The 135,361-nt window shown below is 39.3% G+C and overlaps 18 protein-coding genes and 2 long non-coding RNA genes across 47 annotated transcripts in view; 11 read left to right on the top strand and 9 right to left on the bottom strand.

The window, feature by feature from the left end:
• LOC122868541 (hemoglobin subunit beta-2) overlaps window positions 1–1,238 on the bottom strand; it is a 1,285-nt gene extending 47 nt beyond the window's left edge. The window contains exons 1-4 of the mRNA XM_044180590.1: window positions 1,107–1,238; window positions 652–886; window positions 289–511; window positions 1–175 (exon numbers count right to left, since the gene is read on the bottom strand). The exon at window positions 1–175 is cut by the window's left edge and continues 47 nt beyond it. Of these exons, the coding sequence (XP_044036525.1) occupies window positions 47–175; window positions 289–511; window positions 652–743 (444 nt within the window). The 5' untranslated portion in view covers window positions 744–886; window positions 1,107–1,238 and the 3' untranslated portion in view covers window positions 1–46. The remainder of the gene's footprint in view (window positions 176–288; window positions 512–651; window positions 887–1,106) is intronic.
• The window catches only part of LOC122868543 (hemoglobin subunit beta-2), a 20,079-nt gene extending 4,223 nt beyond the window's left edge, over window positions 1–15,856 (bottom strand). The window contains exons 1-3 of one of the 2 annotated variants that reach the window (XM_044180593.1): window positions 15,697–15,856; window positions 15,360–15,582; window positions 15,100–15,246 (exon numbers count right to left, since the gene is read on the bottom strand). In XM_044180593.1, the coding sequence (XP_044036528.1) occupies window positions 15,118–15,246; window positions 15,360–15,582; window positions 15,697–15,788 (444 nt within the window). In that variant the 5' untranslated portion in view covers window positions 15,789–15,856 and the 3' untranslated portion in view covers window positions 15,100–15,117. Of the gene's footprint in view, window positions 1–15,029; window positions 15,247–15,359; window positions 15,583–15,696 lie in introns of those variants that run through there. The other variant, XM_044180592.1, reaches the window with a different exon arrangement.
• Window positions 134–2,782, top strand: LOC122868550. Its single transcript, XR_006376143.1, has 3 exons — window positions 134–217; window positions 1,328–1,370; window positions 1,485–2,782. It is a non-coding gene; the product is annotated as an uncharacterized LOC122868550 (long non-coding RNA).
• LOC122868548 (hemoglobin subunit alpha-B-like) lies at window positions 2,597–3,630 on the bottom strand. The gene is made up of 3 exons (XM_044180599.1): window positions 3,470–3,630; window positions 3,142–3,349; window positions 2,597–2,827 (listed from the first exon to the last, which is right to left on the bottom strand). Exons 1-3 carry the CDS (start codon window positions 3,562–3,564, stop codon window positions 2,699–2,701), a joined length of 432 nt encoding a protein of 143 aa, XP_044036534.1. The 5' UTR covers window positions 3,565–3,630; the 3' UTR covers window positions 2,597–2,698.
• On the top strand, window positions 4,363–5,189 carry LOC122868539 (hemoglobin subunit beta-A). Its single transcript, XM_044180588.1, has 3 exons — window positions 4,363–4,527; window positions 4,624–4,846; window positions 4,948–5,189. Exons 1-3 carry the CDS (start codon window positions 4,436–4,438, stop codon window positions 5,077–5,079), a joined length of 447 nt encoding a protein of 148 aa, XP_044036523.1. The 5' UTR covers window positions 4,363–4,435; the 3' UTR covers window positions 5,080–5,189.
• LOC122868544 (hemoglobin subunit beta-1-like) lies at window positions 6,270–7,995 on the top strand. Its single transcript, XM_044180595.1, has 3 exons — window positions 6,270–7,009; window positions 7,494–7,716; window positions 7,825–7,995. Exons 1-3 carry the CDS (start codon window positions 6,918–6,920, stop codon window positions 7,951–7,953), a joined length of 444 nt encoding a protein of 147 aa, XP_044036530.1. The 5' UTR covers window positions 6,270–6,917; the 3' UTR covers window positions 7,954–7,995.
• LOC122868549 (hemoglobin embryonic subunit alpha) lies at window positions 12,737–13,657 on the top strand. Its single transcript, XM_044180600.1, has 3 exons — window positions 12,737–12,897; window positions 12,989–13,196; window positions 13,433–13,657. Exons 1-3 carry the CDS (start codon window positions 12,803–12,805, stop codon window positions 13,559–13,561), a joined length of 432 nt encoding a protein of 143 aa, XP_044036535.1. The 5' UTR covers window positions 12,737–12,802; the 3' UTR covers window positions 13,562–13,657.
• A 2,064-nt stretch (window positions 15,857–17,920) lies between the features above and the next one.
• On the bottom strand, window positions 17,921–18,891 carry LOC122868547 (hemoglobin subunit alpha-A). Its single transcript, XM_044180598.1, has 3 exons — window positions 18,731–18,891; window positions 18,408–18,615; window positions 17,921–18,163 (listed from the first exon to the last, which is right to left on the bottom strand). Exons 1-3 carry the CDS (start codon window positions 18,823–18,825, stop codon window positions 18,035–18,037), a joined length of 432 nt encoding a protein of 143 aa, XP_044036533.1. The 5' UTR covers window positions 18,826–18,891; the 3' UTR covers window positions 17,921–18,034.
• A 1,085-nt stretch (window positions 18,892–19,976) lies between these two features.
• Window positions 19,977–20,915, top strand: LOC122868540 (hemoglobin subunit beta-A-like). Its single transcript, XM_044180589.1, has 3 exons — window positions 19,977–20,140; window positions 20,325–20,547; window positions 20,661–20,915. Exons 1-3 carry the CDS (start codon window positions 20,049–20,051, stop codon window positions 20,787–20,789), a joined length of 444 nt encoding a protein of 147 aa, XP_044036524.1. The 5' UTR covers window positions 19,977–20,048; the 3' UTR covers window positions 20,790–20,915.
• A 4,534-nt stretch (window positions 20,916–25,449) lies between these two features.
• On the top strand, window positions 25,450–38,885 carry nprl3 (NPR3-like, GATOR1 complex subunit). 4 transcript variants are annotated; one of them, XM_044180582.1, is made up of 14 exons: window positions 25,450–26,300; window positions 26,746–26,815; window positions 30,057–30,095; window positions 30,848–30,980; window positions 31,914–31,988; window positions 33,362–33,515; window positions 33,607–33,688; window positions 33,811–33,948; window positions 35,079–35,235; window positions 35,811–35,917; window positions 36,242–36,371; window positions 37,070–37,259; window positions 37,361–37,553; window positions 38,490–38,885. In XM_044180582.1, exons 1-14 carry the CDS (start codon window positions 26,105–26,107, stop codon window positions 38,653–38,655), a joined length of 1,830 nt encoding a protein of 609 aa, XP_044036517.1. In that variant the 5' UTR covers window positions 25,450–26,104; the 3' UTR covers window positions 38,656–38,885. The 4 variants fall into 4 exon arrangements, with proteins under 4 accessions (XP_044036517.1, XP_044036518.1, XP_044036519.1 ...); XM_044180583.1 differs by lacking the exon at window positions 30,057–30,095; XM_044180584.1 differs by lacking the exons at window positions 25,450–26,300; window positions 26,746–26,815; window positions 30,057–30,095; window positions 30,848–30,980; window positions 31,914–31,988 and adding an exon at window positions 32,053–32,570.
• A 247-nt stretch (window positions 38,886–39,132) lies between these two features.
• Window positions 39,133–41,175, bottom strand: mpg (N-methylpurine DNA glycosylase). Its single transcript, XM_044180587.1, has 3 exons — window positions 40,737–41,175; window positions 40,252–40,456; window positions 39,133–40,031 (listed from the first exon to the last, which is right to left on the bottom strand). Exons 1-3 carry the CDS (start codon window positions 40,992–40,994, stop codon window positions 39,580–39,582), a joined length of 915 nt encoding a protein of 304 aa, XP_044036522.1. The 5' UTR covers window positions 40,995–41,175; the 3' UTR covers window positions 39,133–39,579.
• A 9,352-nt stretch (window positions 41,176–50,527) lies between these two features.
• On the top strand, window positions 50,528–79,583 carry rhbdf1a (rhomboid 5 homolog 1a (Drosophila)). 4 transcript variants are annotated; one of them, XM_044180571.1, is made up of 19 exons: window positions 50,528–50,915; window positions 67,568–67,712; window positions 67,805–67,944; window positions 68,559–68,663; window positions 70,133–70,346; window positions 70,718–70,924; window positions 71,184–71,306; window positions 71,460–71,623; window positions 72,290–72,541; window positions 72,666–72,777; window positions 72,899–72,973; window positions 73,795–73,956; window positions 74,067–74,167; window positions 74,253–74,316; window positions 74,753–74,847; window positions 74,954–75,029; window positions 77,130–77,230; window positions 78,231–78,384; window positions 78,556–79,583. In XM_044180571.1, exons 2-19 carry the CDS (start codon window positions 67,596–67,598, stop codon window positions 78,973–78,975), a joined length of 2,682 nt encoding a protein of 893 aa, XP_044036506.1. In that variant the 5' UTR covers window positions 50,528–50,915; window positions 67,568–67,595; the 3' UTR covers window positions 78,976–79,583. The 4 variants fall into 4 exon arrangements, with proteins under 4 accessions (XP_044036506.1, XP_044036505.1, XP_044036508.1 ...); XM_044180570.1 differs by having other exon boundaries at window positions 50,529–50,915; window positions 68,556–68,663; XM_044180573.1 differs by lacking the exon at window positions 68,559–68,663 and having other exon boundaries at window positions 50,530–50,915.
• A 40-nt stretch (window positions 79,584–79,623) lies between these two features.
• On the bottom strand, window positions 79,624–84,756 carry aanat2 (arylalkylamine N-acetyltransferase 2). 6 transcript variants are annotated; one of them, XM_044180580.1, is made up of 4 exons: window positions 84,742–84,756; window positions 81,193–81,363; window positions 80,622–80,776; window positions 79,624–80,474 (listed from the first exon to the last, which is right to left on the bottom strand). In XM_044180580.1, the coding sequence occupies exons 2-4, from the start codon at window positions 81,356–81,358 to the stop codon at window positions 80,169–80,171; spliced, it is 627 nt and encodes a 208-aa protein (XP_044036515.1). In that variant the 5' UTR covers window positions 81,359–81,363; window positions 84,742–84,756; the 3' UTR covers window positions 79,624–80,168. The 6 variants fall into 6 exon arrangements, with proteins under 6 accessions (XP_044036515.1, XP_044036511.1, XP_044036513.1 ...); XM_044180576.1 differs by lacking the exon at window positions 84,742–84,756 and adding an exon at window positions 84,575–84,707; XM_044180578.1 differs by lacking the exon at window positions 84,742–84,756 and adding an exon at window positions 84,375–84,512.
• LOC122868536 lies at window positions 81,195–84,037 on the top strand. Its single transcript, XR_006376142.1, has 3 exons — window positions 81,195–81,333; window positions 81,423–81,468; window positions 82,544–84,037. It is a non-coding gene; the product is annotated as an uncharacterized LOC122868536 (long non-coding RNA).
• A 1,408-nt stretch (window positions 84,757–86,164) lies between the features above and the next one.
• mgrn1b (mahogunin, ring finger 1b) lies at window positions 86,165–95,521 on the bottom strand. Of its 4 annotated transcripts, none has more exons than XM_044180553.1 (17): window positions 95,366–95,521; window positions 95,060–95,245; window positions 94,096–94,214; window positions 93,823–93,911; window positions 93,577–93,723; window positions 92,847–92,964; window positions 92,591–92,657; window positions 92,321–92,364; window positions 92,186–92,233; window positions 91,478–91,546; window positions 91,216–91,375; window positions 90,973–91,082; window positions 89,997–90,211; window positions 89,128–89,239; window positions 88,994–89,039; window positions 88,798–88,911; window positions 86,165–88,039 (listed from the first exon to the last, which is right to left on the bottom strand). In XM_044180553.1, exons 2-17 carry the CDS (start codon window positions 95,145–95,147, stop codon window positions 87,927–87,929), a joined length of 1,659 nt encoding a protein of 552 aa, XP_044036488.1. In that variant the 5' UTR covers window positions 95,148–95,245; window positions 95,366–95,521; the 3' UTR covers window positions 86,165–87,926. The 4 variants fall into 4 exon arrangements, with proteins under 4 accessions (XP_044036488.1, XP_044036489.1, XP_044036487.1 ...); XM_044180554.1 differs by having other exon boundaries at window positions 95,408–95,491; XM_044180555.1 differs by adding an exon at window positions 88,294–88,339 and having other exon boundaries at window positions 87,898–88,039; window positions 95,060–95,401.
• A 1,640-nt stretch (window positions 95,522–97,161) lies between these two features.
• cdip1 (cell death-inducing p53 target 1) lies at window positions 97,162–105,115 on the top strand. Of its 6 annotated transcripts, none has more exons than XM_044180560.1 (7): window positions 97,196–97,319; window positions 98,269–98,321; window positions 99,283–99,430; window positions 101,014–101,151; window positions 101,374–101,472; window positions 101,648–101,924; window positions 103,291–105,115. In XM_044180560.1, the coding sequence occupies exons 3-7, from the start codon at window positions 99,355–99,357 to the stop codon at window positions 103,400–103,402; spliced, it is 702 nt and encodes a 233-aa protein (XP_044036495.1). In that variant the 5' UTR covers window positions 97,196–97,319; window positions 98,269–98,321; window positions 99,283–99,354; the 3' UTR covers window positions 103,403–105,115. The 6 variants fall into 6 exon arrangements, with proteins under 6 accessions (XP_044036494.1, XP_044036498.1, XP_044036495.1 ...); XM_044180561.1 differs by lacking the exon at window positions 97,196–97,319 and adding an exon at window positions 97,370–97,615; XM_044180559.1 differs by lacking the exon at window positions 98,269–98,321 and having other exon boundaries at window positions 97,162–97,319.
• On the bottom strand, window positions 105,113–106,940 carry polr3k (polymerase (RNA) III (DNA directed) polypeptide K). The gene is made up of 3 exons (XM_044180569.1): window positions 106,678–106,940; window positions 106,422–106,509; window positions 105,113–105,498 (listed from the first exon to the last, which is right to left on the bottom strand). The coding sequence occupies exons 1-3, from the start codon at window positions 106,786–106,788 to the stop codon at window positions 105,371–105,373; spliced, it is 327 nt and encodes a 108-aa protein (XP_044036504.1). The 5' UTR covers window positions 106,789–106,940; the 3' UTR covers window positions 105,113–105,370.
• Window positions 106,941–107,078: 138 nt separating this feature from the next.
• On the top strand, window positions 107,079–109,732 carry snrnp25 (small nuclear ribonucleoprotein 25). 2 transcript variants are annotated; one of them, XM_044180568.1, is made up of 6 exons: window positions 107,079–107,460; window positions 108,651–108,741; window positions 108,961–109,066; window positions 109,166–109,240; window positions 109,340–109,413; window positions 109,449–109,732. In XM_044180568.1, the coding sequence occupies exons 1-5, from the start codon at window positions 107,263–107,265 to the stop codon at window positions 109,395–109,397; spliced, it is 528 nt and encodes a 175-aa protein (XP_044036503.1). In that variant the 5' UTR covers window positions 107,079–107,262; the 3' UTR covers window positions 109,398–109,413; window positions 109,449–109,732. The 2 variants fall into 2 exon arrangements, with proteins under 2 accessions (XP_044036503.1, XP_044036501.1); XM_044180566.1 differs by having other exon boundaries at window positions 109,340–109,732.
• Window positions 109,733–109,801: 69 nt separating this feature from the next.
• On the top strand, window positions 109,802–112,988 carry LOC122868531. The gene is made up of 6 exons (XM_044180565.1): window positions 109,802–109,925; window positions 111,085–111,234; window positions 111,399–111,530; window positions 111,611–111,703; window positions 112,154–112,301; window positions 112,415–112,988. The coding sequence occupies exons 2-6, from the start codon at window positions 111,093–111,095 to the stop codon at window positions 112,521–112,523; spliced, it is 624 nt and encodes a 207-aa protein (XP_044036500.1). The 5' UTR covers window positions 109,802–109,925; window positions 111,085–111,092; the 3' UTR covers window positions 112,524–112,988.
• Window positions 112,989–116,144: 3,156 nt separating this feature from the next.
• Window positions 116,145–131,714, bottom strand: mrtfbb (myocardin related transcription factor Bb). Of its 7 annotated transcripts, none has more exons than XM_044180542.1 (15): window positions 131,604–131,714; window positions 128,760–128,871; window positions 125,305–125,370; window positions 123,658–123,713; window positions 123,472–123,547; window positions 123,090–123,251; window positions 121,760–121,941; window positions 121,180–121,326; window positions 120,006–120,253; window positions 119,481–119,619; window positions 118,464–119,369; window positions 118,109–118,219; window positions 117,843–117,968; window positions 117,690–117,750; window positions 116,145–117,579 (listed from the first exon to the last, which is right to left on the bottom strand). In XM_044180542.1, exons 1-15 carry the CDS (start codon window positions 131,673–131,675, stop codon window positions 117,104–117,106), a joined length of 2,940 nt encoding a protein of 979 aa, XP_044036477.1. In that variant the 5' UTR covers window positions 131,676–131,714; the 3' UTR covers window positions 116,145–117,103. The 7 variants fall into 7 exon arrangements, with proteins under 7 accessions (XP_044036477.1, XP_044036476.1, XP_044036472.1 ...); XM_044180541.1 differs by having other exon boundaries at window positions 119,529–119,616; window positions 131,604–131,707; XM_044180537.1 differs by having other exon boundaries at window positions 117,843–117,965; window positions 131,604–131,706.
• Window positions 131,715–135,361: the final 3,647 nt, after the last annotated feature.

Raw genomic sequence — 135,361 nt, 5'->3', positions numbered from 1 at the left:
CTTTTAAACAAATGATCAGCATGTGATGGTCTTCTGTTGCAGATCTCTAGTGGTACTGCCTTCCCAGGGAGGACACCACCACGGCCAGGAACTTCTGAAAAGCTGCCTGGACTTCACCAGTGAACTCTTTACCCAGCTGACCAGCAACCACAATGGTCAGGCAGTCAGACAGCAGCTGCAACACAACAAGCATCAGAAAACATCAGCAACATGAAAGGTGGGGCGTTTTGGGAATAATCGTTGAATATGGATAACATTTCCAGTCTCATTTAGTTCCTGTAGCATTACCTTGAAATTATCAGGGTCCACGTGCAGTTTCTCGGAGTGCAGCACACTCAGCTCGGCATAGGTTTCCTTGATGTTGTCCATGTTCTTCACAGCCCGGTCCAAACCGTGGAGGACAACTTTTCCGTGAGCTGCAACCATCGGATTTCCAGTGATAGCAGCGGCGTTGTAGAGGTTTCCAAAGTTGCCGAAATACCTCTGAGTCCAGGGGTAGACGACCAGACACCTGCGGAAACATGTGAAAACATAAATGTTACAGGGTTAGAGTAAGAGATGAAATCTGTGTGCCGAAACAATGAACATTTGTGCATACAGTAGCCTGCATGAAAAGTAATCTTAAATATTGTTGATGCAAGGATGTCTCACCTGGAAAGAGCTGCAGGGCCCACGACCTCATAGTCTATCTTGGAGAAGATGTCCTGGATGGTGGCGCGCTCGAAGTCTGTCCATTGAACCATTTTGCCGGCTCTAGATTTTCCTGTGCGGGTCTGTAGATCCTGTGCTCACCGGCACCAGATGCAGCTTTTAAAGCAACCCTGCTCTCCTCCCAAAAGCATGCGATTAGATGGGCGGTGGGCCGGACAAGTGCTGTGTTATGGATCTGCAGTAATGATAAGGGTATCTGCAACGCTTAGATTGTTTCTGAGACAGAAACACAAACGGGTTCAGTGCTCTGTCCAGTGTCAACATACATGGCATAAATAGTGCAGTTTGAAATGGGAATGGAAATAGATACGGACATGGATATGAGACATGTAGGCTGTGTTTCAATATCAGTAATAGACACTTGTTGTTCCCCAGAAACAAGCAATATGACTTACAGTCTTAGACTGGAGCCCTCAACTTCCAACCCAACTTCATGTCAAATCACCAGCTGATGGCGCTTCAGTCAAGGATATAGGCCTACAGGATGGCTGCAAAAATTACACACATTTTTACAATGAATTCTTCTCTTACAACAGTCTCTTACTTACAACACACCCTTTTTACTGTATGAGCTCTGAGACAGCTTTGAATGACGACAAACTATTCTCATTTTCAGACTCCCCATTGTAAACTGACATCAGCTGATAGTGTTACATGATGTAAGTTGGGTTACATTTTAAAACATTGTCTGTTATCGGTGTAGAGGATCTCACATCAGTGATGTGTTCGTTCACTGATCATGTTTTACTTTCTCATGACTTTTGTCATTTTAGGCTTCTAAATTGTGTATCGGTGGACACACTGAGTCATTTATAAACCTGTCCATCAACGGTCAAAAGTGATGAGGTTTGTGGTGGGAATGGGTGCACTCTGAGATAGTCAGTCTGACGCTTACTTCACCTTCCTCGAATTGATGAATAGGTCCAATATTCTGATAGGCTTTGTAGTCATTGATTAGTCTCCCTCATTTTAGCTTATTGCTGATCAGTTTGTGTCTGGTTGTCAGGTTTCGCCGCTCCTTGGTCACCAGTGTTGCCCAGGAGACCTGGCAGTTCCTGGCCGTCTTTGTCTCTGCACTGGTAAACCCCATGCTGGAGAAGCATCGCATTTCAAGGACGTGCAACAGTAAGTAACTTCTTTTCGATCCTTTGCCGACATGCAAACATAATCTTAGGGGAATGGTGATTTCGAGGAGAACTTATTTTAGAGTGGTGTAGCCGAATAAACACTGTTTAAAATAACAACGATATAACTTTGTAACATGAGTGAACGGTAGGGTACCTGAAAGACCCATGTTCAGTTTGTGTTAATTGGTTCGTGGTCATTTGATTTGTTTGGGAATATTCACCACTAAAGCAACCTTTCAACTGAAGGAGGACTGGGGTAAGGCATTCCTGTCTTGTAGAGGGGCCCTGTGTCATAATGTACATGGTACATATTCCTAAATAAATTTGGGTTTGACTAAATTTACACACAGAGGGGCCCAATAGGGCCCCACAGATACAGCATTTCTCCACCGGGCCCCCTAGCGGGTTAATTTGGTCATGTTGGTGTGTGTGAAATCAGTAGGAGATTCAAACTATGGCGTTTTTATTTTTTTCATTAAAGGGACTACATGGCCTCCATACATGTGTGTATGATAACTCTTCATAGTATTTGTTATATTTGTTTTAAAACTAGCAATGAGGAAAGTCAAGGCTGTAGACAAGAACCTCTACAGCGTAAGCAGAATCATTTCTGTTGCCATGACTTTAAGTGGCTTTACTTTCAAATAGGACCAAGCCTCAAAGGCTGTGTGAAGCATCGCGGTTACAATTTAACAGCTATTGAAAAATAAAACAGTGTTTGTTTCAGACAAGACTAAAAAGAAATTGACACCCAGGCATTTTATGTTTGTGTTTTTATTGAACAAGCCCCTACATATCGAAAGGGTTGTTGACATTGTCGGATGACATGCCGGCAGTCGATGCTTCTGCGTTGCTGGAGTTTAGCGGTACCTCTCAGACAGAGCCCAAGCCAGGCTCTGCAGGAACTTGTCAATTGAGACGTGGACCTCTGGAGTGAAGTCTGCGGGGAAGTACATGGCCATAACCAAGATGAGGTTGTGGGCCAGGATCTGCGGTTGTGCCAGAAACATATAGATTAGTTGAAGTCAGCCATTGAAACCATCTTTTGAGATTTGGAATCTAAATTCCTCATTGGACAAGTGTTCTTTTATCAAGAAAGACCAGAAGATCTAAATATAGCCTAATTCAACACTTTTATGGGAGAATATATATTTGCCATTTGTATTTGAGGTTTACATTGCATCATCATTTGATTCAAATTTATTGGGAGGTAAAAACGCCTGTAAGCTATCAGGACGTGCGCAGGACACAATCTTAATGGATGGTTATTAACCTCAACAACCTCCTCACATTTTCTTGTTACCTTAAAGTTGGCAGGATCCACCCTGAGCTTGTAGGCATGCAGCTCACTGAGGGTGCAAAGAGCTCCGGCAAGATCATCAATGTTTTTGACGGCTTTCGCCACGCCTGTCATGATGACTGCACCGTGTTTCTTCACTTGTGGGGATTCAGGACTAAGATCCCCCCAGTGCGAAAAGTAGGTCTTGGTCTGCGGGTAGGCAACCAACATCCTAAAGAATATAAACATAAATAAAACATTAAAAAAATCTGATTGTTCTACTTCACTATACATTGACCTTAATGAGGATGTATTACAGTCATTTCACATTTATGCATGACATCGAGCTTACCTGCCCAGAGCTTCACCACCAATCTCGGCGGCCTTTCCTTCAATTTTGGCCCAGAACTTCTTCACCTGGGCCTTGTCATTCGCAGAGAGACTCATGGCTGCCTTTGAGTTTTCAGGAAGTGAGAGAAAATATGGATGAAAATTGTTGAAGTGGATTTTTCATAGCGTCTTTATATCAAACCAAACGGTACCGCGCCCATGCATCAAATCCAAACCACACCTCCGATAAAGAAACGTCTCGAAGTTTTCATTGCCAGTTTTGATAAAAGCTACCACTCCCCATTTATTACGTAATTGCCAAGTGACTGGTGGCCATTAAAATGAAATGTTGTAATTTTGTCGTGTCTTGTGGATAGGCCTGCAAAATGGTTAATGTTTGGTAAGTTTTTTAGACTTAAAACATAAACGATTTCGATTAAAAAAAGTCATAATATTTAGAGAATAAAGTGGTACTATTGTGAGAATAAAGTCGTAATTTTGAGATAAAAGTCATAACATTACGAGAATAAAGTCATAATATCTCAAGAAAAATTTGAAATTTTTGTGAAAGAGTCAAACTTTCTTTTGCTTATTTGAAAATGAGTAGACGTGCATTGTAATATATATATATTTATTTATTTGCATTACTGCATTAGTTTTACCTAGGTGTATCTAATAAACTGGCAGCTGAGTGCACACATTTGTAATTGTCTCAACGGGCTTTTTAGATGTTATCTAAAAAATCCCAAATTGATTCCAAATAACGTCACACTACCTGATGAGCACTGATATCTGCGGCGCAAATTAGTGGCATATGGACGTCATTCATCGGAGGATGCAACTTGTCCAATCAGATGCTTCCTGGGCTGAGAGGCGGAGCATTCAGTTTTGAATAAAAATTGGACTCTCAAACATTAATATTCAGAAAAAGGCTTGAGATCAGAGAACTTGTTTAACAAAAGTCGGAGGAGACTTTCATACCGTCAACATGGTCAAGTGGACAGATGCCGAGCGCAGCGCAATCACTTCCCTGTGGGGAAGTATCGATGTGGGCGAAATTGGACCCCAGGCTCTGAGCAGGTAGGCTGAACCTTGTTTTATTAGTGGGTCATTGCTGTGTTGGTCCTTTGGAAACTTTTATTCACTTTTATTACCTTATGATTCATGTCATTCCAGGCTTCTGATTGTGTATCCGTGGACTCAGAGGCACTTCTCATCATTTGGCAACATTTCCACCAACGCCGCCATCCTCGGAAACCCTAAGGTGGCCCATCACGGTAAGGTAGTGATGGGTGGGCTGGAAAATGCTGTGAAGAACATGGATGACATCAAGAATGCTTACGCCAAGCTGAGCGTGATGCACTCTGAGAAGCTCCATGTGGATCCCGATAACTTCAGGGTATGTTACCACCTCTGACGATCCCTACAGCCAAATTCATGAATGGATCTGAGCGATTAGCTCCCTTAATGCAACCCTGTCTATCTTTCCTCTCATTATAGCTTCTTGCTGAATGCATCAGTGTGTGTGTGGCCGCCAAGTTTGGTCCTTCCGTCTTCACCGCTGATGCCCAGGAGGCCTGGCAGAAGTTCCTGGCTGTGGTCGTCTCTGCCCTGGGCAAGCAGTACCACTGAGGGTCTGCACTTCCACACAGACGTGCAGCAGTCATACACAGTCCAAAATGTGTCATTCTCTGCCTTGTAGCTGCTGCAAAATCCACCAAATAAAACTAAAATTAAATGCACCTTTCTTTGTGTGATCATTTGTAAAAGTCTAAAAAATATTTTAAATTTTTCTTATCGTTAATGGCAATACAGATTTCTTTTAAAATCATTTACGTGAATTACTACAAAATAAAAACATCCTACGAATAAGTAGTTATATGATCCTAGTAATTTTGAGATAGTCAATCAAATGTATGTCACTGTGGTCACTCACCGTCTCTAATTCCTGTAATATTCCTTGTCCAGTCACTCAGTTTATTCCTCGGCATGAAAAGTGTGAAAATCCCGATCATAACAGCCCATTATAGTTAATCATATAGGGCTCCAACATTAAGCTAATATTTGATGTGAATGTATAGACATTTTGTCCATTATTGAAAACACATCAATGAAAACTCAATAAAATACACATCTGTGAGGGAACATTTGTAAAAACTTGACAATTAACTAACCTTTTATCCAGAATTTCATTTTACCCTAAAGGTGTTTCACTGTCGATTTAAAGATTTTCATGGCATCAACTCAACACTTGAACTGTCGAACTTGATTTTGTTTTGTTGATCAATCAATATCACTGGAGGAAAACATGGAGCTTTTAATCGCCCCAACCTTAAATCCCATCGATGAAAAGTAAAATGAAATAGGCCTACTGTAGGTTATATCTCTTTGTGTGAGCAGTTGGTGTTGTCTGATGTAAAGTTATTCTGTTAAAAGACTGCTTCAGAGTGTGCATCAATTCTCACAAGTTATTGTGTAAAACAGATTGGCCTTATACAAATTACTCAAAGCATAACGCAACTGCCTCCACGACTGACAAAATGATCCGCGGATAGGAACAACAGGTCTTTTCCCAATGTGTTGTGGTGATCGGCTACCTTACAGTAAAATGGATTGGTGCATTCACTAAATTGGTATTAATAGTATAATGACGGCTTTTCTGAAGGCACACAAAGTCATGCTGGTCTTAATGGGTGCGGCCATCTTAATTTCGTGATAACTGTTATGTGCTCAACGGATAAAAAATTAGGTGACGTCAAGAAATTGATAAAAAAAAAGTCGTTTCATTAGAGCCCGCTAGTAAGTTGTTGGCTGTATATGCCTATTACCATACACTTCTTGTACTTTTATGCTTCTTCTCATCAGCATATGAAGAATAGTGTCCTCTTCAGGTCGCTTAAAATTGTAGTTATGCTGCTCTGTTGTAGAAGCCTTGTCATTTTGTTGGGTTATTTCTGTGCTTTAAAAACAAATTTAGAGGCATCAGGTCATCTGAGGACAAGAACTATACGTCTATCAGGGACCGAAACTTTCGTGATATTAAGTGGACCTATAGATAATTTATTTGGGTGGAGGGAGCCTGAATGTCCAGATAATGAAAGCTTTGCATAATCTTAGCTGAGCAGCCTCTTGCAAGTAACTCTGGACAGCATGACCAGGGAAAATGGGAAAATTAATGTGTTTTTGGCAAACTCTGGGCATTGCCAATGTATTTAGCTCTTTATTCCATGACAGGTATAGACATTAGTTCTGGTGCATCAGCAGCATGGTGCTGATACGGAGAGATACGCCACTAACCATCGCCATCATCCTTTAGTGTAGTAATGAAAATCGCCCTCTCATTTCTGATTCCCTGCTGGCTTATTGTTGCGGGCCATTGAACAGAAGAGCTGGTCACTCCTCCTCAGTTTAATGTGTAGAGGCAAACGGTGATCAACACAAACCGGCTGTATATTGATTACGCTGACGTCATGGTTAAGTGGACAGACAAGGAGCGCAGCACGGTCAGTGCTGTTTGGGAAAAAGTTAACATCGACGAGATTGGACCACAAGCGTTGGCAAGGTAGGATGTAAAACCTAAGATATAGTAAAGTATAATTGTGGGTTTCTTATTGCCCGTGGGCCTAACTGATATGTAGGAAGAAGCTTTTTTATATGATGTTTAAAGTTTGACAATAAAATTGCAGGATTTATATTACTGTTCGGTTACTGTTTAAATTCAAAAGATCGTTTCATAATAAACCCCTTATTTGTAAATGGCAGACTGTCTACTTTGCAACATAACTGGTTTGGTAAATGATACTGAGAAATTCAATTTTTGAATTAAAGAGTAATGTTTGAATAAAATTTGGTGGATTTATTTCTCAGCATGTTAGTTTATTAAACTCCAGGAAAAAATATTTCTTTTGGCGATTTTTGTTCAGCGATGCCTGTTTGCTTTATCGAGTTTGCTCAGACTCACTTTTATGTGTGTGAGTGTGTGTGTGTGTGTGGGGGGGGGGAGTCTAACCCTCCATGCCAAATAATTACATCCCTCACGTTGCCAGGGTTTTGATCGTCTATCCCTGGACCGAGCGGTATTTCGGTGCTTTTGGAGATGTCTTCACTGTGACTGCTGTTTTGAATAACGCCAAAGTGGCCGCCCACGGTAAGGTGGTGCTGAAGGCGCTGGACGAAGCAGTGAAGAACATAGACAACATCAGAGGCACATACGCTGCTCTAAGCCGGATGCACTGCGAAAAACTCCACGTAGATCCCGATAACTTCAGAGTAGGCGATGAGCTACTTGTCCTCAAGCAATACTTTACATTAACGTTGAACAGCGGACCATATTCCTACACAACCTAGATTCATGGTGTCTTTTTGTTTTATCCGCAGCTGTTGGCCGACTGCATCACAATTGCCGTCGCCTGCAAACTCAGGAGCGCTTTTAACCCTCAGGCCCAAGCTACCTGGCAGAAGTTTCTCTCTGCTGTGGTCGAAGCTATGAGCAGTCAGTACTACTGAAGAGCAAATCCAGCTGGAGAAAAAATAAAACTCTTATTTAAACCCCGTGTGTTTGTCTCAGTGGCAAGCGTAATCATGCACGGTATATAATATTTCTTCAATATTTTTAAGCAGTTGAGTAATTGCTTAAAGACTCAGTTTGTAACAATGTCACTATGTGGTAAAAATACTTTGAGTCGTTCTTACAATAGGGGATTAGAGACCCCCAGAGGTCCTTAACGGAACTACAAGTTTTTTCCAGTGTGGGAAACCATTTAATGTCACTTTACATTATTCATCCATCCATCCATTTTCTACCGCTTGGTCCCGTTAGGGGTCGCGGGTGACTGGAGCCTATCCCAGTGACTTTGGGCCTTAGGCAGGGTACACCCTGGACAGTGGCCAACTCGTCGCAGGGCTACTTTACATTATTAATAAACAATATTTTCGGTAGTAAAATGTGTGTATATTTATAGAATGTATAAAGGTGTCTGGGTTTTACTCATTGCCAAATGTTTCAGTCTTCATATATGGACTTACTGAACTGAATTACACAGTATATAACAACAAATAACTTCTCAGCGGGGTTCCCTGGTCAATGCTGCACAATTATGTATCAATATGGGGGTAGTACCAATCATCATGGCATCAATCAAACACACTAACAAATAATAATAATAATAAACAATACTTCACATATGTCCATTAATTGAAGACATATTCCTAAATGACTGCAAGTGTGTGACATCATCATTTCTCACTGTTGTTGAGACGTTCATGTTTTGTAATACCATAACAGAGATGGCTATATGTCCCTAAGTCAAATATAAATACTCTATATTTCAGTAAAGTAATTATAACAATCAGCCAGTGAGATGCTTGCTAACCAGTCATCGTGTCCGTAAACCAATGAGAAACTCAGCACACTCAAGTGGTTCTCTACGTAGTAGGAGATTTACACTATTCACAAATACTTATGTAGCTATTTTAGAGCTTTTCATTAATAGTCAGTTACACTTTTTGTTTCACAGCAGGAGCTGGAAGTAAAATAATGATATAAGTCAAGGATGTGGAGCTTTTATGCCATCAATTTTCTACAAGTTCATCCCAAATCTCTAGATTGCTCTTCTGAGATAAAAAGTTGCCTGCTGACAATAGGTCGGCTACACTATTATGAGTACTATTATATGTTTGATTCTCATGTCTTTGTTTGCAATAAAGGAAAAGTGGGGACTGGTCTGTGTTTCCACTGTTGATAAATCACTGATTTATGGTGATGGTGGAGCAATGTTGTACTTTGATTTCTCTAACCAAGGCATCCATCAGAGTTAACAAACGTTTTTGCTGGGGAAGTTGACTCATTATAAACAAGTATATTTATACACTGTGAGTGCAAATGCAGTAAAAGGCAGGAAACTAAAGATGCGTTAAAAAAAGAGTTTTATTGTCTTGGAAAAATAATACATAGATCACAATTATATTTACAACTAACAGGAGGTTGAACTGCTAATAGTTTATAAGAAAAGCACAGTACCAAGGGAAACAGCTTTTACTAGAGAAGAGCAAGAGCAGGGTAAACAAAAAACACGCATGATTAAACATGTTCCTTCAACGTGTCATTGGCTAGAGCTGCCCTCTAGTGGTTAATATTAGCGCAGGCACCGACAGGGAGGGGAGGACCTCGGACAGCTCCCGGTAGCTGCTGACACCTGCAGGCTCAGGATCCAAGCTATTCCTATCACATCTTATATTATACGGTTTTTTTTCCAGCAATGTTGCGCACGTTCACAGTCATGCTGTTACCTGGGAGTTGATTTTGTATATCTGAATCATTATACTCATATAATGGAGGACCATGGCTTTGCTTGCAATATTTGAAGATGGACCATGCAATTATGGTGAGGAGAGAGACGATTGCAAGACCACTAGAGGGCGCTCCAGCTCAATTATATATGCTGAATTGTGTTTTCTATGGGGCTCAATATATAACTGTGTTGAAGGCCAGATGCATTTTACTGAATATATGAAGTATAGTCCTATTCAATGTACAGGTTATGGTATACACCTACTTAAAATTCAAATATAGGCTGTATATTTTACATTTTGCATGTGTCTTTTGTATGTGTTTATGCATTATCGATATATACATTTAACGGCACGTTAAAAACTATATAGTGTTAGCTTTTGTATCATAGCACCTGCTAATCAATTTGGCGGTTATATTAGGTCTCAACCCAGTGTTTTGAATTTTCAGTATGGTGCCAATAGCCAAATCACTGCGTTGGGGTTGGCTGGGTAACTGCCAGGAGAATTAACGTCACATAGTAGATAGTAGAGAACTCAGATTTTCTTTATGTGTTAAAAAGGCCATTATATTCATCAGAATAATATGCCTTCTGATATAAATCTCTCTCTGTTTGCCGAGATTGAATGATTGACACACAGCATCCCGCAGAGCAGCCGATCAGCGTTCACGGATTGACGTGCAAGCGATCATCCCGCACATAGCGCTTAGTGCAAAGTTAAAAGCGAGTCCAGCGGGGCGCTGACACAGATGCCGAACTTTTCTGTTTTATATCTTATATAGTTTTATTCATCGTTTGGGTGTTGTGCCCTATTGAAAGTAAGTGCATTATATGTGATCTTTGTAGGATCGCTTGTGTGTTATGGTATTCTATTTGCTTTTATAAAGTGCGTCACTATGGCTAATGATAAGAGATTATTGTCTTTAGCACGATGTTACGCTGTATATATGTTGCCTTTATTCATACTTGCTTATACTGATGTTGTGTTTGCATGTTTCGTTTGTATTTTGGTGCAGTTTACTTGTCTAAGTGCTCGTTTTCGAGAGATTCTAAGTTGTAAACAACTTAATGCGCACGTGCGCAGAACACGTCCAGACCAAGCACCGCTATATAGAGCAGATTTAGCTGTTTTATTGTTTAACTTAACGTGCATGACATACCTAATTTGTTTTCTTGCAACTATTAATCCGTTTAATTTTGTATTTTGCTAAATATACATTGTGTATTTTTGTTTAACAGTCAATGTTAATATTATGTGTAGTATTTTTACTCTGTATTTTCTGTTTTATAGGAAAAACCACACACACATACTGAAAACACCCAACTAATAAAACTTTTCAACTGTCTACTAATAACTGAGTTGTTGTGGTGACAAATAAACGGGTTACTCCCATATTTCAACCATCTTTGCCTGTCTCGTACCGGACATCCTGTGGCGGGTTTCAAACCTAACCAGCAATATACTTTAATGGGAATGTGCTACCAACAGCTAACTCATCTTTTCATATTGAGACAAACCCACTAAATACAGTTTGATTTATGTTGGCTACATTTTTCGCCATACGCTTAAAGGGTTTTTGCATGCAAGCACACATGCAAATGAATGGGATTCATGCCAAAGAGTATAAGCAGTGAGGAAATGTAATTACAATCGAAAGGCAACTGACTGAACAGTTTGAATGCTGTGTCCGAGAGGGTTTGAGTAATTTCAGTGAGCCCCATGGATGAAAGAAGAAATGCAGGCCTGTCATGAGAGGTTTTGTCGGTTAGATTTGCAAACTCGTTTTGCAAATACACCGAGAACACTGAAAAGACAACCTATCTCTTGAAAATGAACAGTTATGGTTGTTAAGCGTTAATATATGGTTGAATAGATTTTGTCTTTTACCTGGCAAAGGTGCGTTTTCCATTAGACCTCTGCAGTGACAGTAGTACAATTAAATTAAATAGACAGTGAAGTAACCACACGGAGAAATGTTAGTCTGTAGCAGCTAAGCTACTGTATACTTCCTAAAAATTATCTCGTTCCCCTCTGAGCGGATCCACCCTTTGAATGCTCCAGTTGTCCTTTAGATAAGCCCATGTGCTGGCAGCAAACTTCGCCGTGGATGACTTTAGTCTTCATGTTGGTATCAACTGATAACCAAATCCTTTAATATTAATTAATTGCAGACCCTAGATTTCAAATCAGTACGCCTGGACTGTCATATATGTTTACACCGAGTACGTTTAACTTTTCATAACACCCATTTGTTTGCCATATTTGTTCTCTACATTATAGATAAACATTACAGCATTTTGATTTGCTATTGCTATTTTAATTAGTTATTTTACTTTAAATGTGACATACCATATTTTGGTGATGTGCTGTAAACAATGAAACTAGTAAAAACTTTTATTTCGGGAAGGTAAAAAGTCTGTCATTACTGAGAATAAACAACTATAAAATTAGAGTCAATCAGAGTTTTTTGATTTATTTAATCTAACTGTAAGAACCAAAGTATTTTGGATTTGGTCCAAATTGGAAGTTATTTATAGAAGTAGGCCTATGGGTCGTGTTAACTCTCTAGATTATATGAAAAAAAACCCTCATAAAACTTATTTCCAGTTTGGCACCAATCTAAAACAGGTATTAGGTTCGCCCATATTGCTTATGGTCAATTGATATAAACATTTTAATTTATAACTATAGTCTTCCTGCCCTGACTAGTTTAAGATCGTTATTTTCAGTGACTGTCACTGGAAATTTGTGTTATTGATTTCTAAAAGTATGCACACTGAATTGAATTAACTTCTTGAGTTTCATAAGTGAAGACAATTTGAAAATTACTTATGGTTAACTTGTGGTTTCGTCGTATATTTCAAACTAGTCTTCCGAGCCATCATGAGAAGTTTTCTGTGTGTGTGTTTATCTTATGCAAGCTGTAACATATCATTTGGAACCCGTTCAAAAGTCACGCGACCTATCTTGGAGGTGGACCGGGTGTGCCCATGCCCTGTTTTATGCATAAAAACCCCCCACGGTTTGGGCTGATCGCGGCATTCAACTTCAACCAACCAAAAGGATGAGTCTCAGTGCTAAGGACAAGGGCGCAGTCAAGGCCTTCTGGGCTAAAGTGTCTGGAAAGGCGGAGGACATCGGCTCTGATGCTCTTTCCAGGTAAATATGACTGATGTAACCTGCTCCTAAAATTCTTGTTAAACTTTTTTTTAATCAATTTATTACTTATTCACTTACATTTATTACCCAGGATGCTGGTGGTGTACCCGCAGACCAAGACCTACTTCTCCCACTGGAAGGACTTGAGCCCCGGCTCTGCCCCGGTGAAGAAGCACGGACAGACTGTGATGTCTGGAGTTGCAGATGCTGTGTCCAAAATCGACGACCTGACTGCGGGTCTTCTGAACCTCAGTGAGCTGCATGCCTTCACTCTGCGAGTGGACCCTGCTAACTTCAAGGTAAATGTCGGATGAACGTCACGGATGGAACTCAGCTTTCATTTAAGGGTTTAAATTTAAACATAAAGGTCTCGTCAGCGTATAAGCTTAAACTGAGATCCAGTAGATGGACAGTGGATGTTTGGTGTTCTCTGGCCTTTAGATATCGGGTCTCGGCTCAATAGGCCTATTATGAACATCTAACGATTCTTTTAGGATTGGCGATTTGATTAAGTGTCATTATCCTCTTTTGGCAGATTCTCTCTCACAACATCCTCGTGGTCATGGCCATCATGTTCCCCAACGACTTCACCCCTGAGGTCCATGTGGCTATGGATAAGTTCCTGGCTGCACTGGCTCGTGCCTTGTCTGAGAAATACCGATAAACTGCAAACAGAAGCAGGAGCAAATGACGGACGGCAGCATGGGCCTGGATATTCTCTGTCAGTCTGAATATCAATAAAAGATCAAATGCAATGCAACTGTTTGTGTGGTGGAGTGAATTTCTATCGTGCAGGTATAGATTAAAAGGGTTTCAAGTCAGGTCGACAGCACGCATGGCATCAACTTGGTGGAATTTAAATTGGAACAACGCGATATTTCAACAATATTACTTATACATGCTGAACTTAAAATTCGAAGAGTAGAAGGTTTTTCCCTGCAACATCTAAAGAACCATTGTAGTTGTTTTATGAAGAAGAGTTAAATACCTATTTGAATTTGCAAGAATTAATACAGAATAAACTTACTCCTAAAGAATTCTCACACATAGGCTAAAACCTAAAAGAGTATATCTATTAATACTACTACTGTTACAAAAACAAATATTCTATATATAGTATAACATACTATATACTGTATGTACTATGTACTGTTCAGTGGTATTTAAATCATTTAGTCAAAGTTGCAAGTTGCAATATCACAATGTAAAAATATGACAAGTAAAATTCCTGCATTCAAAGTTTTACTTAACATTATCAGCATTATACACTCAAGTACTCATTGTGCAGTCACTTTAAATGCTATGTTATGATTTCTTATAATGATGTCTTATTATTATTGTCTGATGGATCAACATTTAACTACTGGTCTATAAGAGTGCATCATATTTTATTTGCTCATCTTATCTCAAGGTATACATATGTATGTATATGTATGTATGTGTATATATGTATATATACATCTATACATCTATATATATATATATATATATATATATATATATATATATATATATATATATATACATCTATACATCTATATATATATATATATATATATATATATATATATATATATATATATATATATATATATATATGCATATATATAATCTATGTTTTATTTACAAGGAGGTCCTTTGCTTATAAATATTTTCATTTTAGCCTCTCTTCTACCCCACTATGTTTCAGGGGGAAATGTTATAATAATGTAATAATAATACATTATAATACATCATAATACAACATTTTGAAAGTGGTCATTCTGCATAATGAGTACTTTTATATTGAAAGCGCATTATGCTGATAATACTAATGTACTTTTGTTTAAGTACTCTTTTTAATGCAGGTACATTATACAATGTGGTATTGAAACGTTTAATGCATTTAAATACTTCTTTCAGCACTGAACATACGTAAATATACATGGGTTCATCTGCAAAAACAGATATCTCCATTTATTTTCCTAAATCATGTTTTTTTGTGTGCACTCCAGATAATATCAATCAAACTGGTGTTGGTTTATTCATTTCAAAAATGGTATTTATCTGTTTTTGCAAATGCATCAACTTTACATCCTCCTGATATGACCATAACCACAGACAGGGAAAAAAAACATAGGCTACAACTTAAATATGCTCATTGTTTTATTTATTTATGCTTTTGAGACAAAGAGCTTTTAAACAAATGATCAGCATGTGATGGTCTTCTGTTGCAGCTCTCTAGTGGTACTGCCTTCCCAGGGAGGACACCACCACGGCCAGGAACTTCTGAAAAGCTGCCTGGACTTCACCAGTGAACTCTTTACCCAGCTGACCAGCAACCACAATGGTCAGGCAGTCAGACAGCAGCTGCAACACAACAAGCATCAGAAAACATCAGCAACATGAAAGGTGGGGCGTTTTGGGAATAATCGTTGAATATGGATAACATTTCCAGTCTCATTTAGTTCCTGTAGCATTACCTTGAAATTATCAGGGTCCACGTGCAGTTTCTCGGAGTGCAGCACACTCAGCTCGGCATAGGTTTCCTTGATGTTGTCCATGTTCTTCACAGCCCGGTCCAAACCGTGGAGGACAACTTTTCCGTGAGCTGCAACCATCGGATTTCCAGTGATAGCAGCGGCGTTGTAGAGGTTTCCAAAGTTGCCGAAATACCTCTGAGTCCAGGGGTAGACGACCAGACACCTGCGGAAACATGTGAAAACATGCATAACGTCTATTTTTTTTAAATGCAACAATTACTGCTTTTTGTGCATTCATGTTAAAGAGAAAATATAAAAAACAGAAAATATGTCTCACCTGGAAAGAGCTGCAGGGCCCACGACCTCATAGTCCATCTTGGAGAAGATGTCCTGGATGGTGGCGCGCTCGAAGTCTGTCCATTCGACCATTTTGCCGGCTCTAGATTTGTTGCACTAGTCCAACGTGGATCAGTACCAGATGCAACTTTTAAATGAACCGTTTCACTCCTCCCAAAAATATGCGATTGGATGGAGTAGGGCAGTGGGTAGTGGCCAAGTAGCACTACGGATTGCAAAAATGATAAGGATAGGACAAATCTGCTCTGCTTAGATTGTGTCTGAAGCTGAGGAAATAGATATTGTTCTATATTAGCTACTTGTCTGCCATGATCAGAAGTAAATGGTATGATAATAATAATAATAATAATAATAATACTTTTATTTATATAGCGCTTTTCAAAACAAATTACAAAGCACTTTACATACAATTAAAAAAGACAATAAGCAAACAGTTAATAAATATGATAAAATACAGCAAAAGATAATATAACAGTAAAATCAATAAAACAAACAGTAAACAAACAGCCTAAACAGCAAAACGCCTGAGTTTTTAATTAAAAGAAGACAATGTTATCTTTCCTGATCTCCTCCGGCAGGTCATTCCACAACTAAAACTACTAAAACAAATTACTGTTTAAGGATAGGGTCAGATTTGAAAAATGCTTGAAATGCTTAAAAAATGACTCTTTTACTCTCAATCTGGTAACTAATTTCTCCAATAAAGTCTACAGTATTCTGATTTAGCTCAAATTTAAATGAGTTAAAATCAGCTAATAATATTTGACAATACTTTCCATCAGTATAACCACTTCTCTAATGTGAGTCTAAATAAATGGTGATGTGGTTTCCTTAAACACATTCAAACCAGTGTTCACACAAGGAAGTAATAAATCCAGTAGAGGGCGCTCCTACACGTCAGGAAGCTCCGACTGCTGCATGATGAGACTTGATGCAACAATCTGCTCATGATGGGGATAATGCTGGCTGCCATACTACACTGAAACATTATCAGCCGATTAAATCATGTTCGTAAAAACACAACTGATAAATGCCCATCTTCGAGCTCACTTTAGACCATGCATTTATCAGAAAGTGTAAACTGTATCTACAGATCTACAGTTACAATACATACTAACTAAATGCATTTCTGTATTAGGCTACCTATTATAAGTAACTGCCATTGGACGTCATTATAATCATCCATAACTTCAAAAGAAATGTCATATATTTATCGCTCTATTTTGTTATAACGCCATATAGCGTCATCCCCAAATCCAACATTTTTCTCCAAATCCAACTCACTTTCGATGTTATGAAACGCAGGACCTGTGATGGATGTGCCACAGCAATGCAGCTGCACTGGAAAACATCCTGAAGCGGCACACATTCAGACATTAAAGTCGGGTATACTGTAGTGATCCACATTGGGTGTGCCGCCTCGAAGTTGACAATTGTAACAGAATGGTGGCTTATTTTACCCCCACACTGTAGATAATGGCCAGATCTGGACACAAGGTCAGATTTAAAAGAATACTAAGGCATATGGAGATGTAGGCCTCAAGACTGACAACATACAGTATATATATGTGCAGTATGTATAACAACAGAAACAGGTGTATTCATTGGGTAGACCGGGGCGAGCACCTCGGACAGCTCCCTCGCCTCTGGCCGCTTGATCAGGCCCGGTCAGCGCCGCAGTGTGCTGTCCAACCGGCACATGTATGTTTCTTTACAAACCAAACAGTTGAAAGCATTTACTTTATTTGAATTTATTTATCAATTCTTAAATATTAAATAGGCTATTACCACAACGTCATAATCAAGTAACGATTAATGAATGGCTTAAATTCTTATAGCCTCTCAACATTATTCATTAATGCCATAATATTGCACAAGCACAAGTTCTTAACGAATTCCTGCACGTTTGATGAATAAGTTTTGAGCTACTGAGTAGGGAGTGTGCATGCATGTGATTGGCTGAAGGGTGAGGAGGTGAGAATTAATGACAACAATATTAAGAAGAATTATTATCACATAAGAATTATAACTCCAATAAAACTCTGTTACCATGAAAGCAATAATAATATTATAATATTTCATAATAATTAGTTTACTTTTGATTTTTTTAAAATTATTTAAGTGTATGTATACCGAGACATGTCAAAGGTAGGTGGCATAGGGGATGATTAGAGTAAGAAGAAAATACAAAAAAGAGACTGACATCTGGACATTTCATATTTATTTGTTTTATTCACCAAGCCCTTCCATTTTAAAAGGGACATTAATGTCGACGTCATGCCGCATGTATGCAGTCGATGCTCCTGGATGACTGGAGTTTAGCGGTATTTCTCGGACAGAGCCAAAGCCACGTTCTGCAGGAACTTGTCAATGGAGACATGGATCTCTGGAGTGAAATCTCCGGGGAAGTACATGGCCAAAACCAAGATGATGTTGTGGGATAACATCTGCGGTTGTGCAAGAAACACATATAAATTCAAGTCAGCAATTAGGGGGGGAAACCACATTAGATAACCTACATCGTCATGACATAAATGCACATTTTAACTTTAATATAGAAAACACATACAGGAATGCTTGTCTAAAAAGTGTTGGCTACATTTTATATGACTTCTTGATGCTATTACCATACATTTAGTTCGGTCTACAATGTGATCACTGCTGCATCGACCGTTTGTACTCTGAGCTTACCCTGAAGTTGGCCGGGTCCACTCTGAGCTTGAAGGCATGCAGCTCGCTGAGGCTGGACAGACCACCAACAAGGTCATCAATCTTTCCGACGGCGTCTCCAATGGCTCCCATGATGACTGCACCGTGCTTCTTCACTTGAGGGGAATCAGGACTCAGATCAGCCCAGTGGGAAAAATAGGTCTTGGTCTGGGGGAATACAGTCAGCATCCTGTCAAACATGGATGAAATAAAGAAGAATTAATGACGAAAAATGAATAGCATGTAACTGTTAGACTATGACCAAAAAAAAAAAAAAAAAAAAAGAAACATAAATGAAAGCTTACCTGGCCAGAGCCTCAGCTCCAATCTCGCCTGACTTCGGGGACACTTTGTCCCAGAAAGACCTCACCACGGACTTATCTTTTCCAGTGAGACTCATGTCTGCCTTTTCTTCAGGTTTTCAGAACTGAAAGAAAATATTCTCAAATGAAGATGCTGGTTAACGGTCCTTTTTTTATATCAAACCAAATTGTACCACACCCCAGAATCAAATCCAAACCACACCTCCGGGAAAGGAATTGCCAAGTTTTGAGATAAAAGTAACCACTCCCTGTTCTCGCATTTATTTTATGAGTCGATTATTTTACATCATTTACAATATAATGGATGTGAATTCGTCTGCAGATATAAGCATATGCTGAAATATACATCCAGCAAGACAAAGGGCAATACTTTGTAATTTGAGAAGTTGCACTTAATGGACAGTGTGGACAGCCCTGCAGAATTATTTCCACAGGTTTTGATGTGCACAAAGAGATCTTGAATAGGCAAAGTTCTGGTGACTACGTGATGCAAACATCTCATTAAATAATACCTAAACTCTGAAATAACTAAATCACTATTACAAACAAATTACAAAAGAATTCTGGCAATCGGCACTTTGGTAGGTTTTCAAAGAAAAAGTAGACAACCAAATAAATAAATAATAGAACTACAAAATCAAGAAATCAGTCATGAAAATAATGGCAACGTGCAAACAGCAACTTTTTAACAAAATGGAAACAACCTGATCAATCTAAAAGGACACAACAACATCACAACAGTGCATGTGAGATTTAATTTTACATTAAATTGTTTTTCAAGATGTTTAGTTTGGCAGCCTTTTGTAGTCCTCAATATAATGAAGGCTAAAGATTAGCGAAAGACAGGACAAATTTTACAATATACATGTCTAAATGTTATTAACGGACGTACGGACATTATATAAAGATTTTGTGACCTTTAATTCTGATGCCGAGAATGACTGAACATTTAGAAACTGATGCAAAAACTTCACCATACGTCAATTCAATTGGAAAATGTAATATCAATAACTATCTATATATTTTATCGAAGTTACATTAAGTCGCATAACAATTTGTCTTGTCAATATTTTGCAATTTATTCTTATCATTTTTTTCCAGAACTGGCAAAGATCCTATCTAACTTCTACAAGGCAACGACCCAATATTTGGTTGTCTCTGGTCCAATCAGATGCTTCCAGGGCTGAGAGGTGTGGCATTGAGTAATTAATAAAAACCTCCAAAAGACAGGCATTTGCAAAAGGTTTGTGACCGGAGATTTTGTTGGAAAAAAGTTCGAGACAACCTTAACGTCGTCAACATGGTCAAGTGGACAGATGCCGAGCGCAGCGCAATCACAGCCCTGTGGGGAAAGATCGATGTGGGTGAAATTGGACCGCAGGCTCTTACCAGGTGACCTGTCTATTCTTTTAAGATAAGAATATATGAAAAAGTATTTCATATACGCTGTTTTCAGTTTTTATGCACGTTCCACACAACATTAGTGATTGTGGTTATTATTAGCCCTTTCTTTTCAAACAATTTGCATGTGTTGTAGTTTGACGTTTTTTCTTTGTCATGGATCGCATAATTCCAGGCTTCTGATTGTGTATCCGTGGACTCAGAGGCACTTCTCATCATTTGGCAACATTTCCACCAACGCCGCCATCCTCGGAAACCCTAAGGTGGCCCATCACGGTAAGGTAGTGATGGGTGGGCTGGAAAATGCTGTGAAGAACATGGATGACATCAAGAATGCTTACGCCAAGCTGAGCGTGATGCACTCTGAGAAGCTCCATGTGGATCCCGATAACTTCAGGGTATGTTACCACCTCTGACGATCCCTACAGCCAAATTCATGAATGGATCCATAGTCCACTCTACACTGATCACTGTCCTTAACGTGATCATTATACTATTCTTCTTATTTTAGCTTCTTGCTGAATGCATCAGTGTGTGTGTGGCCGCCAAGTTTGGACGTCAATTCACCCCTGATGTCCAGGAGGCCTGGCAGAAGTTCCTGGCTGTGGTCGTCTCTGCCCTGGGCAAGCAGTACCACTGAGGGTCTGGAGACGCAGTTCACATTCAAATAATCGCAGCAGTTCTACAAGTGTTTAAAAAATGTCTCATGCACTGCCTTGAAGCTGTTGTCAAATGCACCAAATAAAATTCAAATTATATAATTACATACATCGCTCAGTGTGAGATTATTTGTTAAAGTTTTTTTAATGGGCTATTATTCATTGTATCCTCCTTAGCCTTGGCTCACTACCGGTTTACACAAACGATTTACATAAAGTAAAACAAAACACAATTCACAACACACAGTTATGATGGTGAGGTCGTCTGTTGAATTACAGAGTCTATAAAACTTGTGTATTTTTTAATATAGCCTAATACTTTGTGTGAATAAGGGACTTTTGATCTCCCCTTTATATTCACACCACCATAATAAGTTCTGTCACTCTGAGACTAAAGCCATAATCTTAATGTAACAGCCCCCAAGCCCACCATAACAGTTAGGACAAGGTTAATGTTTCAAGTAGATGTATGGATAATCCAAGATTTAAATATATATATTTACAGTTATAAATAATGGGTTATCTTGAATAGACAGCCTTGGAAACTGTGATTTTACAGTCTCAGTCATACCTGCAGGTAGGCCTTGATGGATTTAAGGTGTTTCACCATTTGAGAAGACACACCTCATAAATGAGCGGGTCAGTGGTACATTAAATTATTTGCTATGACTTATCTCTGAGAGGGAAAACACTTTTGCCGGTTATTCTGGCTTCTTTAAAATGTGCAATTTGATAGGCTATAAATGGGTGCGGTCATCTGAAATTAATGATAACAGTCATGAGGATGACAAACTGTGAAACTGTTGCCAGTACTCACTGAGTGTCAGTATTAATGTTAGGTCTCTTTCACATGGGTCTCACGGGCTTTATTTGATGAACTTTGTAAAGTCTAAGCTTTGCTTTTGAGTATGTATCTTGGCATGACTAAACACTAAAACATTGCTGGATAGGCTTATACTGTAATTTAATAAATTAATTAATTGAATAGGTTTACCTATTAATGACTTTAAAGCACAAAATTGACGCAAAGAAGGTAACACAAAACAGTGCAAGTATATTTTTAATTCATTTTAATTGGTCGATTCATCACTGTGGTGTAACTGGAAGGGGGCATGCATAATACAGTTTATTATTATTATTGTTATTATTTTTTAAATAATTTTAATTCTGCAGTATTCTGGTTATAGGCCTGATAATTGTTTTCGCGGTTGTGTGGTGCATACAAGTGCACTGACTAAACACAAAAGAGTTTCAATTATTAGACTGATATTGACATTTAAAATGGTTCATTTGAATGAGTGACTCCTGGGTCCCTTGCGTTATGAAGTAATGTGGACAGTCCTGATAAGTCTGGGGTATTTTTTTCTGGAATTAGATAGCCTAATTTTTAAAAAGCATACATGACTAAATCATAATGCAACCACAAGGGTGCACAAGCCAGTGTCTTCTTGTGTCAGTCCCAAGTCTGGATAAATGCAGAGGGTTGTGTCAGGAAGGGCATCCGACGTAAAACACATGCCAAATTAAAAATGTGAATCGTGAAAATGACTTCCATACTGGATCGGTCGGGGCCCAGGTTAACAACGACTGCCACCTGTGCTGTTGACCTCCAGGGTACCGGTGGAAATTGGACTACTGTTGGTCAAAGACGAAGAAGGAAAGGAGGAAGGTGTGTTCGTAGGCAGAGAGAGAAGAGGAAAGCTAAGAATGTAGGACTGACAGTAGGGACTTTGAATGTTGGGACTATGACAGGGAAGGCTAGAGAGTTGATTGACATGATACAGAGAAGGAAGGTGGACATACTGTGTGTCCAGGAGACCAGGTGGAAAGGTAGCAAGGCTAGAAGCTTAGGAGCAGGGTTCAAGTTGTTCTACCATGGGTCAGATAGGAAGAGAAACAGAGTAGGAGTTATCCTGAAAGAGGAGTTTGTGAGGAATGTTCTAGAGATGAAAAGAGTATCAGACAGGTTGGTAAGTCTGAAGCTGGAAATTGAAGGGGTGATGTTCAATGTTGTGAGTGGTTATGCCCCACAGGTAGGATGTGAGTTAGAAGAGAAGGAGAAATTCTGGAGTGAGTTAGATGAAGTGATGCAGAGCATCCCCAGAGGTGAGAGAGTGGTGATTGGTGCAGATTTCAATGGGCATGTAGGTGAAGGGAACAGAGGTGATGAGAATGTGATGGGCAGGCTTGGTCTTCAGGACAGGAACACAGAAGGACAGATGGTGGTAGACTTTGCAAAGAGGATGGAAATGGCTGTAGTGAACACTTTCTTCCAGAAGAGGCACGAACATAGGGTGACATATAAGAGCGGAGGTAGAAGCACTCAGGTGGACTACATCTTGTGTAGACGTTGTAATCTGAAAGAGACCAGTGACTATAAAGTAGTGGTAGGGGAGAGTGTAGCCAGACAACACAGGATGGTAGTGTGTAAAATGACTCTGGCGGTGAGGAAGATGAAGAGGACAAAGGCAGAGCAGAGGACAAAGTGGTGGAAGTTGAAAAAGGAAGAATGTCGTGTAGTTTTCAGGGAGGAGCTGAGACAGACTCTGTGTGGTCAGGAAGTGCTCCCAGATGACTGGACCACTACAGCTAATGTGATCAGGGAGACAGGTAGGAGGGTACTCGGTGTGTCATCTGGAAAGAGGAAAGTGGACAAGGAGACTTGGTGGTGGAACGAGGAAGTTCAGGAAAAGGGGTTAGCTAAGAAGAAGTGGGACACTGAGAGGACTGAAGAGAGTAGACAGGAGTACAGGGAGATGCAGCGTAAGGTGAAGGTAGAGGTGGCAAAGGCCAAACAAAGAGCATATGAGGACTTGTATGCTAGGTTGGACACTAAAGAGGGAGAGGTGGATTTGTACAGGTTGGCCAGACAAAGAGATAGAGATGGGAAGGATGTGCAGCAGGTTAGGGTGATTAAAGATAAGGATGGAAATGTAATGACAGGTGCCAGGAGTGTGATGGGAAGATGGAAGGAGTACTTTGAAGACTTGATGAATGAGGAAAATGAAAGGGAACGAAGAGTAGAAGAAGTGACTGGTGTGGAGCAGGAAGTAGCAAAGATTAGCAAAAGTGAAGTGAGGAGGACATTGAAGAGGATGAAGGGTGGAAAGGCAGTTGGTCCTGATGACATACCTGTGGAGGTATGGAAGTGTCTAGGAGAGGTGGCAGTAGAGTTTCTGACTAGTTTGTTTAACAAGATCTTGGAGAGTGAGAGGATGCCCGAGGGATGGAGGAGAAGTGTACTGGTGCCAATTTTTAAGAACAAGGGAGATGTGCAGAGCTGTGGCAACTACAGAGGAATAAAGCTGATGAGCCATACAATGAAGTTGTGGGAAAGAGCAGTGGAAGCTAGGCTAAGGGCAGAGGTGAGCATTTGTGAGCAGCAATATGGTTTCATGCCTAGAAAGAGTACAACAGATGCAGTATTTGCTTTGAGGATGCTAATAGAGAAGTACAGAGAAGGTCATCGTAGACTTTCAGTCTTGTCTGTTGTTTGGTCTTCGTAGATTTCGAGAAAGTGTATGACAGGGTGCCGAGAGAGGAGCTGTGGTATTGTATGAGGAAGTCTGGAGTGGCAGAGAAGTATGTTAGAGTGGTGCAGGACATGTATGAGAGCTGTAAGACCGTGGTGAGGTGTGCTGTAGGTGTGACAGAGGAGTTTAAGGTGGAGGTGGGTCTGCATCAAGGATCAGCTCTGAGCCCCTTCTTGTTTGCTCTGGTGATGGACAGGCTGACAGATGAGGTTAGACAGGAATCTCCATGGACTATGATGTTTGCGGATGACATTGTAATTTGTAGTGAGAGCAGGGAGCAGGTGGAGGAAAATTTAGAGAGATGGAGGTCTGCTCTGGAAAACAGAGGAATGAAGCTTAGCCGCAGTAAGACAGAATACATGTGCGTCAATGAGAGGGACCCAGGTGGAACGGTGAGGTTACAGGGAGCAGAGGTGAAAAAGGTGCAGGACTTTAAGTACTTAGGGTCAACGGTTCAGAGCAATGGAGACTGTGGAAAAGAGGTGAAGAGGCGAGTGCAAGCAGGTTGGAACGGGTGGAGAAAAGTGTCAAGTGTGTTGTGTGATAAAAGAGTATCAGCAAGAATGAAAGTAAAGGTGTTCAAGACGGTGGTGAGACCAGCGATGTTGTACAGCTTACAGACAGTGGCACTGAAGAAAAGACAAGAGGCAGAGCTGGAGGTAGCAGAGCTTAAGATGTTGAGGTTCTCTTTGGGAGTGACGAAGACAGACAGGATCAGGAATGAGTACATCAGAGGGACAGCTCATGTTAGATGTTTCGGAGATAAAGTCAGAGAGGCCAGATTGAGGTGGTTTGGACATGTTCAGAGGACAGACTGTGAATATATTGGTAGAAGGATGCTGAGGTTGGAGCTGCCAGGCAGGAGGTCTAGAGGAAGACCAAAGAGGAGATTTATGGATGTAGTGAGAGAGGACATGAAGTTAATTGGTGTGAGTGAAGAGGATGCAGAGGACAGCAATAGATGGAGGCACATGATTCACTGTGGCGACCCCTGAAAGGGAACAGCCGAAAGGAAAAGAAGATACATGACTAAATCATAGCCTACCTGAAGCATGCAGCCTCAAAGCTCCCACAATCAGCCAAATGCGCCATCTTGAGGATTTTTAAATCTAAACATAAAGAGCATATTTGAATTGTAGAACTATTTCAATGCAACTACCAAATACACTGATGGTGTGGTAGAATATGTATAACAATAATAATTTGGAATTTGTTGTCAGATTTAATCATATCTTAAAATCATATTACTGCATTACTATACTATATATTTTGCTGTATTTGTATTGCCTACAGGACGATTTTTTATGTTGGTTGTATACCTTCATAATCCATCATTAAACACTAACTTACTAAGTTCATCGATAGATAGATAGATAGATAGATAGATAGATAGATAGATAGATAGATAGATAGATAGATAGATAGATAGATAGATAGATTAAATGATAACTGGCATTGAGGAAAACACAGACTATTGTTGAAGCAGGTGGACTCTTTTAGCCGTCTGTTCCACCCGAACGTTTTTCAAGGTGACACAAAACAATCGCAACAGTGCATAGATGTACTGTAGGGAGAACTTAATGGCCAGGCCTCCATGTTAAAACCAGTTAGACAGTAATTTATCCACGATCGGTGTTTGTATATGGCAGACATTAATACGAGCTTCGCCTGCAACAAGCTAACGTTGATCGTTTGGTCGTAGGTAAAGCTCGCGACAGACGTCATTGTGTCGCAGCTAACGTAAAGTTAGCTAGAATGCTAACATGATGTTCAACCCATTAGCCGGGTTACCAGATGACAGAAAATCCATGTACAGTCAGTCACAAAATAGCGTGTACAAAACTGGCGATAAAACAAGCCCTATTAGCGTCATACTGGTTAGCTCTGGCAGCCGAGGGAACAAGCTACTTTTTCGATACCCTTTCCAAAGAGTGGCTGAATGTCCGTCATCTCTTACAGGTAGGCGTAGCATTAAGTTAGCATTCACCAGAAAATTACAGTTCATCATTCAATACTAACGTAAGTTGTTCTTTATTCAGGAAACCCGTGACTTTTAAGTTCTCACTTTCACATAATTCCACATTTACATAGGCTGAACAAAGTAACAAAGACCTCCCGATATAATTCAATCCAATACAACAGCCCAACAATATATTTACCTATATAATGCTTGCAATAATCAGATTGCGGATCAGAAATAAACTGTGGCTTCATACAGTAAAAGATCATTGAGATTACATAACACCTCTCTGACAAGTGATTGACATTCACTTTGTTATTTTAACATCATGTTTGTTTTGACTTCTAATGGGGCTAAATCTTGAACCCATGTGTTGTTGATTTGTTTTTTATATAATTGGCATCAATAATCATGTGAACTAATACTATTATTTCTGTCCACAAGCAAAACAGCGAAGTCCATATGCACTGAACACAACCGGGGATGGCCTTGAAGATCAGGATGGTGATTCAAGGTATTTTTTTGGTCTTCACTTAATATTACTGGGTTTATAAATTCATTTTAGGGAAATTGACAGTAGATGGACACAGAGCCCATTCCAAGATCTGCATGTGCTACTCTCATTAGGGTTTTCCTCTCTATTGCGTTGGATCTTGTTTTATTTTTTTAAAAACCTCATTGTATTTTTCAAGAGGAGTTGAGGTGCTGGTCCTTGTTAATTTTAAAACATGTGGTTGAGCTTTATTAAACTCCACAAAATAACTTAACTTGCTGTACGGGTGGTACGTCAAAACCTAAATCTATCACCTCAACATGTGTCTAAATGTCCCTTAAAATCTGTTATAGTCCCAGCTGCAGTTTGTATATGTTCACTTATCTGAACTGGTAATAAAAACAAGTCTATATACCTCCACAGATTACTTTATTTTTTGTTAGCTCCAGTATTGAGAAAACAAGGCAGTGATTTTTTCTGCATGCTTTAAGTAAGCAAGTTCATACAATGCGTTGTTATACCACATCAGACCTTTTCTAAGCTAAACATGAACGTTGGGACAAGCGGTTGTCAATCATAGAAGATGGTAAGATTACAAACAGGAATTGGTCATAGATACAAAAATATGATGGTGACAGCAGTGCTGTATCATTTCATGGTTTTACAAAAGCTAAGAAATTAAAGAAGAGGGGATGACTTGTTCATCCACTGAGTAAAGTAAGAAAGAGGGGAACTGTTGCACATGGATGCAGCAGATATGACAAAAGTTAAGTTGAGTAATGTTCAGATTAGTCCACAATAATATAGCCACAAATAGACAGTATAAAATAAAATTAACAAGCAGTATAAGAATTTCACAGAACAATTTGCTAAAACAAAAATGGGCAAGTAAAAATTGAGATGTCCATTTTGTAGTTGAATATTGCCTGCAGTGTGTTGAACAGCAGCTGTGTGAGTTTAAGTTAAATAAAGAAATACAAATGCAGATAAAGTGGAACACAGAGTTTTTCCTCTGAGCCATTCACAATGAGTGGTTGAGCAGTCACTACTGACTGTGGCAGAAGTTGTATGAAACATGAACAGAATTTGCACACCACTTGAACTCCTCCCAGTTTGCATACTCAAAGATGTTGATGTGTGTTTCTGAAAAATACAAAAATGTCAGACCGAGAACCTTTCAGTCTTGTCTGTTGTTTTCCAACAGCATTTTCATCATGCTGCTGCTTTATGGATGGTAATGCTGGTCAGTCGTTGTTTGGTTGAAATTACTTCGGTCACAGGGCTGTACAAGAAGCAGCCACAAGTGATAATTTAAACTCTTCTCAATTTAGCTCACCTGGCATAATCAGATAAAACTGGCACAAGTTCATAGAATCTAGTTTATTTTTCTTTTGCTGAATTTTTCCCAACTGAGTCCACTTCAAACATGCTTTTATAGTATGACCTTTTAGAGAGATTATGCTGGGATATCAAACTGTTAACAGCACAAGAGAGCCTTATAAAAATTATTTTACTTTAAAATCAATTCTAGCTGACACTGGGAGCCAGAGTTATATGGCCTGTCATTTTTGTCTTGGTTAAGAACCTGGCAGCAGCATTTTGTATAATTTGAAGTCATGCAGTGACAGCATTATAAAGACCAGTATAAAGTGGTTTGCAGTAATTAAATGGCGAATTATGAACTAGAGACGGTTGACAAATTAAAGGAAAACCCAACATAAAGTGCCTTTGTAAGGTGTTGGGCCACCACGTGCTGCCTGAGCAGCCTCAATGCATCTTGGCATTGATTCAACAAGTCACTGCAACTCTACTGGAGGGATGGAACACCATTTTTCCAAAAGATATTCCCTCATTTGGTGTTTTGATGATGGTGGTGGAGAGCGCTGTCTAACACGTCAGTCCAGAATCTCCCATAGGTGTTCAATTGGGTTGAGATCTAGTGACCATAGCATATGATTCACATCATTTCACATCACATTCACATCATTTTCAAACTCATCAAACCATTCAGTGACCCCTCATGCCCTTTTGATGGGGGCATTGTCATCCTGGAAGAGAGATAATACCCATCAGGATAGAAATGTTTTATCATAGGGTAAAGGAGATCACTCAGAACAACTTTGTATTGATTTGCAGTGACCATGCCCTCTAAAGGGACAAGTGCACCCAAACCATGCCTGCAAAATGCCCCCCACAGCATAACAGAGCCACTGGATCACCTCACTGTTGGAGTCAAGCATTCAGGCCTGCACCGTTTTCTTGGTGTACGCCACACATGCATATGGTGAATGATGACTCAGACCATATCACTTTTTTTCCACATCTCTGTAGACCAGTGCCTATGGTTTTTGCACCACTGAACTCTCAAATGTGCATTCATCTTTGTAATGAGGGGTTAATGCACTGCAACCTACTACAAACTAACTGCTATAATATCCCTCTCTATGTAATTGTCGACGGACTGTTCTTGCTGATCACATCCTGCATTGACATTCTCAGTCAGCTGAGGAAGAGTTGTTCTTCTGTTTTTTCTTACATATTGCACTAATGCACGAACATCATGGTCATCAAATGCACACTATCGACCACAATTGCCGACCCTATTTACTGATGTCTTTCCCATAGATCTAAATGCAGATGTCACTTTAGTCAGTTACTATTGAACCCCTAGCCAGTTGAGCAGTCTTTGTGACTGAAGCTCCTGCCATCCGTGCCCCAACAATGAACCCTCTTTCAAAGTCACTTAGATCTTTTCCTCTTGCCATCTTGATACAAAATCACAATCAACTGGGTCTGCTCAACATTTTTATACATGCCACAGAACATGATTGGATGTTAATTGCTTAATTGTACCATGCAGTGCTCCTATGTAGAAACATCTGCATTCATTATGTTTCTCCACTCATTTAGTCAGGTTTTTCCTTCAATTTGTCACCCGTCTCCATCTTTTTGAGTAATGTTAACATTTTTAGTTTCTGACTTTTAGTTTTATGACAGTTTTAAGATGGAATTTAAGCTCACATATTATCTATATAAACTGTTCTAAGATAGACATTTTTCAACTTTAATGACATCAAGGCTTAGTCAGGGTAAACTGGTAATTTGCTGGAATCAACATGCGGACCAGCATTTTCACATCACAGTATCACATGTTTGTTCGGGTTGTTTTGATGTCCATTTTATGCATTCAGCCCAACTGTGTGTTGCATTTTCCCTTTTGTTTGCTTTTTTCTTCTTTTTTATGGCCCAATTCCCATTTCAGAGAACAATCTCCACTAACTGACGAACAGTTGGTAGCAGGGTAAGACCAAATCATTCTAAACCACCTTTCCTTCGCTTAGATCACCCCTGTCTTTTTTTATCCCCTTCTTTCCTATTTTGTGTCCTATATGGATCCCCAACCCTAATCTCAGTAAAGATCCTTGTTAATTATCAATAGCAGATCCAGTGAATCAGTGCTTTGGTTAATTTGGGATTTCAGTTTTGCTTTCCTCTGTACTGTATGCCTTTTATGAAGAAAAACAATCCAACAGTTTAAAACTGTGATTAAAGTTTTAATTCACATTGATTATATTACCTCTAGCATGTAGACTCAGCATTACAAAACAAATGCAAACTACAATAAAGCAACTACTACACATTCTTTTCAAATTGTGTTGGTGGGGTAAGTCTATAGTGTGTTTAATTTTTTTTCTGGAAGTTAACGCCTTGATTTTTATTCCTTTGATTGCAGCATGAGTTACTTAAGACAAACCAGCATGAGTCTTTCACATTCTTCATTCATACGGCGACTTCACTGTTTCTGCAAGGAGGCCTCTTCCTCTTTTCTCCTCTCCAGTAGCCACACAAGCTTTTTTATTTATACTCTCATTGTTGAATTACATTACAGGCTGCATCTGATTAATGCAACCCCTCTTATAGACAGGAATGTGAAAAAATATAAACAAACAGAGCTAATTTAAACTTTCTTACTTGTCCCAGCTGTTTCTGTGATGTACCCCCTCATCCCACCGTGCATAGTTTTCTTATTGAGACTGTTCTTCCTTTTTAAAGGTTCTCTGACATCATCCTCGCCACCATCCTGGCCACCAAATCTGATATTTGTGGAAAGAAGTTTGAATTGAAGATAGACAATGTTCGATTTGTGGGTCACCCTACTCTCCTTCAGCATCCTCCCATCATTCAGGTAAGGAACAGAATTGCTCCTACTAAAAACATGTAAAGTCATTTTTGAGTTCCAGTTAGTGTAAACAAGATAATCCTCTGGCCAGATAGCTATTTACCACTGTTAAGAAAAGAGAAACTGATTGTGAAGGCACAGTATAAGAGCACAACAAAACAAATGTGATATATTGTCTGGAGAATTACTACGTTAAAAAGTTTTAATTAGTTAAGTATGGCCATCTGTTATTATAAACTGTATTAGATACCTGTGATTGATAATATCAATTAAAAGGTGAACAGTTCCATCTTGAATTCTATTGTTAATATTGTAATAATGACGTGTCTTGCCATCTGGCTTTGATGAGGCTATAAGGCCATTTCTCTTTTCACCATGGCCCTCTAAATGTACTAAGCTTTGAACTTTGGCAGATTTTACTTCAGCAGTGCCCCCTACTGACAGTTTTTTTGTCTGATGATTCACTACTTTTGTTGCCAAGAAGAACATATTTCAGAGGGGATGGGGACAATTTAAGAGAACATGTAAAAACAATGCAATTCAATAACATAATCTATTGTAAGGTGCTTCTGTGAAAATAACAGGAACAACGTACATTATACTGTAATGCAATACAACAAAGCCTACTGTACATGACTTAAAAATTACCACAGAGCTCAATCAACACTTCTCTAATACAGTCTCAACAAAACTGAACATTTCAGGTTTGACAAAGGTTGATTTATTGCAGAGCTATTGTACTTGGTTGCATAACATTGTGCTGGTGCAGCTTTTATTGTGTTGTTGTGTTATATTTGTGAATTGAACTGCTTTTTAAATTAAGTATTGATATACTGTATATAAATCTACACGCTGTAGATTTACATTTTATAATTTTTTTTGTAAACACCTTGTTTACTTTATTCATCTTGTGAAAAAAAAAATGTTCTTTCTGTGCAGGTTTCTAAGACAGATCCTTCCCCTAAGAGAGAAATGCCTACGATGATCTTGTTTAATGTGGTGTTTGCACTAAGGGTATGAAAAGACTTCTTATACTTTAGATTTTAAATTGTAATTGTTTTGCATTTTGCTCTACCAGATGAAATAAGTTTTGTATAAATTAACTTGATATCTTTATTTTAAATGATGGCACAATAAAGTCAGATGTGGGGCAGTGGGTGGGACACATAGATTTTGTGCTCTGGTAATCTGTGTGTTCTGTGAGTGGGAGCGGTTGTGTGTGAGTGATAATATTCCTGTATACTCTATCTGTGAGAACATTGGAACTCAGAGGGAGGAGAGGCCAATTTAGTATGCTTAATCATGCAGCCCAAAAAGGCACAGCCTGTTCCTGTTCATGCTGAGTCACTGTACCCAGTAAGTCCAAGTATAGCTGAGATGGGGCGAGAAGTGCTCAGTCATGTTTTGTCAATGATATCTGCCCAGCAACTGTGGTATTTGTACCCTGGAAATTTCCATATGAATAACAGTCCCATTGGGTTATTTTAATATGGCAGTGTGTATACACCATTCACCGTGTATTTTATAATTCATTGTACAAGATTGAACCATTCAATGTTAAATTTTAATAAATTCACAGTTCAAATGTGTACACCGGTAAATTATATTATATTATTCTGCATGTTTATTTATACAGATTAGCTTTGTTTTTAATTTTTATATCTACTTTGCTTGAAAATTATGGTAACTGATCTACTTAACAATGCCAAGAGATGATGTTGGTCAATGACCTCATTTTATATATGTTGTCCACCTCATTTACATACCAGAGGAGAACAGAATATTAGAAACACCTTTCTGTATAATGCAATGCAACGCCACCTGAAATACCACAGAAACGAGGCAAAACCTTTCTAACACAGTCTCAATAAAAACTGAACTTCAAACTTTACAGTGATAGGATGTATTACAGGGTAATTGTATTGGATTGCATGACAAGTGATGATTGTACAGGTGAAGCTAATAAACTGTTAACTCTGGCAATTAGCCGTGGCTGAATATTTTAAAAACATAAGAATGTCAAGCATTCTGTATTAAAGATAAACTTTAATAAATAAATGTATCATAAGTGTAATTTGAATTATGTGTTACCTTCATATCTTTTAAAGTTTCATTCATTTTTAAGTGTGTCACATGCTAAGATCTTTACCTCACATAAAGGAGCTCTAAAGTAATTTAAATATTAAAAGCACATATATGTTTGACAGTTTAACAGTAAACAGGCTGGAAATGTTTGACATGAATGTTAACTGAGCTATAAATTAAAGCACTGATGTTGTAATTGCTGTGTAATAGGTCATCACTGGGTTGTATAAATATTACTAACATGTTTCTGTCAAAATTACACTGTTTAAAAAGTGTCTCCATCTCATCTTTGGCCTCTACAGGCGAATGCTGACCCGTCCGTCATCAGCTGCATGCACAACTTGTCACGCCGCATCGCAATAGCCCTGCAGCATGAGGAGCGGCGCTGCCAGTACCTGACCAGAGAGGCTAAACTGATGCTGGCCGTCCAAGATGAGATTACCACCATGACTGAGAGTGAGATACACATAGTGACATTACGATGATGTATTATAATTGAGATTTGAAAGTATATTTTGACAGTGTTCTCTGTTTTTTCCATTCTAAGCGGATGGAAGCCCCCAGTCCCCATTTAGACAAATTCTTCCCAAATGTAAGCTGGCCAGGGACCTGAAGGAGGCTTATGACAGGTGTGTGATTTAACATATTATACATTGTTATTTTTTGTTTGTTATTACTCTCTTTTTCTTACCATACAGAATGTACAGTATATTGTTCATACAGCTGACTCTTAAGATTTATGTTTTTGCAGCCTTTGTACAACTGGTGTGGTGCGACTACATATTAACAACTGGCTTGAGGTGAGCTTCTGTTTACCACACAAGATCCACCGGATTGGTGGCAACTATATCCCCCCAGAGGCATTAGAGCGCAGTCTTAAGGCTATAAGGTGTGTTTTTACTTTTTTTTTATACTTAAATATAACATTTTATTTGACCAGAAGAGGAACTTGTTTACAGTAAATCACACAGGGTTGAAACATTTAAACTTAGACTTCTGGCAACAAACACATGTAGGGAGTGTTATCACAAGTGTTATTACAGATAAGGCGTTTTTAATGCAATATTTAATATGCTATTCAGATATTACATATATTTGCCACATTTTAATTGACTATGTAAAAAATTATTAGTTGTTAATATAGTTTCCTTCTTTTCAGCCTGCAAATGCAACAGCACCCCTTAGAGGAGAAACTTGACCGCTGCTTATTTACCCTCATTTTTATATAGTTCATTGATACTCCACATCATTCTGAATGGAACCTTAAAGCAGCATAGTGTTCATTTTTTAACCTGACTTGGTGCAAGTCATGCAAAACTGCAAAATGAGTTCAGAATATGAGAGATAGAATATCCAAAGTTGACCTGGTTAAGGAAAAAGAACAATAAGAGGTGATAAACTCATTACCCTAACACATATACTTACATTTAGTCAGCCATCCTGCATAGACCTATACATGACTACCAAGTAGCACAGGATTGTAACAATCCTTCTCGATCTGCGTTGTTAGATGCATTGTCAGTTTGTTATGTCAAAGGAGTAATATGTCTATGACAGCTGATTAAGGGCCCTGCATTTTGTGAGCTTCAGTATTGACTCACTATTTAAAGCATCTAACAAAACCATGTAAAGTTTTCTATGGGTCATACTGCCACCTATTGTTACTTCAGCATACTTACATCAGAGTTGTGCTCAACTTCTACCTCTCCTTTTATTTCTGTCCTTTTAAGCTGAACAAAATATGCAAAGGTGAAATTAGTACAGGTGGATTTAAGCCATGAAATCATAACAACTGTGCAAAAAAATTATTTTATTTTTAATTAATCAGAGTGGTCAGTTTGTGTTCTCAGATACACATACTGTAGTTGTTCTGTGTATGGATACATGAACAGACTATTCTGTTGTACTGATTGGTACTAAAGCTGATTCCTTCTGGCTTCTATTGAGGAGGCTTCTCTTGATTTCTAAAGATGAGGTGTGACGATCAGAGGCTGTATCATATGTTGTTTGATCCTCCAGACCCTATCATGCCCTGCTGCTGCTGGAAAGTGAGAAGGCATTGCTGAGCCAGCTTCCTCTGGACTGCTCGCCTGCGATGGTGCGCCTCATCAAAACCTGCTCAGCAGTGAAAAACCTGCAGCAACTCGCACAGGATGCTGATCTGGCCTTACTTCAGGTGCAGAACAGTCACACCGCCTGCATCACCACTGTAATTTACAACACCAGATGTTATTCTCTGATCTCAAAAGACATGTATCTTTAATTCTGATATAACTGCATGCAATGATTAAGTCCATTCAGCAATCACAAATAAACACTTTGGTAATTGCATTGTATTTTGAAACCTTTTTCATTTACAATACACAAAAGGAAATGAGTGTCATCAAAGTTACACATGCAGTATGTGTATAATATAGGGGAAATCAACGAGCATGATTCCTTTAGCTGTATGTTGCACTTGAACAGAACTATTAGAAATGGAAAAAGGTGCAAAAAGTGCAACAGTGGGAGTGATATATTGTATTTCTGAAAAGCAAAAGTTGTTTACCCAGAGAGGTTACTATGTTGATGGTGTCTTACTGCCATCTAGTGGACACATGTACATTCAAAGCAAATCTGAGACTACACAAGTGAGTAGTACAATTAGTTCTCATATCTTCCTTCTACAGTTGGTTTTCAGTTGCAGAGAACTTCATTGTTTAGTCTCATTTCACATCATTTACATTATTTGCAAATAATTTTCCCTCTTAGATTTTTCAAATTGCTGCTCACTTGGTTTACTGGGGCAAAGCGATCATCATCTACCCACTGTGTGAGAACAACGTCTACATGCTGTCTCCTCATGCCAACATCTGCCTGTGAGTGTTCATGATGTGATGTAAGCCAGTTGGGTGCACTGATTACTGTAGAGCTAATGAACCATAATATTGCTGAGCACCCATACATGCCATTGTCTCATAGAAATAGGTCTCAAAAACACATTTTTGTTATTAAATTCAGATTTCCAAAGCCTGTACTAGTTAAATCACCCCAAAATGTGTTATGAAAGAACTGCCGTGGGCCATTTCCACCACTTGTCATAGCCTTTCCTTTACAACAATGTGGAAAATGCATTCAAAAAAGCTGTGTTCATGGAAAAGCTCTCTGTTGTAGAATAATGTGTGCCATCTGTCTCTGGATAGATACTCACCGTTGGCTGAGCGGTTTGCCCAGCAGTTTCCTGGTCATGATCTGCCCTCCATGTTAGCAAAGTTTTCACTGCCTGTGTCACTGGCCGAGTTCAGAAACCCCCTGGAAGCTCCTGCACAGGAGGTAGGACTATTGTACAAGTACAAATACAGAAAAATAACCTAACCCCTCCACTCTGGAACACATACCCCCCCAATGTTGGTGAAATAATGATTTATATGTATTATTTTCCACAGAAAAAACAGAAGTCACAGTTTTTTCTTCTAATAAACTGAACAAAGTGAACTTACTTGGAAACAGCTGTAATTGTGAAAAGAATGTTTCTAGTTTGAAGAAATATAACATTTTTAGACTGAAAAATAATTGACTGACATTATGAAGAAAAACAGACATTTTGGTACAAATGAAAAGCAAAAAAAGTGAAATGATGGTGTCCTGGTAAATCCCTAGTATATATAGGGCTATTACTGTAAATTTAGATGCTGTATTGTAAGAGCAGAACCATTTGGTGTTCTCTGATGACCCATCTTGTTTTGGCAGAGCTGCTTGAGCGCCGGTGATGAATTATAAATGGCAAAGGGACATCAGCTCCAGCGTCTGCAGCCTCTATTTTTCATGAGAAAAAGATCAGAGCCTTACTTTTGGCTCTATTTTGAGCTTGTATGGTACCTTGTAGTAGTGAGGACCAGCCAAAATGTATGGTACCAACGGCTGATTTAAAACGTATTTGACCTGTTTAGGGTCATGAGCGTGTTCAGCTTCACTTGTTCAATGTTCCTGTGCTCAGCTGTGATGCAGTTTACTGCTCTGCTCTTTACCAGGCCCAGCTGATCCAGATGGTGGTGTGGATGCTCCAGTGCCGCCTGCTGATCCAACTGCACACTTACGTCTGCCTGTTGGTACCGCCCAGCGAGGATGAGCCTGGGTTGAGGGATGAAGACCCTCCACTGGCGGCCCGAGTAGGAGGCCGCAGTCTCAGCACCCCTAGCGCTCTCAGCTTCGGTTCCCCAAGTATGTCGTTAGCTCAGCTCAGCTCTCTCCTTTGCCCAACTCTTAGAGGTATAACAGGGTAATAAATAATCTATGATCATCTGTCTGCTTCCTCTGTATAGCCAGCAGTGATGACATGACCCTCACCAGTCCCAGTATGGACAATTCTAGTGCAGAGTTACTCCCTGGTGGAGACTCTCCGCTCAACAAGAGGATGACAGAGACGCTGCTTGCCAGCTTGTCAGAGCACGAGAGGCAGGTTATTCTTAACATCCCTGCTGCACAAAATCCAGAGGATCTACGGATGTTTGCCAGGTAATTAAGCCTGCCTATAACAGAAGGCTAGTGCATATTCTCTGCTTTTTTGTTAGTGCATTAAATGTTTCTCAGCTCCCCATTACTCTCTGCTTTTAGACAGTCAGATTAAAGGCCCCTTAACACTGTGCGAAAGTTGATCGTGAGAGAAACGTGGTAAAATCTTCAGTCGTCAATTCAAAACAATGGTCCTAGATCGCACAAAGACACATCCACCGACGGCCAATTTGCAGCTTTGGAGACCAAAGACAGTCTGTGGCCAAATTCTGACTGTGTCAGAAATTTAGGGCCAAATTCTCCCAATGTGACGGCCACTATGATTCACGTCTACAAACCAGCCAGTCAGAATACACTGGCCGGCGCGTCATTTCGTAAGCGCCACATGCACACACAAACCAAAACGGTGGAAGCAAAATGAAAAACAAGCTTGTGGGACTCTGGCAAACAACTGTGGCCAAAGCTCTCATATGCTATTTTCTATTTACATCATCATGCTCCAATTCACCACACATTCATTACACAAGCAGCCTCAAATTGATATTGTACAGTCTGACACAGATTGCAACCAAGATTTTATTAGACCCATCTCGCACAGTGTGACTTGCTCTAAACTTACACAATTGCTGTTGTTGTACAGTATAAAGGCGCCTTAACAGATGGGATAAGATTTAGTGACTCATGATGTTATAAATCACTGTTAATGCTTTGTCTCTTAGGCAATAAGAAGATATTTGCGCATTGGTTTGGAAAATAATGTTAAGTTAATTGCATTCACAGAATATTGGGAAATTTAATTGGAAAATATTGTCTGGAGAGTAGAATCCAGCAACCAGTGTTGTGTGCTACCTACTGCACAGTAATAAAAAGTGTCATGATTTACACAGCTAATGATTCAGTGAAACCCATTTTTCTGTCTGTTATGTTGACTGCTTCCAGGCTGCTTCACTATTTCCGGGGACATCACCACCTGGAAGAGATTATGTACAATGAGAACATGAGGCGCTCACAGCTCAAGACACTGTTTGACAAGTTCCGCAGTGTCCTTGTGGTGACCAACCATGAGGATCCCATTATTTCAATCTTTCAGTCACCCACAGAGTAGTGGCACAGAGACAGTATCAGCTCTCACCAACTGAAAAATATGTCAGTTTGAGAGCAGTTAATAGCCTGCTGTGCTCACAGTTAAGTGCTATTGCTCAACAACGTTGTTTTAAATTGAACTGACACAATGATTGCATTAATGTGTGCAGATTTACAAAATGTAGAAAGTGTTTTTTCCTTTATGAGCCAATGTTTGTTTACAATATTAAATTATTTTGTACATACCAGAAATGCCTCAAGTGTTTACTCTGAATATTGGAAAGATGGGTGTTTAACTTCATCTTCCTCTGTCCCAGATGTGTTAAATCATCTGTACTGACCACAGAGGGGCACACTGAGTAATGATCATTCCAGACCTCCAGCTACCTCTCCTCAGGAATCCCAGAGGTGGGGCGAGAAAGATGACAAGAAAGGGAAGACTCTAAACATCAGACAGGCTGTTTTTGCTTTGAGGGAAGCAGAGTGTTCCAAACATCTGTGAAATCAGTATGAATGTTTATTAAAAAATACAGATGGAAGACCTAAACAAAAGACACTCATGCGTGAGTTTCAGAACAGATTTTTTTATAGGCACTGATAAATTGAGTCTTTCTCTAGCTGAAGTTCTAATCTATTACTTTCCAGTACAACTTTGCCTCGATACCATAATACACTGTGTCGAAATAAATAGCAGCTTACAAAATGGATGAGAAACATTTTGTATAATTTATGGAAATTAGAATTTAGACTTTCAACCAATCATGGAGGTTATTCTACCATCTTGACTTCCTAAGAACTATAAAACTATAAAAAAAAATGATCTAATTATTTCAAAAAGTATTAATTTCAAGAAGTAGTCTATCTCAGCAAACCAAACAAACATTTTTATACTGTCTAAAAGTCCACGAAGGGAACAGATGGCAGAGTAGTTTATGGAATATTCCTGTTAAGTCCTTTTGACATTGTGCTGTCCTGTGTCAGACTGCACATCTGAGGGACCTAAATCATTCATTACATTTGCAGACATTGACTGTCTTTCGGCCTCTTTATTCACTACGCTAACACAGGGGTGCCCACGAAGATAAAACCGCCACGGCTTCTTGGCCCATTCCCCATGGGACTCAATTCCAATGCGTGGTGCTGATACTATATCGTTGGGTTCTGCTGGATTTGTGTTGGGGTCCCTCTCCAGCCACACCTCTGGGTCTGAGGCTAAGTCTCGACGGTCAAAACAGCGGGGTATATCTAGAGCCTGGCACAGCTTCGAAGGCCCGTTGCAGAGCTCTTTGTCCTTCAGTTGTCGTGCTCCCTCTTTGCGTCTGGCTGCCCTTAGCTGCCTCATGGTGGGCTGACCCTGCAGGGGCTCAAGGGAGCGCAGCAGCAGGGCAGCACCCTCCCCTGTGAAAAACAGCACACAATATGCATCAGTCTGCAAGGCTCCAGTCTGTCTCCTTCCTTTTGCCCTGTACCCACTGGAAATAGAAAACACCAATGTACAGGTTTAATGTTGTATTAATGATGGTAACACTTGGAGGAGGGCACATTAAACCAAAAAAGGCTTTATAACATTTTATCTGCATGCATCAGTAGGCAAAATGAACACCTTTCATGGGTTTACCTTCACTAGACACATTCATACAGAGGTAGATGCCATAGATTGGATACACATAGATTGTGCCAGGCTTCATGAACATGGCTGTGTTTCTCTCAGTACGTTTGCCTCCTGCTGAGTGTGAGGCTTTATCCTCCCCTCCAAGATAGGCTTCAGTTTCCACTATTCTCCCCCGCAGCTCAGTACCATCTGCACACCTGCGGACCAACACCTGCAGGGACAAAGATCAGTGCTGATTATGTTTTATTATGATTAGTCAATTAATTCAGTAGTCAATCAACAGAAGATTAATTGGCAACAATTTTGATAATGACCACTTTAAAGTGTTGACAGACTGGTCAAAAGATGTCATTCTGTATCAGTTTACCAGCAGCCCTCGTGAATACTCCTTATCATTTGAGTCCACATGGACTTTTCAAAACGTCTGAGCTGTAAGATATCATCCTGGCAAAATAAATAGATGTAAAATTAAGGTGAGATGGTAGCATTACTTTGCCGAGGAATGCTTTGGCCAAACTGATGCAAGATTGGTTGAAAAACTCCTCTCCCAGTCTGTGCTGCAGGTCATTATTGGTGAAATAATGGCTTCGCTCCGTTTCAGCACTTTGAACATTTTCACACTGAATGGGCTCCTTCAGCTTGGCAGGTGAACCGTTTAGTTTAAAATCCGTCCTGTTTTTACGTTTATTTACTTTTTCAGGTGCTGCTGCTACTGTCAATGCTAGCGTCTTTCTTTTTCTAAGTGCCATAACGTTACCGCGAAACACTTCGGGCTAAAAATGAAAAAATGCCTTTACGACATCGACACTGTCTTTTAAATAACACTTTTATATATTTTTATTTATTTATTATTTTATAACATTTACTTCCTAATTTACTTGAGTCTTACAGCAGATTAATGCTAGTGCTAACATACAGGAAGTAAATGATTGTTTTGTATCTCTTAAAGGGACCGTGCACCTTTCCGGGCTCACGGACGATGGATCAGTGTTTAACTGCTGGTAATGTTGCGATTTAGTGTTTCCTGTTTAGGGTGAGGAGAAATGTCCACTTTTAGTTTTTTCCACAAAATTCTCAAACATGACTTTGCAGTCCAAAGTTTTGTTGCTACTACACTTAACAGCCCCATTTGCTGATAGGTAACACCTCCCAAAGAGTGGCCTTTTCCCGCTGCTGTCTTATCTTTTCAGCCTCTTTTGAAAACAGTCCACTCTAATAAGAGGTTATAAATAGAGCTGGTATGCTCATTCCTGCCTGTGCCCAGGAAATGGATGGCGCCAGTTTGGCCCCAGGCACTGTGGGTCCAATCTGGAAGACTAACAGTGTGTGACATGGTGCCATGCCACATAATATAACTTTATCAGGAAAGTAGGCTACAAGTTTGCTGTGCTGTTGTATGGAAGCAGTGTGCTGATCCTAAAGCTCACAAATGCATCCATTGACTAATATACGAATAGCTGCATAGATCAATAGATGGGTAAATGCATATAGGGTGAATGAATAGATATTGTTGAGGAAATAAATTGATAAACCTTGGTTAAGATTAAAATAGGAAAATGTATCATTTCATATTTTGCAATTATTTTAATTAATTGTGCTTTGTGTTCATTAACGTGTTTAGCTGCAAGTTTTGCATTGATGATTACATTAAATTACATTATATGCCTCTATATTACAGTACATTGCATGTTAATCAATGCCAAATACTCAATACTCAATATTTTATACAATCAAAACAAAAAAACTATGATTACAAAAAAGGCACAGACTATAGCAAGCCTTCTTAGTGCCAGAGAGTTGTTGTTCACTCCACTCTTAATTGAAAGTGTATTTTAATCAAATTGGTTTTATTACATTTCAAATGTGCCGGACATTTGAAATAGGTTACAGCTCCTCAAACCTCTAAGAGTTTCAGAACGAACAAAAAACACTTTTTCATTTCCACTTTTAATACTCCAAATATTATGCAAATTTTGTGTATTATGTTTTGCTAATAAAGTATTATAAGTCTTTTATTCATACATTTGAAAGATGAAAAGATAGTAAAATAGATAGCAATAATACTTCAAAAAAAAACTTCTCCCCCCACAGAGGCCTCTTGCCTTCGGTCAGTCAGATCTTTGGAGAGGTGCCAAAAAGTGCAGCATGTTCGTGAAGTGGCAGCTTTGTGTGTGTGTGTGTGTGTGTGTGTGTGTGTGTGTGTGTGTGTGTGTGCATTGCAGAAATAGGTGAAGGGCACACACCATTGGATCGAGGGTAAGTTGATATACTACAGCAACATAAAAAAGTGCCATAAAAAGTCCCACTTCAAATATTTACATGGCTAGTTATTGGATGTCATCCTCTCTTATCGCTTGCTTTTGTTTTGGCAAAACGGCAAAACCTTTCAGAGTAAAATTCCTAAATCATAAGAGAAAATGTATGTTTTTTAAAAGTAGAGTTATTGCTTATTCACAAAAAAGTTTGCTACTGCAGGATCAGAGCAGTTGTATTAACAATGAAACAGTTGTGCAGTAATACTTTACATAAAAACCTGGACTGACTTATTGAGCCAGGATATGATCCAGACAGAAATCTGCTGAGCATGTTCAGTAGAACAGTCCTGGCATGGGTTGTTGACTTTGTCACGGCTAGTGGACCAGTGAAGGCCATTGTTTGCTTTGACAGTGTTTCCACTGCTTGTCAGCAGTGATGCTGAGGTCTGGGCCGGGCAGCTTTCATTGTTGCTGCCACTGATAATCTTAGCAGCCACAGCTTGGCTGTAGCTTTGCATTCTGGATCACTTTCAACTCCAGCAGTCACCACAGTGATAGTGACGCTGAGCAGGGACGCCAGAGACTCATCTGTGTGTGCAGATGGACGAGCAGAATGCAGGCAGACTGAAAATATCTTACTACACCATGAGAATCCTATGAAGAATAACGGTTGATTTGCTGGGTATAAAATCCTTTCGTCATGCAGTGTTTAGAAAGGAAGAAACTCCTAATATTTGTTTTTTTTAAAGTTATGATTATTTTGATACATATAAATTAAAATTTAAACAGTGAAATGTTTCAATTTGTTTCATGTACTTTTCATGAATCTGTAAATATATATTCATGTACTGTATAAAGTTTCAGTACCGAGACAGACTGTCATTGCTATCTTTGGTTTATATCTGGCTGTATGAAAATATTACAGCAAACACATGACTGGAATGGATCGACCAAAATAATATCACTATTCCTGCCATGTTTATGACATCTTAGGTTTGCATGCCAGTTCCATCAGTGCAAAAGTCAAAATGCTTTCCCTGAGTAAATTGGCATTTAAAGGAAATGTCAAAATTGTATTTATTTTCTTAAAGTTTTACTTGTTTACTTTTTCCTTGATGATTTCTTCTGTGGTAACACATTTTACAAGAGTGACAAACCTTTTACTGTTTCCAAACTAATAGTTACCTTCATCAGTGTGGCATGAATATCCTCAAACAGCTAAACTGTCGCATACGGCATATAAACAAATCAAGTAGTACAGTGGTAGCGTTTCAGCAGTAGGTACTGTATTACAATCAAAACTGTGTGAGACTTTGCTGTTGCATCTCCTTTATATGAGAGTCATGATTTAAAAAAGGACATCACCGATGTTCCTTGTTGTAAATAAACACAGCAAACTATTAGGGACAATGTGTCATAGCTTTTGAGCTACTGAGATAACCTCTTGTTTCATACTGTGTTTAAATTTGTATTGCTTACATGACATCATCATATTTATAACAGATTTTAGCTAGCAATCCTCATTCCATTACAAGGTGAGTCTTATTGTCATATAATAGTCTAAATGGTCTTTCAGAGGCCTTTTCAATTGCTGCGTACTTAATGTTGTTTTTTCTATATCATTTTCATCTTTTATCTTTATCATTTTCTTCCATGGACCATATGTCCGAAAAAAGCAGAATGATTAAATAATGCAAGTTTAAATATACCAAAACATAAACACAAAGATCAGCTTTCAGTAGGCTGCTTCAAATACAAATACTGCATATCAGCCTCCATAATGTCTTCCAGGAAACCCATCCAGTAGCATCTTTAACTGCAGTAATATTTTTCTTACCAAGCCAATGAGTGGCAGAACCTGGTAATCATCTGCATCATCAGTGTTTGATGGGATTAATTATTAATTAATTAATGATGGCAATTAATGATTCATGAGTCTCCTTTCTTGTTTGCTGCAGAGGTGTGGTGTGTGCTGCACAGGTGGCTGGGTTCTCACTGGGAGGGGGAAGCAGGGGGATTACTCCATGTAAACCAGTTCACACACCTGTACAACAGAGACATGCTTATGGAGAAACAGGTTTGTCTTTTTCCACATCTGGGATCTCATGCCCACAGGTTTTAACAGAACCACTGGTATATAAACACAGGTTGGGGAATACCATGCATGCAAGTGTCTACTGTATGTCTGTGTTTTCCTTATATTTGTATAGACCACATATATGGTTTTGTTCTGTTTGTTCTGCATTATAGAAGATTAGTGATGCATCAGTTGAGTTGAGAGTTGGGTTCAGAGAGTTTGGTCTCCACCTATTCAGCAGAGACACACTTGAGAAACAGCTGAGAGAGACAACTCTGCAAAATCTACTTTTTAAATCTACCAAGTACAGTAAGTAAACTGATATTTGTTTTTTTAATACTATATAGCAGTTTCAAAGTATAAATGAGAGTAAATACCAATTTGAGGGCTGTTTTAGTAAATCATTAAAAGACAAAAACTCAGCCTTCCAGCTGTTTGGTTTATTGATTGATCCTGCACTAAAATCTCCAGCCCCCTGACCTTTCCCAGTCTGCTCTGATAACAGTTTCCTTGTCTCGGCTCACACCTGCGGCTCTCAGAGGGAACAACCGTTGAGTCAGGCAGGCAGGGAGGAAGGGAGGGAGGGAGGGAGGGCTGTCTGCAGGATCCTACTGGTCTTATCACAAAAACAAGAGAGTATAAATCTGCTCAACATGACCACACAGTGAAAGCTTTTCTGCCCTCTTTGATTTCTTTAACAGCCTTCTTCTGCTGTGGTATTTTGCAGGAGTACAGTAGGTCGCCTTTTGCCAGTAATGCACAGTATGTGGTCTATCATGGAATATAAAACAGCATGCATTGTATTTTAACTCTATCCAGCTATTGATTGTGTGATTAGTGCTAGTTGCAAACAAATCCTTTAAGTTAATGTCCTATTTTATTGTGACATTAAAATGTCTTTCCCGTAGACATGCAAAGCTCTAAAATGCCATATATTCTGACAGAACGGACATTTCTTGTTGTAGCAAAATCATTAGACCCATAAAAGCATCCTTAAAAAAGTCACATGCTTTTTAACAGTATTTGGCCTCTTTTGAATATTTCTTTGGTGTGGTAAACCATGTCACACATTGGCAAGCAAAAGCCTCTCTGTGGTCTTAACCCAGAAATGATGGTCTTCCCTATACTTCTCTGCATGGCTGAAGAAATAGGAAACCATTTATGACATCTGACGATGTCCTTTTGGTTAAACATTACCCTTGCACTCAACCCTTTTATCTGTGTTTGATTGATGGGGCTTCATGGGGCCTTGAGTGCTCCTACAGGTCCTGCGGCGCTTCCTAACTGCTGCCTTTGCCCCAGCTTCAACCCTCCTCTATCCCAGGGGAAACTTCACTGTTAATTACTACAACTTCATGGTATATCAATCAGAGCCTCCCGGTAGGCCACTGAACGGTTCTTACATAGCTGAGTACATGTAAAAGAGTTGATGAAGTCCGATAAACTCATTCCTGTGGTGGAAATACTATCTTTTGCCTAATTTAGGAGCATGTCTCTGAATCAGCTCAATTTGCAGTGTGGCTATCAGTCATGCTGGCAGGGACGAGACCCATAGGTGCAAGATGGAGAGGAGACTTTTGCTGAGAGGAAGCTCTAGCCTTTCATACTGTGAAATACAGACCAGTTGTGAGACCTGTCTGCTGTGTGCCTGCTGTATATTTTGATTTACCCTCACATCTGAACTGACTAAATTCAGTCGTGATGTAGCGTTTTGTTTTAAAAAAGGAAACAGGATGTTTCTTGCTACTTACTTATTGTATGGGAGGAGAGCTGCTGATGGTGTTTTGCTGTGGAGGAGGTGTTAAATAAAATTCAAAACCGCACTTTAGACACTTACTATATTTCCTGTAGCAAGAATCTTGTTAGTTATAATGAATGTATGTTCACTTCTGCTGAATATATATGTCAAGGAACAGTATCACTTCAGTGAATTTTTATAGACCCCCAATTGAAACTGTGGCAAACAAATGTAAAGTTGCTGAACAAGGATATGCTCCTGGGCAATACAAGATTAACCATCATTTACTGAAAAAACAGTGGTGGATAGCAACTAAGTACATTAAAGCTACTCAAGTACTGCACAGTACTATAGTAGTACTTTACTTGAGTATTTCCATTTCATGCTACTTTATACATTTACTTCACTACATTTATTTCTGTTATTTAAACCACCAAACAGTATAAAAAATAGTTCAAATGAGCTCAACAGTGGTGTTCCAGGATTGATAAACCATTAATATAATAATATATACAATAACATAACACTCTGGAAGTGGCCCTCCTGCATGATGATTATTTTTACTTTTGATAATTTTAGTATATTTTATTGTTAATACTATTGCTACTTTTACTTGAGTAAAGAGTCTGAATACTTCTTCCACCATTGGAAAAACCTGTATTGATCAGCAGATCTGTAGAAAATACTATTGAATATAAAAATCATCACTCTTATGATCCCTTGTTCTAGTAATATAAACAAATCATCTGCCCTGTCAGCATAAAAATGGGATCATGTTATGTCTTCCTTTATTTTAATAGCAGAAAGGCACTGGCTGCCACATTCTGTGGAGAGTGTCTTAATCAACATGTACATCAAAGCAACCATGAAGTAGACTTTTCCAGGAACCTGAGACGCTTGTGCCCCGAAACCTCATCTGAGGAGAACTGCGTACTTGGTCCCCCTTGTCAGTACCTCAGAAACCTTCTGCTTCCTAACATCCATCTCTCTCCTGGAGAATATTCCCAGGTGGATCTGAGCTTTCACTGAAACCATGATGGAATGCACTGAAATGGTCTTTTCATTAGATGGAGCAACAGCGTGTATTACCCGATGCAGTAGAAGGGCTCCATTTTCTCTCATGAAAATCTTCCTTTTACAGTACAAAGCAAAGTGATTTTGAAGTCGCCAATTGTTGCAGTCTTGTTTAAAAAAACAGAGTTAATGTATTAAATGTATTTATTAACTTCTTAAAAACACAGATACTGATGTGACTCGTCAGAGGAACATTGCCTGTGTTACTGGTGAGAGTTTTTTTTAATACATTCAAAATGTATAGATATGCAGTCTCACAGATTATTGCTGTGAAAATTCTTTGGACTCAGTTTCTGTAAATCAATCTCACACTTGGAAATGCCCATGAGGTTTGGGTGTGAATTAATGATTAAGACATAGCTGCAGAATCCCACAAGCCAAGTATGGGAGGAATCTCAGCAACAATAATGTGAATATAATGGCATGCCACACATGTGAATCTAATTTTTGTATGCATTTGTGGGGGATTCATTCATCCCTCTGCATCTGTCTGTCTGTCTATCTATCTATCATAATATAACTATACTAGCTAATGCAATACCTTTTCAATAAATTGTAATGTTCTGTTTTTATTAAGACAGTGCATGATTCAAGTATTTGCCAATTTTTGAGGCCTACATTCATGGACGGATTATGAGACAATGGGCCCCTGGACACAAACATGTAAAGGACCCTCACCCCTCCTAGATAGGAGCAGGACACCCAGGTGGAAAGAGATGCAAAACGACTACAAGCGACTTTCAGCGTTCAGAACTCTCAGGTGCTGCTGTTGGTTGAAAAGCTGCACCTGAACTTCAGTATTTAGTTCACACTGGAGATAAAGAGAGATACATGCTCCTCTGCAAAATATTGTACAAAATACTGAGGCACACTATACAAAATATTATAGGAAACCATCAAAGAACGCCTGAGATGCTGGCTCTATTTTCTTAAAGCAGAGATATTCTGCTGCTCTGATTTAAATTACTTTACTAGTTTGACTGTTGTTTTCATAAAATGCTACTGTATGCTGTGCAGCTGTAACATGAAGGAAAAACAAAATAAATAAACAAAATAATTATCATTACTATTGGATGGGATTTGACCAGCAGATACTCAATATTTGTGGTGTACTTCATTTAGTGTTTTTATGGATTGCCTTATTGCCTTGTGTGATATTGCTTTTGTGTCCCTGTTACTGTGTCCACCTTTATGTTATGTGTTATGAACATATCTTGACATCTACAATAACATTCTTTACCATTGCTTTTGATTTCCTTTCTATGTTGCTGTGTTCAGAGCTCTTGACTAACTAAACAAGACTGGCCAGTTAAGATGTGTACACAGACAGTGTTCAGGCTTAGTTTAATAGGCCTCAGTCAGCCAACATCAGCAGACCCAAACCCCAGGCTCATATGACCCTGGCGTAATATGCATGTGGATGCTCACTGATTTGATGAAAATGTATGGGATTTATATAATAGTTCATAGACAATCAGTTTCGTCATTGGCTCAGTAATAAACTAGGACTGTATAATTCAATTGAAATGTACTGAGAGCACAGGGTTCATGGGCAGTTGCTCTACTGATCATTGATATCATATGATTTCATGATCATCATGGTGTCATGTGGCAACATTGCATGGTTTGTCTAAAAACAGACCAAAAATGTGGGAAAGAAATATGAAGGTTTACATAATACATTTGTAATAGTCATTTGACCTGTTTACACAATGTATTTATCAACATTTATGTATTTATAATTATTAATTTCAGCTTCACACACTCAGGTAGGCTTGCTGAAATATGAGTAGGAGTTACAGATTACATGATGCTCATCAGTTATTAGAAAATCCATCACTTGGAGTTTTTGTATGACAAAGTCCCAACATTTAAGAAGTAAGACCAGAATAAACATATTTGATGAGAGTATGCAGAGTGGAGGAGGAGGATTGTCACATTTCAAAGCTCTGGTGACTCCTGCAAGTGAGCTCAATTGATGCAAGTGATGCATATTCATAACCTCAAATGAGAGAAGTTCCTTTTTTCTGTATAGCATGTGCTCACTTCAGAAAGGTCATCCATCTATTGTACAAAAATCTGAGTGCAAACACTTGAATCTCTATGAACTTACCTTTGTACCAGATGAAGTATCTTATTGTTTTATATTGTCTAGGCTCACTACTGAAAAAGGCCCCAATAGCTACTGTATCACCAGGTTTTGATTCAAGATTCAAATGTTTTATCTGGCACATGCTCATACAATATGTACAGTGAAATGCTGTGCTGAAGACTAGTGTTTAATAAATACTAATAATTAGAATAAGGGGAAACAATGAGAAAAATAAATATTTAGAATAGCAGTTCAAATATAATAAAACTAATTCTGCAGCTAAAACCACAAAATGGAACTGTGCTACCTATTTTGTAAGGTTGCATCATCATGGCATGTCACTGATTTTATTTTGAAATTTGCTTATATGTTGTTGTTGTTATTACATGCTGATTCATATGAGCCATAAAGAACGTATTATGCCCACATTAATCAAGTAGGTCTGTGTAAATAACAGGTTGCAGTGATAATCCAGGCTGAGGATAGCCATTTATGACAAGTACTTTTGACATATCCAGTGTGTTTTTCCAGTGCGCCAATCTAATTGGTAGTAGTAGGTTGTAAGTACTGTCTGTCAGTGATCATGATAACCTCTGAACCTCCAGGAATTTCAGACAAATTGTTGCTAAAAAATGTCCTTGACACTATGATTTTTACATAATTTTCCCTCATAAAGGTTTTGTCTTTAAAAGTATCCGCAATAAAATAAATTATAAACTGAACTAGGTTTTTCCTTCTCCCATTCCTTCTACTGCAGATCAGGAAATTATTATGAAATGATTATTATAAAATATAGCCTATTTAAATTAATTACAATTTAAATGTAGTCATTAGGCCTAAATATTTAATTTAAGGGAGCTCTACGGAGAATTTTACATTTATGAAGTGAATCACTGCAGATGGAGAGAGTTAAACCCCGGTTTCAGCCTCCGGACCCCAATCTGGTTGAAGATATCGCTTAGTCACCGCCGTTAACCGGGAGAAGCAGCGCCTCCCTGTGTACACACCGATTGGTTGGTGATCTTGACGGGCTTGCCTTCTCCACAGACCGTCTCCAGTCCAGGGCGGGGCTGACTCTCCGCCAAACTGAATTAGGCTACAACCGGCAGAAGAAAACTTACCCCGGGTTGATCCATGGAGCAGTGTGGGAATGCTCTATCCGTAGGTGGGAAGCAGAGTACCGGACGGCAGCCACATTTCGGCCACATCACCTTGGACTGCCTCTGCTGCTGGTGCGATCAAAGTGACCAGATTTAATACCACGGCACCGGGCTTGGCTTAAAAACATCTGCGCGGTGGAGAAGAAACGTGTTTATTTCTGCGCCGCTATCAGGATGATGTGACAAACCACTCATCTGCTGCCTGGGAACAAAATCTGTGAAACCGGATTTTTTGTTTTGCTGCTGGAGATCATCTGAGCTGATTGTTATAAGGGTAAGTTGTGTCATTATTAGATGACTCCCGTGGTCGAGCATACGGAAGGCAGCAGTCGGAGGAAGCGCTCACGCGTCGTGATCGAGGAGGATCGAACGAGCTTAGACGAGTCGATTGAATAACTGGTCAATTGGTCGACATGGGAATCCTTCACATACAGGCTGGACATAGTCAGAGCTTCATTTCGGTTACAGGGTGCTGTGCCATTTGCGCTGCTTTTAGTGGAGTTTTCATAGTGAAAGTAGGCTATTTAAAGTGCTCGTGTAATTAGGTGTACTTTCAGGCCCAGTCACTTTAAAAAAAAAAAGAAAAGTGAAATACCCTACATATTCAAGATGAGTTGAAGTGGAATGAATGAGGTGTGAAATGAGCCTCATGTCCAAAATGAGATACAGGCTGAGAAGCTACATGAGCCAAAGGCTTGATGATTTGATTTCAAGATCAGGCAACATTATCTCATGTGGCTGGAGGCTGATGGAAGATAGCTCAGCCTAATTGCAATTTTGGACAAAGGAATGACTATGTTGTTGAATAATCATGCAACATGTGCATAAAGCTACAACCATGACCTCACTTATCCTTGTCCATCCTCCTCCAACTCCTCCTCTTCCACCTTCTCCTGTTCATCATCAGCATCACCACCATCTTCCTCAAAGGCAATCATGAATGTTTATGCATGTTTCTATGAATCAACAAACAGCAGCATTATTTGCTATAATATAGATAGTTACATAATTCATGATGAAAATGTGGATGAAAAGAGCAGCAAACAGCATGTACTTCTCAAATCATCTCCCTGCACTCGACTCCTTTAAACCTGAAAGTATTGTTTCTTTCTTAGAGCTTTGTTTTCTTCTGAATTGTGGGTTTCATGAGGCACTAACACATGGTGACTCAAAGTGACTCATGGCAGACTGTCACAAATACGCATACGCGTGGAGGAGCCACCTAAATGTCTAGATTTTACTCATCAGAGGTTGAAAGCTCCAGGATGGCAGCTCACATATTAACAAACTGCAAACTTGTTGACATCAGAAAGGTTACGCACTCCAGTGTCCTACAATACCTGGGCAGACTGAAGTGAAACCATAGACGTACTGTATTAGAAACTGCTGAGTTATTTTGGCAGACAGGACATAGGAGCACATGGCCGGTTTGTGTGCCCAGTGTTCCTGAAACCTTATCTCATGGAGGGAGGGGGATCATGGCTCGGGGTGATGTAATCACACCGATAAAGCAGTGCCCTGATGTGTGATAGTGGCAGTCATGCTCATCCTCTGTATCTACTCCAACTGCACCCAGAGAGAATGTTCCCAATGTGTGTGTGTGTGTTTGGATGTTTATGTGGGTGCATGTGAGTACATGATACTTGGAGAGATGGGAGTAGCTCTGCTGAGGCAGGTGGACCATCCAGGCTGGCCTGTGTTGACTGGCTGGTATGTGAGTTTTTTCAGGGGGGCTGCTGAGGGGGCCACACTGTAGTCATGCCTGCATGACTCATGGCGCGGTATCTGTCTTTCTGTCAGTCTGGCCAAGTGCACAGTCCTGTACAACTGCTTCATGGTATTGCCTTCAAAAGAGCTACAGAGCTAAGATTTTTTCGCTCAGTGGTTATGTAACACCTTCATTCATTGCCATTCTTCAAAAGATATTTCTTTCCATACATCTCAAAGCATGCATCACTATGCAATAGCACCATAGTGTTAATGTTAATGTTTTTCATATGTGGCCTAATCACTTCAAGATGATGCATCTACAAGCAGGACACAGTTTATTAGTCCAGAATGGTCTCTCTTTGTAGATTTGATGCACTGCTGATAAGATGACACAATCTTCAGTAGGACTAAAAAACAGCAATAGATTTCCTGGAAAAAGCCTTCTAAAATCTGCCTGTTCCTGGACATGGGTGTACTCTCTGTGATTGTTGGTCATTTTCTTCTTTGAGTCTCTGGATAAAGCTCTCTCCGAGTTCAAGCAAAATTAGCGTCACTGGGCTGAACAGTCCCATGTGTGCAGAGCACATGCTTCTCTAAATAACCTCAGGCTGTTTCACCAACAAACACATCTGTATCACAAGTCAAAAATTTGTTCACTTGAGAATCCTTTTTTACAGGCGACCTGAAGTTTACATTTATTACTGACCAGGTAGAAATTTGCTCTGACCATATATGTTAAAGGAGTAATACGAAATAGTAAGGTGGTATAACATACTGTATTAAGTCTATCTATAAGTCTGTCTGTATCTGTAATATTTACTGGGCATACATCTCTTAAAGGGGTCCACTATATCAATTTCTATCCTTTAGGATAATCTGATCATTCTGCATGCTTTTCATTTAAGCATTTCACATGTTCACATTCTGTTAAACTCTGAAGGGACAGGATGCTGATTTGCCCATCAAAGTTCCCTTAAACAGCTTTTGAAAAAACTTCCACACTGTATAACAATATCACATTAATGTTCTATATTCTGTATCTGCTGTATTAAAATATTAAAACACAATAGTGTTGAAGAGGTTAACATCATGCAGTGTTTGTAAAAGCTTAAGTTTAAATATTATAGAGCTGAATTACATATTTCTCTGAGACTGTCATGTATCTGTCATCACAGCCAGTGTCTGCTGCTACAGTGAAGATTGTCTTCTTGGTTGATTTGCAAATGTGGGGCACGGCAGCAGTATCTGGAGAGGTCAAACATGTTAACCAACTTGTTCTGCTACTTTAGAGACAATACACATGCTTTCCTGCTAAATATATTGGTTACAACTGTTCCCACAACTGAGCTCAAACAGAGATTAGCTTAAAAAGCATGTCAGGTATGGTTTTACAGGGGATTGATGGTGAGAGAGCCCACAGGCAGTGTTTGATCTAGTCCTCGCTCACCTAATACCTATCTGACTTTGATGTGGTTACAGTTTTGACTAAGTTGTCAGGAGCAGGAACAGTTTCTTGCATGTCAAATAATGTGGTATTTGTGGAAAACCAAAAACCGCGTTGTGTCTAGTGTCTGCTGTGCATTTGCAATAAGGAATGTAAGCAGATACATTCTGCCTTGAAATCAGAGGAAAATCTAAAACAAAACATGTATTGGTTGTGGCACATTTATTATAATTATACAGGAAGTGTGGTGTTTGTTGCTTGACAGATCATCATCCTATGGCTGCTTGTCTGTCTCCCTAGAAATATGGTATACTGAGTATTGCAAGATCTCAGAGTGCATCCCCTGTTGATGGCTTGGTTGTGTGACTCACAGCCATTGCATCCAATTGTTCCCGTCCCATGACATCTTGGCGGTGGCATGATGCAGTGGTAGCCATGTCGGTGTAGTCAGTTGTGATGTAATGCTGTAATGCAGCAGCAGGGCTATTTCAGGTCTACCTCTGAGCCTCCAAGGCCTCTGTCTGCCAACATGCCACCCAGCCCTTCTCACAGTCAGCACCTCATCTGTCATAAGCCAGACAGTCATACATGAACCGGCATTCACAGAATTTACTAGAAACCTTTTATGCTCTGAGAAAAGTCAGAGGTATGACTAAATTGAAAATACAGGTTACTATGAATTGTTTTCACAGTTATTTGGTTTAGGCCACCATTAGGATGTAGCAGAGATGAAAACATCTAATTTGGGGGTTGGTAGTTACAGGGTGTTTTTGGTTCCATAGCTTGTGTTCTCACTGACATGGTGTCTGAGGCTGGTTAACCTCAGGACAAAGCTCATTTTCAGGGCTGTGGGAATGCTGTGTGTTTTTTCTCAGAAGGCTTGTGCTTAAAGACAAGCACCAATGGCTCCTTGTACTTTGATCTTCCTCTTTGAATGTGAAGAGCTCTCAGAGGGTGTGTTCGCAGATAACCCAATAAATATCTTTCTTTACCAGGTGCCTTGAGACAGAAATAGACAGTATATATCAAGTATGTTGCAATTGCGTAGTCTTCCCTTGACAGAGGGTTTTGTTTCAAAACTTACACAACAGTAGTACAACTTTATGGTCAACCCTTCTTAAGTTTGACTTATTACAGAAGAGTTAGACAGACTAGAACTTAATATTGAAAATACATCCAGAAAATGTGTGTTGCTAATCCACATTGGATACTGTACTGCAATACATGCAGCACAGGCCTCAACTGTTGCAATGATAGCACTGTGTTGTGTCTGTTTACTTTTTCTCAGATCATTGTCAGACCAGAGGACCAACTTAAGGAACACCCTGACTGATACATTATCCCAGCAATGTTACAGCAACGATGAGAGTGCAGTTTTAAATAGGATAGCCTTCCCCCAGCCCCCTTCACTCCTCCCCCTGCCCCTCTATCTTTGGCACAGTCAGTCGTCATACCCAGAGGCTGTGAATCCTCATTGTGTACCAGACTGCTAAACTCAAGTTGACTGTTCCCTGAATGGAACTGCACACACACAGTTATATCTGGACCGTTTCAGCAGTCCCACCAACATCACATACCACGCGCCAAACTCACTCCAGCAGCTTTCCCAGAATTGAGGGTGTGTTTTGGACTCCTCTGTGACTTTTCTTTTACTGGCATTTTTCGGAAGAGGTGGATCTTAGTCAGTTTGAATGCTCTTTTCTTTTGACTGAACTTGAACCATGTAAGTGTTGAAATACCAGTGCTGAGAGGTCACCAAAGTGTGCTCATCGTGCATTTTAGGTCCTATTTTATTATTAAGTTGTACTTTTCATACAAATAGATTTGGGTTAATCTGTTGGACTGTGTTAAATGTTTGTCAGTCAGACGGACTGACGTGGCATCAAGCCAGGTGCCATTGGCATATTTGAACAAGTACCTGATCCTGTAACTCTCAGCTTTCCTTTTCTACTGAGTCTGCTTCGCTTCACACCCGTGCCAACTTTCCCTTCCATTTGCCAGTTGACAGAGCTTGTAATGCCACGTGCCAGGGAAAATGATGTAAAGCCTCTCATTTATGGTGCCCAGCTGATCACGCCCAGTTATAGTGAAGGCATCACGCTTGAAGCCTAATATATGGTGACGCATATTCACTCAGAACAATCATGAACAGTAATACAATTGAAAAGTAATTTGTTCCTGGAGCCTGTCAGGGTTTGTACTCCCATTCTGTTAGTTTCACTTCTTTCATCTTGTCTGAATTAGACATTCTGTCTACTCACCAATATTACATTTCCTGATTATTTGTCGCTCCTACATGACAATATTTGCTTGCTGTCAAACCAGAGCAGAGTAAGGAAGCATCCCTACATGTGTGCTCTGTGACCTGGGGGGGAAAACTGACTTTATTTCCATAGACAAAGAGTCTGTGTGTTTTCTTCAGTTAAATCAGGACTGAGGAGGCGTCCCCCTCACTGGGGCTGTGACTGTCCCAGAGGACCTGCCCCAGCCTTCCCAGTTTTCCTGTACTTTTGTCGGGAGTTTTCCACAGATCTCTTGGCCCAGCTGCATGTCTTCATTCTTCACCCTTCCTCCCCCATCATCCTTGCTTTTATATGTCCCTGATCCCAGGTCGGAGACCCTGGCTTCACCTCTGGGTGTTTCCCTCGTTGCCCCTCATTTCCTCAGAGTAGCCTATATCAGAGTCTAGATTATTAGGTGGTAAATACATGATATGATTATGTCATGGGTGACATACAGCAGTGGATGGATGTCAGACAACTGAAAATCTGAAATTAGGTTTTATTTGCTTTGATCACTGGCCTGTTCTGTAGCAGACTGCTTTTGTGTGCTCTACAAATAACATCCTGAACGATATGAATGCAGCGGTGCACAGATTCTGTTGTTATTGTATCCTCTTCATGTTGATAGCACTTTGGCAGAAGAAACACAGATAGGGTTAGTTTTGGGTTAAATATATATATTAATAAAATATAAATTGTAAAAAATAATTTTGCTACTTATATGAATGAATGAATTAGTGCGTGTAATGCAACTGTTCTGAGTTTAGTGCTATTCAAGTCACATATTTACCATGTACACAGTAACACATGGATCTGTGAATGTTTTTTTAGTATCTGGATTTTCTGAGAACTGTCTTTGAAAACCAGTAATAGAAATGGCGCTGCCTTGATGAGTGATTCTCACTTGTTTTGACACAGAGACCCAAATCTCACCTCACGTTTATCTGAGTCATTGCTCCACAATCTACATTGTTCACAGCCTCTGCCAAAATGTATTGTGACCCACATTTGTGTCCCACCACAGTGATGAGTAACTGTCAGACCCACAGATTTCTCCTGTGGGTTGCAAATGTCAGCGACTATATTAGAAACATGCTGTTTGTAAAGTAATTTTTTTTACCCTCAGTTTGAGCAGAGGGTATGCTGTAGTTGATGTACAGTATGTGCGATTAATGTGATTAATGCTCTTCCCACCACATGCAGCGCTAGGAACTGGAGCACATACTGTAGCTGTGAGTAAGAACTTATCTGTTGGTCAAACCACTTTATCTTCAATAAGTCATACCCATCCAGATAACATTTGTGCATGTAAGACATATATGCCTGTGTAACAGATGAAAGAGATTTAAATATGGGAGCTTTATTAAAATGACCTAGTTGTTGTGTCCCGTCCTGGAGCCGAAAGACTAAATAAGTCCTGCTGTTGTTGCCTCTGCTAAAATAAAATTCTCCTACCTGCAACTGAATCAAGTTTGGACTGTCATCCCAAACAGAAAATCTGGCCCTATGTGACAGTGATACGTGACACTAAATGTGTTTTGGTGCAGAAGGAAGCTGCTGGCTCCAATTGATATTCCCTGTCCTTCACTTGACTCTTAACTCAGGCTGTGCACACCTACACATACACACTGCACATGCACATGCTCACTCGTCCACATGTGTGCGTGTGTACATAAAATTCACAGCCTGCAGTGGTGAAAATCAATGCAGTCAATAATCTGTACTCTGGGCTGTTACATCTTTCAAGGAGACATTTTCTGAAATTGCATGTGAAGGTGGCGTTTTAATGTCAGCAAGTGCACAAAATGAAATGTTTAAAACATTTAGGGGTAAAAACCTTAATTAGACTTTGCTATGAAGGTTGAGGGAATCTATTAAAAATTGCTAATACAGTCGAGGGTGATTCATGTGGGAAAGAATAAATCAGTCAAACATTTAAATATTCTAATATTATAATGAATGATTGATATCCTGCGTTCGTGACTAGTGATTGTAAGCTGTCCTTAACATTTTTGTTTTTCATTTACGAATGTTTGATGTGTTTTTAGTACACATATGTTTTTGTATCACATCCTTGATATGGGTGTTCCTCCTCTCTTGTTGATACAGGTTCACTTAATGTGCTTTTGGAGAGATTAAGCAGTTATTGTGGACATGGAAGTCCAACAGCAGCTGTCAACAAGAAAAAGAAAGCAACTTAAGAGGGGTTTTCATACTTACTCAGTTTTCTTTGACCAATTTTGAGAAAAAAGTGAGTTATTGTATACTGACTGATAATGATTGTATACTATTGTTATACTGACCAAAAGTTGACTGTTTTGGAAAAGCCTTTTAAATTAGGCATTTTGTTAGCCTCTGAGTCCTTCGTCATCATGTTGTGGATTAGTTTACCCTTTGAGAATCTAATTTTAAAGTAATGGTATAATTGAATAAGAATTCAGTTTAACCCATCATTCCTTATCGGAAACCCTGTTAAGTGTCAACTTTGGGAATGACTCTGTAAAGCTCTGTGTGTTATTAAAGACTAGACACCATTCTCTCCTCTGCTTGAATCCATGCTAATATGGCAAATTCCCATTATCCCAGTGTTACAGGCCACACTTCATCTCCTCTCTTCAATAGACATGTTAGCTTTGATGTCACACTGCACTGAGATCTCACTCTCTGGCCGCTCTGCGCCAGGCCGGAATGGGCGGCAGGCCTGACTCAAACAAGGTCCATTATTTTCTGCGTACAGTGACGTATGCTTCATCATGGCCAGGGATGTGATGTGTATGTTTACATGTGCAATGTGGATGTGTTCCTGTGCATGTGAGCAAGTATATGTTGTTTCCGTGGTTGTGTGGACCGGACACGGATAATGCGCCCGGTCTGCAGTGTGTTTCCTGCCTTCGTTTGCGCTTCTCTCCCCCTCCTCTGCTCTGCACTTCCTTCCTTCCAGCACTCCTTGGTAAAATAAGCAGTAACCTGACCTCTCTCCATGCTGGTGGTCTCCCACAGAGGATGTGAGATGACAGAGATGATGGCTCTCCTTTGTGAAGTATTTTTAATCCTGTTGATTGATTAGATCACAAAGATAAACCTAAACAGTTGTGATAGTAACATGACACTGTGTGCTGTGTTTTCTCCGTTTTTATGACTTGATAAGCTTAGCTTGGATATAGCTTTTGTCCATTAACCAAAAATGCCAATACGATGTCTCTGCTAAACCATAATGAAGTTAACTCGTCTTGTGTCCTACCCTGAGTAATTATCTTAGCCGGGAATTTGCTTAATGCACCATTTCCATTGATGGAGGAATGAAAACTTAAGCCTGCTCTTGCTTTTTTTGACTACGATCAGGCTCTACAATGACCCTTGTTCAGCCCAGTCTACATCAGGCCATACAATGCAGCCTTTTGTATGCTTGATTCAGGCTGATATCATGCTGGAAACTATTTAGATGGGGATCACATGTTGTTAGGGCACGCTGTTTCTGAGATTCTCCTCTTACTCACTTAACGAGAGAATGTCAAACTTCCCGTAGACAATAAGGTGCTTGTTTGTAGTCTCAGGACACATTTGGGAGGACAGGATGCTACAAAAAAGAGGGCTTACTTCCCTTTGTTGTCTAAAGCATCTTCTCTTAGTAAGCCATAAATCTAAGATGTTGTGTCAAACCAGGGCAGGTCAAGGGGTGAGAAATACACTACAAGTTTGTCAGAAAGTCTGATGCTTGTGTTATTGATCTCCTGATTATGGCGAGTAGTGCAAACAGATCTTTGACATTTATATCTTTGACAAGGGTTGTCAAACTAGACCAAAATCATCAACATTTTGATCTGGTTTGACAGCCCTTGTCTAATTTGGAAATTTAATATGGAATTTAAAGTATTTTGCTTTGGAAAAGACATTCAAATTTATGAGACTCTGTCATTGTCTGTAAAATTACAAATTATGCAGCAGGTCTTTTTGAAAAAACTTTTTTAATCCAATTATATTTATTTCATGATTATCATTCATGCTATCTATTATGCAGACAGAATCTTAGCTTAATCTAATTGCTTCTCATCCCATATTTTTATTTGGCCATTGTAGCTGTTGGCTTTAAACATCTACCACAGTTCTCTGTTAGCCTCTGAGATGAGGTCATGTCCTCTGGAGTATTACAGTCTTGTTGAATTTCATTAACAGTCCTTGTTTGTCATGCACATACTCTCTTTTGCCCCAGTGTGGAGTTGTACAGTAGGTTTCAGGAGCTGCTGGATTTTCCCACTCTGTGGTAGGCACTGAGCTTCCTTGTAGGGTACAGCTGGAGATAGAGTAAGTTGAAGATAAGCTTCTACAGTAAACAAAGAGGTTTCAGGTCTAGCAGCTGAAGTCCCTGCCTAAAACGAACTGCTTATCAACTGCTTTATCCCAAAGTGGTGAAGGCTGTTTCACTGTGAGCTTATTCAACAGGGTGTTACCTGATCTAACTGAAGTGGCCATGGAGTTGTTGTACTTGTTACTGTATAGAACCATATCTAGTTGTCTTGGCCTGTGAGGTATATATAGCCCACACCGAGGGAGTTTTTACTGTCAGCTTCTTCCCCAAGATTAGAGACACAAACACAGCTCTGGACTGAGACATGACACGGATTTAGTAAGTGAGCCTTATTTTTCCACTGAAGAGAAAGCAGGCCTTTACTATTTGTTATGAGCTGAAACAGGCCCATTAACAATCCTGAGAAAAGAGGCGCTTTAGCTAGGGGGCCTCGGCCATGTGCACTGTAGCGCCAGTAGGAAGTATGTAGTAAATAATTCACCTGTGCAGAATGACTAAATAATTCAAGTGCTGAATAAGCCACACATGTAATAATGTTTCACCTGTATTGCAAAAGAAGAAGAAGAACACTTTGTGCTAAGCAGAGCTGATATTCTGTTTGTAAACACTGAGATTAAAGTAATTGTATATCTTGGTTTCTGTGTTCTGTTAACACATCTCACCTCTCCTTCATATTGATTTCCTGTGCAGGATATTGCTGCACATAGAAAGGCTGGGTCATGTGCTGATAAAATAACCAAGCGCAATTTTCCAGGACCTGCATTCGCCTGGCAATATATAAGGCTTTGTAGAGGTAGACGGGAAGCGGTGCAGGCAATACAAAAATGAATGCAGATATTGCTTCTAGTGGTGGTCATTAAATGGACGCATCCAGTTCCATAAAACTAGTTTGATGTGCATAGCTTTGAGAGGTGTAGTTTGCTTTTGAAAGAAAACAGCCCACTGCGCAGAGATCTGTAGCAGGATATTTTTTATGTTGGTCTACAGTTTCATCCAGACGTACATTTGCAGTTGAGCTCTATAAATACACCACATGCCCACAGCCCACTGTTAGGAGGCCATTTATACTTTCATGAGCTATTCATATCTCTGGCACTCGATCCTGTCATTTAGTAAACACTGTTATGACCGCGAGGGAGCCTGGCAATAGACCCAATACAAAATCTGTCACTCCAGACTGAAACCACTGAGACTAAAAGGTTAAGTCTCCATTGTAAAATCCCACCTAGTGTTGACAGCCTGAGCTAAAGATCTGTGGAAAACATGGGAAAAGGCATGAGTTGCTCCACCCTTCTTGGCTGGGTGTCAGCCATGCCCACCCTCAGCCACCCACCTTACCAGTCACAGCAGCCCCGCCTGCCCACCATGCCTGCGCCTCAGCTAGCTGTGACACTTGATCTCAGGGTCAGCTGCGACAGATATTTCTGCTGTGTGTGTTTTTTAATGTCGTAAGGCCTGGTTTGATGTGACAGCCTGTCAGGTGTCACTAGGGTCAGTTCAGATGACTGCAGCTTTACTGGTGCTCAGTTGCACTTCACTCTCTGGCCTGCGGCTGTTTTTTGCGAAGTATTTTTTCCCTGTAAGATGGGCAGAAAGAGAGATAGAGACAGGCTTTAAGCCTGGATTGACAACCACAGCTCAATTTTATTTTTGTTGAGAAGCAAATTGTGCAGCCATGTGTTATAGTCACACTGTTTTCATAGTCGCCAGAGCAGCCAGAAATGAGGAGACACATTAGGGAAATGCTCTAATTACATCCGTTGTTATCATAGATGTAACTCCAAATCAACTTCCACAACTAGTTAAGTCACCAGGCATTAATGTATAACAGTAAAACACATTTATTTTAGTACCTGTTTCTCTTTCTGTTTCAGTTCTCCTCACCAAAATGTATTATCAGTAGCTTTGTCAGCTTCTTAATTCATCCCGGTCGGAAACACAATGTGCTATATAAAGATCAAAAGCATTTTTCTGCAATTAATGCACAGATGGGCCTTGGATGCTTGTAGGAACAGTTGCTGTTGCTTCTTCATATTGTTTCTCAGATGCCTCCACCCAGTCACTACAATGACTGTGTGGTCATGAGTTTCTGCTCATCATTACGAAACTCCATTTAAGGGAACTACAGTATATTGAGGTTGATTTCACAATGACAGCATTAAGTGTGTCTGATCTAGATGGCATTTCATTTGAGAAAATGTCTTATTTGCTTTGTATGTGTTCTTATATTGAGAAGAGCCTTTACCAAGAATGTATCTTGTTATATTATTGAGAGACGTGACTGCCTGAATAGCCTAGTTTCCCTCCATTGTTTCCAGTGTCAAGCATTGCCTCCAGAATGGAGTGAAACATAAGAAACAATACATAGTAGTGAATGACTAACTGTTAGAGCATGGGGGAAACCAAACATAACTTGTTTGTGCCATTAGGTTTTCAGTAAGAATCTGTTAATCAATCTGGAACCTGCTTACTTTACACAGAATTGTAGCAACATTACTCGATATTGAAAAGCTTGCTAATACATAGAAAAATGTTTAGGTAACACTACAATAATAATATGAGTCTAAGTGGTCAAAAAGTTGACCTGTAGTGGACAAAGAAGCAGAAGCAACATGCAGAAAGAGAATGAGGATGAAAGAAGGAAAGGAGGAACAAAGGCCTGAGGCCAGGAAGCGCTGCAGCTCTTAAGAAGGAGGTATCCGGATTTCTCACTACCCAGATTAATGAGGTCATCCATCATGGCGCCTACCCATGCATTGTAGGTGGCAATTCCTCCTACCTACTGTCCACCCTGACTCTATAATCCCTGCGAGGAGCAAGCAGGGCCCTACCTGGCCAGCCGTCTGAGGTTGCATCAGCCTTTATCACACAGCTCTGTCAGCCACCCTCAGTGTGGCTGCAGCTAGTCTGCCTCCTGTAGAGTAGCGCATAGCAGTAGAGTACACACAGTACCCGGAAACCAGCCAGCTCCTGTCCATAATGGTTAGACTTCATGTGGTTTTCTTCTCTGCCATTTCAGCTTGGTTTAGTTTCAGCCAGAGAACTTGAAGAATGTTGGTATGGCATGCACAGAGATTAGAAATGGCCCCGGATAGAGAAGATTTCAAGAATGTACAATTATTTCACAAGACTATCCCAAATATTTAATTCATAAATTATTTTTCTAAAACATGTGATATGATAGATTCATGTGCACTTTGTAGATAATATGTGTTTGGTTTAAAAAGCTCTGTGTCCATCATTTCTCTTCATGTATGGTAGTGAATAGGAACTGAAGATGTTAAAGAAGGCATCTGCAGAAAAGATGACCAATCCAATGTAAAAGAGGCCATGGCCAGATTACTGTTTTATTTATGATGAATGTGAAGCAGGAGTGCAATGCTCTCTAGCAAGCCTCTGCACATATTTGAAGCGTAAGAGTGATTGTAGAAAACTGGTTATGTTGTGCACAATGAACAAGCACAAAATTAAGCAGTAGCATGGCCCCCACCCTCACTAAGCTTTTCTTTACTCCAGTTTAAGTGTGTTCAGGGTGGCACTTACAGCTCCATCCACTGAGCCAGTCTTCTGTTTGACTTTAAGCCTCACCTGTGACAGCTGGGCCTCTGTTGTCAAAAGCCAGTGCCTTTCTCCGCATGACTGAGACCATTACCAAGTGATTATATTAAATGATGGCATGGAAAACTTCAGTGGGCTTGAGTTTGTATTCAGAACGTATTACAATAGATTGCAGCTCCCCAGACAGAGAAAGAGAGTGCTGGTTATGCCTGTCAACCCCAGTCATTATGGACTGCTGGACATCTCTGCACCTGGAGAGATGTCAGCTTGTCCTCTGTGTTTTGACCACCTGTCTGTCTTCCCCTGCCTAATGGAGAGAAGAAGTGGCCTGGAGAAGCAATGTCAGCCCCAGAATTAAAAACAATCCATGCAGGGTTGTCATGGGTCTCGTGATTGAGTAGGAAGTGTTAGATTCACACAAGGACCAAACGACGGCAGGAAGCCAATCTTGCAAGGCGAGGAGTTATGGGTGTGGGTGTTTTCCCTCTTGAATCTTGAAGGCAAAACAAATCTCTTTGAGAAACTAGATTAAATCAAGGTGGTCTAAAGAATGCGAGCCTCAAATCAGTGCTGGGAATGTAAACACTTTAGGAAACAGTTACACGCTTCAAATTGTTTCCATGCATCTCAACCAGAAAAAAGCGCAATCACCTTGAGGGTAAGATAAGACATTGTGGTGCATTAGCTAAGCAGTTGGTCAGGTAGAATGAATTCAGTACTGTAGTCTTGTCTAACTGAGCCAGTGCTTTACAACTGATTTTCTTTTACCGTCAAACTTGACCATGAACAGATAACATGCACTGTCAAGGGAGGGCTAATTCTCCAGCCTGGATAATTGCCAAACACAGAATTCAATCAGCTCTCCTTCCCCCAAGGATATCTTTCCTTCTGAAGGACTTCCTGCCTATGAAGACCCGAGACATGAGTCGCAGGCCCATGCCAGTTCAGCTGACATGTTGACTTTGGAGGAGAACAAGAGAGAAAGAGGGAGACAGACTTCCAAGGCACTTGGTTTGGCTGTCTTTCGAATGTTTACCTTTGGCTATGACCAAATGCTCTTACAACCCACTGATCAGCAGACTAATGGACTATACTAAACTATAACAATAGCTGTATGACTGCATTAATGCATCACATTTTGCTGGCATCTTCTGCAAGACTACTTTTACATGTCTATGTATTGAAGTGTATTTGGCATGATCAAAAAACAGTTTTTGCTGCTGTTTGAGATTCAGATATTTATTAATGGCGCTGGTCTCAGTGTCATATAAAGCTGTCAGATATTTCAGCCACCATCTCACTTCATTTACATAGTTTGACTGTTTTTTAAGTCTGTCTGTGGGGGTTTATTTTGGCTAGCAAGTAGACAGCAGGCATAAGGAAATGATGAAGCTAAAATTGCCTGTAAATGCCAGTCACTCACACAGAGACCACATGCAAGTAAAGACGAGAAGAGTGGGAGACAGTAGGAAAAAAGCCTAAAGCAGGAGGAAAAGTGCAGCGCAGGAATAATGAGGGTTGTTTAGTTTGCTTCCACCTGTCCCTCAACTCAGAATTCAGTGAAAACAGAGTTAAAGCAGGAGGAGCCAAAGCTTAAGCAATCAAACAATGTTTAGCATGGAGGAAAATTGGGTTCCCTCACTGGCTGCTTTCAGTTCAGTCCCAGTCTGTTTCAATCTGCAACCCTGAAGCTGGTGCCCATCACTGATCTGCTCTGTATCAGGAGCCCTGCTGTTTGAACTAATGGCGAAAGTAATTAAATGTCGGGTGTTCTAGCCTGGGGTAAGGGAGAGGGCTGTTGTGCACAAGCAGAGATACTGGTGTCAGATTTGCATTTATGTTAGAAGCCAGTTCATGAGAGAGATGTGATGATTGTTCTCAGTGCATTTACAGACAGATGAAATTGCAGTCTTTTTTTTTAGTAATACAAAAAAATCATGAGTGAACTCATGTTGACGGCAATTAGATGGGTTAAAGTAGAGTGAAGCAGAATGTGTCAAAATGTGTCACTTTTCACTCTGTTTACTGGTCCTCATCCACCCATCTCTCTCTGTTTCCCACACTTGAGAGTCTCTGACTCTGCCCCAGCCAGCTTTGGTCCAGTCTGCCTTTCTAATCTGGTATCTGCTAATCAGTCCAGACAATGTCACTGGAGGTCAAACAACATTCAATATAAAAACCTAATACATGCACAAGGCCAAAACCATCCAGACTGACAGTGAATGAAAGATGAAACCCCACTATAGCAACTCACCATGCACACTATAAACATCCAATTTGGTTTTTCAGCGCACTCAATAACTCTATTATGGCATAAATGTCAGCATATGATATAGTAACTATACCGGTGTCCTTCTGTGAACTGGTGAATTGAGAAATATCTGACAGCGAAAGCTAGACTGTATTTAAATATTCACACATTGGTGATGACCCCTGCTGCCCTCAGGCTGAGGTTTTCCTTCCGTCTCTGTTGAGATCTACTGACAACACTTCCCATCATCACTTGGGCTAAAATAAAAGCCTGTGGTGTGTTAAAATGGCAACGTGAAGCAGATGGACTTTTTTCAAGGAGCTGGATCTGTATCAGAAGAAGTGATGACGTGACCTGTTGTGACTGTTCAAAGCTCAAAGCCACTGATGTGACATCAAGACTGAGTGTGTGACGATGCCATCTTGTGAGGCATTTTAACTAAAATACCTCTGAAACAGAAATAACTTAAGGACAGGAAAGGGTTTTTTTCAAACTCATTTGGTTTTGTAAAAGCTCCATAGCTGAGATTGTGCCCTCTTTCACAAGTTTACACATTTGTGCTTTGCAGAAAGGCATTATTTTGTACATTCCTCTTGTCTGCATAGTGAAGGATTGCTTTAATCAATAATGAATGCATAACTATGCATACACAAATTTTTGTGGGATGCTGCTTGATCATTTGAAGTGCAAATGGTGGCTGTTTACTGTTAAGGGGAAAAAGGGTAAATTCAGTTTTCCATGGGAATAATGGGAATTAAGAAAATTACAGGAAATGAATCACCAGGCCCAGAGAAATGAAGTTAGATGATGGGACAGTAAAATGGGGGGCTGATGATAACAAGGCTGCAGCTACAGGCAGGCTGTCTGATGGTGAGGTTTACTGCTACTGTGTTACTCGTCATGGAAAGGCATACACAGTCATTAGTCTCTGATAAATGTCTGCTGGAAGCAGAGCAACTTTTAACCACAAATAAGGATTAAGTTTGATTTTAACTGTAGAATTAAGGGATTATTTTTAAGACTTCAAACTTCCTCACTCTCCAGCACAACTATTTTTTGCTTTTTTAAATGGCTCTGTGAACTGTTTTGGGGAAGGGGTAAACAGCTCTAGACTCTACAGTCTCTCTCTTCTCAGTGGTTTCCCCTTTACTATCCAATGAACAGAAATATGTGAACGCCCATGCTTGAATCAAATAAGGGGCCTTAGCACCCTCTTGTGAAACAATTTTGCAGCATAAAATCATTGCGACCATCATGTTTATAGCTGCAAACAAAACCCTTAAAATTTTGATTTTGCATTTTAAAGTAAGTAATTAAAGATTACATGTAATTCACTGAGACTCAAACATCTTCTTCTCCTTCTCTGTCTGTGTAGCTGGCAGGCCTGGGGTGGGACAGAGAACATGGCTGAACCACGGCGGGAAAGCACCAGCAGCCTGCAGAGGAAGAAACCTCCCTGGCTCAGACTGGACATTCCCACGGCTCAGATGTCACTAGACGAGCCTCCCACTTTTGTTCAGGTGGTCTTTCTCGCTGAATCCCCTTCTTGTTTTTTGTCACCTTTGTCATGACTTGTGTTCACCATTTTTATTATGCTTCCTTTCCCGTGTAGCCGGTGAAGAGGCAGGGCTTCCTGCGCAGTATCAGCATGCCAGTGGAGACCTCTCACCTCCAGTCCCCACCCCGCGACCTCTTTGACACCCGGCGGCCTGTCTTGCAACGCCAGTCATCCATCACGCAGACCATAAAGAGGTAAAAGCAGTTATCAATACACTGGATTTATATATTGACACCTTGATATATGTGGGTTGTACCCTGCATTAAGATTATAATATGAAGAACTTCACAACTCTTTTGCAGAGAAGCATGTAAATATATATATATATATATATATATATATATATATATATATATATATATATATATATATATATATATATATATATATATATATTTTACATCAGATAGGATGTGTCTCGAGTTTGCACATTATGGAATGAAATGCTATTTAATATAAGCAGCACATGCTTATATAAGATTCATGAGTTAAATGGAGGATGTTGGCTGCCTGTGTCCAATGGCATGTAAAAAAAAAAACTAGTGTTTCTGCTTTCCTTGCCTTTTTCCAAATTGCATGGCTGTTTCAGATTAACAATCTTGATGTCATCTGCCCGGTAATAATTTTCCTAATGTGGTAAATCTCAATGAAAAACAAGTCTTAACCTGCTTTGCTCTCTCTGCATGATGGCTACAGCACTGTCCAGCTGCACTTTTCCTTCTCACTGTCGGTTGTCTTTTCTCTTTCCTTCTCCTTCCTTCTGTTCCTTCTCGCCACCTTCCGGCCCTACTCTGCCTGGTCACAGCAGTAGGAGGGTGCACTTTGAGCGGATTAACACGGTGCCCATTAAGGGGCAGCGGGCTGCTCGCCGCAGCACCAGGAAACACCACTCACTCTCCAGAACCCTGCTAAGGTACGGCAGGGTTGCATTATGTGCATTATGACTTCACATGACTGCGTTAGGGTCAGATCTTTATACTCCTGACTCCAATAAGTGAGTATACTGTATGTATGTTTAGCTCACAATGTTAATTCTAACATGATTTTTCCAATGTTGCTTAAAAATTTAGATTTTTATTCACCTGACAGAGAGTGTTACATATGATACACTTGTCAAGAATTGTTGTTTCTCACTCAGTCACCGGCTGTTGCAGCTGTAAATCATGTCATTGCCACAGAGATTTCTTTTTAAATGAGTCATAAGAGGACCCGAAACCAAAAGCTGCAATTTTCCTGTTACAAATTCCTCTTTCTTTCTTTTTATTCAGAGTTACAGTAATGACCCAACAGGGCAGCGAGAGGGGCCACACATTTCCCTACACATCTGTCAAACAGCATTCATCACAATAAATTGTTGCTTCTGAGTGGTATTTGTTAATAAGCCAGCATTTTAAGGCTGACATGCCAGGTCTGATGGCTTCTTCAGTGGACACTGATTAGACAAGTCTGGGCCATGACTATGTTCCACCATACTCATAGAAACTAAGGTTAGTGAGGGCATGTCCACTGCTGCAAAGAAAGGCACACTTATGCTAAAATATTAGCTGTACAATCATGTCACTGATACGTATTTTGAGTGCAGAGGACCAGGCAACCAGCTAAACATATTCACTGAAAGCAAGAGCAGGCTGAGCTAGTGAGAAATAGATTCTAACTGAACTTCACTGAAAATTCACTCTGCAGCTGGTAATTAGTGTAGAAACAGCTAGCTTGCCTGAACTTTCCTTTGAAGAATGTTTCCACTTCCACTTCCTGCCCTCGGGGTGCAGTAACATTGTTTGCTCTGGTACTTATTAGGCTTCAACTTCAACAATGTGATTGTATGTATATTCTTCAAGGTTTGGTGGAATGGGCCAATATGGAGTCGAGTAGGACACAATTAAAACCTCAGAAAAATCCCTCATTCTCTGATAATTGGATTAGCTCTCTGCTTGTGTCAGTTAAGATTAGGAAAATCTGAATAAATTGGATTTTATTTGCAGCATCACAACGCCAGCAATCCCTCTCTTGCTCTCTCTTTCTTTGAACATTTAGACTTTGGAGAGTTTGTGACTCTCCACCATGCATTCAGTGTGTGTGTGTGTGTGTACCTGGCTGACGGTCTTTTCTGGTGTGTCTGGACATAAACATGCCCAGGCTTGTTCCCTCTACTGGTCTTATTACTTGCACTATCTAGGGCACTTTTTTACATCCGGGGTAGTGTGGTCTCAGTCCCACGCATGTTTGCTGACCCACTTCTCCAGGAGTTAAGAGGGTCATCAATGAGTGCCTTTATATCTCTTTGGCAAGTTTCATCATGCCAGATAGCATTTAATGAATTCAATGAAACATGTGTGTGAGTTTTGTGACCCAGAGCTGAAAGGTCAGTGTTTGTGGTGTTAGGGGAACAGCGGACTGGTTTGGGGTCAGTAAGGATGGCGATGCCACCCAGAAATGGCAGAGAAAAAGCCTGCGCCACTGCAGTCTGCGCTACGGAAAGCTGAAACCACAGGTCATACGAGAGATGGATCTGCCCAGCCAGGACAACATCTCCTTAACCAGCACTGAGACCCCGCCTCCTCTTTATGTCCCCACCTCACAGCATGGCATGCAAAAGGTAAAGGAATAAATGGGTTTCTTTGCTAAATGCTGATCTTATTTGAATCCATATTTTTTTATGAAAATATGTCATGCAGATGGTGGATAATCATGTACTTTAACCTGAAAAAATAAACAAATTATAGGTTTTTTTAAAACTTCCCAATACCGGTATTGATCATTCTTTAACTAATGTTCTTGAATATATCAACTGAGACATCAGCTTGGCACACATGTGCATTATGACCAAAAATTCTCTTTTTGTGTTAAATTGATCTTATTTACAGCATGTGTTGAATGTCTGAGGTCAAATATGGCTGTCTCTTGATGATTAATATTTTTTTTATTTTGTCTTTCTAACTACCACTTGTTGAACCCATTGGTCTCCAGATTGTGGACCCATTGGCACGAGGACGAGCCTTCCGTATGGTGGAGGAGGTGGATGGCTATAGCGTGCCTCAGACCCCCATCACCCCTGGAGCCACCTCGCTTTGCTCCTTCACCAGCTCCCGCTCAGGTCTCAACCGACTGCCTCGCCGACGTAAGAGGGAGTCTGTTGCAAAGATGAGCTTCAGGGCCGCAGCAGCGCTGGTCAAGGTGAGTGAGAGGGATGAGCTTTAAATACAAATATGTACAATGCTTGTAAAAATAACATATACGCTATAAATAAACAGGAAAATAAATGTACCAAAACACTTGTTATGAACATTCCTCTCTGTACTTGATTGGACTTTATTGGTATTGTATTAGTTTGTAACCTGCTGTGATAGAAAGATTACAGCTGTGAATGCATATGTATGTGTGTGTGTACGTGTATGTGCGTGTGTGTGTGTGTGTGTGTGTGTGTGTTTCTCAGGGGCGCTCATTACGGGAGAGCACTCTAAAACGGGCCCAAAGACGCAGCTTCACCCCCGCCAGCTTCATGGAAGACGACATGGTCGATTTTCCTGATGAACTGGACACATCTTTCTTTGCCAGAGTAAGGAAGGAAAAACAACGATGTTGTTATGCTGTTGTTAATATGTAACCATGTTTATTTATAATAGAATAATAATCCTAATTTTAAAAACCCATGGGATTACAATATTTTGCACCTCTACTCACTATTTTCTTTCTGCTATGTTCTTTCTAGGATATTCTGATGCAGGAGGAGTTGTCCACATACGCAGATGAGGTGTTTGAGTCACCGTCTGAGGCGGCCATGAAAGAGGAAGAGCCAAGCAGCAACAAGGATGAGATGGAGCTGACAGGCAGTGCCCTAGATAAGACAGAGCTGGAGAGAAGTCATCTCATGCTGTAAGTTGCTGTACACAGTGGCCACAGTCACTAAATGTCTAATGATGCAGATCCATATTACTGGAAACAGTTTTCACTGTGAGATTTGCACATAATATGCACATAATGTCAAACCAACTTTCATCAAGTGTACAATAAAAGGTGATTTGTGATTTGGTAAAAAAAACAAAAAAACACAATACACACACACACACACACACACACACACACATATATATATATATATATATATGTGTGTGTGTGTGTGTGTGTGTATATGCATATATATACACACATATGTATGTATGTTGTATGTGTGTGTGTGTGTATATGCATATATATACACACATATGTATGTATGTTGTATGTATATATGTATATATATATATATATATATGTATATGTATGTGTGTGTATATATATATATATGTATGTGTGTATATATATATATAAGTGTAAAAGTGTGTGTGTATAACGCTAAAAAGTTAGCTTAGGTTTTCTCAGCTCTATCGATAATCACTCTGACAAAAACATGAATATTATTGATCTGGTTGGTGATAGTGCCAGATGATGCCACTGAACCCTTCAAAGTAATCAGGTGTCAAAAATATATTTTAAAAAATCCCAGATAATGGATCGCTTTTCACTTCTGTCTCTCCCCTTCATCTCCTCTGTTAACTCTTCCAGACCTCTGGAGCGAGGGTGGCGTAAAGCCAAAGAAGGAACTCCAGGACCACCAAAGGTGCCCTTGCGGCAGGAGGTGGTGAGTGTTACCGGACAGCGCCGTGGGCAGCGCATTGTTGTACCTGTCAAGAAGCTTTTTGCCCGAGAGAAGAGGCCTTATGGATTGGGCATGGTAGGGAAGCTCACAAACCGCACCTACCGCAAGCGCATTGACAGCTACGTCAAGAGGCAGATAGAGGACATGGATGACCATAGGTACTGCACTTTCCCACATATCTGACTAATGAGCACTTTCTTTCTGCTTCCCTCTGTAGATAACACTGATAGATGATGAGTGCTGCTGTTCTTTAAAAATATATATACTCTCTGTCTCCTCTAGGCCTTTTTTTACATACTGGATCACCGTTGTCCATTTGCTCATCACTATCCTGGCTGTATGCATCTATGGTATTGCACCAGTGGGCTTTTCCCAACACGAGACGGTTGATTCTGTGAGTAATGGCATAGTTGTGATGAGCGTCTTTGTTAACACACCTTAACAATATTTTCATCTCATTCCAACTACTTCCATATTGATTGTACTCTTTGTGATTTGGATTTCTTCTGATTTAGGTTTTAAGAAACAAAGGTGTGTATGAAAATGTCAAGTTTGTACAGCAGGAGAACTTTTGGATCGGGCCGGGTTCGGTAAGCACTCTTCTCTTGATAGTGTTTCACAGATAAAAATAGAATAATATAGCCGCAAGCAGCAATGATCGGGGTCCAAGCAGATTGCGAGCATTTGGATGCTTGTTTCTTATTGACAAGAAGCAAAACTCTTGATTTTCTTTCAAATAATTCACCGTGGTCATCACTATATGCTGATGCTCTGTTGAGGTATATAAATCTACTTTCAGAAACATTTGATGTAGCTTATGATCTTCAGTGAAGACATGTTTCACATGACTACATTTGTTGCTATTTTAAAATGGATTGGCTTGTGTAATTGAATTGAACGGACTGACGTATCAAAATTTCTTAAGATCTCAACTTAAGATCAGTGAAGTAGATGACTCTGTCTAAGTTTTGGGACGATTGGCCCAGCGGTTTCTGATGAGATGTCGAAAATAGGATTTTGAGGAAATTGAGGAAAGAAATCGCAAAATTTGACATTTTTAGAACAGAAGACCAGATGCAGATGACTTAAGAGATTAAAATGATGAAAGAATTTGTACTCTAGGCCAAGCCATTATCAGGATAATTGCGAAAACATAAACTTGATTATTACAGCGCCCCCTTGAGGTCAGTGAGTGTCATTATATGTGCCTGGGTAGAGGGTGGAATTTGCAACCCACCTACCAATTTTGGTGTTTCAGTGTTAACAGTTTTTGCTGCACAAAAACTTTTAGCAGAGAAAAATTAGAAGAATAATGAGAACAAAAACAACAGGCAGCCCCAACAAGCAATAATCATGTGTAAATGTCTTTAACTAAATACTACATCTTAGATTTTGTTCTATCCATTGTTAGGAATATCTGATCCACTTGGGGGCCAAATACTCTCCATGCATGCGGCAGGACAAGCAGGTGCATGATCTTATCAGGGAAAAGAGAGCTATCGAGCGCAACTCTGCCTGCTGTGTGCGGAACGATCGCTCCGGCTGTGTCCAAACCTCAGAGGAGGAATGCTCGGTCTGTAAACAAACCCAGTTATTATTTGTGTTCCATGACCTTTTATAATTCAAATACAGATAGAATCTGTGGGCAATTCTAACCCCTTCTGTTTGTGGTTTTATTTCTAGAGTACTCTAGCTGTGTGGGTAAAGTGGCCGAGGCATTCCAGCACTCCCCAGTTAAATGGTAAAGACAGACAGTATGGCTCTGTGTGCCATCAGGATCCCAGGTAAGATACACTAGACGTGCACAGTATAAATGAGCTGATACGGGTTGGTAAATATAATGTGTGCATATTGTTTGTCTCATTACAGGATATGTCTAGAGCCTGCCTCAGTATCACCGCATGAATGGCCTGATGACATCACCAAGTGGCCAGTAAGTAATGTTACCAGCAGCATATTTCAGTCTTATTTCTCAGTTTAATCCAATGGTACGATTGTTGAATAACATAGAAAGGCTAGTCTTTCTTTTGATATGCTACTGCTTTATTACCTCCCCAAAAATACACACATAATTTAAACATGCCAGTTTGCTGGGGGTGTAGCAGAGTTGTAAAAGTTTCCTCTCCAGAGTTGATATGGCACTATTTTGTTTTGAATGGAACTCTGGGATAGATCAAGAAATGCCACAAATCCACCCCAAACAGGCAATCTCCTTTTTTGGTTTTAATTTCAAAATGTGATACCGCTTTTTAGTTTGATGAATCCTGGAAGGATATCACATTTTGGCACTGTGTTCTGATGAAGCTTTAAAACTTTAAATTGCTGCTACAAAAAACAAAAAAAACTAAAACAACTTCTCTGGCTTTTAGATTTGTACCAGGTACAACACAGGGAACCACACCAACCTGCCTCATATAGACTGTACCATCACAGGCCGACCATGTTGCATTGGAACTAAAGGGAGGTGAGAAGAGCTAATGAACCTATGACAAACATTTATCCTGGACTAGTAAAACACATCATGTATGACTAGTTTATTAATTTAGTAATTGCTGCTTGTTTTCTTTAAGGTGTGAAATCACATCCAGGGAATATTGTGACTTCATGAAGGGCTACTTTCATGAGGAGGCTACTCTCTGCTCTCAAGTAAGCAACTTTCTCCTTATTATACACAAATGAGATATTTTATCGTATGGACCTGTACCGTAAACGCTGTCAGATTTTTTATTTTGAACATTTAAAATAAAATAAAATGTATATGTTAAAAAACAAAAACAACTAACCAATAAACAGTCTACATATACAACCAACTTTCAATAAGCAACATAAATTTAACATTTCATGTCCGAAACGGAGTAGGAAGAAGCAAATGCTTGTCTAGTCCTACCCCTATTCTATTCTAATCCATCCACACTCAGTCAATGAATAACATAAACCAACTCACCGCCCCAGCGTCCATCCCCGTAACTAAACTACTGTGTTTATCATCTTCATACATAATCAACAACACTACCCCATCAAGAATGTGAAAAGGAAAACATAAAAGAAAATCCAGTGACAACAATATCACCATTTGCATGCTTTACATTCCCCTTCCTCATGTCTGTACCTCGCAAGAATAATTTCTTTGTACATCTTTTTAAACTGTCTGATATTTTTACTTTGTTTGATTTCTTCCTCCAGTCCATCCCACAAAATCACCCCACAAATTGACACACACATACTTTTAAGATTTGTGCATTGGAGGAAACATTGTTTCAAATAAAATTTCCCTCTCAAGTTATAACCCCCCTCTCTGTCCAAGAACAGTTTTTGTATATTGCCAGGAAGTAAATTATTTCTTGCTTTGTACAATGTTTGTGTAGTCTTAAATTCCACCAGATCCCTGAATTTGAATGCATTTGACTTTAAAAACTGTTTGTTAGTGTGTTCCCGATATCCAACGTTGTTTACTGTCCGTATGGCTATTTTTTGTAGCATGCATAATGATTGTAGGGTGTTTTTGTAGGTGTTGCCCCATACCTCCACACAGTAATTCAGATACGGTAATACAAGTGAACAATGCAAAGTGTACAGTGCTTTATGATCCAGAATGTGTCTAGTTTTTCCCAGAACTGCAACGCTCCTAGCCAACTTTGCTTGCACAAATTTTATATGAGGTTTCCAGCAGTTTTTGTGGTCTAATATCACACCCAGAAATGTATGCTCCTTTAGTCTTTGTATAACAACATTGGCTATCATTCCTTACTCCAAACATCATAAGTTTAGTTTTGCTGAGATTTAATGATAATTTCTTTGTGTCAGACCACCTTTTTACCACCTAAATTACTCATTTCTGCCATGACCACCTCCAAAAGCTGCTGAAAGTGTGCCCCAGAACAGAAAATATTGGTATCGTCCACAAATAAAACAAATTTCAATATTCCTTTAGGACCTAATACTGACCCCTGTGGGACTCCACAGATAATATCCAAACATGTTAATTAGTAGTCTCCCACCTGCACAAATTGTTGTCGGTTTCCTATATAGCTTTTCAGCCAGTTCATCCCTCTGATGCCATACTTTTCCAATTTATTGAGTAAAATGTCACGATCTATGGTATGAATTTTTTTTTAGAGCTATAAATACTCCCACTGCATATTTTTTTATTATCTATACAACTGGTTGCTTCTTGTATTAACGCCATTGATGTTGATCTGTTTGTCCTGAATCCATACTGACAACAATTTGTGGTTTTCAATGAAATTGTCCAATCTTCCAATAAAGAGTTTTTCCAACATCTTTGAGAACTGGGAAAGTATTGACCCAGGCCTGTAATTGGTGAAATGCTGTCTATCCCCAGCTTTATATAATGGGATAACCCATTTTGAATGAATAATTACAGATGTAAGTTAGTGGGTTTATGATACCATCAATGACTTTCTTGACTAAAGACACATAAGTTTAATTCCAGTCAGTAGATGTTTTATTTTTACACTTGCTTACAGTATCAGTGACTTCCTTTTCTTCTACTGCTAAAAATAGAGCTTGGATTTCTATTGCCATGTTAAACACAGTAACCACATCAATCATATTGTTTATAGTCTTACCATTGTCAATAAAATACTGAGGATAACTTGTGTTTGTTGATCCATTTCTAAGTATATATATTCCACATACCCTTAATATTGTATTTGTTTTTCTCTAATGTTTGCACTAACATTAATAATATGTGTCATATTTCTCCTTTCCTATTTCCTTCTCCAGGTGCACTGCATGGATGATGTATGCGGACTGTTGCCTTTCCTCAACCCTGAGATCCCAGATCAGTTTTACAGGCTCTGGCTCTCACTTTTCCTACATGCTGGGTGAGTCAGTAGCTGTTAGTACCATGGAAAGAAGTTTTGCTTATTTTAAGATTTGCCCGGCCAAAGAAACTGACAAAAAGAAGGGATTTATTTAATTGTTCTATTGAAAGATATATTCAAAGAATTTTGGAATGATTTTGTTTTGTGTACAGTCAGCTTCAAACATTAGTAGGATAAAAAAGAAAACACTCTGCATATGTAAAGCACTTACCACCCAATAGTACAAAGAAGTCAGAAGTCAGCTTTGTCTCAACCTAATATACTAGATCAGTGTTTTCAAGGACTGTATTTGCACCCAGCGGTGAGGAACAGGATGATTAAAAGATCAGAATCAGTCAGGTTTATTGGCCAAATATGTTTGGCACATACAAGGAAATGTAAGTTGTCAGTAGCTCTTGGTGTACTCATAGCCACATCACAACTAAACAAATGCACAGAAAGATAAAAAGACATTCAGCTAATGTGTAAAAGACAGATATAAAAACAGAAGTCAAGTTACTGGTTGTTAACTGTATGTATAAGAAATGCAAGAGTGCATGACAGCAAAAAATGTTGGAATAAATAGTTTATGGATATTCCAATAAAATTGTACATAGGATGGCTAAATGTGCATAACTAGCTATCAGTGGTAACTGGAAATATTATTTTACTTTTATTTGAAGTACCTAAATTAATATTATTTTAAGTACTTCCATATTCCTGTGACAGTTAGTCAGCTCAAAGAGCTGACCTCACAGTTAAGAGGAGCAGTGCTTCATCTCCATGCTGCCTGTTATGTGTCTCCTGGGTAATTAAACAAAGTGCCCTCGCTACACGAACTCATTAAGCTTCAATGAGATAGAGACCGATTTTGTTGATGGGCAAAACAATTGGGCTGCTGAGGGGTTTGCCTTTTCTACACAGAGGAATTATCTTCCCAACACATGCTGCTTTTTAACCACATACACACACATATGTCACATTGCACACACAAGCACTTTGTCCATTTCTGTCCTCCCAGGATCCTTCACTGCCTGGTGTCAGTGGCTTTCCAGATGACCATCCTGAGGGACCTGGAGAAGCTGGCAGGCTGGCTGCGCATCTCAATAATTTACATCCTGAGTGGTATCACTGGCAACTTAGCTTCAGCCATCTTCCTGCCCTACAGAGCAGAGGTAATCACCAGTCTAACACTCACAAAGTATCAGTGCCAAAATATCACAGTGCATTTATGGGTCTTAATGTGTGTCAGAGATCAGGTTTATTATGAACACCATATAATGCAAATAACTTTAAAATCATGTTTTTGTAGTTTTATGTCCCTCTCTATGCTGTCTTTGTCTCAGGTGGGGCCAGCCGGCTCTCAGTTTGGGATCCTGGCCTGCCTTTTCGTGGAGTTGTTTCAGAGCTGGCAGATCCTTGCCCAGCCCTGGAGGGCCTTCACCAAGTTGCTGTGTGTGGTGCTCTTCCTCTTTGCCTTTGGGCTGTTGCCCTGGATCGACAATTTTGCCCACATTTGTGGCTTCATCTCTGGCTTCTTCCTGTCCTTCGCCTTCTTACCCTACATCAGCTTTGGCCGTATGGACCTGTACCGCAAACGCTGTCAGATCATTGTCTTCCTGCTGGTGTTTGTCGGGCTCTTTTCAGGCCTTGTGGTGCTCTTCTATGTCAGCCCAATCAAGTGTGAATGGTGTGAGTTGCTCACCTGCATCCCCTTCACGGACAAATTCTGCGAGAAGTACGACCTCAATGCTCACCTCCACTGAAATGTGGACACTATGAGTACAACAGGAAGGCATCGGGTCAAAAGATGAGGACTGACAGATGATGTCAGCCAGTCTGTGTCTCCACTCTGCTCCCCTTCCCTGTGAACAATGACAATATACTTGTGTTTTTTTACGCTGTCTGTATGAATACCTATGCCACGCATCTTAAGGACTTCCTTCAATCACCTCCCTGTTCACCGACAGTCATTGTCACTTCTTCACTGTTCAGTGAAACAAAGGTATGGCATTTCTGAACCTCATCAAAGCTCCCAGCTGCCCTTTACATGTGAGGCAGGAATTGGAGAAGCCAGCGCTGGTACTGGCTTACATTCACACTCCAGACATAAACAGGTTTTATTATTATTATTCAGGCAACCTCATACAGAAGCAGGGACAAAAATAAAATCTTGATACCTTTGGTGCCTTGTTGATAAATGTACCAACTACTGCCATATTTTTGTTACATTATGCTGAGCACTCGAATGTTTTCTTTTATTTGTTTATTGCTTCTCAAGAAGTGATAATTGTTTTGAACACGGTAGTGTTTTAGCTACCTGTCTACTCACATGTAACTGAAAACAACAGTAAAAAAAATGTACAAATTAAAATGGTCTGTGACTTTCTCTTTTACCAGGAAGATTGCTGAAGATTGTTTTATAGTTTATTCAAATTATAAAAAAAGAAACAACAAATTTCTGCTACAAATTTTCAATCAACAATCCAAGCATTTTTAGTGGCTGCATGATCAATATGTACATCTATTTTACAGTAATGACACTATGAATTCATCACACATTTTGATTACATTACAGACAGTGCATTGTGAATGATTTGACAAATAATAAATAAATGGAAAAACAACATTAATCTCAAAAAGCCAAGATGCTACTGGTAACACAGGGAATATAATTTGATGTCTGATAAGTCAAATTATGAACTGCAAAGCCACTGGTTCCTTTTGTTGCATGACTCTTAGTCCTCTCTGTCCTCACACAGTCCTCTCTCCTTGTTCAGTGGGATACTGTGCTGACATTCGAAGGTCCAGTAAGACCTTGTTACCAATATTGAATCCAGTCCACTGGTGCATACTGGCCCTGCGCCTCTATCCGTCCATCTGTCAGCTGTGTTTTGTTTATCTTTTCTACCCTGAGTCCATGTTCGAGGTGAAGGAGAGTGGGATAGAGGCTGATGGACTAGCAGCCGCTGTTCCTCCGTGCGTACGCCTGCCCACCGAGCATGTACTCCATCTCTTGGAAGTGCATGTTGGATACGGAGATGGCTGATGGCCCTTTCTCCTTGAAGCCGGCCTTGAGGTAGAAAGGCACCAGGAAGTCCTCGCAAATCAGTAGAGCCCGCCGGAGGCCCAGCATACAGCGCAGGTACTGCAAGTAGCGCCACAAGAGGATGGAGCCCTTGCCTTGCTGGCGACAGTGACGGTGCACTGACAGCACATGGATGTGCACAGTGGGGGTGTCTGGGACATGCTGAGTCATTGCCTCCTGGAGAAAAGAGATTACATAGAAGCATTAATTATGTCAAAGAACCCATGAGCCAAAATTCACATGCATTAGAGCAAGTTTGTCAAAATCTGTAATTTGCATGGAAAAGCAAGTTTGGTCATATTGTATTCTTTACACAGTTTCTACCTGTGAAAGCCTCTCCTTGTCCCAGCCAGAGCCGATGATGAAAGCTACCAGCTGTCCCTCCTCAAACCAACCCAGCGACAGCTCTGGGCACTTGCCCAGGAAGTTAAGCACTTCATTCAGGGTAAGTGGACACTCTCCGGACACAGAGACAAACGCTGGAGGGTGAAAAGAACCAGTTTATAGTGATGATGATGGAGATCAGAAAAAGACTACGGGATGAAAGAAATATGTTCTCTTTCAAGTTAAAACTGGCTTTAAGATGATAATGAACATCCAAAAGCAGAATTTAAGCTATGATACATGTCTACCTTCCCCAATGACAGAATGGAAAATACATATATAAATTCCCTTTATACATGTTGACTGTATATAAAGACTTGCCTATATATACCTATATATTTATATATATATATATATATATATATATATATATATATATATATATATATATATATATATATATATATAGTGTTAAAACACATCAGGTTAGTTGTATGGTGTGTGATTTTTAAATTTTTTCTTTAGTTTTTAAAGAAATATTTTGTTTGTGAACAGCAGAAACTTGACTTACCTTCTCTCTCAATCTCAAACACACTGATGGCGTCCTGTGGCGTGAGGTTCCTGAACTCGCTGGCGGGGAGGGTGTGTCGCCTCTGTCGCAGGGGGCTCACCACTCTGACAGGCGTCTTCAGAAAGAAGGGCTTGAGAAACGGTGAGCCACCAACCTGTTGTGTCATGATGCCTCAATAATACAAGACGGGAGGTTCGGATTATTTGTTAATCTGTTTTCTTCTTTTCCAGCCTTTTCCAATATAAATTTTATACTGATGCTGTAAATGCAGTCAAAGTAAGTCAAACCCTGCCAACAAAACTTTCCCTGTTCTCTGTTTGTCCTACAGCTCTTGAATGTAATGTAACTCACTCCAGTAGACAAGATGCTGACCTTTGTGTCTCTCCTGCTCTCTCCTCCTCCACCTCTCTGATCTCATCATAAAATGGTCGTCTCAAAGTAGGATAACTGCCTGTGCACGTGTCGCCAAAGTCTCTAAATCCCCTGCTTTTAAATGACAGACATTTTGTTCTTGGGATATTTCTTTTGTGATTTATATTTTTTAAACATCCCATACAGACAATTCTGTAGTTGCAGTTTTTCATTGTGCACATTATAATTACACACTAATTTGGATTAACCTCAGTTTAGGGTGTTGACAGCAATCATTTGTATTTTTCCCACACCTTAATTAAGAAAATCTTTGGTATTTTTAAATATTCACTGCGTGATGAGTATCTTTTCATGATGATGAGATTTTATGCCAGATTGGATGAGAATATATCACTGCTCACCTTCAACAGAAAAATCCTGTCGTTGAGATCTGATGACAGATTAGGATTAGTTTTTACCTAGCACATGTATATTGGCACGTACGTGTTTTTCAGGGTGCGGATGAGCCAGACGTGGTGTGACTGGATGCGGTGATATGCACGTTTTCAGAGATCAAGGGCACGTGGGCTAATTTGACTGTGCTGAGTGAGGGGGGAGATTTGTGTGGATTGCTGTTGGAATGATTTCATGCCTCAAAGAGGTTTAGCACAGACTAATTAAATGAGAGAGCACGTGCTTTGACTGCCTAGGTGAACCTGCCTACACAGACATGTTTGACTATCAACACACAGACAAGTCCTTAAAGTTCACTATAAATTATTTTTATTGAAAGATAATCCTAAAGCACTACATCACAAATTCTCATCTAAAGGAAAATATGGGCCTGTCTTTTATTTATAGTTTATTATGGGTAGTTTATTGATTGCTATTAGTTTGTTGATTTAATGTTTCCAAAAGCTTTTCTTTCTCAAGAATCTGCAAATTATGAAAGTAAACAACTTGTATTTGAAGTGGTCTTAGCTTATTTATTTCTCTGCAGAAAACACCACAACGGGGAATCTCTCACATCATCTGGACAGCTGGCTAATCAGAAATAGGAGAACATCTCTGCTCGTGAGATTATCAGATGTTAGAGGTGAACACATACACGGATGTCCAGAGATGAAATGACCTTCTCTGACCTGCGACTCTGTCAATCTGTGTGGCCTGTGAGGGGAGGGGCAGTCTGAAATAATTCTTCATGGCCTCCTAAAACAGCCTGTTGTAGCCAGCTGAATGACAAGGTTGAGTTCTGAGAATCCCAGAAACATGTTTAAGCTTTTCAGACAAGCTAATACATTTAAAAAGAGTTTAGGAAAGGAGACTGGACTTTGTGAATGCAATATATGAGTCAAACCCTAATCTCATTTACCGCGTGTGTGTATACACATAGACTTGCGCACACATTTTCTCAGTGTATTATGTTTTTACAGGAAAGCCTGAGGCTACAGTGAAACTGAATCCTCATTAAACTTTACACTGGCATGCACCTGTTGGTCCAGCTGAGCAAAGAGCAACAGTTAACTATTACTGCAGAAGAATGTCATTATGTTTGAAATCTAGATTTTCAGAGCACCCAGTAGCTAGAAAAATTATCCCAAAATGAACGTAATATCAGGCTAATATATGTGTGTTTCATCTGCACTAAATAAAGCATATATGCATTCAAGATTAGACCTAATGCTATAGAGGAGATCACATACAATGAAAAATACATTCTCCTGTTTTATTTTGTATACTTACATATAACCTATAAATAACACTCTCTATTGTAATCAAATGAAAAATAAAACCGCATTGAATTGTGTTACAATTTTAAAGGTACAATCCATAATTTTCTAACCATATAAATGACATGTATCTATATATATTTGCAGTATCCAGCATTATGTAATATTTATGTATATAATAATTTCTGATGTAAACTAATCTTTAATAGCATAATAAAACATGAATATAAACCTTTGTTGTCTAGTGATGTGTAAAAGATATGTTACTGCATTTGGTGATAGTAGGTTACAATCTTGTGTTTGGTAATGGGGGCAACATTTCTTTTAACAGAACTGATTCTTTTGCCCTCAATATGTGTGTCGGTGCACAGCTATGCAGCTACCTAAACACACTTCCAATAAAAGTTGAAGACAGCGGATTGTTGTTCCAGTTTTTACTGGAAGCAATTGTGAAACTGTGAAAAGTATTGGACACAAATTCAGTGATAGGGAATGCAAAACAGAAAACGATGAGATTTCATAAACAAGTTTGACCAATGTGTATTGTAAGAGTTAACCTAACTAGGAAACTGGATTCACAAAAGTATAGACTAGCTGTCAAATTAGCAACATAGTGCTTCAAAGTAAAAAGAATGGATATCCCAACAGTAATTCAACCGTTAGTTAGCTAGAATGCTGCATTAGCAACGCATTAGTTCCAGACAGCCAGCTTGTATAGTGGCTAGCTTGGTTAGCACTAAGCTGATCATAGAAAAACTAATTTCTACTAAATCACAAAACAGCTGTGATTAAAAAAAAGTACTTACAGATAATAAGCTAGATAAAAGATATCTCAATATTTTCTTGGACACAGATTTGATAAAAAGATAGATGTAATAATGTCAGTTAAGCACGCCCACCTGAGGGGAAAACAATCGGTACCACAATATGCAACCAATGGCTGAAACGTTAACTAAACTAAACTAAGTTCCTGTAACTAGCTACAAACATTAGATTTCAGTATGTCAAATAATTTATTTAGCACCCTATGTCTGCCAGAGAGGAAAAGTTATATTGACAAACTGAATATTGTCGGTCTATCTCAGTGCCCGTTCTCCTTACCTTGCTTTTCTTGGGAGAAACACTGATTTACTGTAACTTAGCAAGGTCACTTGCAAACATAATACTGCATAGCTTTCTGGTTAATCCACATTCCACTATAACACAGGTTGCATACTGTCAAAATGCTTTAGCTTAATTTACAGGAATATAGTTAGCCTAAAATTGACATTTGGATATTCGACCAGTGACAAAATGCTTACTGCACACGTAAACTGAGTGTCAGGATCACTATTACTCTACATTATTCCGGCTGCTGATGCCTCGATCACGTCGTATTGCCTGTATCCATATTGTATTCTTAAAAGCTCGGTTTTTTGGTTCGGCAGCTTATAAAAACTTAGTTCTGGGCTTTTTACCCTGTTGGTACCTTCACGCAATACAAAGGCAATGGAGAGCGATGAATTGTTTCCCCCTCCGGTGTGGGCGGGACTTAATTGCGCTCTGTCTCTATGGAACTGTCCCAGGTGAGGTTGCTACTAGCAACAGAATGTTCAACTGAAACCGACTGGTGGCAGAATACAGACTGTTACTATTTGTTTGCCTCTCTAGAGACAGATTGTTAATGAGCTTTGTGTTTGTGTGTGTATGTGCGTGCTAGTATTCATCCTCTTGGCTCTGACTTAGCTCTAATTAATTTGTTGACAAGGCAGGTTGTAGTGTTTTATCCTTCAGCCTTCTGGTACCAGAGGTGGTTTATTTACCAGCAGCCATGCTCGCAAATGAACCAACTGACACTCTCACAAGTTTTCTGGGGGACAACAAATGTTCTTTGTTTTCAGTACAAGTTGACTACAGCATAAAACCGTACAGGACAGGACCAAACAGAAATCCTAATCTTATGTTAATCAGAACCTCACAGGTCCATAAGGCCTTTCAGGTGGAAGATTAACAGAGAGTCTTACTTTATTGTTTTACAGCAGTCCATGTATCATATGCAAAACTGCAGTGATCTGAAATCCACAGGAGAATTTGTTGCCTGCTTTGCCTCCGGAGGGCCCTGCTTGTCCAGATAGAGGATTAGTATGAGGCAGGCCTGAAACACATGAAATGACTATAATAGCTTTAATTTGAAATTAGTTTAAAATGTAAAATAATGAATCAATGTAGTCTTAATGAGTGTGAAAGAGGGACAAAACTGATTTTCCCTGTTAGGACATGCACACATGTACACTTGATAAAAGAGCATTGATTTAGTTCGTAGTTTGAGATGTGATGTTTTTCTTTGAGAAACATCAAACTTCGCAGTTGAAACTTGACAAATTAGCTTTATGGCAAGAGAAGGTGATGACTGAGTTAATTGAAAATCAGTCTGCAAATGTATGGTATTTGTAAAAAAAAAAAGTAATAATCTGCAATCTGTACTGTAGAGTCCTTAAAAGGACATGCTGGGGGTTTATATAAACAATTTTGCATGCCATTACTTTTACATTCTCCAGCATTACTTGCGTACAGTGTGTTCCCTCACCATATTTTTTACATTGCCTTATAATACATTCCTTCCTTTCAACTTGCAGGCAAATTTATCAACACGTAGGACACGTTACACCTCCCTATAAAGTTGAGTATTACTCTGATCATGGAGAACATGAGTCATATCATCTAGATAACAGTACTCATTTTAGAAAGTCCTAATCTCAGCAATGTCTGTACAATTACCCTCTATCATTGTACTTTAGGCTCAAGTTCAAATCTAGGCCAAATTAAATAATTTCACCAAATACAGCATTTTAGTGGGTGGGCAACAGATTCTAATTGGCAGAAGTATTGTAATGCATCAGAAAAACAACTGGTTATTGAAGTACTGAATCTTTGTTTATTGTTACACACATGCTGCTATACACACAGGGAAAGACAGGTATTTATTTTACAGAGAGCCACAAACCACCTACTGTGGAGTTATCCTGGATACCAGGTCACTAGTGGTCAGAACAGGAGCAGGAAGGCACAGTGTTAAGTTGAAATGGCACAGGCAAGGAAGGGGGAGAAGACAAAATAACCATGTTACTTAAAAGCAGTGAGAGGTTTAGGTCTCTACAAATTCACATGCAAATGCTAGCCGGATTATTAAAATGCAAAGTTTGGATTTATTGCATTGGATGTGTTCCTTCCAATCAAACATACATTACGAGAACCCACTTGAACGTATATACTAAGATTAAATGCATAATTGATACATGGCCATAACATAGTAAATGAACAATTCAATTTAATATTGCAATGACAATAACAAGATACATTTTTCCAGTAGCATGAAGTTTGTGATAGAAAAAAGGCTCTGTACATCAGCATCAAAAATCCTGTCTACAGGCTGAAAACTTGTATATTGTAGCATTTATAAGAACACTAATGTCCAATGTAACAAGCAGGCAGCCATATCAATTCAAGGCACATAGATCTATATGCATGGTGCTACACATACAGGACCAAGGTAAGTAAAGGCGTTACAGCCACACTAACACCTGACCCCCTTTTTTTTTTGCAGCTACGTCACATAAGCAGACACCGGCATTGCCACAACAAGACCGTACAGAGACCTGCCACATCTACGACAAGCACACTTTACTGTGCCATGCTGAGTCAGTATACATGTAGCTGGAGTATCTATGCTTGTTGCAGGGTTTAGATATCTTTGAGTTCAGCTGTTAGGATGTGAATCTGTAGCTCTAGTCAATTATACAAGTCTTAAATGTGCATGTTAACTGAATCTAGTTCCATTACTTCAATGGGTGTTTTTTTTCTCCTCTATGTAATATGCAAGTATACAATTTTGGAAGTAACTACACAGGATTCTAGTACAGTTATGATACACATTTATCACATAATTTGAAATAATAACAAAACTGGCATGTAGATGTTTAAGACAGCATACAACAAAGTAATCTCAACATAAACTCTTGTTATAAGGAATGGATTATAAACGATTTTGTCGGAGTGCAAAATCACTTTAAATGGACATACAGATACATAAGTACTATGTTTTCAAATTGCTGCTCATAACCCAAATTAAACTGACTGTAAAAAAAGTTCTCAAGTCATTAATGTATTTCACTGATAAATACAATATCTAAACACAAACTGTATTTTATAAATTCTTCTGAATTTACTGTCAAGCAATCGATAGAGTTAATTAAGTGTGCTTAAAAGTACCACCATGATAGGTAGTGAAATATCTCTGGAATCCACATTACTAGACTACAACTCTGGCCAAAACATACAACTGACCATCTGACAGCTAATGAAATGTTTTCAAAGCTGGGGAAACAATATCTTTAAAAAAAACAAAACAAAACAAAACAAAAAAACCCCCATCAGGCATAGAGAAAGGTATCAAGAGCATCTTTGCAGGAGTCAAATTTCTTTTGAAATGTCAGACATTGATGGAATAAACAGAGTCCTCCCTCGTCCTGGTGGACTTCCTTTCAGGGTCGTCACCGGCTCTGATCACAGAAGCAGAAGACTGGGCTGGAGGGTAGAAGGAATAGAGGGACTGGGTAATCTTTGTAAAGCATAAATCTGTTCTGATGCATGGGAGGAAAAAGGCAGGAGGCAGAGTCAGGGGTTGAGGTGCTCATCCTCCAAATGAAGGCTGCTTGTGGGACACAGGAGAGGCTGGCTGGAGCAGTTTGTGCTCTGACTTTTCAGGCTTTCTGTTGACTCTGATGACCCTGGACAGGAAGAAGCAACAGATAAGCAACACGGCTCAAAGGGAAGTCTCCAGTCAGACTTCACATAAGCAGAGACGAGCATATTCTTCAGTGCTCAATCTTGATCTTGTCTGCATTAATAAGTGGCTAAAAACTACCTGCTGGGTCTTTTTTGTCTAGCTGTGATAGATGACAATGGACCTATTTATGGAGAATAGGATTTAGCAGTAGAGCTCTTACACAGAGAAGCAGAGCAGACAGGAAAGCCTACATACCACAGTTATTCCTCCAAACCAATAGAGCAGGAATCAGGACCTAGAGCTGCCCAAAGTGAGGCGGTACGAAGTGACAGAACGGCAGGGAACAGAGGAGGAGTGTTAGAAAAGAGAGAAGCACAAGGACAAGCACACAGGTTAGATGCAAAACACAGGGAATCACAGCCTTGAGTCTTGGATTTAAGAAGAGAAACGTCAGAGAACCAGAACAGATTTATCAACTAGAAAGAAGTAAAAAATAAGCAAGAACCAGACAATTTGTAGTGCTGTTCTATCTATTTTAGGAACTACAGTCAGTCAATGCTCAATCAACTGATTTGCTCTAAGCTGTTATCAGAAAGTACAGGTCTATACTGTATATGGCTTTATACATAAAGAGATTATATACACAGCACATATTCCACTTCTCTCCTTTTCTTTCATCTCTTTCCTGTTTGCAGTGGCTTAAAGCTTTTTCTTGACAGTCGGATATTTCTTCTTTGGTCCTGGCAGAGGATTTCTCACCTGGCAGAGACAAGTCGCCTGGTGGGTCGCTCTCTGTTTTGGTCAAGATGCTGTGTTCACTGCTGCAGTCTTGTAGGATGTCTCCTCCAGAATGCATCCTGTCCTCTGGATCACCTGGAGAAGTAATATGTCAATATCTGTCTTTAACAGTGTCACATAATTAACTGTTTGCTGAGTGCCAAATGAGAAAACTCACCATCATCTGGAGACAGGGACTCTGCCACGTCCTCGGTTGCTGTGGCCTGGAAGAAGAAGGAAAAAGATCCTGTTAAAGCTTTTGTTTGCAGCAGAGTCAAAGTTTAAATATCAGGTGGTGAAGAGGCGGCTTACGTCTGTGGGGGCGGGGCTGCTAGACAGCATTGTGTGTGGCTGAGCATCAGACATCTCGGACAGCTTCTCCTCATCTTCCTCCTGGATGGGAGAGGATGGTGATCTAAGGGTGCTGGAGTGGGGGACAAGGGAAAAATGTAATATATAAAGAAAGATGCAAGTAGAACTTGTAATTCAATCAATCACAGCTACCTACATGGACAGATTTTCACTCCAATTACACCAGTACCTTTCAAAAGAAATAATAATGGAAATAACAATCTCCAGATGTTGTAGCCAATTTGCTTTAGTCCAGCAGCATGTAGAAGCTGCATTCTACAATTATGTCATGACTAAACAGTTGTCTTTGCAGCAGCCATACCAATTTACTAATGAGGAACATAACTGAACACCAAATCCTTGTATGAAGGGGGTTATGGTGTAAATCTGATTACTGACCAAGTTAAAGAGATGTTTTCCACTAATGTTAAACATACAAACATTATCTTATTTCCTGTTCTACCCTACATACTTACAGGCAAAGTGGTTGGACACTGTCTCAAAAATGTCGAACTTTTTATGTGAAGATGGAAACCATATTATCATCACTATCTCTATCTGCCGTTTACATTCCACCAGACCCGAATTAAAAAATGCGCTGCAGAATTATTTGGGTGTATATGTGTAGACTATCCCTATAAATAACTGTATATATTGTTTTATTATATTTTATTTATTTTAATATGAATTTAATTATCTGTTATGGTCTATGTGTGTAGCATGAAGGGACTACAGACTTTCATTTCATTATACAACCTGTTGTAAAATGATAAATAAATGACCTTGTACCTTACAGTAATGTTTTTGTGTGCATGTACATGTGAGGTTACCTGTCAGGTGATTTGCTGACTTTGCCTTTCTGCAGACTCCCATCACTTAAATGCTCTGGGGAGCTCAGCTGTCTGCTGTCACCTCCCAGACCCCCGGAGAAGTTGATTTCATCATAGAGTGGGGCAGATGGGATGGCAGGAGACACTGACCGCAGACCATTCAGAGCCTCTAACAGTGAGATGGGTTCAAAGCCGGGGGGAACCGAGTCTGTGCCCTGCAAAGAGACACAGACAAGGAACAGTGGTGACAATGCACAGTTGTTAAACAAATGGCTGCATTTTCAAAAAGAGCACTAAAGATTAAACTATTTCATTCAGAGATGGACTATTGCCAGTTTAAGTGTCAGATCCGTAGCCATTAGTCTGTGCTGACATACAGCACAACATGCCTTACAAAGCTACAATGGCAAAATGAGATACAATCAAAAAAAGAAGTGCAAAAAAAGCATGCAAATCTACATTTTTTTTTACCATCTTTTCTGAAGAAACAAGTTAGCTTTTGGTGGCTAATGCAACATTTCATGTTCATCTCTCGTCTGCCACTGCTTAACAAAACCATCCAGCAGCCCTGTGCCTTGCTTTCTTTGGGATCCTGGAAGCTACAAGGCTTCAACTCTGAAGCAGCTGCAGGCGTAAGAGTATTACATGGAGGTGTTGACTCAGCCCCAACATACCAACTTGTTGCTCAATAAAAGTTGTATAAATCTAGATCACATTTGTCCTTTTTGACTTTTTTTATTGAGCTATAGTTTGAAACGTGTTAAGTTAGAGATGCACTTAATTTAACATTTGTGAATTTCAGCTGTTCTAACACTGCATCCCGTTGCAATGTTTTTACTGCAGAAATTGCAATTAAGCTAAAAATATTTTACGCAACCCTAATTCATGCTCAGTTTCCCCTTGATGTTTCTGCAAATCTGCAAAGCCAATTTTAGCAAACTTTAACTGATTGTACACGGATGTGCACGAGACTTACTGAGTGCTCATCATGGTCCATAGTCTGAGCCAGAACAGGGCTGAAGGACACAGGAGAAAGGGCACCAGGCTTTTTCCTCACAGCTCTGATCTGCAGCAAGGCTCTGAAGGCTGGTAAGAGAAACATGGGCTCAAATTAAACAATAATAATGTAAATTAATTACGTTAAACTTTGACTACTATTCAAATAGCATTAATAAAACACCTTAAACAGCAGAACCTAAAATAATGTAACCCTACTTACGCAGCCTGCAGATGGGACAGTTGTTGGCCTGGTAACGCAGAGTGTCTGCGCAGGAGTTGCAGAGACACAGATGTCTGCAGGGCAGGATGAGCGTATCTCGCAGGTCAGACAGACAGACAACACACTCGTTGCTGTTGTCACTGTTCTCATCATCTGAAGGCTGGAAAAAGAAAACAAATCAAATTAAAAGTCACACAAATAAAACATTAATGAAGTTTTACAGCATTGTGATTCATGTATACGGTAATATTTTCACTGAAACCTTGGTTTCTTGGTTGTTTTTGTTCTCAATCCCATAGATCTCCTGTAAGAGGTAGCTCACACGGTCCACCTAAAGATAGAGTAACAGAAATTTGACATTCATGTTTCAGAAACCCACATCCACGTACAAAATGAGGTTCAAGGGAGTTAGAAAGCAAAATGGATAACATATTCTCTCCACTGTCTTATTTTGTCCTCCTTTTTTTTAGAGAAGGATGAGAGCAGTGATACATGAAACGTGATTCATATATTTGCTGAATGTTATTTACAGTTTTAAAATTAAAACCATTGCCTTAACATGTACTGTAGACAGATTAAAAACACAAAAATCACAAAGTCTATGTGAAATTACTTTGAGCTCCCTGTAATCTAAGTTTTCATTCAATGTCTACTTTAGAGATCTGCGTTATTGCCAGACTCCCAAGGGACTCGGCACAGATTTCTGTGGCGCTAAGTTTTTTCAAAAGCTGCAGATGAGTATGAAGGTCACTGATGCTCTGCGTGAAACATCCTGCATTGCATTAACAACATGCTGTAGCGAACACAGTTCACAATTTATTGGACATGGATTTCAGGTGATTAAAAAAACCCCAACAAATTCATTAAAACAAAGTGAGAATATCCACTATACATTCCACTTCTAACTTTAATAATTTGCTAAATAATAATAATAAAGTCAATATTGAAATACGAACATCCATAAACCTACAATTTGCTTCTGCTTCAGAGGCTTGACAGAGAAACTGCCATCAACGTGCTGGAAGTAGAAAAAACAAACATGTTTTAGCTCATATAAAAACTTGTTTTACACAGACAAATGATTGACTTTTATTTAGATACATACTCTCTCAAAGGCTGCCAAAAGCACGTGAGCATGTCCAAGGCAATCTTTAAAAGAATACACAGTATCCTGGTTAATACAAATGTTGACCCAGATGTGTATTTAAGCTTGCAATTCAACTGCTAACACTGACAGTATTGGTACAATTCCTTGTTGAACTACTATTTTCTGTTACTATATTTTACTATTTCATAAATATGCCTTTTACATTAGTAAAGCCAGTCTCAATGGAAAAGATATTGTCCTCGCTGTTAAGCAGCTCTAGTGACCTACCGTCCCCTTCATCAACCACAGCTTGGATTACCATTGGAAACACTCCTCGGTCGAGGTCAAAGTTCAGCTTTAAGGGAAAAGATACATATATTTTATTATTCAATGACGCAGTTATAAACAGACGACATGTATCCATGTGTGTGATAAGTCAAACGTTATGTTGATGCACTGGCAAAAAGTGTGCTGTGTAAGTGTAAGCAGAGGATATTGTTTTTTGTGATGTGTGATCTTGTAACTAACTGCTGCAGATACTTACATCCTCCTCTTTCCACTCGCTGAAATCCATTTTGAAAGACGGCATGGAGAACTGTTGGCTCACCCCTCGCTTGTAATGCACAGTTTCAGAGACCATTAATGGATTCTTTGGGCTGTACCTGCACACAGTATGTTACAGAAAAAATGGTCAGTGTGCAGGAAGGTGAAGGAATCCTGGACTGACAGTACAACAGCAAAAGTTGACATTTAGACATTTATCAGCAAGAAAAGCCTGCTAGCGGCTGTCATCTTTAAGTACTAAGACTCCCTCAACAAAAAGAAAATAAAAAACACTGAATAGCACAACAGTAGCAATATCTGATCTTTTTGATTCGGGATCATCTTTCAGACTCATCATAGCACTATTACTTTCACCTTCTTTTCAGTCTTATCGGCAGTATCCATGGAGACGGGTGGTTGCTAAGGACCCACCGTATCTATTTCTAGTCTTTGTGCTCTAAGGCTTGAATCTTGCTACCCATAAAACAGAGTTTAAATGTCTCTGGCACAATGTTTTCCACTAAAATGATGCTGCTGTTAGATTAATCACTTTATGTGGTTAAAATCTGAACCAACCTCTCATTCACAGATAGGTGTCCATAAATGGATTTAGATGTGACATTTAAATTTAATGAATCAAAGACGAGATAAGATTCAGATTCTGTTAGTTGAATTTTTCATCCTTTGTGCTACTAAGGCTTCATCTGACTCATCGGAGATCAAATTCTTACACTGCCATCCCATTGGAGAACTCCTCAAATGCTTGGCAGTAGAGGGTGATGGCCACCCGAGCATCAGCATCAAAGGTGAACTCCACACCATACTGAACCTTTGGTTTTCCACCGTCCTCCATCGGTGTGTCTGAGTCATCTTTATACCTACAATCAAGAGGTTTGACAAACATTAAGTCGGCACAATTAAAACAGTTCTTTACTTTTACTGTGATTCGTATCGTAACATTGCGTCGCTGTCTTTACCTGACCAAGCGCAAAGAGTCCTTTCTAATGTTGACCAGACTCCGCAGGGTTTTCACAGGCTCGTGGGGTGCAGGAGTCACATATGGAAACTAGTGAAATAATAACAACATGAATGATGATATTTTATTTGAAATTATCAACATGGTTTGACGAATCCAATTACTGACCAGAAATGTAGAACTAAATCATAGTAGTTTTAAAGCTGTGGAAAATATACAGCACCGAATTCTCAGATGATTAAAACAACTGGGATGAAGAAACATTCGCTCTCACCTGCACTGGTCTATTTCCAAGAAAATTCAGGTCCATGTTTTCTCCAAAAAGGTATCCCTCTGGATGTGGTGTGTCGAATTTCTCTCCTCCCATGAAGAAGTGGCTCGCAAAATAATTCCCTGAGGACCAGAGAAAAAAAGATGAATAATAAAGACACTGGTCACTTTCTTACTGTTTGTGTCAATGTAAACAATAACTCAATTTATATGGAGTTATTTTAAATGATCTGGCTGTAAAAATAAAAAAGTTTAGCTATACAAATGGCTGGTTGAGGTGTAATATTTCTCTTTGCTTTTCTCTCTTTGTGCAACTCTGTTTTTAGCAGCATATCAGGGCTCATGTTTAATAATGCAGTCATTTCAGTACAGTAGCATCAACAAAACTTAAACCCCAAAACAACTTCAGACTGGCAGTGATAACATTACATTTCCAGGTTCTCTTCTCGGCTATTTTTTGCATTTACTGTTTTTACTGTTACTGTTAAAATATCTAAGTGTAATAAAACGTAACACTAAGACGTACTTATTTTAAATAGCTTTTAAGTTGTACACTAACAGGAAAATGTGCCTTAAAGGTTGTTTCTTAGTCGAAGTCTGTACATTCAGTTTTGGAGTTAAACACATGATAATTCATGCATTATGATCACGATGCTGTAATAACAAACCAACTTGCATTAATCTGACAATCCTCAGCAGTAGCGCGATGTCAGATACATAAAACTAATGTAAATATCACAGGAATATCTGAGTAACGTGTGACCTACCGGCAGCAAACATCCACATGTATATGTTTCCAATCATTATCTAACTAAGTGTTATAAAGCTGATGATAATCAACAGAAAATAATTAGCTTAACTAACTTAGTGTGTAACGTTACTCGGTGCCTCAATGTTTGCTCTTGCTTCAGAAGATCCATGTTTATGGGAAATCTGAATTCAGCCAAGAGACATTGCCAATCACTTACCAGATTTCGGTGGAAATCGATAGGCCGAGTTGGCCTGGATATCGATATCCTCGACACCAGCGATTCTGCGACTCAGGATGGACCCCATCTTTCTCTGCTGGATCGCCGACGTTAGCTACAGTTAGCTAGCAGCTTGGCAGCTAACAGCGCGCCCGCAGCTCAGATTAGCTCTGCCTTCCGCGTACACTAACACCAAAACAAAGATAACATCAACCAGAAATAAACGCTTTTCTTAATTTAACATTATACACGTCCAGAATCAATGGCTGTGCTGCGAATGCTAACATGTAACAAATTGAGACGCACTGTTGTTTTGCAAGAGCTGTGCTAACGTAGCAGGGAGTCAACCTGATTGGCTGTCTCCAAACGGTTCCAGAAATTCAGGGCGGTCGCGCTGCGAGGTGGGACCGCCCGGCGGGGCGGAGGTCAGGATGGGAAGGGGTCAGCGTAAGGGCGTCGGTTGCTTTTATACATTTTGAGGGACAGTTACCGCAACATAATAGTAACGTTAGAGCAAAATCAAAACAACTGAGCTGTTTACTTCATTTTCTCATACAATTATGAAGGCACATAACATAAAATAAATAAAAGTTGAATATGCACAATAAATATATAATAATAACTTTAAACATAAACTTAAAAATAGCAAACTTTTATCTGAAGTGTTGGTATTGTGTCTACCTTGACACAGTAGGAGGCGTTAGTTGATGGTTGAGTGTATTTAGAAACTTGAATGTTTATGCCCTCCAGTGGTCACAGCGAATAACTGCAGCATTACATTTATGGCAAAGTATTATTATAAATATGTACAACTCATTATTAGTAACTGTATTAGTATTAGTAACAGTAACATCACTATTGACAGTTATTGTATTGATATAGTTGCTAGTCCACCCTTTACCAGAGGCTAGTATTCTGTGTGTATGGTTGACCAGATTGTTCTCAGAGCTACCCTCTAGTGGTCATGATGAAGAACTACACCATCTTAAATTTAAAAAAAAAAGCGTCAATGCAGACATTAAAGACTTCCGGTTAAGACTTTAAAAATAAAGTAACCAAACAGAAACAGAAAGAACAGACAATAATCATAAAATTATCATTTCAACATGACAACATTTGCTCAACATTAAATGAATGGTTTACACACAGGGTTAAAATCTGTATAATTGTTAACTGTAATAATTATGAATATCAGCATGTATAATATATGATTTATATCCACATATAAAATCAATTATTAGTGTGATTTGTGTAAATAATGACAGCGTCAGTTTTGGTGATAATTATTTTAATGTTAGCCACGAATTTAATGTAGTGTAGTTCCTCACTGTGACCACTAGAGGGCAGTGAAGACTCATGATTCTAAAAATATACACATATCAAACATCATATTGTTATTAAAACAGATCTATCAATACAATTTACTGGTGTTATTTATAATAATCACACCAATAATGTACATATTGATATTAATAACGATTATATTTGTATTAACAAGGTGTGTTAGCCACGTATTTAATGTAATGCAGTTCCTCACTGTGACCACCGGAGGGCAGTGAGCACTCGCGTTTCTAAATACACTCAAGTCAACAGTCATCTCCACACAGAACCTGTTTTCTAAGGGTAGACTGATTTCCACATCTGGAAATGTTAGCAAATTAGCTCTATTACTGTGTAATTATTTTATATCAATGTGTACAATTCAATATTAGCGTCTACCCTTTACCTGAAGTGTTAATATGGTATTGTGTCTGCATAGGTGGAGATGACAGTTGACCTGAGTGTATTATTAATAATAGCTGACATAAAGTGTTGATAGCGAAATAATCGTTATTAATATCAATTAAAAATATTATTCCCGTGATTATTACAGAATTCAATATACTGTAACAGTAGCATCAGTATTGGTAGTAATTGTAATAATTAACCGGTCTACCTGCCAGAGATGTGGAAGCTAGCGTCAAGGCAGGCATGAAATCTTACTGATACTTCCGGTAAATACTTTCAAAGTAAATTGACTTATTTGTATTTTTGTTGTTTTTTTTGGATTATTTGTTTACTTTATATGGTAATATTATGTAATGATATACCTTTATCACGTGTCACCTTTTGATAACTTCCGTGCCTGTGTAAAACATAATTAATGACGTCGGGTGTAAATCCGTCTCAGCTGATGTTGACTCTCATCAGGAGGGTCGGAGCTGCAAACGTCAAACAACTTCAGTTACACCGCGAGCGGCTGCCTTTTTCACAAAACCAGGTAATTTGACTGTCAGTACACTGACAGCTGCATTATTACAGTCGCGACCAGAAACAATGTTTTACGCTGTTACAGACGTTTAGTCCTTTTATTAGTCCATAAGTTTCGGGCATTATCTTCAGTCTGTTGTTTCTGTGCCTAGAATGGCGACGCTAGCTAGCTAACGACAGCTAGCAAACATGCTTTGCTTTGCTTTAGCTGAACAAACACATGCTTGTCTTTCAAGTTACCTAACCAGCTGAGTACAAAGAAAGCCCTCGCCGTCAGTCGTTCTTCAACTTATTTATAAGACCTAGGTAAGATACGTTTTCTGCGACCTGCCAATTAGCCAAACCTAGTAACGTTAACACCATTCTGCGTAATCTCCGTTAGCTACAGTGTTAATTAACGTTAATAATAATGTGAGATACTTGTACTAGCTACACTCCCCGATTTAAGTTAACATCAGTGCTGGCTTGCACTTGCCTCCATTACGTAACTATGTTATTCACGGTTAGTTGTGCAAGTAGCTTTGTGCTGGATTATCTGGGAAAGGATTTAAAAAAAAAAACACCAGCTAGCTAGCTAGATGGTTAGCTGCTTCTAGCGTTAGCTTTAATTTGATGAGGGTTGGTTAATTTCTAACAGGCACCTACATTAAGACTTGATTTTGCAATGATGTTTCACTTGTGTTTTAAAGTTTTTCTTCTTGGCGACACTCAGCTGGTGTTATTTATATGAGCTCAGAGGGCAGTTCTGTTGAGACTGACAAAGTAAATTTTGAGCTGCACCACAGCCACTAAAGTGACATTATTATTGTTATTATTGCAGAATGAACTCCACTAGATTGTCAGAATCCCCTAAATATGTGCAGTCATCACTATTCATAGTCATTTTAATTGTTCTGATGTTGCCCATCATTGCAGATGTAACTTATTAAAATAACTTGATTATTTTCGTCATATGACAGGTTGTGGCACATTTGCCAGATTCCTCAGGTGGAATCTCTTTTCTTAGTAGCAGGTACATTTCCTTTTATTGTTTATCAGTTATTTGTGAATTATGCTGACAGTTGCACATATGAGTATCTGTCAGGGGCCATTTCACTGTGATATGTTGTGTTGTTGGACATTATATCCACACTATAATAGCCTCAGTAATAACCACAGAGAGGCAAACAACACCTCAATGGAGACAAACAATATATACAGCTCCAGTGCTTCACATTGTGTCAAACGAATAACAAAATATATACAGTGAAGAATAGAAATGAGGCCCCTTTTCCTGAGAAATCTGCTTTTCTGACTTGCCCTGCTTCTACATCTCTCTGTGTTTGCTGTCAATCTCACCTGTTGCTTCTGCACTCTCCCACAGCAGCATGTTGGCTGCTGTCCTCCTCCTCTCCTACATCTCTCTCTTCATTAGCTACTGCTATTCCTTCCTGACCCTCTCTTGCTGCTCCATGACACCAGTTCTTTTCAGTGTAGCATACTGAATCATTGGAATCACTTCTTTAAAAAGTTTCGTTCACCAAATGGTTCAGTGCTTGACCGGAGCTGAGGGGGCTGCAGCAACCCCTAAAATCAGGCATAATAAAACCGTATTTTGGTACAGCTCACTTAATACTTTTATCAAACATATTGTCTGTTTTTTGTCTCGGTTTGTAAAACATTTTACAAGAGCAGTTTTGAAAAGCTCTATATTTTTATTTTTATTGCTCAATAATTTCAGGCAGTGCTCCAATACACCAGTGCAACAAAAAAATATAAATACTATCAGTTGCTGTTTTCCATCACAAAGTTGCTTAAAACCACTGCATTTTACTGAGTTGTTCTGAAACTTACGGTACATGTGCAGACTGACAGCAGTTACACAAAGTACTTCTTTAGCCTCTCTGACTTGTTGGAACAATTTGTGACTTGGGAGAAGTCTGTGTCAGAGAGTAATGAGCCGTGGGACTCAAACTGTTTTTTTTCTCACACAGTGAAAATCCACAGGAGAGTTGTGAGGAGAGCTCCGTGTCCAACCCCTTTTCCTATACAGACATCCGGCCAGAATGTCCAGTGACCCTCCTCCTCCGTACCCCGGAGGTCCCAGTGCCCCACTCATTGAGGAGAAGAATGGACAACCTGGTAATAAAACTAAACATGCAGGATTGTGGTGAATGTTAATAGGCACTCATAGATACAGTATTTATAGGGTCATTTTACATTTTGTTCAAACCTTATGTATGTCTTTTGTAGGGTAATGTATATGCTATTTGAGACTAGGGATGCACCGGCCTAAAGGTTGTTTCATAAATTTGTATGATTTAATTTATGCTCATTCAAAGATAGTGTAATGAAGGCCTTTAGAACAGTTCAGTTCTTTTTTTAATAATGATTTCTTTGTTTCCCTGGCAAAAACACAATAAACAACAACAAAAAAAACATCGGCAACGGCCACATTGTTTTTTTGTTTTTTTAAACATCGGTATCAGATCAGAATTTCACAATCGGTGCTTTGAGACCACAAATTACACAAGTTATGTAAAATATTTTGGCTGAATTTTGAGAATTAGTTTTTTACCACTGGAAATGTTGTAATTTTCCTTAAAGTTCCTTCCATGTAGTCATAATAAGCCTCATATCTTGTTACATTTAAACATGAAGACAACATGGAAGGAACTTGTAACTTTAAACACACAAAGGCCCACATATAGACCCCTTTTCACACAAATGTTCATGGTCCTAGGAATGAGTCCACAATGCCATTTTGGCACCTCAAAAAGGCAACAAATTGCAACCTTGGCTTGTCATACTTGCCATATATCGGATTCTGTTTATGTTAGAGCCCCTGCAATTTGGTATAACTTTGATTAAATACTGTATTTTTTAGCCGGAAGTATGGAAACGTCCATATGTATATACTTTGGGGGACTGCATGCGGGCCCCAAAACCACAGATTAGCACTTTTTTCCACTTTCAAGGGTCAGCAATGAAAAATATGACATCTGCTTGTGACTTTCAATTATTTTGATCTGTTGTATACTGTTTTTTTTCTGTGCCCCTACCAAATATTATTGCTCCAGGAGTTATACGTCCGAAGATACTGAACCTTAAAAATATCAAACATTTTTTGGGGGGACAAAAATGACAACATTCCCACTGGCAAAAAAACTATGCAATTCTCACAATTCAGCCAAAATATTTTACAGAACTTATTTTTTGGTCTCAAATAGCATATACATAAGGTTTGAACAAAATGTAAACAAAAACCTCTCTCTTATTTGACATGGAATGACCCTGTAGTGACTTAATTCCTACTTTTAATGTGAGATCTATTTAACGAGATGTACAGTTGAGGTTGTTTTCTTTGCTCAGCTGTGTGTCGTCCAGGGTTGTAAGTTAAATTTTGTATTTGGATTCTGTTTGCATCTCCTTACTCTGTGAGACTGATATTTAAAATGACACTTTTAACAACAAACTGTTGGTATTTATACTTTCTTGCAATTGTGCTTCATGACTATCAAAATTGGCACAATCAAACTCCACAGTATGCGTCAGTACACCACATTTTAATCATTGTCGCTTGAGTAAACTGTCACCATGGAGACTTATTACTTATTTCTATTAAATATTACAGTATGAATTATTTGCATTTGTTGACTCTGATTCAAACCTGTGTATACCTATCTGCAATGCCATTTTTTTTTTCTTTTTCCTGTGAAAAACAGTAAGAACTACTCCTATACAGGGACAGCCCTTGCCTCCAGACTATGGTCCTCCACCCTATGAGGCCTCACAGCCAGGTTTCCTTCCCCCACATGTCCCTGGAGAGGGACCCATGCCCATGCCAATGCCTCATCCACCAGGTGCTGCAGACAGTCTGCATATATAAATAAACACAAAGCATCATAACAAGCTGACAGACACACTACCACAACATATTATCGGCGTGTAAAGTTGTCAAGTCTAATGTGTAAGCAAGCAATTCCCTACTTTCAGATAGAGCAACATTAGCTTTCATTTGTTTTTTCATATTTTTGGCCTCTTAACATGATGTAATTCCAATATTTATTCACCTGTTATCTCAGTCCAATCCAGGTTCAGTCCACCAACTCCTCAGATATACATCTGGGACTGCAGCTCAGCTTCAGTTTGGGTTGGTAGGAGCTGGAAAACCAAAACAAAAAGTATAAAATGGCTAAAAGCTACATAAAATTACAATGTGTGTTAATTCTCAGTGGGTTTGGCAGTACTAGTGACATTGAAACATCAGCCATTGGATTCATTGTTAATATCACTTATTGGAGCTTTAAGGTTATGCGAGACATTGATTTGTTACTCCTGTAATTTCCTTCTGTGCAGGTGGCCCCTACCCACCTCCGCCCGGTCACTTTCCTCATCCGATGCCAGGACAGATGGGTCCTGGTTCCAGTCACTTTGTCCACATGGGAGGTCACACAGCGACCGTCCTGGCTCCTCCAGGAGCAGCCACCACTGTGACCGTACTGCAGGGGGAAATGTTCCAGACCTCGCCGGTGCAGACTGTGTGTCCGCACTGTCAGCAGGCAATCATTACCCGCATCTCCCACGATGTCGGACTCATGAACACGCTCTTCTGCCTCTTCTGCTTCTTTGTAGGGTAAGTAGATCACAGGACAGAAGTCGAGCAGAAAAGAGGTCTGATAACAGATTGATTAAGTTACCTAACAGGGTTGTGGTGGGTTTTGTAGCATCATGGAAAGTTTTTGTTGTCCTCACAGCCTCTGCTTTATAAATATGTATCACACACGAGACAAAAAAAAGTAACACCTAAAAGTGACACTAGTTCTAAAATACAGAGGGCTCCTTCAGTGGAAGAATTTACGTTTTCAAGCCTGGCCTTCTGCATGCACAGGTCCTTAAAGGTCTCATATTGTATATTTTCCATAAAATACAAAAGAACAGTTAATTGATTGTCATTGAGGCTTATCCTCTGCCAAAACTTTAAGCTGGCAATTACAGACATGTTTATTCTAAGTCAAGAGACATTTTTGAGTCAACTAAGAGAGCTACAAAGACATCTTTTGCGCATCGCCTTTTGCTTACTCATTTGTCCATTGCATGGATGTGATCTTTTTTGTTAGTACAGTCTAAATGACTTCACTGCATTTAAGTATTATGTTCATTATGTCATGGTCTGCTTGTAGGTGTACATTAAAATTTCATACCATCAATACAGTATGATGGGTTTGAGCAATCCAAGCTCTCAAAAAAAGTAAAAAAAAAAAACAAAAAAAAAACAGAATTCAGAAACTTGAGCATTCAGTATTTAGTAATTTTTTTTTACTTTTCAAAATACTTTTTTAAAATAAGATCATTGGTGAAGTAATGCTATTGAATCATAATGTTTTAATATATTGAAATCTAAATTAATGATAAACACTTTAAATAAGTGTGTACAAAAATATTGTCTGTCAGACAATAGAACTCAAACTCATGATCATGCCTTTTAACAGTCTGTTAGTTCACACTATGTCTAGTCTGTCCTCAGCAACCTCTTCATATGTAAAGCAAGTGCACCTGTTTGTGGTATGACATGCAAATTAAAGGCTACTGTGGAAGACAGAACATGCCCTAAATATGCAGACATTTGGAGTTACAAGAGTTTCACCGTCATGTTCTGGATTCAGTCAACGTGTTCATCTTGTCTATCTTGTATTGTGCTCTTGCATGTTGCATACAGAGCTGTCTGTAACCTCCATTCCAGTAGGATGCCAATAGTTACTCGTTTTCTTTCAAATCAACGAGCAGACGTTGCCTGTCTCCAGACAGGGAATGCATTGGCTATAACAATGCGATTTAAGTTGGTCTTGTCATAAGCGCTATGCTGACTCCAGATGTGTGCATGTTCAGACAAAAGTATTTTTTTCTTCCATCGTAACACCCACTTCTTCTTTTCTGGGCACTTAGCATGTATAATCATGTGCCGGTGTTTGCAACATAATATTTCTCTTCCTCATTTTCAGGTGTGATCTCGGCTGTTGCTTGATTCCCTGTCTGATTGATGACCTCAAGGATGTGACACACACCTGCCCTTACTGTAAGGGCTACATTTATACATACAAGCGTATATGCTAACAACCGACAGCTGTATGCACGTGCACACACACAAACTCACAGCTCCTCCTGCTGGTAGTGACAGGCTTCTCCCCATTTTTGCAAAGTGTTGTGTAGCCCTCTTAAATTGTAAGTGCAGTTTTCTCAATAGTTGGATACACAGAATATTTACTGTATATATCTTTCAGCATAATTCTTTCATGTATAAACCTGCATTTGAATTGTACAAATCTCACTGAACTACAGAAGATGTAGGACACTAAAACATCCACAGAGATGGATAGGCAGCAGTCACACAGGTGCATCTGATCCTGTATGGAAACCTGGGAGAAAAGGCTGGTGATGTTATACATATTAATGGGGAAAAAAACATCTTTGGACACACAGCCTCAGTTAGAGAAAACTGTGAAAATGGTCACTTTATTTATTTGAAATAATCTGTGAATCTTGCTGAGAGGCAAGTATATTGAAGTCAAAAATGCTGGTTAAGGTTTTTTTTTTCTTATTTAATTCAAATATTTTATCTACTATTTTAACAAGTTGATATAGAGAACTGTGAACATGTTTGTCCATGTCTGATAATTTTGTTCTAACAGATGTAGTTTTTCCTTTTATCATTATCCCTTTTCGAATGTGAGCAAACTAATGAACCATTTTCAGCTCGGTAAACTGATGTATTTGCTTATTTGGGAATGTCCAAGATTGATGTTACTTGCTATATTTATTAGCCCAGAAGTCACGAAATGTTAAGTGATTTACGGTTGAACACATTAATGCCCCATCTGTGATGTACTTAATTTTGATAATAAAGCCAAGATTTGCACTTTAAGTTGGAATTCACATTTCCCCCTCTGATGCATTCATACAAACTATAAACCTCAGTTGTCATTAGTCTTTGAGAGATTTTAGCTTTGAGGGGAAAAAAACATATGCACTTATTCAGAATATAGTAGACTTTGAGTTTTACTGTTACTGATGGAGACACACTGCATGACATCTCAGTAATCTTGTGTCGTCTCTCTGGCCTGTGTGTCAGTCTAATGCACCGCTCCAAACTAGAGTATCTTCTCACTGATACTGTTGGCTGATTGTTTGTTGGTGCAACAGTAAACAGGTAGGTAGTTTAAAATAGAAAAGTATGTTGGCAAACAAATTACAGTGGTGGCACCATCATCAAATATCGCGGTTTAGCTTGTAAACCCTCCTACTATGGCACCAGCCCTTAAAAGAATACCTGCATTGCTCACATGCATGTTAAATAATACAGATGTCTTTTGACTAATACTAAATAGTGACCTCTCTGCTAGGAATAAGCTTCAAATAAATGATTGTATCAGACATCTTGCAAAATGACAGTGATTCCATTGATTATTACTAACAATGAAACAACCATTGTTCCACCACAGCATGCCCAAACTGCCATTCACCTTCACTCACCAAGTGCAGAATTTGTCTGCATGAACCACACATCAAAATGAATAATTCTCACTGGCTAGTTCCTTGACTCTATGTGCATTTGATTTTTTTTTCCTTTCTTTTTTGTGAGGCTAGCTAAGCTGTGCAAGAAAGTTTTGAGTTGAAGGATTGCATTGAACTTTTAATACAAAGTACTGTATGCCATTGTTGTGGCTAATACTGGTCTGCATTGCTCTCTAAATGTCTGTGATATGTATAACTAAGTCAATTTGACTGTTGTATACAGGTACTATTTTATCAATAAAAATCAGAACATGATTTTTCCTTGAAACTTTAATATCTGGAAAGTGAATACTGTATGTAAATATAATCTGCAAAGACAAAAAGAAAATTAGTTTCTTCAGCTGAACCTACACACAGAAACTGCACAAACTGGAAGTCTGAAGAATTTCCATAACTACAAGAGCCAGTTGGCAATAAATATTGGCTCAAAAATGAGGGGCAAGAAATGAGGAAAAGTATTCTATGCCACATAAGCATTAAATACATCAACATGTTCAAAGTGCAAAGGTTTCAGTCTCTCCATCTGTGTCCACACTGGATATTGCAGCATTTGTAGAAAGTAGTCATTGGTTCATCAGCTGATCTGGTCTGAATCTGCATGAAATACGCCCGAAGATGTCCACACTTGGGACAAGTTTCTGTGAACAGATACAAGTAGTAAGTGTCAGTTTGGACCCATAAGAACTCCTGGAGTTCCCATGTTTGGTTTATACTGTGTAAAAGAGACAACATTATGTATGAGACAGTACAGCTGTAAAATCTCACCTGATTAAGATTCAAATTAACTCAAGAATCATCTCCAACTAATTCAATTGTGTGTGTGTGTGTGTGTGTGTGTGTGTGTACATGCTGCCCTTATTTATTCTAGTAAAGATTTGCTTAAAAATCAGAACAGCTTTGGCAAGTAAAACAGGCACTCGAGGAATTTGATGAGACTAACTAATAGTTAATCTACCTTTTAAATTTAAAGAAAATTATAATGGATAGTGGATTCAGAAAATATGGGATGAGTGTGGAATGTGAGTTTTATTGATGGCAAAAAAATTACACCCTGTATTCAACTATTGTTAAATAAAAAGCTGAAATTAAAAATGGCTGAGAACATTTTCCAATGATGACGATAGTAATTCTGCAATATGTGATATACTGCCATGTCCTATATCTGTGTAACTACAGAATGATTATCTAATGAATTTACTCATGTTACTCAAAGATGTACATTGCATGTCCTATTTTCTGAGATTTAAAACTCTAAAACATTTTTTTTATTACTTTAATGTTAATAAAAACCACTGGAGATCTCATAAATATATACAAAAAAATATTTAACTTTAAAATTATTTTGTAGCATGACAGTAAAAGTCATTATTTTGCTTAGCACTCTGTCATGTGTCGCAAAGTAAACATGCATTACAAGAGAAAGTAATGGAAGGTGTTAGCATGGACATGTGGGGGCGACACTAAGTGAGCACCGATGCAATAATAATAATATAAAGCACAGGCATTATATAACCGAGACAATGGGGGGTTTATGGGTTGACAGAGTTGTTTTGTCACTTACCAGCAGTTGAGTCCACATTTTCCCAAGCTGCAGCGCCACCAAGAACATCATCCACCTCTTTCAACTTGGGGTACTTCCTGTTATTTACCTGTAGAAAAGAAAATGTAAAAACAGAAAACAAAGCCACATGTGAAACTAGGAGCAGCATCTTCTTAGTCTAAAATACTAAGTGTAGACAGTAAGTCTGATTTAAAAGAACACGTTGAAGTGACATAATGTGTGCCGTGATATTTCATCTTGACACAACATAACTCACCTTTCTTGTGATGTTGTGTACATACGGACAGGTGTTGCAGGCGAATCTCATGCACTTTTGTCCTTCCTCGACAATTAAAACATTTCCGCAGGTTGGACAAAAAAGAAGCATGTTAGGGGGGGAAATGTATGTAGCTAACAGCTACAAACTAAAATAACAAACTCAATATAAGTACACTGTTTTACACAGCTAACAAAAGGTTTACGTGTCCCTGCTGTAGACAGTTTGGTGCATGTGGAGCAGCGGAAGAGGAGCTGATGAAAGCAGGTGCTACTCTTTTTATCGCTCGGTGGGAAACAAAATATAAAGAGTGGTTTTATATACATTTAACGACCACACCCCAAGATAGTATCGTCGATGAAAACATTGAATAATAGCAATGATTTGTCTGTTCAAGAAATACTAAAGTGGTGTCCGAATTTATGTCCACTAAGGGGAACCATCTTTCGAGCTACGGTTGCCTTCCGGTATTTAATTTTAACTGTACACATTGTTTGTTTACTTCATGGCAAGTAGTTAGTTAAAACAATAGTAGTTTTAACATTACCCGCCTGGCAAACAAGGCTGTTGTTTGTTGAATGACTGATGATGGAGGGGCAGAGTCAGGACACTGCGGGAGGAGGACAGTCTGTAAAAGATGAAGAGGTGGAAAACGAGCACCTGAAAGAGATGGCAGATGAGGAAGATGAGGAGGCTCTTCCTCACTCAGAGATCCTGGATATTTTCGAGGAGGGACTTGCTCAACTTGTTCAGGACCCGTTACTCTGTGATCTGCCAATCCAGGTTGGTTTGATATGTCCATGATACACTTTACATGCAGTGTCCTGTGATGAATGATGATGCTTGTACTTCTGAGAAATGTGTGTACAGATCAGGTGAAGGGCATCAAAACTGCTAAAGAATTGAAAGTTGCCACAATGGTTGAAAAGTTTGACAGTTTAAAATCATCAAGACTCTTCGTAGAGGTTATTATTATTGCCCCTCTGATAGAGTTTCAGTTTCTCTGCAGAAATGTGAGCTATTTTATTTTTAAATTCATAGAATACAGTGGTGTGAAAAAGTGTTTGCCCCCTTCCTGTTTTCTTATTTTTTTGCATGTTTGTCACATTTAAATGTTTCAAATCAAACAAATTTAAATATTAGTCAAAGATAACACAATTAAACACAAAATGCAGTTTTTAAATGAAGGTTGTTATTATTAAAGGAAAACAAAATCCAAACCTACATGGCCCTGTGTGAAAAAGTGATTGCCCCCCAAACCTAATAACTGGTTGGGCCGCCCTTAGCAGCAACAACTGCAATCAAGTGTTTGCGATAACTTGCAATGAGTCTTGCAGCGCTGTGGAGGAATTTTGGCCCACTCATCTTTGCATAATTGTTGTAATTCAGCCACATTGGAGGGTTTTTCTAGCATGAACTGCCTTTTTAAGGTCATGCCACAGCATCTCAATAGGATTCAGGTCAGGATTTTGACTAGGCCACTCCAAAGAATTAATTTTGTTCTTCTTCAGCCATTCAGAGACCCCACAACAACATCCAAAGAACTGCAGACTTCACTTGTCTCAGTTAAGGTCAGTGTTCATGACTCCACCCAAAAGGCAGTCAATGCTCGAAAACCCTCCAATGTGGCTGAATTACAACAATTCTGCAAAGATGAGTAGGCCAAAATTCCTCCACAGCACTATTTGCAGTTAACGAAGATCATTTACTACATGTCAATCTATTACCTGTTTTTTTTACAGGACAACCTTTTCATTTACAACACCATGGCTGAGTGTTATATTCCGTTGATCCCCCAGGCAAATTGTGTTTGAGCTGACTCCTTAGGGAGGTTAGCACTCAGGGTGAGATATAGAGCAGTACCCCAGCTGTGCTGCACTCACTGAACATGTGTGTTGGGAAAAAAGGGTTTGTACTGATAAGTAGAAGAAGTCCTGTAAATTTTCCTGAAACCTGATCATCTTTCTCTTTAGGTGACTCCGGAGGAGGTAAATTCTCAGATTGCTTTGGAGTATGGCCAGGCGATGACTGTGAGGGTTTTAAAGGCAGATGGCGAAATAATGCGTAAGTGCTGAGATTGTTTTGTTGTTTCATTTTCTAGCAAAACAGTGGTTGAATATACAGTATGTGTTTTCTGATCACATCATTCTATGCACTTTATATAATTTGTGAACATCACTACACAACTTTTAGTTGTATTATTAATAACATTATTTTATCATTATTCAAATTTCTTGTTTTATTAACCATTATTTGAAAAAAAAAACACGTTCCTCCCACAAGCCATAGTGGTGGTGCAAAATGCCACTGTCCTTGACCTGAAGAAGGCCATTTGCAGATTTATGGAGCTGAAACAACAACGTGAAGGTGGAGTGAAACACGTCAGCTGGTAAACACAAAACGAGAATATAAAAGGGATTTAAAATCTTAAAAATGGCCAAACACATAATCTGTTACACTCCCACTGTTTGGTTCCTTTCTTTTACAGGAGATATGTTTGGAGAACTTATCATTTAGTATTTCAAGGGGAAAGGCTTGAAGATGACAAGATGAGGCTCAAAGAGTAAGTGTATAAAGTAATGACCTCCTTCACTTGCGATGCTGTTATCATCAGCACTGTTTGACTATTTTTTTTCCTCTCTCTATTTCTTTATATCTTTAGCTACGGCATCAGGAACAGAGATGAAGTGACGTTCATGAAGAGACTCAGGAAAAAGTGAAATATCACAGCCAACATTTGTCACATCAGGAAAAAACACCAGTTCCTGCAGTGTGTACTGGTGCTACCAGCCTCTCAGACTTGAAGTGACTTTCACAAAGTATTCATGATTGTATGACTTGTTTTATTTGCAGTGTTTTGGGGCAGTCTTGACATAATATCTCTGTACACATTATAAACCCCAAATATTTATCCAGAAAATCACTTTACAGACTGCGCTGCTTCTCAAAGAAGGTACATGTAAATAAGATATCTGGAGTACTAGATGTTAAGCCCCCCATTTTACTGTCGTTTGTTGTCTGCAAATATTAAAATATATTACAGTATTATATTTTATTTTTGTGTGTTTGTGTTTCACTTAAGCTTGCATCTCAACAGGAGCATTCTGTAACATTTTCCTGTGACGGTAGTTGTAAATGTAACCTGATGATTTGAATATTTCCTGGTTGAAGTGAACAGTATATGCCTTTGTTGATGTAGTTTGAATGCTACCTGTACAGGACACACTGGGAGCAGCTGAGGGAATTAGGTAATTCACACCCTTTCTCTTTAATATAATATTCTCTTAAATGGGACCTTAGGAAATTAGTAGTTGAGATGTTTGAGTAATGGTTTCAACACATTCTTACTTCTTACAGTGTGGTTGTGAGTACAGTGCAGTTACAGTTATGAGCATTGGACTTGAGATTTGTGTTGTGTAAGTGTTGCCTCAAAAAATAATTCCAGCATTTTATCTACAAGGCTAAATTATTGTTTTGGTACTTTTGCCTGCTCAAACCAGAATTAGTTTTATAGACTGTCTCTTTATTATTTATTATTTTATGTGTTTGACTCAATATTTAGTTCACAATCCGTAGCTTGTTATTACCAACCAATTTAAAATGTCAATTTAATCTGGGACCTGATATGAAATCTAGTAAAAGTACAGTGGACAGTGTGTGAGCACTTGTGTGTTTCAGTCAACCATTAATGGCATTTACCAGTTTGCTTAATGTAAATTTTTCTTTATTGCCCAACAATTTGGAGATGCACAACAACACTTTTGACCACTCACTCACTGTTTTATCAAAATTTGTCCATAAATGGGTAACACGACAATGAATGTTTTTATTTGCAACAAATACGTCTGTGTAGAAATAAATCAAAAGTTACCTGAGTTTTATATCCTATAACTCCACTGTACAGTATTTTTGTCCATTTTTATGTCAAAGAAAATATGCTAAAGAAGCCCACTAAGTCTGGTAATGATATCGTAAGAGATGAGGAAAGATAATTGCATACACTGCCACATTAGATGCTCCCATCCAAATTTTTGGGCAAAGAAAAGGCCACATGATGTCTAAGAATGTTAGTCCAAAAAGAGTGGAAAATTGTTTTTAAAGTTTCAAATTCTATTCATTGCGTCAATATTATTTATCTATCGTAGAATTAATACTTTCAAAATCGGTCTTTATTTTGAGAAGATGTCACTCCATAGAAAAATGTGGTCACATATGAATATATCTTTGGTAGTAACATTTAGTATTCTCATTGCAAAACATATATCCAGTTTTCTTCTTCTGCAATGTCACTGTTCCTATTCTATGTACCTACACCACATACACACCATTTTGCACACCAAACAAGCATAAACATACAATAAACAAAATATAAGATGTAGGCTTAAACAATCCAACATTTCTTTTCAGTATCCATCATGACTTCTTCAGACAGTGAGCTGAAGAAGATATCTACAGAGTTGAAACATCTTTCTCTCAAGAGACAACAACTTTTGGAAAGGAAAAAAATCCAGTGCATATTTCAGGAGTTGAGGAATCGTGCTGAATTTGGACAAACAGGTGGCGTATGAAAGAAAGCATGGAAGAAATTTTTAACCCATAATGAGCCAGATATTTGCAACATGCAAAATAGCTATCCCAAGTCTTTTGCATATTATGCATCCAAAAAAGAAGTTCTCTAGTGCCTCTGCTGTCTCATGTGTATGTTATTTTTTTTCTACCAGAGGAGGCAGTCTTAAATCAGCATGAGATTGACAGCATTGATGATAAACTGAAACAGCTGACAGAAAGGAAGGCTGAACTCCAAAAAAGCCACGATAACATCCTCAATGCCAAAGATAAAAAGCGTGAGAAAGGTGAGTCCAAATTTACTGCAGCAAATCATTACTCCATCACACTTTGGTTTTGTAACCATCTTTTTTTTCTTCTTTGTTAGAGGTTAGTTTCACCTCCAGTCAGAAGATTGTGCCTGGTGTTCCTGTTCCTGGTTCGAATATTTTCTACGTTGAGGCTCCACCTACTATCCCTGGTGTGTCAGTTACATACAAATGCTCATTGTAACTGTTCAATTTGGGGCTTTTGTCTTCACATAGCATGAACTGCACCCTAGAAAAAGAATAAGAAGTTCCTCACAAAGTCACAGTCACATCTAGTGAGAACAGGCTTTTCACCCTACTTAAAGGACAGAAGTAGGCTACATCTGTCCTTAATGTAACATTTGAGCTTCATCAGTGCAAAAATTTTTTGCAAACCATGACTAAAATGATGTCAGCTGGTTCTTTAAAACTTACAAAAGGTCTTGTATACAATTTATGTTAGTGACACTAACTGGAGATTTTTAATAGCTACTAAAGTGTATTCACTATGTTCCTGTGCCTGTTTTTCAGATTTGTCCTTCTGGAAGGTTTTTGAGAAATAATAAATGAGAAATAGATTTTTGATGAGAAAACTAACAATGAATTCTTACTTTTCTTAACAGCCCCTAAAGTGATTCTGGACCTGGAAAACCTTCCACCATGTCCATGCAGGACACAGTGTCCAGAGTGTCGGCAGTTCATCATGACAGAGACTTTTACCTCTGTCAGCAGTCTGACCTGGCTGGTGTGTTTCATGACAGCTATGATTGGGTATGAAACCACTGAAACATTAGGATGAGAATATAATCAGATCAGGTGTTACAGTCACTGGCATATGCTTCCTGTTTTGACATTTTATTTTGTTTCTGTTCTTTCTTTTGAAGCTGCGTCGCTGGTTGTTGCCTCATTCCCTTCTGCATCGATAGGTTTAAATCTACCACACACAGATGTCCTAAGTGTCGAACATCAATCCAAACTATTAAAAAGCTCTGAGAGAAAAGCAGCTGGTGAGAACTTGAAGCTCAGACTGAAAGAGTATCAGACAGCGACATAATGGTGAAGTAATATTTCAGCAGCATGGCTCCGTTTCAGAGTTTATCTGTTAGCATTCACTATCATCATAATCATTCTCCATTGTGCAGGATCCACTGAATATCAGTGGTTGAGGGATAATGTTTGTCAACTCAAACATTTCGATACAATCACTGTGGTTTTACTATATTAGTCGAATAATAGAGCACATGTTCCTTCTTAGTCTGCCTCTATGTAAATGTGTATATATTAGATTTTTAGGATATATTTGTATATTCAAATTGATCTTTAACTGAATTAGAAAAAATCTGATCAATATGATTGTAAATATACTGTAATATTTATATCTGTGAAATTATTGAAATCATGCCATTTGTTAAACAAAACTACAAAATTAAAGCCTTTCCTTGTATAGTTTTTCAATGACAAGCACTAAAGGGTAAATTGTATACTGGGGATGGCCATAGGCCTACTGTGAAATCTGAAATAATCTCTGTATTTACAAAATGACTACATTTATATAAAAGGTAACATACAAAATGTGTAAAACATATGGCATACAAAGTTAAGTCAACTAAATGTTATTTATCTAACCCAGTATCACAAATCACAAATTTGCGTCAATCCTATCTTTAGACCCTCGATTCGGATAAGGAAAAACTCCTTGAACAGGGACAAAATGTAAGAGACTTCAGGAAGAGCAACAGAGGAGGGATCCCTCTTCCAGGAACAAACAGACATGCAATAAATGTCATTTGTACAGAATAGACCAACATCGTAAAATTACAGTATGGACAATCAGCATGACAAAATTATAGATATATCGTAAACATATATGAAGAATATAGATCCGGAAGGACGTCAAGCAACTTCCAGGTACTGCCAAACAGATAGGACCTGAGCCAAACGACCTCCTCTCCACCATGGAGACCTGGAAGAGGACAGACTACACAAACACACAAGAGGCAAAGCTTAAGCACACCATTCACATAGATAGGAGAAAGGAAACAAACACACACAAGGGAGAGAGAGACAAGAAGAGAGGTTGAATCTCCTGGAGGATGAAGATCCAGATCCAAACATCTGGAATGAGGCACTGACAGCCAGGAGAGAGCGAGAGGTCCCAGGATGGCCGATGGTCCAGCACGGAGAAGCCTGAGAGAGGACAAGGAGGAGAAACTAGGGAGAGAGAGAGGGACAAGAGAGAGAGAAGCACACAGCTTGGACAGTCATGTGCTTGTAGGGCACAAACAAACAGAGGGTTAGAGAGATGCAGTGATTTACAGTTTACAGTATTCTTGTTGGCAGAACAAACATGGACTATAAGTACTAGGCTTAACAGATTCATTGGGACTGATACCGACCTGCCGGAAAGATAATGGTAACAGGCGCAAGGCCTGAAGTAATCAAGGAATAAGCAACTAACTAAAAGTTAAAGGCGAAAAGATGAGTTTTAAGTTTGGATTTAAAGGCCTCAACAGAGTCAGACTGTCTGATGTCAGCAGGGAGGTTATTCCAGAGGCAGGGGGCATGATAGGAAAAGGCCCTGCAAACAGAAGGATTCTATTCTGAGAGCGGAAAGCACGGGATGGAATATAAGGTTTAAGGAGATCGGACAGATATGAAGGGGCAGCCCATTTACAATTTTGTAAGTCAGTAGAAGCACCTTAAAGTCTGATCTAACATGGATGGAGAGCCAGTGAAGGGAAGCTAAAGTTGGTGTAATACGGTCACATTTTCTAGTTTTTGAAATTGTAGCTGCAGCATTCTGCGCCATTTGAAGACTTTTAGTACTAGCATGTAGCAGGCCTGACAACAAAATGGTACAACAATCAAGTCTGGATGAAACAAGGGCATGAATTAGGGTCTCTGCATCAGCCATGGACAGAAAATTTTTAGCTATCTTGCGTAAGTGAAAAAAGTCAGTCTTAGTGATTTCTTTAATGTCATACTTTGAGAAATCACACGGCTGTCGAGAGTTACTGTTATTTCATCAAACTGGTCTCTATGTCGAGCAGGGCCAATTACCTGCATCTCAGTTTTATCAGAATTTAAGAGTAGAAAATTACATGACACCCAGTTTTCACAGCAGACGAGCAGGCTTCTAATTTAATAATTTGAGAATGATCATCTACCTTTACAAGTATACATCAGCATAGCAGTGGAAATTAATTCCATGACTGTGTATAATTTGGCCAAGAGGTGGATATAAGAGGAGAATTTAAAGAGAGAAAAGCCGAGGGCCAAGAACAGAGCCCTGAGGTACACCATTATTCATATCAGAAATTCTTTATGTAGTATTATAGGAAACACACTGTGTTCTTTCAGATAATGAAAGACTTTAACCGCGTGAGAGCAGGCCAGAGACAGCAAATTGATTTTCCAGTCGGTCTAGGAGTATACAATGATCTATGCTGTCAAAAGACTGAGATCCAGTAACAGAAGCACTGAGATGGAATCTGAATCCATAGTACGCGGAGGATAATTCATCACTTTTGCCGTTTCAGAGGACTGACAGGCCCTGAAAGCAGATTGAAAAGGTCAAAAAGATTACTGTTAAATATGTGGGTCGAAAGTTAACACAACTCTTTGTAAAGAATGGCAGGATAGAGGTTGATAATTATTCAGAGACCCTGGATCAAGGTGTGGTCTGATCAACTAGAGGTTTAACACAGCAGTCTTAAAGCTAGTGGGGACAGTGCCAGTCATAAGTGATAAATTCACAATATTCAGCATTGTAGGTCCCAGAAACAGCCAGAGAAGTTTAGCTGGTAGGGTGTCCAAGAGGCGGGTAGTTGGTTTTGAAGCCAACACCAGTTTAGACAATGTTTCAAGTCTACAAACTATGCATTACAATGTTTCTTGGTCTTGAGTGGTAGTAGTATAAATATAAAATTGTTCTCATTCCAACACATAATCCCTTTTAAAAGTTGACATTTGGATTGTCAAATGAGGCTCTAATGTGCTGAAGGAATTGTTGTAAAAAGGACTTATGAGATTGGTCATTCTTTTTTTCATGTCAACATTCAGATGAGTATGTCAGCAATGCGCCAGATAACATGCAGGGGCAGACAGTGAATCCCTAATAATTCAACAAAATAAGATGCTCAAACACTCACTGCCCAGAAACTATCCTGCTCTGGTGCATCATGTTGTGCATAATGGTTTCTTTGACAAAGAATTTTATTTTCTTCATATCAGAAGTCATCTTTTTTACAGTAAAAAAAAAAAAGAAAAAAAGTCAGACCACAGACTTTGCTTGCTCAAGCTGCTTAGATTTGGATGTGGCCAGCAGATGTCACTACAATACAAATCAACTGTAATGCATTAAGGTTATTTCAGTATGAAATGAGTGAATAACAAATGAGCAGTGGTTCATATACAGAATAAGTTGTTTTCTGTAGGATGTGTCTGTATGTATTTGTTGTTTCATTGTAATTTCTGCGCACAGAGATTGTGGTCTGGTATCGTCTGCCATGCTTATACTTCAATAAACTACCTAAACAAAAACCAAAAAGCTGACCTTAATTCAATAATTTTCAACCCTTTAAGAGTCAATCTGCCAGTCTTTAAAGCAGTGAATGATGTTCCAAGAACAATTTATTATTATTATTTATTTGGATACAGTCACAGCAGATGACCCGTGTGACTAGTTGGCCATAACTGTAAGTGAGGATTCTCCTTTTTCTGCTCACAGGACTATTGTTCAAAAACTTGTGCAGTATGTTTTACACAGTGTACAGATACACTTTACACACTGGAGATGCAGGAGTGTCACACTGCTAGAAATCTTGTCAGAACTGGTTGAGAAATGAAACAATGCTGACAGAGTATTTTGTAGTAACTCCTTGGTTGGTCAGTGCTGCTGGGCCACTTGTTGTGGCCCACTGACACTCAGTGGCCTCATTCATGCACTCTAGTGTTATCATATTCACACTCCCAATTCAGTTATCAACATCTGAATCAGCATCAGATTTATACTTCACAATTTACGTACACACAATTAACATTTAGCAGTTGTGTGTTTACAATCTGTTTTGACAGTGATAATCATTCCAAGACAGGGTGGAGTGAACTACATAAAAGCCCCCAGCTACATGCAGTGTTTGTCCATTAGTTCTTTCCTCTATTATCACGATCAATATAACACTGTACATTCATTAAGATCAGAGGACAAAGAGAAGCCAATAACATGAGAACAGATTGATAACAAATAAGTGGCATAACTTAAGATAAAAATTTAAAAGCTACTTCCGCTATCAGCTCAATCTGCCTGTAGCAGTCCTACTTTATGTCAGTCTCCCCATACAATCAGAGGGTTTAAAGACTTCAAAGGAAGCAATGCAGCAATTACTAAACTGATGCTGCACAATTAGATTATTACTGAGCTGATTTATATGGTCAGAAAGCAGAACAGAGCTGCCTCAACTTCCAATAGCTTGTATTTTTCCACACAGGAAACAAAAGCCATCCTCCCTTGCATAAAAAAGTAAGTTTATCTGAAACGGCCTGATAGCTGTAAGAATTCACCTTGACAGCACTCATTCCCAGTTCAAGTGCAGTTCATTTGAGTCCAGGAAATCAGTAGAGAAGACGCCCACCGGCGTTGATATGTCCAAAGGGTTGACCCCCTCTGCTGGCACAGACAAGGTAAGGTCCAGCCAATCCATATTGTCCATGTTGGTACTGTGCAGGTTCAAAGCAGAGGACGGTGTGTTTTCCTTTAAGTCCACCTCCATGGTAACCATAGGTGAGTGTAGCTCCTCCATCAGTTTCAGTGTTTGTCGCTCAGTGTGAGCACCCAGCGTGCCATCCAGGAGGGTTTCCAGCTGGGTGTCAGAGGTCAGGGCTCCCAAGCTGGTCGAGGGGTTGAGTGGTGCAGCAGGTGGCTGGGCCACTTGGACCACGGGTGGAGGGCGGGATAAAACCGTGTTGATGGGAAGGGTGGTTACACTGGCTGTCACAGGGAGAGGCTTGTCCAGGCTGGGAGGATCCTGTCTGATTAAGGGTGAGATCTCTGAAAAACAAGTAAAGAACATAAAGTGGGCGAATCCAATAATCATTAGTACTTTATGTCTTATTTTATCAGTGCCCCCCCAAAAAAAGAAAAGTTGCAGTATTTCTCACCACCACTCTCAATTAACACATCAAACAGGTCATCCATCTGCTGGCTAGCTGCAGTGGGACCCTGCAGAGAAATAAAAAGACAAGTAAATGTTTGAGTCGCTGTAGTAACAATTTAAAAGATATAGTGTACTAAAAAGTGTATTTATTTGTCACCTGAACAGCTGAACATGTCTGTTTAACTGCATCCTCATAGCAGGGTGGGTCTTTACACTTTGACACATGGTTTGTGAATTTTGGCTGCTGCAAGATCAAAGTTGGCTGGCTGGTACAGGGAGACTGCTAAACAGGAAAAGACAACAGTCCCTTACACCACATGAAAAACAGGATACATCTGATACAAACCATCATTCAATAGCAGTTGACACTATACAAATAAGTAAGTAAACCAAAGTAGAAGGGACTAAAGGATCATCCTCTACCTTATTTGTGGGTCCTTTAGGACCAGCTTGGCTAGAGGAGGCTCCCACAGGACATCCACTTGCTGGGAATGTGTTGAGTAAGCTTTGTGCTGTACTATCTATCCTCCAAGTCTGCAGAGAAATACAGACAGGTCAGCATGGAGGCATACATTAATGGATGCATTAATGCCATCAGTACTGTGAAATACATTGATGGCATGTAATGGACACACATTACACATATGGATGATCACATACGTCTCACGTTTGCACATTTTAAAGAAATCCAAAACTAGCAGAAAATCACAGCTGATAGTGGTGACTAATAAAGAGATGGACTGAGGCAGCCTGTGCAAGCATCAGTGTGTTTTCTTACCTTTGTCAGTGGCTGAGTCTGAGTACTGCATTGCTGTTGTAATGCTGCTGAGGCTTCTATTTTCTGTGGCACCTGTCCAGAGGTCTGGATGAGGCCTGGGGCTGCGCTGCTAACAGTAGTGTGTAATTTAATGCTGTTGGCAGGGAGCTGGATCGTGACTGCTGAGGCAGGAAGGGATGCAGGCAGGAGGATCTGAGCTCCAGTCTGGACAGGCTGAACAGTTTCAGGATGCATGATAGTCTGGTGCTTGATGATGAACTGATTTTGAGGAGCTAAATGGCTCTGATCTGCCACCTTCTCTTGTTTGACCAACACTGACAGATCAGGAGAACTACAGGACGTTGAGCAATTTGACAGGGTCCTGTTTTCCTCTTTGACCTGGATGGGAGCAAGAGGGCTGAGCTGAGGTGGAGAATCACCCTGCTGACTCCTCTTCTCCACCTCCAGCTGCATCTTCAGCTCCTCCACCAACCTCTGCTCCCGCTCTAGCTTCCTCATCAGCTCCTCAATCTGACGCTCCTTCTCGTGGAGACGTTTGTCCTTCTCAGAGTCCTTCTCATGGGACCTTGTCTCTGTGGGACACTCCTCCTGTGGAGCTCTCTGTGGGGAGTTCACACAGGGAGCAGTGTGAGTTGGAGACAGAGCATTTGAAAGCTTGGTGGGGCTGTCTGCCATACTACTGTCCTCTATGCCCAGACTGGACACCTTGGAGGCTATAGGGGACACAGGTGGGGTTAACTTTAGATTTTCAGACTGTGAGGCTGCTGTGATGGCTGTTGTCTCAACGGCAGCAGCAGTCTGGATGTTAGAGTTCTCTTGATACAACTTTAGCCTCTCTATCAGGTCTGTCTTAGTCCCAGAAACAGGCAAAGATCTGAGTTTTAGTTCCATTTTCAGCTCAGCAACCTGTAAAGATAGCAGATTATTATAAAATACCTCTCACAATTGAGCTTGTTCTCCTCTGCAGCATGCGTGAAGTGCATATAGTCAGACTGTGTGCAGGCAGCAACCTGTCACCTTCATCTCATCCAGATTAGCTGGTAAATGATCCGGCTTGTGGTTCACCTGAGTGTACCGTGGCTGCACAGGGTTAGATGCTGGGTTTCCACTCAGGACAACACTGGAACAGCTGGTTTGTACGTCACTTGTTAGTCTGCTGTAGTAGGATGGGAAGAAAAAGGGAGTAGAGATTAGAAAGGGAATCTAAACTATTATCCATTTTCACAATCAACAGCTTCTGTGTCATAAGCCATGGGCATGAAAATGTATTATGTATAAAGTATTTGAGACAAACAGCAGCTGTGTTTAAACGGTTATTACTTTCTGTAAAACCAGGTCTGAACTTTTGATTGAGTTTGTTGAAAATCAATATTCAAATAATTTAACTTTGAAAGGAAGAAAATTTATACTTTACAGTTGTTTCAGTGGTAATTAACTCAACACAAAGTTAGTAGCCTTTACACATAAAGGTAAACTTTGTGGGTGAGAAAAATCCTATCTCTGGTGTAAAAGGAGTGTTTGTGTTGCTAAATGGAGTCATACTTGAGCGTAGCAGGTGGGATGGCCTGGTAGTTGTACTGCTGCTGTTGCTGCCTTATGATTTGGAGCTGCAGGAACTCCTGCTGCTGCTGCAGGAGGCGGGCATAAGCTGAGTCCATCGGCACTTCATTGAGCTCCTGCTTCTGGTCCGGGGGGATGTACTGATGGTACTTTAACTTTTTCACCCGTGGTTTGGGCTCTTTGCTCTTTTTGCTGCGGCTTTTATCGCCAGGGAGCTTGGGCAGGCTTTGCTGCAGAACACAACACAGAGAAGGGGCATGTAAAACCTGAGAGGACCATCTGGAGGATATTTCATCCCTGTGACTGATCTCAGTCCAGTTTATCAGGGAATACAGTTAGCATTGCCAGTATCAACACTGCAAGACTTGGAACTGGTACTGGATTTTTATAGCTTGAAGCGTTAAGGTGGAACATTGTTCTGACACTCAATGAGAACTGCAGGATGAGGAAATGGGTAGTGGAAATGTGACCCTTATTGTTTTACCACCTACAGTTACAGGATACACATGAAAACGACTTGGCATAAGAGCGGCGGGTTCTAGCTATGAAACCAGAAACTCAAGCTGGGTTAAGGCAAGCACACGCCCTCCTATTTGTCCCCTATCATATTCCAAGGGAGGGAGAGTTCATCTTATGCTCAGAGGATAACTGGATTATGACAAATGCACAAGTTATTGCTTCACTCCGGTCCTTTGATTTTACACAGCTTGAATGAGGAAGGCCAGCCGTCATTTGACCCTAATTGAAGACAAACTGGCTGGCACAGATTTAAGCCCAAGGATTTTTGAAATTACTTTAAACCCTGTTGTTCTTTGAACTGCGTTTGACTTGGCTGAATACTGACTTTCATGTCACCCCAAAACTGATGTGACTTTCATTATGACAAAACACAGACTCTGTGTCTTTTGACATCACATTTTTCATCACATTTCCAAAGGAAACAAAAAAACAACATAGTCAATAAATCAAAGAGACAGAGAGCTCAGTAACAGAGGTCAATTTCATGTCATCTGGTTATAAACATTAGAAGACTGTGAGTGAATGAACTTAAATTAACTCATCTTTAAAAAAAAAAAAATCACTACTCCTCACAGAAAGTTTAAGACTTCGAAATTACTTTGGTCAAACTTGGAGCTGTTAAAAATCTGAAGCTCACCTTCATAAGAACTGGCCCCGGTGTGATACTGGGGACAACAGTGGTGATTGGCTGAGGTGTAGATGCTTGTTTGTTGCTTTGTAGCTCACTGGTGGAGACAAGGTTGACGGAATCTGATGTGGACTGTGAGTTAGGTGGTGGGGAGTGCTAAGAAAAGCAGAGACAGAGAGAAACCACATGATCCATTCAGTAAAAACAGTGAAGCCGCTACACCTGTTAATCATCATCCCACTTCCAACTGGAATAATATAACCAAAAACAGGTTGATAAACACTAATAAAAGTAGTAGTACAAAATGTTTCTACAAATGATAAATACATTATACACAGTTAGTATGCTGTGCACGCATACAGCAAATAAAGTTAAATTAAGTCTCAAAATATTATTTTTTCTCATAAGTGAAAAATTCTACCAGTATCCAGGCATCCTTAAAACATGATTTTCTGCACTTTATTTAAAGAATTGTATAATTTTAAGACTCTGCTACCGTAGATCAGATAACTTGTCAAGATGCTAGTTTGTCTGCTGACATTGCCAGTTCATGTTTTGTAAATTGTAATGGTTCAAGGTATTGGTGTACCTGTATGGGAGAGTTTAAGTTAAAGGAAGTAGAAGTGGCCTCTGTCCCTCCAGACTCTGTTGGAGAGGCGGAGGTAGAGCTGGGACACTGTTGGCTGGCAGGCTGTTGTGGTGATAAGGCATCACCGCTGTCCTCATCAAAGTTGTAAATATCTGTTGGCTTAGAGTAGTTTGCTTTACCACCTGTGGGGCCAGCATCAAATACAAGTACAGCTTATTACTTACTTAAAGGATAAATCAAAAGTCCAGTGAATGCTGTCTATGCATATACTACATACCTTTTATGATTACAAAAAGAAAACTTGAGTTATCAGTGACTGCAGAGTAAAGGAGCATCACTTGAATGTACACATGACAATATAGTAGAGATGTAACAAGACTAAGAGTCTACAGCCATGCTAGCTCTGTGGGCGGTGTACTGAGGCACAGCGATGCTTTGAGCTAACTGGTAAAGTCAGCATGCTAACATGCTCACAGTGAAATGCTAACATGCTCATGTTAAGCAGGCATAATGTTTACCAAGTTCACCATCTTAGTTTAGCATGTACAGCTGATGGGAATGTCATTGGTTTTACAGGTATTTGGTCATAAACCAAAGTACTGGACAAATTGATATTTTGACCTAATGATGGCGCTAGATGAAAATTCAGGGGCTGACCAAAGTGATTATAATTCATCCTGAGAGGGACATGAATGTCTGTACCAAATTTCATGCCAGTCCAGCAACTAGCTGTTGAGATATTTCACTAAAAAACAAAAATGTCAACTTCATGGTGGCACTAGAGGATCACCAAAGTAAGTAGGCTTCATCCTCCGGACTCCATGAATGTCTGTACAAAATTGAATGTAATCCATCAAGCAGTTGTTGACATATGTCAGTGTGGACCAAAGTGGTGGATCGACTGACAGACTGACATTGGCATCCCTAGAGCCATGTTGCTAGCGTGGCTAAAAAACATCAACACAAATACAGGGGAAATTGAACAGTCAACACAGGATAATACAGGTGCAAATATTTAATTATTCTGCTAAAGGGTGAAAGGGTTTTTCAGTGAGGGCCAACTTACCATAAGACATAAGATAGTGGCAGGTAAGTTGGCCAGCACTGACCTTTCTCGCTGCAGGCTTTTGACCTCTCAAACACAGTTGTCATAACATTAATAATGGCTAAAAAATGTGATCACATGAAATCTGATGTGCTGCAATGTCTGGCTGTCACTGTAAGTGGTGAACTGTTGGTGGTGAACGTGACACCAAAGTGGGCTAAAACAAATTTTTTTGAATGGCTCAGGTCTTCTGATAGTAAGGATATAATGTTGATGAGTATCTACCATTGATGACCTCTTCGACAGCAGAGTCAACAGGCAGGATGTTCTTCTCCACCAGCTCCATGGGTCCAGGCCGCTGGGCGATCTTCTCATTGAGATCATCAGCCAGTCTGGCCCTCTTCAACTTCATCTGTGTGGCCTGCAGGGAGGGTTCAGCCTGCGTCTCTGATAAATATACAGAGGATCTTAACTGCTTTGTCAAGGTGACTGACTGCAGGCTCAGCCAGACCATACAAACTTATGTTAACCTCAAATACATTTATCTGGTTCTAACTTGTAAAACAAATTTAAACATGCAGTAAGTGTGATTAGATGAATAGGCATCTTATTCATGTCTGTTATCTAGACGCTATTAATCAGTAAGAACACACAGGAGGATGATTACCTTGTAGGATATGAATACGGACCAACTCAGAGCGCTCAGGTCTCCTGCAGAGTTTGTGCTTTAAGAAGTTCCCAGCCTGTTAAAAAAATTAAAAGTTTTTCCATTTATTTCTGGGGCATAATGTAGATTTAGATGAATAAAATCATGAGCTGCAGTGTGATGATAGTGATGACATAGATGTCTTACCCTGGCTCTCTCCAGGTTGCGAATCTGCTCATGAAAGGCAGCAGGTGTTTTCAGAGCTGTGAAAGGGTGAATCAACAAAATAGCTTTTCTTCGTCAATATACTGTATTTCCACACACAAGCAAACTGTTCATTCCATTTTAAAGTAAATTATATTGATTTAAGGTGTTTACTATTTCTAACTATTTCCAAAGGCAATTTCCTTTTGGTTGTTTTACATTTGATTAGCAAACCAGTTACTGATAAGAGTGATCTCCAAAGCAAAAGAAAGGATGATGTAACAACATAAGTGGAATGATGTGAACTACACAATATTTCTACTGCATACACTTTTTGTTGTTTAGTTTAAAATCATGAACATCCAGCAGAAAATAGTTACACAACATAAAAGTTTAAATAACAATACACTTCGTGAACTGAGGAACAGTATAAATTGGCCTGAAGTAAAAAAGGAGTTGAAAAACATGATATATCATTATTTTCATGCTTTTGTCTTTGTTGTTCTGCACAACTGTGACATTAATAAGCAGGAACTTATGGGAGTCAAACAGGAAGTGTCAGCTTTACTGACTCAAAGAGAGAGATTGCTCCATGCAGAAAGTTACTGTTTGATCTCACAGAATAAACTCTTCCTGCTTTAAGGAAGGTCTGGCTCACTGACTAGTCATCTCTGCTATGACAAGCACTATTTGGTTTCAGGCCACACTGGCTGGGAGTGGAGGGCGCTCTGAGGAGTGTGTCAGAGGAGCAAAGCAAAACATTCCTGCTCGTCACCTAAACCTCACTGCATACCTACCATAAGACTATAAGTGTGGGAGCAGCAAAGTGCTTTAGTGGATAATGGCCTGGGAGGTTTGTGTGCCGGCCACACTTGGCCAGGGGATGACTGACCTCCACTGAAGGCTCAGTCGCTGACTCATGTGGCTGTGTGGAGCCAGAGAGGAGCTGAAAGCCTGACTGCAGGAGGCTTCTCAGGAGAGAACAGGACAAAGAAGAAGAGCTGTCTTTTTCTCTTTCTACCTTTCCAGCTATCAGCATGATTCTGTCACGGATTCAGTTCATCTTTTATTAGGTGTAGCACAGGGACTGAGTCTGCTCCACTTTTGTCACATCAAAGGATGGATGGTATAAAGTAGGAGATTGTTCTTTCTTATATGGTACTGGTGTGTTAAATCTTTGTGTCATTTTCTTCATTGGTTATGTTTCCATGAGTACAATTATGCAACTATTAGCAACAGTCTAAGTAGGACAATGAACCTCCCACTTCTTAGAATAAAGCAATTGGTTTATGTGCACACACACACAATGTTAAGTGCATAATCACAATAACGACATAATGTTATTGTGATTATGCACTTAACATTGCTTGTGGTCATTGTTTTAATGGCACTGTAAATGTGTTCTCCAAAAGCCATGAAGAGATTTGGTTGATAAAGATGCTTTGGTTGAGTTAGATGTTAGCAAAAGTTGAATATAATCTCTAATACTATTCTTGCAAGAGCAACAAAACAACATAAGTAATAACAATAGCATACTTTCTACTTGGCTGTCCTAATTTCCATAGGCGCTAATCAACTAACTTCTCAATTTACACATTTTTTTTAAATCATAAGGTGAGAGTTTTGCAAGTGTGTGATGTGAATACTCACGTGGCATGATGCCTTGCTCCACAAGCTGCGCCCGAGTTCTTCTCTGCTGCAGACAAAGCTGGAGGACTGAGAGTGCAGAGACACAGAGGTCAGAGTTGAACTTTTACTTTTACCAGAGCCAAGTCCGCTGAGGCACCTAACAATCTTGCTTTAACTGTGAAACCTGCCATACTTCAAATAACACAAAGTACTTATTATTTATCAATCAATATGCTACCTCAGTGGCCCAAGAGTAAACCCTGTTCACCACCACAGACATCCTATTCAGTTCCTGTATGATTTTAACTTGGGCTGTTAAGAGTACCACAAGTTTTACAACAGTTAGACTCGAACAGTGCAATGTGATTGGCCTAGAGCCTTCCCAATGAGAGTCAATATCTCAATGTGGGATGCAAATACCCAGAGGACTCAAACAAAGTAACTACAGTACAGAATACAAACAGATAAAAGAGGGATTAGGTGGACTGTAGTCACAATAATAAGCAACACTGGAGATGGTCATGACACCAGCAAAAGTAAGTCGTGTCTATTTAATAAATTGTTTTTAAGTAATATTGCTTTGGGTGGATAAGCAGTGATCAGTTATGTTACTGTGACACTTAAAAGACCAGACTATCTTCCAGCAGAAATTCTTGAGTATTGCATGCAGGCCCCACATACAGTACTTGGATGGTCCTCAGTGTTATTTTCCCATCAATGTAAACTGTAATAAGATTCCAGTTTAAACATTTATAAACAAGCGAGCATGGACATGTTATTTCAGTAGAATAACACCACTTTATGCAGAAAAAAAGTGTTTGAAGAGGAAGGTATTGGGTGATGGTGACAAATGAGTGAAGTAGTGACGTGAAGCCGCCTTAGCTAGAGCTACTCAGTGGCTCAGGGGAAACAGTTAGTCCCACTCACACACAAACACACACTCACACACGCAACACAGACCTGCTCAACTCTCCTGGGAAAGGCGCTGCGTCTGAACAGGCCTCTGTGACTCACTCTAGCAAAAATAAACTGGGCAGCTGTGAGAACAAGGCCTGGGAACCATGAAATTTGGGGGTGGTAAAGGGGGTGGGGTCTCGACTTGTATGCAGAGCCGTGGGGACGTTCATGGGCTTCTACTGGTGGGCAAGGGAACACAGAGTGACAAGTGCTGAGGCAAAGGGTGGGAGACCGAGTCTACTCTCACAGCAGCCCATCAACTCTGGAGAAGAGAACACACTGTGCCTGCTCCGCCTGCTGTGTTTCCTATTACAAACCCAGGCCAGGGGGGTTATGGTCAGCCTGAGACAGATCATACCAGGAGATTGTAAAAAAATTGCCATTGCTTTATCACAATATTCATATCCACTGTGACTTGGAAAACAATGCCTCAGGCAAGAAAATTTATGAGTGCATATAACTGCATATCAATAACACCAAAAGCTGCCTTCCAGCACAGGAGAATGCAGAATTTAATCTGAGCATCAGTATTGGGGTACACCTCATGCCCGGGGTCCTCCTCACTTTGTGTCATCTTGTGTTCAACCTGAACCCTGGCTAACCTCTCCGTGATACAAACTTGCCCCGCTCTCCTGCTCACCAGCAGAGCATAAACAGAGGTTGTGGAGAAACACAGAGAGAGGGCTCTGCTGAAATCCCTGTCCACTGATGTAATCTCTAATCTCAGACCCATGTTGTTCTCAGTAAATCATCCCTGGAGGTCTCCTAACAGACCTTTTATTTTATTTGACTTTTTTTTGGTTTTTAGAAACAGTACAAAACACAAGTCTCAAAACTCTCTGGTATACTTCTTGCCCAGACAAAGATGAATTTAGTTTAGAAACAGACTGACACTGGGTTATGTTGACTGTACTGTTATAAATACCAAAGACTCTAAACAGAATCCCATTTTAGCAAAGAACGAGGCATCTATAACCAGAGATAGACTAAACCATGAATATACAGATTATATTGGTTTATCAACCTGAATTATATTTAATTGACAGACTCTGTCTTATATTAAAAATGGGATAAATCAGCTTGTAATTATTTGAAAGGTCTATAAACATATCAGCTGACTTGAGTTGACAACTAGGTAATTTACATTTTTGGTGGTGGTTGATCAAATGCAGGCAGACAAACAGCAAGTATAAAAAAGTTTATCACATGTTCTTAAACTACATTACTCATTTTATCCTAAATCAGTTCAACAAAGCAGAAAGGCTTAAGCAGTTTAAATTAGTTGATTGTTATACTGTATAATGACTGAGAATGTATAGAAGGTAAAATAGAGCTGTTGAACACTGGATTTTAACTATTACTAACTTGAAAATGAATATCTGCATAAAATGCTGAGTAGTCAATAACTCTGAATTTAAGCTCATTTGTCACCACATCCAAGTGGTGTAATATGTTTTCCCAAAGCAAAAGGGCCTAAGATGAAGTTAGATACAAAGTGATGAGAAAACACATTAGTTTCCTTCCCCATGAGTGGGTGTGTACTCCATCTCTGTGTTGACTGGTCTGGGTCTGGTTAGAAAGTTATATTTGGTCAGGTCATGAATAATAATGACTACTACTAACTACTGACTACTTCTACTGACATAGAATTTAAATAAAATGTTATACATGCAAATCTTGCATGATGGCCCGGACACAAATGAATTTACATTTTGGCTTACTTCTTGCATGCTATACATATCTAGTATTATACACTTTTGTAAGAAGATGCATAACAACACTCAAATGACAATAGTAAATAGCAATATTGTACATTATCATTTTTGTAGGATGCAAAAATACTGAAACTCAACATATGAACTTTGGTGGTTGGCAAATATTTTCATCAAATGTGACTTCCACCAGTAACATTGGTTTTATCACTGAAAGACAGCTATGTTACGTTATATATATAAAAAGAGTCCATATTACTCAAGGCCTGGTCTAATCAAAGGAATTTTCTTCTGATGATTGCAAACAACAAAGATTAAAATATGCATATAATGATCAGAATCTTGATCAGCAGCATATCTGTGTATTGCACTTAATTTGAATAAATTTCATTGTGTGTACTTACATTACAGGTGTGAATTCATGCTTATATCATATGACAGAAAACCATAATAGTGTTTCAACAGCGTGCCAATGAAAACATAGACAGCATAAACCGATGAGTATTCTCTCCTAAATCTCTCCCATGCAGACTCTGACAGCTTTTCTAGAGCAAGTTTGATTTATCATCCATCAGAAGACAATAGTCTCTTCTGAAAGAATGATGCTTGGCATGACTCATCGTGATAAGCTTTACTGTTGCCCTGTTATTTCCTGTTAGGGCTGCATCTACGTCACTACAACCACCCTGCCACTACTGCCAGCATCAGCAAAGAATAACAAGAGTAAAAAACTTGAGTTTACTTTACGCAGATACTCAAATAAAACAATGAAACATATGTAGGTTAGACAAGAAAAAGAAAAGGCACCTGATTTGAATTTACCCCTGCAGATGGAAGGGGTCTCCACATCAAGGCAGGCCATAGAGGACAGTGGTGGTTTGCTTGGCGGCCAGGTCTGGAGTCCCATGGAGTGATGAGGCTAGTGGAGAACGGGGGAATCAGGCAGAGAAAAGACCCAGCTCTGTGCAAACAACAGCTGGCTCTCAGAGCTGCAAACAGTCCCTCCTCTCTGGCTCTGTGCTGGCCTCAGCGGAGAAAGTGTGTGTGTGTGCTCAGTCAATGTCAGGAGGAGGGAACACAGTGCTGCTCATGTTAACCCTCGCTAGGTCATTTTGCTCTACTCAGAGGACTCATCATACTACAGCACAAAACTCCAGGGGACATTTGACATTATTTTGTGAATAATAAGCAGGGGACCAAATAATTAACTTGTAACCAATATATAGATGATCAAAACAAGCTGTTAGGAATTTTGAGAAGGCACATTTCTATGAGAAACAACATGAGAGTTTTTTCTCCAGAAATTTGTAGCACTAAATAACAATGACAAGAACAAACACACTGGGTCCTTGGGGACATGGAAGCTTATCTTTAAACATTTTTTAATGATTAGTTATGAGTTGTTGTTTTTTTTTTTGTCGTTTTGTTTTTTACATGTAGTGATTATTGTTTTTGTTTTCCATTGCAACACCACATTTGGAATGTGAAAAAATATCTTTCCGCATGTCACACTGTCTGTAAATACACAGAATTCTTTTAAGTTCACATTTCGCAAGTGTATTGTCCACAGAAACAAAACAACAGATTTTATGAATGCAGAGGCGGATTTGGCTTTGGTAGAGCGTGTCTCTCACTGATCGGAAGATCGGTGGTTCGATCCCCGGCTCCCCCCAGCCCGCATGTCGAGGTGTCCTTGGCCAAATTGCTCTCGAAGGCTGTGCCATCAGTGTATAAATGTGTGTGTGTGAATGGGTGAATGTTGACGTGTAGTGTAAAGTTCTTTGAGTGGTCTGAAAATTAGAAAGGCGCTATATAAATGCAGTCCATTTACCATGAATGCCTTATACACCTGTTTTGTCCCACAACCAAAACCTCTCTCCTGCAACAAAGTCTGCTGTGGGCTCTCAAATTCCCATCCCAGTCGAAAACAATGCTGTTTCTCATCTTCAGTAACAATTTAAAAGTCTAATCTCTCGTCTTAAATCTCAAGTTAGCTTGTATTAATTCAAGATGTTTTCCAATCACACAAAATTTTATCTGAAAAAAAAAGACTGTATTCACTTTCATTGATGATCTACAGTTTGGAACTGAATATCTTTTTTGCACTACAACAATGTCATTGCATTGACTGACTATTAATAGCCATTTTAGCTTGATGATTATCACACAAATTACATTATTACATCCATCTGCTTCTTACTGGCCAGCTGTTTTTCATTCTCATATTACTTCATAATATCAATCATACTAAAATCACATATCTATCATAAAATTCTGTGGTTGGTCCATTTTGCTTTCACACCCTAAATAAACCACACAACCTAGACCCCCCTTTTCAAGCAGTCTTGGTTGTTTACTCTGCACCAGAGTTTGATTGGAGGACTTTGATTTGGTTTTATTCTGCCATAAAACAACCTATACATGGCAAACAACACTTTCACACCAGCCAAACAAACCAAACTAACCAGACAAACACACTGGAGTTCCTTTAAACCAAACCAAAGGCAAACAGGGTAAAGCTTACATTACAGCCCACTAATTACAGTGTAGTTTTTGTACACATGGGGTAAAGTACCTATAAAATACTTACAATACAAGGGAAAGAGAAAAAAAATGTATTTAAGTGAGACAGAGAACAGGGGTATTGGGCTAATTAACAATATAGCCACTTACTAATAATGTTGGGATAGGGAGTTTGGAAAATAAGCTAGGCAGTAAGCTTTAACTTCTAACTTCTTCTACTTCACCAGTGAAGAACAGAAAAGTCTCCCAAATAATATCCAGAGGCTCCCAACTACAGCTAAGCACCATAGATATTCAAGTTATTGCAGCACACATACTGTATTCACTCTCATAATTTTAAAGAAATTATGCCACTATAATTACTTAGTTAGTTCCTCAGAATATCAACAGTGATTTTCCCACACTTCTGTCCTACTTTACAGTGTAATTTATTTCTACATCCCTACTACACACAAATGTGATACTCTCTTATTCCATAACTCTTGTCTTCTTCTTGTGTACCTATATTTGTACCAGCCGACACCCGGTGGTATTTTATTTGGTACCCCATGTGTACACTGTAATTTTCAGGCTGTAATATAAAGCATTACCAAAAAGGGAACTATGAATTTACAACTAAAACAAGCTGGTCAGCATTGCAACATGCTTACAGTATGTACCTACCAGAAATGTCTAAGATGCATTATCAATAATTAATAATTCATTATACCTCATTTTTAAAAGTGATGGGTTCTGGCTGGCTCAATGAGAACCAGGATACTCACTACCAAATGTTTCTGCCTTATGGAGGTACCAAGTCAAAAAACATTAACTTATAAATATTTGTAACATTGAATCAAAGGCAAAATATTTCAATGATGCGATAATGAACGATAGCATTGCTGTAAATACTTAACAAATCCATGTTCCCAAGGAAAACCTTTGATTTCAGTAACTACTTAAGCTGTGATTATGTGTTGGCTTCCAAAGGCAATTCTGATCTAATTCCTAACTTCATTCCACAAACAAATCACTGAAAAGAGTTTGTTTTCTCAGAGTGGCCTTGCTCTTAAATGGTCACCATGCAGTATGTGTTACCAAACTCTGATGTTATGGTCACTGATTCGGCCCCAGTTTAGGTCCACTCACCGATCTTGCACTCCTTGAGGCAGCAAGGGCTGTAGGGATGTTGTGCAGGAGGAGCAAGACCCTCTTGGACATCAGTGAAACACAAGACTCATGATCATCTAGAAGCTGTGATATCTGCAGGGAGAGCAGATATCAATATTATTAATTTATACTGCATCATGTATTTTTTGTCTATCTATTTGAGTGTGTGATTGGACTGGAGTTTATTGAAGATAAACATGTGGATATGAATCGCCCATATAAAGTAAGTGTATGGACAAACAGAGTTATCAAGTTCTCAAGTTACTATAAATTAAGTGTTAATGTGAGAGATTTTTTACTTTTGGCAATGTCTTCCACATTATCTATTTAATGATCTATATACAGTATACCCATTACACCCTATTATCTACTGTATGTACTGTATAACATTATTTAGTGTAGCTTGTTTTGTGTTCATGTGAAAAACTTAGGCGTAGTGACAGTGGGATGAGTCATTTCTGTGACACAGAGCCAAACATTGCACAATTTCATTCTGGGCCTCCCCCTCTAGATGAAAATCTCTGTAATTAGGAGCTGCAGGGTGGACAACGCCATTCTCATCTCTCCCATTTCCACAATCTAACGATTTTTCAATGAAGAACCAGCTGCATTACATGGTTCTTGACGATGACTCCTTCAAATGTTAAGAACTTACATAAATATTTACAAAGTTTGGTAGTAATCAAGTGGTATAATAGAATACATGGCCTGACATTAGAAATAAAAAAAAAACTATAAATTAGGAAATGGGGCTGTAATGTTGATGAGCCTTGAATCTCAGCCAGGAATAATGCCAGCCTTCAATGTGCTGTCCATGTTAAATACTCTCATTCTAAATGCTTCTTATCATCAAGACTGTTATACCAGGGCCTGAAAAGAATATTGATTACTGTATGATTTACCTGGTTGGTGTCCATTTATTTCACTGAAGGTAAAGCTTAACTGCAGCAATTTTATTCACAGCTCTACATCATTATTTCATCTTTCTGTACAGTATAGCTCTATTTTCATTATTGTTCCCACTATAAAAATGTAAGAAGAAACAATCATTTTGTAGTACTGATGCCGTTGCAACACTCAGAGTCATGACAGGACGAAACCAAAGGCCACACTACAGCTACTACAGATATCCAAGATTAAATAGTTTGTACAAATTGGTTCTGTTCCAAATTGTCCAAGTGGGTAAAATATAAAATCTCAGGCACATTGCTATTCTTTCTACTTTTACTTTACATTTTATGTGGAAAAAACACCAACACTTCTGGCCTGAAGGAATTTCGACCAAAAGGTTGTTGTTTTTTCCACATAAAAAGAGGATGTGAAGAAATAAGAATACTAGTGTGCTCCAGTGATTCTTGAGTGAAGTTAAAGGTGATGTATTTTTAGAGCATACGAAGTTCACTCATTCCTGTAAGATGAAGACATGAGTTCTTGTGATTTTGCTGAAGACTGAGTACATGCTGGTCTGTCTGATCATCTATTGATCAGGGAGGTTGAGTTATTGCCATCTCCGCAGACTAAAGGAACAAAGTGGAGCCAAACTATCAGGAATTGAATGTTACTGACTTTGGCAAGGTTGAGTCCCTTGGGGGGGGATACAACTCCTTGACATTTTGGGTTTTATTAGCTATGTCTGTGTTGTATTGTGCTGTTAAACTGCTTCAGTTACTGGACTCAATACTTAACACCTGTGATATACTGACAGCTTGATGAGCGATCCTTAAGAAACTGAATGAAAAACACAAACATCAAACTCTTCTTCCCTGTTTTATGACAGGTCAGCTCACAAAAATGTGCCCACATCATGTGCATTGCTTTTAGTTTGAAGTCTTTTTTAATATTCCAAGTTCAACTGCTATAATGCCTCTTTGACACACTATTTTAGAGCAATACAACAATACAATAATACTCTTCTGTAACTTCACATCCTGTGTTTATCATCCACCTATATTTGCTACTTATGTCATGACAGTTCACTGAAATAGAATTGATTCTTGCACAATGTTTCCTTTGTGTAGAGAAGGATAAAAAGTACGGTATATGATTCAAACAAAACCCCATTATTATTTATCAGTCCACAATGTTTCCTGCAGTTATTTTTACCAGTGATGTCAGTTAGTTTGTGCTGCTGTGCTGTCATAATGTTGTTGTGGTGAGAAAGTGCACTCCAGCCCCATCACTGTGATCCCGACAATCTCATTAGACTCTTGACCCTTGGTGCCAAAGTATTCTTCAGAGCCAAAATCCACACTCCCAGATAAAGTTTCTTTGAACATCAAAGAACGCATTAACATCAAGTCTCATGCGGGGGCTTCAAACTAACGCACATACTTAGATTTACGAAATCATGCTCAGCATATTTTTGCTCACAGTACAGTGTCATGGTCAAACAAACTTATGTGACAAACACAGTGAGTTTAACTGCCATCACATAAGAAGAACAACAAGAAAGAAGTAAAAAACACTCTTGAAAGACCATAGGCTGATTTCAAACTACCACTTAAAGGCTTTGGGAGTAACTCTGCTGCTAAAACTGCTGATGGGTACACTGTAATCAAGTTTAGTTGCACAGTGATGAGGGAGTCATCTATACAGCCACTTTCAGCTCACATAGGTATTTTACTATAAAACCCAGACTGCATCAAATTCCGTGTGGAATGTCACTGGGGTGATTCCAGGAAGAATACCAGGGACGCACATTTGAAGTAATCTAGGTGCAGGTATGCAAAGCAGACAGCTCCTTCCATAACACACATCTAATTTCTGGCCCACTCTGAGCAAAAGACGTCAGACTGAATAAGATTGATTCGATTTTAGCAAGCACATTGTTGAGCATGTGCTGCTACACCAAAGACAGATGTTCAGTTTAATCAAATTATGAATCTGTTAATCAAACTATTTCTTAAAGTATCCGGTGTTGGGTTGTGGATGACTGATTGCAAGGTTATAAAACACAGACATTTCAAGCATTAGAGTAGAGTTATTTATCATGGTAGTGAAAAGTCTGGGTGGCTGCCATGGCATTATCTTCAGTAAAGGCATTAGGTGTGTCATATTACACCTGGATCTAAGCTTAGTTAAAGACAATAAACCAAGAATGTACTTTAATGATGGGATGCAAGTCAAAATGTTCTGTACGCTGACTGGTGCCTCAGCCTATACATAGATAAGGAATACAAAAGTTTATGATTTAAAAATCCTAAATATGAGCATATTTAATGGGAGTCTCCACAACACCCACTACCATCACATCCCGTGAAGGCCTCTGCAGATGGTGGGAAAGCCAGAGGGAAATCCCTGTAGGCCTCCAGTTTTCTTTGAAGCTGCGCTACATGCAGCTGCCATGAGAGGCCAAAAAAGGCAGGCCTGTGGCAGCTTTGGCCACATTAGCATCATCACCAAAAACAACTAATTGCATACACTTACCAAAAAGTAAACAAACTCACAGTTGCCCAACGGCAAACTGTAATTACACTGAAGCATGTGCATCAACAAACATATAAACACATATTTATATTTGCTCGTAACTAAACGGCCATGGGCTATCACAGACATTCCTTCCCACGTTTTAACATTGGCAAATAATGATACTGCCAGTTTGATCAAATGTTTCACAAAGATTATCAATCAGTCAATATTTACAATGATTAACGGAGATGCTAAGGCTTGCAAAAAAGTTTGTTTTTCCATGACATCCAAATACCATGGAAATTGACTGGACTGATTTTCCGTAACTA

This window comes from Siniperca chuatsi, linkage group LG21, assembly GCF_020085105.1.
Source record: "Siniperca chuatsi isolate FFG_IHB_CAS linkage group LG21, ASM2008510v1, whole genome shotgun sequence".
NCBI classification, from domain to species: Eukaryota; Metazoa; Chordata; class Actinopteri; order Centrarchiformes; family Sinipercidae; genus Siniperca; species Siniperca chuatsi.
This window is presented reverse-complemented; position numbering and strand designations above follow the sequence as displayed.

Excerpts from the sequence above, each read along its gene's own strand:
- nprl3 (XM_044180582.1), top strand. The coding sequence starts at position 26,105 with ATGATGTTCAACCCATTAGCCGGGTTACCAGATGACAGAAAATCCATG. Across the intron at positions 26,301-26,745 it reads ATGTCCGTCATCTCTTACAG|CAAAACAGCGAAGTCCATAT; the intron begins GTAGGCGTAGCA and ends TCTGTCCACAAG. Across the intron at positions 35,236-35,810 it reads CTGATCTGGCCTTACTTCAG|ATTTTTCAAATTGCTGCTCA; the intron begins GTGCAGAACAGT and ends TTTCCCTCTTAG.
- LOC122868549 (XM_044180600.1), top strand. The coding sequence starts at position 12,803 with ATGAGTCTCAGTGCTAAGGACAAGGGCGCAGTCAAGGCCTTCTGGGCT. Across the intron at positions 12,898-12,988 it reads GGCTCTGATGCTCTTTCCAG|GATGCTGGTGGTGTACCCGC; the intron begins GTAAATATGACT and ends TTTATTACCCAG. Across the intron at positions 13,197-13,432 it reads TGGACCCTGCTAACTTCAAG|ATTCTCTCTCACAACATCCT; the intron begins GTAAATGTCGGA and ends CTCTTTTGGCAG.
- aanat2 (XM_044180575.1), bottom strand. The coding sequence starts at position 81,613 with ATGATGAGATCAGAGAGGTGGAGGAGGAGAGAGCAGGAGAGACACAAA. Across the intron at positions 81,364-81,564 it reads AGAGCAGGAGAGACACAAAG|GCATCATGACACAACAGGTT; the intron begins GTCAGCATCTTG and ends TGTATTATTGAG. Across the intron at positions 80,777-81,192 it reads GTTTGAGATTGAGAGAGAAG|CGTTTGTCTCTGTGTCCGGA; the intron begins GTAAGTCAAGTT and ends TTCACCCTCCAG.
- snrnp25 (XM_044180568.1), top strand. The coding sequence starts at position 107,263 with ATGATGGAGGGGCAGAGTCAGGACACTGCGGGAGGAGGACAGTCTGTA. Across the intron at positions 108,742-108,960 it reads GGCAGATGGCGAAATAATGC|CCATAGTGGTGGTGCAAAAT; the intron begins GTAAGTGCTGAG and ends TCCTCCCACAAG. Across the intron at positions 109,241-109,339 it reads GACAAGATGAGGCTCAAAGA|CTACGGCATCAGGAACAGAG; the intron begins GTAAGTGTATAA and ends TTATATCTTTAG.
- mpg (XM_044180587.1), bottom strand. The coding sequence starts at position 40,994 with ATGGCACTTAGAAAAAGAAAGACGCTAGCATTGACAGTAGCAGCAGCA. Across the intron at positions 40,457-40,736 it reads CCAAAGCATTCCTCGGCAAA|GTGTTGGTCCGCAGGTGTGC; the intron begins GTAATGCTACCA and ends TTGTCCCTGCAG. Across the intron at positions 40,032-40,251 it reads TATGAATGTGTCTAGTGAAG|GGGAGGGTGCTGCCCTGCTG; the intron begins GTAAACCCATGA and ends TGTTTTTCACAG.
- cdip1 (XM_044180559.1), top strand. The coding sequence starts at position 99,355 with ATGTCCAGTGACCCTCCTCCTCCGTACCCCGGAGGTCCCAGTGCCCCA. Across the intron at positions 101,152-101,373 it reads GCCAATGCCTCATCCACCAG|TCCAATCCAGGTTCAGTCCA; the intron begins GTGCTGCAGACA and ends CTGTTATCTCAG. Across the intron at positions 101,925-103,290 it reads CTCTTCTGCTTCTTTGTAGG|GTGTGATCTCGGCTGTTGCT; the intron begins GTAAGTAGATCA and ends CCTCATTTTCAG.
- polr3k (XM_044180569.1), bottom strand. The coding sequence starts at position 106,788 with ATGCTTCTTTTTTGTCCAACCTGCGGAAATGTTTTAATTGTCGAGGAA. Across the intron at positions 106,510-106,677 it reads TACACAACATCACAAGAAAG|GTAAATAACAGGAAGTACCC; the intron begins GTGAGTTATGTT and ends TCTTTTCTACAG. Across the intron at positions 105,499-106,421 it reads AAATGTGGACTCAACTGCTG|AAACTTGTCCCAAGTGTGGA; the intron begins GTAAGTGACAAA and ends ATCTGTTCACAG.
- LOC122868539 (XM_044180588.1), top strand. The coding sequence starts at position 4,436 with ATGGTCAAGTGGACAGATGCCGAGCGCAGCGCAATCACTTCCCTGTGG. Across the intron at positions 4,528-4,623 it reads GGACCCCAGGCTCTGAGCAG|GCTTCTGATTGTGTATCCGT; the intron begins GTAGGCTGAACC and ends ATGTCATTCCAG. Across the intron at positions 4,847-4,947 it reads TGGATCCCGATAACTTCAGG|CTTCTTGCTGAATGCATCAG; the intron begins GTATGTTACCAC and ends CTCTCATTATAG.
- LOC122868531 (XM_044180565.1), top strand. The coding sequence starts at position 111,093 with ATGACTTCTTCAGACAGTGAGCTGAAGAAGATATCTACAGAGTTGAAA. Across the intron at positions 111,531-111,610 it reads AGATAAAAAGCGTGAGAAAG|AGGTTAGTTTCACCTCCAGT; the intron begins GTGAGTCCAAAT and ends CTTCTTTGTTAG. Across the intron at positions 112,302-112,414 it reads TTCATGACAGCTATGATTGG|CTGCGTCGCTGGTTGTTGCC; the intron begins GTATGAAACCAC and ends TTTCTTTTGAAG.
- LOC122868547 (XM_044180598.1), bottom strand. The coding sequence starts at position 18,825 with ATGAGTCTCACTGGAAAAGATAAGTCCGTGGTGAGGTCTTTCTGGGAC. Across the intron at positions 18,616-18,730 it reads GGAGCTGAGGCTCTGGCCAG|GATGCTGACTGTATTCCCCC; the intron begins GTAAGCTTTCAT and ends CATGTTTGACAG. Across the intron at positions 18,164-18,407 it reads TGGACCCGGCCAACTTCAGG|ATGTTATCCCACAACATCAT; the intron begins GTAAGCTCAGAG and ends GCACAACCGCAG.
- LOC122868544 (XM_044180595.1), top strand. The coding sequence starts at position 6,918 with ATGGTTAAGTGGACAGACAAGGAGCGCAGCACGGTCAGTGCTGTTTGG. Across the intron at positions 7,010-7,493 it reads GGACCACAAGCGTTGGCAAG|GGTTTTGATCGTCTATCCCT; the intron begins GTAGGATGTAAA and ends TCACGTTGCCAG. Across the intron at positions 7,717-7,824 it reads TAGATCCCGATAACTTCAGA|CTGTTGGCCGACTGCATCAC; the intron begins GTAGGCGATGAG and ends TTTTATCCGCAG.
- mrtfbb (XM_044180542.1), bottom strand. The coding sequence starts at position 131,675 with ATGTCCAAGAGGGTCTTGCTCCTCCTGCACAACATCCCTACAGCCCTT. Across the intron at positions 123,252-123,471 it reads CCGTATTCATATCCTACAAG|AGACGCAGGCTGAACCCTCC; the intron begins GTAATCATCCTC and ends TATATTTATCAG. Across the intron at positions 121,327-121,759 it reads ACTTAAACTCTCCCATACAG|CACTCCCCACCACCTAACTC; the intron begins GTACACCAATAC and ends TGCTTTTCTTAG.
- mgrn1b (XM_044180553.1), bottom strand. The coding sequence starts at position 95,147 with ATGGGGTCCATCCTGAGTCGCAGAATCGCTGGTGTCGAGGATATCGAT. Across the intron at positions 94,215-95,059 it reads TCGATTTCCACCGAAATCTG|GGAATTATTTTGCGAGCCAC; the intron begins GTAAGTGATTGG and ends TCTGGTCCTCAG. Across the intron at positions 92,234-92,320 it reads TTTTGGCAGCCTTTGAGAGA|CACGTTGATGGCAGTTTCTC; the intron begins GTATGTATCTAA and ends TTCTACTTCCAG.
- LOC122868540 (XM_044180589.1), top strand. The coding sequence starts at position 20,049 with ATGGTCAAGTGGACAGATGCCGAGCGCAGCGCAATCACAGCCCTGTGG. Across the intron at positions 20,141-20,324 it reads GGACCGCAGGCTCTTACCAG|GCTTCTGATTGTGTATCCGT; the intron begins GTGACCTGTCTA and ends GCATAATTCCAG. Across the intron at positions 20,548-20,660 it reads TGGATCCCGATAACTTCAGG|CTTCTTGCTGAATGCATCAG; the intron begins GTATGTTACCAC and ends TTCTTATTTTAG.
- rhbdf1a (XM_044180570.1), top strand. The coding sequence starts at position 67,596 with ATGGCTGAACCACGGCGGGAAAGCACCAGCAGCCTGCAGAGGAAGAAA. Across the intron at positions 73,957-74,066 it reads CCTCAGAGGAGGAATGCTCG|AGTACTCTAGCTGTGTGGGT; the intron begins GTCTGTAAACAA and ends TTTTATTTCTAG. Across the intron at positions 75,030-77,129 it reads AGGCTACTCTCTGCTCTCAA|GTGCACTGCATGGATGATGT; the intron begins GTAAGCAACTTT and ends TTCCTTCTCCAG.
- LOC122868548 (XM_044180599.1), bottom strand. The coding sequence starts at position 3,564 with ATGAGTCTCTCTGCGAATGACAAGGCCCAGGTGAAGAAGTTCTGGGCC. Across the intron at positions 3,350-3,469 it reads GGTGGTGAAGCTCTGGGCAG|GATGTTGGTTGCCTACCCGC; the intron begins GTAAGCTCGATG and ends TATATTCTTTAG. Across the intron at positions 2,828-3,141 it reads TGGATCCTGCCAACTTTAAG|ATCCTGGCCCACAACCTCAT; the intron begins GTAACAAGAAAA and ends GCACAACCGCAG.